Source organism: Channa argus, chromosome 10 (genome assembly GCF_033026475.1).
Source record: "Channa argus isolate prfri chromosome 10, Channa argus male v1.0, whole genome shotgun sequence".
Taxonomy (NCBI): domain Eukaryota; kingdom Metazoa; phylum Chordata; class Actinopteri; order Anabantiformes; family Channidae; genus Channa; species Channa argus.
The window spans coordinates 25,462,352-25,606,530 of NC_090206.1; the positions used below are offsets into that span (position 1 = coordinate 25,462,352).

Genomic DNA, 144,179 nt, shown 5'->3' on the forward strand with positions numbered 1-144,179 from the left:
GAGAGCTTCGTCGGTCGGTCACCAACGCACACGGGCACCTTGAGCCTCAGCATGTAACGCAAAGGGACTGAACATCGATGCCTTTGAAATAAGAACAAGCTTCAAACTTTCAACGCTGACTGCAATCAACAGGCGTCAGAACTCACAAGGCTGTGTAGCTGCAGAGCGGTGCCCATGCTGTCCACTACAACGTTAAAGCCGTGTTTTAACCACATCAAACTTAAAATATTAGGGGTTTGGTTTTTAAAGAAATTGGTTTTTCACCCAACAGCAGCAGCATATTCTCTTGGGGCTGGAAGCCATTTTCCCCCTGTGAGCAGACAAATCTTTGTTATGGCACTCACATCACTGCACTTGGCATAAAATCCATCCTGTGGGGTCGGGGAGAGGTTACTTACACAGCATTACACACACTCACTTCCAGCGTGGAGAAAACTCTCAGCTAATGAAAAATATAGGCAGGTCTGATTATTGGCAGGATTAAAAGGCTTAATGTTGCTGTTGTGTGAGATCAGTGTGAACGTGCTGATGAAGCTGCTAATGGCCTTTGTATCGACTGAGTCACTGCTGTCTGCTTCTTCAGTCACTTCCTTATTTATCATTAAATTCAAGAAATGCGTCACTATTTTACATTGTTTGCACACTGAAGAGTTAACATGTCTACACTCAATACTGAGGTGGCATTTAAAGTGCACATTTTCTGATTTCATTCTCCTGAAGTCTTTTCATTTCAGTGATACTTCAGGTTCCTGCAGTGCCACCAACATGATGCTATTAAGCTGTGGTCAACACAGGTTCATGGGAAATTTAATTTACATAAAGTAACTCTGAGTTGTTGTATTCTGCTTCTCACGTCCTTCAGTTAAGCTGTGAAATAGTATAATAGGGAGGCAGAATGAGAAAATGGAATCAGTCATAGAACGTAGTAGCTGTATATTGTTCAATGAATCAGCGTGCACATAAAACCCTGATGAGAAATTGAGTTTCACAACTCAGATGTGACACGTTTGGAGTTGTTTTAAGATTAGATGAGGGTCAACTTATGTGCAAAATCAGAAAATGGAGAAGAGATGAAGCGTCATTTAGTGAGTTTTACTAATTTACTGTACATCATCAGTGGTGAGCCTGCGCAGAATTGGCACATCTTTGATCCTATATGGGAGAAAGCTGCTTACGCTACGGCGGTTCCAGGTCGGAGCTCGTGTCTTAAAATAGTTCATGTTTCGACAGCTAAACAACCTGCTCTCAGGCAAGAAAAGTGGTTCAAGAGGGGCACCAGGTCTTAGCTGGTGTAGAACCAAGATCTGCTGACATCAGGGGCTGAAGAATGGATCACTGTGAGCAACAGGACTGGGAGCACTGCCCATAGCAGTTAAAGTGAGCAGGACATATGTTTGGTTGCCAGTGTAGGTTCACAAAGCCGGGACCAAAGCTTGTTGACAGCACTGTTGTTGTTGCTGGGTGCTAGCGAACATATACAGATTGTTACAGGGGCATAATGATGCTGCTCATGGTGACTCTCTGCCCAGTTGAACCAACTCCGAACCAACACCCAGAACTAGCACAGTTTGTTTTAGTTCAGCGGGCAGACAAAGCAGTTACAGAGCTGGGATGTGAACACTGCATTACAGGTATTAAATCTGACAAATATTTGGAGGCCATTGGCTTTTCTTTTTTTCCTTTTTTAGGGTTTGTTACAGTTCAACGTGCTTTTTGTTTTCTAAACTCTTATAACATTGCTACAATAAAAGCTCTCAAAAAAACACTGTAAAATCTTTTAAAAAGTAAACTATAGGACCAACTGCGCAGGAATAACTATTTTAAAGATTTGCCCTCCGATTCTACTGTACATCATAGAACAGAAACGGCAACAGCACGGACCAGGTGTGGCCCAGAAACACTTTGAGTTTGAAGATAGTGAATAATTCATACAGACATAACACTGCTAGTGTTTTCTGATGTTCGGGGACCATCTGTCGCACCACGTGCAGCTTGACAGAAACTTTATCAGGCCATCACACTGCAAAACCCCCGTGGTTAAATCCACATTGTTTCGTTCCACACCCATCAAGCGTGGTACAAAAGAAGTCTGTCCAACAGTGGATCTGTCCACGTCATCAGTTCAAAACAGAGGTAGAGAGATTGTGTGACTTTGAAATTGTAGGCTAGTCTAGGCTAGTCACCGGGAGCTTCGGTGGTCAGAAGTGCCCACTAGAGAGAAGCTTTAGTTTGCCTAGTGCCGGTTTCGTTAACCCTGGTAGTTTCAGGGCAAGGATGGGTGTGGTATTTGTGTTTGTCCATTGTTTTCTGGAAATGCTAAATGACCATTTAGGTCATTTGTCTGTCTCATGCAACCCATAGAAACACATCTTGAAAATAAAGCCCTATGGCTGAAGGCGTCTCTTTAACACCATCATCAAACAGGATTTTTTTCCGCGTTTTTTAAATACTAACATAAATGTTCTGTTTTATGTTTTATAATTTCATTTATAAATGTCTAGTTTTGTATGTGATGGAGTGGTTATCACTGCTGCCTCACAGACAGCAGGTCCCTGGTTAGAATTCCCACGTGGCTGCAGCCTTTCTGTGTGCAGGTTGTATGTCCTGCCACAGTCCACAGACATACACGTTAGGTCAATTGGAGACTCTAAATTGCCTGTAGATGTTAATGTGTGTGAATGGTTGCCTGTCTGTTTGTGTCTCTTTGTGTTAGCTCTGACGTTGGAGAACTGTCCAGGGTGGGTCCCGTGAACAAGAGAACATGTACTTCCTGTATCCGATGTGTGACCATGATATGCATTTTCCTTGTGTTTGTGTGTCTTTGCATGAATAACTGACCAAGAGTAGTAGAAGTGGCAGCTACATCATATTAGATGTTAGTTAGACAATGTTAGTCACATCATACAGTCTGAGGTTATTGAAGTACATTTCAGGAGTCTGACTAGAAAATTATTGACTTATTGGGTCGGGAAAGAATTTTTTTATTTATTCAGCATTTACTGTAAATGGTCTGCACTTCTATGGTGCTTTTCTACGTAGTGGTATCCAAAGTCCTTTACGCTGCTTCTCATGGTTGACTGTCTAACTGTCCTGAAAAGACACTCATTCCTCTGCATACATCTTTTAATAGTCTTTTAATAGTCTAACTTGCTTTTTACTGTCAGCTGATGCCCTCAGTTATCCTCTTTCTGTATACACTCCTTCATTTCCTCTCCCTCGTGCTGCAGTAAAAGAAGTCAAAAAGCATGAAACATTTTGCTAAAAACATTGAACACTCAGCCCCAGAGTTTCTGCAAGCTGCACTAACATTAACATTAATGTACGAAGGGATCAACTTAACTTTTCTTTGAACTTTTGCTGGACAGGCCCAGTAAACCAGCTTCTATATTTGTTCTCACAATTTTCAGTTCGTTTCCTCCTCCTCCTCTTTTGCTGTGCTGTGCCGTGTTACAGCTCTGATTAGTCCATTAGTCAACGAGGAGAGTCCAGTTCATCACTGGTGAACAAGCCATCGCTCCTGCTTCGGTAAACAATCCATCACGGTTGTTAGTCGCTTCTTTCTTTGAAAACAGCTCAAAGAGAAAAACATAAGATTAATTCCTGTAGTACACTTTTGTCATTACAGCAGCAAAATGGGGAAAAAATAAGGGCAGAGGTTGCAGTAAACAGCTTGTGTAATACGGGGAGCAAGTAAGAAAAGAGTCTGTGGGTCAAAGCAGGGATTCATTGTTGGTTGGCCTTTAAATCTGCAAGGTCTGATTTAAGAAGGAAACTAACAATCTGGCAAAAAAGTTTAAAGAACTAAACTTTAAATTTACTCTTGTTTTAGACATGAACCTTTCCTCCTATTGATAACTTTTAAGTAATATCCAGATTGAGAAATCACAGCAGAATATGCATATCAGTTATAAAACCATTATTTAATAGAATATTTAACTACAATAGGTATAATAATCAGTTAATTAATCAAACAGGTACAAAGCTTCTTGTGGGCAGGAATGACATTACCAGGTGGAATATAGCACATTGACTGTGCTCCCCTGTAATTTTTCTCACTATTCCAGGCAGTAATTTAACCACCAGGAAATTACAGGATATATTCAGTACAAGACATTCAGCATATCAGTGTTTACCTGTAGCTGTCATTACAACAGCCCACGTAATGAGCAGGCCAGTTAGCCTGATGTTTTTTATGTAAGGCAATGGCAAGTTTAGTCTATGCAATTATGAAAAAAATTTGGCGTTCTGCTATTTTCACAACGATTTGATAAAATGAAGTAGATTTGTGTAGATACATACTCTGAAGAGAAGAACCTACCCAACTGACAAAGCTGTTAGACCCATGTCAGAAGTTGTCAGCATTATCCAGAAGTCAGCGTGTTTGGAATATTTGGGAGGCTCATCGCTTTGCCCATTGGATTTTCAACTGTGTTAAAATGTAATATATAAAAGTGAAACCTGCTGCAGGTCCACTAAATGTTGTTAGTGCCATTAAAATTATTGCTCATTTTTCTACAACTATGTCCTTGTAGAAATGTAGGGAAACGAGAACTTACATTATTGCCAGTTACTGGGGCACTCAGGCACTCTTTACTCCTCATTCATGCAAGCAGCTGTTGGGTGGAGTTTGGAGGCAGGTTGCCTGTGTCTGAGGCGTATGGGGTGGGTCTCCAAACAGCCCTTTTGGGTCTCGGTCTCTCTCTGGATCCCAGCATCCTTCTCATTCACCCATTGATACATCACATTCACTAGTTTTCATTTTATAAACTAGTTTGTGAAGTACAATTTTGTGTGGGGTCTCACTTTTTGTTGCCAGCTTCGAGCCAGCTGCTGACAAATGGGATATCGTCAGCAGGATGAACGTAGGTTTATTTACAAAGTATAATTGGAAAAGTTTGCTTCAAATATCTAAACACACTTATATAGGTGAAACATATTGACCAAGTGATAATTTCAGCTGGGAAGATGCTCCGAATGTCTGCACTTAACTAGACAGCAACATTTGATAATTGGTATCCTTTTGATTAAAGAGATATTCATAAAATATTTGACCGAGGTGGTTTACAAATCTCTACAACGGAAGGAAGTGATTAAACAATTCTTTCAACAACTTCCGGCTATTAACAACCACGTCCTGCGAAGTCGGCAGTCTGCCATCTTTTGGCTACAACCAGGTCGTACTGGCTCCGAACAGAATAAAACAGGCACAAGATGTTTACATGCACTGACCTCTGGTAAAATAATCCAGTTGGATTTAAACTACAGCTGCTTTGTTACTGTAGGAACAACAGTGACTTAAATGAAGGACTAAAACTCACATGCTCATAATGAGCCTGTGATGTTTAGAAGGTGGATTTTGTTATACAATTTAGTTTGTTGCACCAAACACAAAGTACAACTGAGGATGACGAGAATGTCAGCCGTCGTCCAGATGTGGTCACAAACCTAATCTGGTTCATGAAGGCCGTCAGACGCATCACCTGTGAATAATGAGAGATATTTCACTCAAAACCATCTTTATATACTTTAACAATGGAAGCCTCTGGATGATGTGAACTCAAAACACCAAACATATCAGAGTCACATATCAGACAGATCATTTATTGTTTCCTTAATTAAACAAATGACATGTTATCAATACTGAAAATCGCACTGCAAGTTGTTACTGTAACATGCACAGGACAGATCTGCATTAATCTAATATTTATATTTATTTTCTTGCCTATAAGCTGCTTTTGGGATTTAAATAAATGCAGATTAGCTGTGGTTTGCAGAGTGATTAAATGAAGTGACGGACACAGTTATCACTTTTGAATCTGCTGGGTGAGACAAGGGAATGTTACCATCTCTCCGGTCGATGCTGCTGTCTGCACTTTCTGCTCTTCTGTGTTTTAATTTGTGTGTCTGCGTCCTCCTGCTTCCCGTCTTTATTTGGACTCTTCCATTCAGCCAGCCAAGTGCTGCAGTTGTAAGCAGTACACTGCCTCTGCAGAAAGAAAAGCCCTGACTCCTGCACTTCTAGTTAAAGCAGTAATCTGTGTCCTCGCTGCTTATTCCCTAAGGTCAAAACCACAAATTAGAAAGCTGTATGTCTTGTATTTTTGTCCGAGACAAACCCTGCAGCTGTAGCCTATTTATCCAGGGAAGATTTGCTGAGCACACAGGTGCTACTTCCTATACAAGTATCCATGCAGAGAGATATAACCCATATTCTTAGGTCTCTACCTCTATTTCTTCAGGAAAATGAGACACACCATCATTTTTGTTTCAACACATTTACAAAGTTCAAGACATACAGCTTCTCAGTAAAACCAAAGGCCTCGGTCTATCCACGTCCACTATAGCATCAGAGGTTTTTCAGTCTCTTTCCATATGTGTCTGTGCTTGATATGCAGCTAAAACATCTTAAACACTGAACAGTCCCCTAAAATGCCTGATTTTCCAACAGCTTTTGTACAAAAATTGTGGTGCATGTTGCAATGTTTGTCTGATCCTTTAAATTGCATGGTCGCACAGAATTCATGGGGGATTGATTGAATTGTTGTATTTGCATCATCAGGAATTTTTGGCGAGACTGCTTGTAACACCTGTGAGTCGTGTGTAGCTGGGTTTAGCCAGAAAGACTACGAGCCGACGGCCAAACATTCACAGCCACTCTCGTACTGAGTAGCCAAAACGTTGCTCTCCAGTTTGGAAAAAGAATGAAGCTCAGTAAGTGTCCATCAGTGAACATGTGCCTTACTCAACTAACTTAAACACAAGACGCAGTCTGATGACAAAGGTGGGGTTGTCATAAAAGGTACATTTCGTAGTTTCAACTATTACCACGAACTGAAAGGTCAAACACTACCTGAGGGGTCATTTACCTGTAACTTAGACTGTGCTTCCACAGGTGCTGAAGCAAGTGTTGTGGACAAAAGGTCAAATCTGACTAACTCCTCATTTGGCAAAAAACCTGCAACTTTTTAACTTAAATACATACAATTTTGTCAATGGGTACATCATTAAAAAAAAATCATAAGAAATCAGCCAAGATATCAGAGAATTGCCCCAGAGAATTGTGGACCTCCACAAGTCTGGTTCAAACTTTGGTACAATTTCCAGATGCCTGAAGGTGCCATGTCCATCTGTTCAAACTATTACGCCTGATGGTCCAAGCACCGCAAAGAAAACATCAAGCAAAAAGTTTGGTGGTGGAACGAGCTACCAAACTGAAAACAGAACTCTCCCGCATCTTCCTATGCACTTAAATATATTTAAAGAAAATTTTTATTTGATTTTTTGCTGCCTTGTACCTCACTTGTAAGTCGCTTTGGATAAAAGCGTCTGACAAATGACTAAATGTAAATGTCATGGCATCATGAGGAAAGAACATTATGAAAAAATATTGAAGCAACATCTCAACACATCAACCAGAAAGTTAAGGCTTGGGTGCAATTGGGTCGTCCAAATGACCCTAAACATACAGCAAAATTAGTTCCAAAGTGGCTTAAGGACAACAAAGTCAATGCTTTGGAGCGGCCATCACAAAGCCTTGATCTTAATCCTACAGAAAGTTTGTGGGTAGAGCTGGAAAGGCTTGTGCGAGCAAGGCGGCCTACAAACCTGACTCAGCTACGCCAGTTCCGTCAAGAGGAATACTCAAACATTTCAGCAAACTACTGTGAGGAGCTTGTAGAACGATAGCCAAAACATCTGACCCAAGTCATGCAGTTCAATGCTACCAAATACTAAGGAAGTAAGTAAGAAGAAAGTAAAAAGTTCTCTAAAAAATTATTTTCCCATTATTCTAGCATTTAGCGAATATATTTTTTGAAAGTAATCCTGAGTGACCTAAAACAGGAAAGGTTTAGTCTGACAGTGAGAAAAAAATGGTTGTGTGTCTTATGAAAGAGTGTATGTAAAGATACGTCTGCAAAACAAGCCAAATGTATTGTCAATCACTTGAGCAGGGTAATGGATCATTTAGGTGATAATAAAAACAGCCTTCTATCTTATAAGAGAGACCTTCCATTTCATAGTTTCTGACGTGAGAACAAAATGGGCCTCACACACAAAAAATGCTTTCATGTCAAGTTTTTTAAAGGAATGATTAACAAACGAAGAGTAAATGAAATCAGCTGATGCAACGCTTCCCTCTAGTGAAAATGAAAAATATGACATTACATTGTGATATTTCAAATATAAATGAGAACCATCTGGGTTCAACATTCATCAGCATCTATGTTAAGGTGCTGAGCTGGGGATAAAAATCTCTCCCTCTTTCCACACTGATTGACTATAGATCCCATTTCAACAAAATCAATCATTTTAATCTGGGCACAACAATTAAATGTTCCACCAATAATTGAATTACAAGGCCCGTGTGAAATTTACATAAGGCTGTTTGGATCAGTTTTCCGCTTTGTGTGCTCTGTACCTTTATTCATGAATGATGTAATCAATTATATTTATTTATTTTAATGAGGGAATCAAAATCAATACTAACACTGCAATACTGGACGAGGTCACAGCCTTTAAATCCATTTTGTAAACTAAAGTTTTTATAAGTCTTAAAATCTAGAATGTCTCTGTAACAGCTCATTTATCAGCTGCATAGTAGAGAATTTGAATACAAACTTTGATAAGAACATTCCTGTGAACACATAAAATTGCAGTTAATTTGATATTTTTATTTCCAGTTTGACTATACTGCAATTTCTTGGAAAACTGTGGCAGACTTGTTATAATAATAATAATAATAATAATACAGTTTATTTATAGGCGCCATTTTTACACTCAAGGTCAACTAACAGACATAAGATAAAGCAACAAACTGATTAAGGATAGTAGCATATAAGAAAACCAACATAAAATGAACAGTTTACTGATTTGTGGTGGAATAGACAAGATGGAAAAGGTGAGTTTTAAGATGGGATTTCAACATGGGGACAGAGTCTATGGATTGGAGGTCAGATGGAAGGGACTTCCAGAGATGACTGAAGGCTCTAGCTTCCATATAAGACAGGTGAGCTTGTGCAGTGGACAGGAGGTGGGTTCTTCTAATTTCCCATCAATTCAGTTCAATAGGTCAATGCTATTGCACGTGCACCTAATATCCTTGCTCCTACATGTGATGTGCATATATTTGCTCTCTGCTTCTCATTTCCTTATTCCTCATCTTTTACCCAAAGAACACTGAGTGCTTATTTTTAGAAATTCCTTTTGATTAATGTCGGTAAAGTTTACTCCTCTCAAGTTTCAATAAAGCATGACTGTTCAACAATCAGGGAAACCGTGCACATTCATTCTTTTTCACAGTGTGAGAAAGACGGAACGAGAGAAAGACTGAAGATTCTCAGGTCACCCAAACGACAAAGAATCAATCAGGAAACCTCTTGTCAACGTAGGGCAGCAATTATCCAGAAAGACAGAAGTGCCCTTAAAGAGAACCAGAAACTAATTCGTTTTGACTAAAGCAAAAGGACGAATGGGACGACTTATGTCTCAGCACACAGCTGCCCTTCTTTAAGACACATGAATACAAACAGTCAACACACAGAGGAATAAGAACACAAACATACAGACCTTGTCTGAAAGCATTAGCAACTGATTGGATTGATCAGAATGCCTGAGCACATTTGAGCCCTGCCTGATGTAATAGAGCAGAATCACCTTGGAGAAAGCTGTTATTTAATGAATGAGAATATTGATCACCAGTGAAACCACATTGAGGCTTGAAGCTAATTCCTGACCTTGTTTCAGCTTTCATATGTTAAAACACATTGTAGTAGGGCAGTTTTCAACATTGCACAAATATACACTACCCCCCAAAATTTAAGGATTTTCAACTTTAGGGTGAAAGTTATGGAAAATAGAAAAAGGTCATGATACAGTGATCATGAAAGTAGGGCATTTAAGTAGAAGCATGCAATGGCAATTTCTTCAGCTCAAAACATTTAGTGAAACAAAAGCTAACAACAGAGCTGGGTACACCACAAACAAAATGTCTCAACAACTTGTCAATTGTTGGGTGTCATCTTGGTCTAATGATGTCAAAATGTGAACAGCATGATGAAGAGGACTGTTTAAGTACAAATTGTCATTGAACCAGAACATTTTGACTCATGCATCAGACATGCTGTGATTTTTGTGGTTAATAACCTTGTTGGAGAACAGCATCAATGCAATAACAACGAAAACATGTGCATTCAAAAGTTTAGAAGTTAAGTTCACCTGTAAAGGTAATAGTGGATTTTAGGTGCATTCTGAAATTTCACCTGGAAGTGGAATGTCCCTATATTTTTGTGAGTAGTGTAATTCTGGCAGTGAATTAAGTAACTGTACTCACTTTTTAAACGGTTGCCATGTTTGCCATTGTGCCCCAATGCATAAATGAAGAGACAGTCAGTCTATACTATCTGGCTAAACTGTGCCATGACAGCTGAACAGTACCTTAGGTATTAATGAAGCTGTGAAATTCTGGTCCAACAAAAATAAATTGATATCAACCTCACAACTGCTCAACATCATCACCCATCCCACGCTGTCCTACATGGAAATGTGCTTTAGATTATTAGAGCAACTTCTCAAAAGCTGAAGAGGATGCAATATTATTCAAACTTTGCATGAGCCAACAGCAGTATTTAATGCAGCTCTCTACCCAGTGAGGTTTAGAGCCACATTAAAATGCCAAAACAGCAGCAATTTATAGGCTGACTGCAAATGAAACTGTCAGGTCCCTCACTATAGACCAAACCATTTTAACTCAAATTAGATAGACCTCCCTGATTACACGATGGGGCAGGCAGATGAAGGAAGCCCTGCAGGCAGCTGTATTTGATTTGTTATCCCATGATGCTCGATGGCAGTCCCTTCAATGAATATTGAGCGACCTCTTCACAATGTCACGGCAATACTAAATAACCACAAGGATCAGCAGGGACAGCCGTGGGATGACATGCTCAAGAGCTGTCAACTGCTCCAGGCTAGATGCTAGACTCAGCAGCAGGTGCTTGAATCCACTGATTGGCGGCTTTGAAAGAATTCCTCCTTTAGATTTTAATCTATAAACTCATCTCTTTTTAATGCTTTCATACTCTATGCTAACAGTTTAGCAGATGCAAAATGTAACTACACAAATAAAAATAATTCATAATTTGACACCAAATCACATATTGGGCTATTTCAGAAATATGTATTTTTCAAATAATACTCTAGAAAATCTACATTCACTCTTTGTTTAGTAGTCCAATGTTGTAAAGGCAAAGATTAGATTTCAAATGAAATTGTGACAATTACCACACAATGACCTACTAAAGGGTTTAAAACTGGCTGCAACCTTTTCTTCCTGTTGCATAGAAATGGTGACTACATTTAACTTGACTTTGTTTTAGTTAAAAGTACAACTTGGTTCTTGTAATCACTATGACAGACTGAAGCAAAACAATATGCCCAAGTGTAAAAGCATACTACCTACAGATAAGGCCAAATAGGTGCATGTTCTCCAAATGTAAAAAGTTATGTCATTTTCTAATGTTTTTAAAATGGTAGTCACTGTTTACAAAGGATGCGTGTGCCTCTTTGGGATCTGCCATCGCCATGGTTGGCTTTGTTTAGGTTTAGGCAAAAAAGTTAAGGAAAAATAGAGGAAGATTGTTTAGGCTAAAAAAACTAACAGCACTCTTGTGCAGGGCTGCACCTAATGATTATTTTTCTCAATTGATAGATTGACAAGAATATGTTTTCTTTTCATTGATTAATCTAATCAATGAAAAGACAAAAAAAAAAAAAAAAAAAATACTGTAATCTATAGAGGGGCCCTGGTGATTCAGAATACATGTGTCTGAATGAGAGGCAGGCAGGCAGGAGGTCCAGAGGAAGTGCAAAGAGGAGATGTATGGATGTAGTGAGAGAGGACATGAAATTAGTTGGTGTGAGAGAAGAGGATGCAGAGGACAGAGTTAGATGGAGGAGGAAGATTCACTGTCCAAAGGAAAAGAAGAAAGTAGGGTGAGTGGAATGGTTACCACACTAAGGTGAAAGTGAAAAAGTGAAAACATACTGCAATTCGTTGGTCTGTGGCTCGAGGGAAAGTGAGCAACCAGCTGTCACTGGCCCAGAACACAAGGCCTTCAATCTGGGCTCATGTTGTGAACATATGTTACGACAAAGCTAGATGAAGTGGTCACGAGAAAATATGTAGACACATCCACCTTCATCTGATGGTTGTGTTACTGTTCATCACCCGTATTAATAAAAGCTGCAAAGGGTAATTTGTTTAAGTTCAGAATTAAAATTAGCTGACAAATTATGTTGATATTTCTCCTATTCAGAATATAAAAACTCAGTCTAACACGAACTCTAGAAGTTAAGATAAATAGAATTTCCGTGTGAAATGTAGTAAAGGAAACATGGGTTTGCAAAGAAGTGAAATCATCAGCCCCTAAAACAGCCAAAGCTCTAAAGATACAGACATTATTTCAAGGTCTGAATCAAAATCAGTTTTTAAATTATAATTACTCAATGTTACTGGCAAATACCACCTTCCCTTCTCAAGTTTAACTGAAAAACACAGGCGCGACCTGCACGGGATGTAAACAATGTAGGAGATATACGTTCGCGAATTCAGTTCTGTTTCGATGGAAGACAGTTAATTAATTTGACATTAAAACGCACCTTCAGTATTAAGTCGGCAATCACTGCTAATGACAAGAATTATAAAGACACCAATTTTAATATCAAAACAATGCATATTTTACACAGAAACAATATTACAGAGAATTATATTTTTAATCCACGTGTAAGAACGGAATGAATTCAGCTGTGTTAGAGAAAAGCTGGAACAAATGCACCATCTGCTGGTTACAGCAGGTTACTGTCACTTCAGGAGTTGAAGCCAAAATGTAAAGCACAGCAACCTTTTTCCGTTTCCTCGTGATGCTTCATTTTTATAATCACCAAGACAAACCAGGGAGCAAACCAGTTTTACCAGTACAATCTCAGCTGCTCTGTGTCAGGAGTCATTGGGGAGGCCGAACAGTTTGACGGTTCCTGCCTCTCGGTTGTTGTCGTACTTTCCCTCCTTGTCGTCGCAAGCGTAGGCCAGCAGCGGCCTTTTTGGGTGCCAGGCCACAGTAAATGTTGGCGAATCACACTGAACCTCCCACAGTTTTTCTCCTGCAAGTATACAATAGTTAAGGAAGCCAAAAATTTGTCATTTTCTTTATAATCATAAACCAAATTTCATCTATAAAAACAGGCAGTAACATCTTTAGTACTGAAACCACATTCCAGAACGTTAAACGTTTTCTGAAAAATCTGAGGATGGATGAGTCTGCTGGGGTAGTACAAATTCAGATTGCTACGTTTTTTTTAAATGATACATTTAGGCACCAAATGTAATTGCAAAGTAATCTCTACGTGCTTTAGGCCTGTGAAAGACTTCCTCTGATGTCGAGGTTTGTCTTCCAGAGTTACTATTTGGTACTGACACTCAAACATCATTATGAAGAATCTGATGGGCAACCGTTGGTATTAGTAAACCTAACCAAAACGATGGCGAGGATTTTAAATAATAAGTATCTGTGATTAAATAATTGACAACTTCCTGCCTTAGGAATGTTTGTGTGAATCCACTGCTGCCTTAAATTTGCCGTTGGCCTCTCTCACACGCCAAGATTTCATACTAACCTGTTTCCACCTCTGCAATGTCTATAAAGTGATCCTCTGAGGCAGAGGCCAACATCTTGCCATCATGACTGAAGCTCAGAGTCCTTACTGGCCAGTCTAGCCTGTAAAGTCATCAGAATCAAAAGGAAATCCGTGAATTAATGAAAGAAGAGAACCAGCCAGGTCCACAGTGAAATATCTAAAGTCACACAATGGACTTTTATATGAAATAAAAATAAATCAATAAATAAAAACCTTAAAACAAGTTTTTATGTTTAAGATAGATTTAGGTTTTAGATGACACTTTTAATTATATTGAACTGCCATTTCAACAAGGGCACAAAGACAGACCTAGAGAAGCAGCGGACACACACCAGCTCTTCTACGTCCCACAGGCTGACCAGGGCGTCTGCACTTCCTGTGGCAAAGTATTTTCCTGTGGGGTCGAACTTGATACAGATGCAGTTGGATGGGTGAGCATTGATGGACTGAATGGGCTTCAGCTCTGGATAACTGCAAAGAACCAAACAGTTCATTTCTGTTCAGAAAACAAATTTGGATCAACTAACAGAGCCTTTACACCAGTGACCCGTAAGTTTACATCAAGTGCATTCAGAATTGTTAATTCCAACTCTGCCCTTATACCAACATACAACAGCTCAATTAGTAAATAAGTTCAAATATAATAGAGGAAATATTTAAGAAAAGCATGGTTAACCTGCGTTGACATTTTTTTCGGTAACTGCAATGTTGCGTTGAAACAGATCGGAAACCAAAGGCGTGTGAACACAACATGCATGTTTCAGACACACAAGGTCTTTGCAATACACGTTTAACATTTTTTCAATTCTTTTTAAGCAGAATGAAATATAGCTCATGTCCCATCCATTATATGGTTCTGCTTTCCTACTACTGTTAAGTGTTCTTAACTAAACAAACAGCAGCAGTGAGCACATGATGGTGAAAATTATACAAGAAGAAGTAACAATGTAACAATAGTGCATACAGCAGTGTACAACTGTCCAAACAAAAGCACACTGCGGTGGAGCAATGGTAAAATGAGAGGCAAGTACACAGATGAACACTAGACACAGCTGCTCTGTTGTCAGCTGGTACAGCTGAGTTGTCAACTCAGGCTTTGTTTTTAGTGCAATCCAATGCCTGTGGTATTTAACATATTATATATTTTTTAATTAAGTATAAAGTTTATAAAATGTAATATATAAAGTGTTTGCTGCATTGGATTGAAGAAAGCACTAACAACAACCACTATCTAACACACACATTCAATGTATCATGGCTTCACTGTCCCGCTGTGTGAAAACTTAATAAAAGAATTCTAGTTTGGAGATTGTCTGTAGAGAAATTCTGAAGGGCTGCCTGAAGCTTAACATCATCTTCCCCATTTAGTTCTTACCTTAGAATATTTATGCAGCCATTGCCATTTGTGAGGAAGAACATGTCATTGTCGTTGTTCCAAGAGATCTCGTTCACCTCGAACTTGAACTGCTCTTCTGCCTTGGAGCGATGGGTCTTTGCATCAATGAAAGTCACCACGTCATCTTTGTTCCCAACAGCGATAGTTTGACCATCAGGGCTCCAGCAAATATTTATGTTCTCTCCTAAAAATATTTTAGATTCAGAACAACATAATTTTATTATACACTAATGAATACGTTCATCATCTTAGCTTAAAAAAAAAACCATACATGATAAACTATGCACTGCAGGACGCCCCCCCCCAAAAAAGGCCGAGTCTTAAACAGTAGGGGTTGACACACACATGATCCTTAAATCAAAGTATTTTCATAATCACCTACAGCTAAATTACTGTTTTTCAAACCATGCTGTTACAATTAAACTTATATGGATCCAGAATTGTAATAATTTTAAATTAACAATAAAACTAAAACCAAAAAACCTAAGATTTATTTAAGTCCTCAGGAAATGCAACCTAATGTCATCATACTTATCAAAGTACTGCAAAAGCATTAATGTGACTGTGATGAGATGACATCAGGGGGCCTTGCATCCTTTTGAATGCCTCTGAAAATAGAACTCCAGCCATCACATACAAAGGTCTCTTACCTTTCGTATTGACAGTAGCAATACATTTAGTGGTCCGGACGTCCCATATGCGAATGGTCTTGTCTCCAGAAGCTGTGACAAACAGATCTGGGTTGGTTGGATGCCAGCAAAGCTGATCTACACTGTCTCCGTGACCTCTGTAGTTGTTCTCCTTCACCTGGGGACATAGACAAGCATTAAATTCAACAGGTACTTGGAGAAATTAGAGATTTATACATTTTTCCCGACTACGTGCACACTAGGCGGTAAAAAAAAGAGGCTGCAAATCACCATAACTTGCGGTTTAATGTTAAAAAATAGAAGATGAAGCGTAGAAATGTATGGTCCAAAACACGTAAACGAATCGAACATTACATTAACAATATACATGAAGTGATGTGTTTCAAAATGATAAGCTCAGACTAACAGTCGTTTTATCTGTAACAACTTTTCTCAAGGGAGATTAGCATAACGTTAACGGTATTTACCTAAACATCACTCGTGGCGAGGGAAATTTTGTGGCTGTAGCTAAAGCTAATTTGAAGGTTTACGTGTTTGTAGTGTAATGTAGATATTTAAGTGCATATGAAATATTCTAGCCAAAAGCAAACAGTTTTGTTTGTCATAGTTTAGCGTACAACGTTAGAACGTTAGCTGTGGCCAAGAATAGGACACTTCTATTCATTCACTTAAAATAGGCTAACGGTAGCATGCTAACCAAACACTCACCAAACGGTCCTTTTCGAGGACAAAAACGCTAGCAGTTTTATCAAACGAGCCGGAGGCGAGTCTCCTGCCATCACAGCTCCACGCCACCGAGTGAACTTTGGCTGTATGAGCCGGGAATTCCCGACTTTTGCTGTTATTTTTGAAGCTCTCCTGCATTTCTTGATAGTACTGCGACGCCATGTTGAACATCCGGGTAATGACGTATGAGCGGCGCTCTGCTGCCGCCTGGCGCTTGGTGGTGCTTCACTACGCACAATATCCAAAATTTGACAAGTGGTACAGATCGCAGTAGACACTCGTTTAAATAATAAATAACTATAACTATAACTATATAACTATATATATATATATATATATATATATATATATATATATATATATATATATATATATATATATATATATATATATATAACTATATATATAACTATATATATATATATATAACTCTATATATATATATATATATATATATATATATATATATATATATATATATATATATATATATATATATATATATATATATATATATATTTAAATTATATAGGTAGCTTGTACTTCATTAAACAGAAACGCATCTTCTCAAAGCACTTTGCTTTAATGTTTTCTCATTGACTTAGACTTTTGCCGCCTTGTTATTGCATTTACAATATATAGATTAATAAAACAATAACTATAACTATCATTTATATTTAGAGGTTGTAAACTACAATTCAGATCATGTATGAGTATAATGTGTTCATTCTTTGACGTAAAATGTTCTAATATTCACAGAACAACATATCTAAACAAATACGTTGAAAGCTGTATAATTTCACTACTTCAATAATTCAGAATGTTCACATTTTATGTTGGAATTTATTTCATTTATTTATTGCAAATATGCATTTATGTTTCATAACAAGAATTTGTGGACCACAAATCAAAGAACCATTGTTATACTTAGTAACCATGTGGTCTTTGTACAGACCAGAGCCTCTGCTGACTGACAGGTGATGAAGTGATCTCATTGATCTCCTCTGTTCTCTCTCATTCTCTCTACAGGTGGAAGTGATGATCGCTCTGTATATAGAGAGAACAAACTGTGTCCTAGTGATCCAGGTGTTGAAGCAGCAGCAGCAGGTCGTGTGCAGAGAGGCTCTAACTGGACCATGTAACTAGGAGGTAGAGTGGAGAGGAGCTTCATCCAGCAGTGACTGACAGAGGAATCAGAAGAAGTGGAGATGACTCTCAGTGCTGCAGTCTGAACCGCTCTGAGAACAGCTCCACTGTCAGACACAATGTCAAGTCCACCATCATCCCTGCGTGTTCCTCTGGATCTGACAGAGGATCAGCAGTGGATCTGGACTGCTGTGCTGTTGCCCCGTCCTTCTACACAGTCTCTGCAGAAACACTGATACACTCAACCACCTCCACCTGGATTTGACTTTGTCTTTTTGATTAATACAGATCCTCTGAAGAGAAAGTGACTCTGCACCTTAGTTTTTTTTAAGACAACACATTTAACACATTTAAATTCATGTTTCTGTTTAGCTTTTTTGCTACAGCTCCACCCTGTGGAATGATGCAGTATTGCAGTGGAGGCTGATGTCACATGTGAAAGGTTTCCTCTTTCAAGTCCTGGTTATTACAGACTGTTTCTCAGTTTATAACAGATCAAGGAATGTAACACACAAATGGCTCAGCTCTGCTGAACAAACCCCCATGAAATCAAACATGTCTTTTTTAGTGGAGTTTCTAAGGAGGTAGAAAACAATCTGGTTTCTTCATCTTCTTTGCTGATTCTTTTATTTCAGCTTCAACAGGAACACAGCAAAGAAAAGAAAACCTGACTGAATATACGTGAAAATGTCAAATATGGATTCAATTAAACACAGGACTGACTGACACAGACTGGATTATGGTGAAATGAAAAAGTCAAATATGACACTGACATCATAATAAATCAGCTGCTGAACACCTCAGCTTAGTCTTTCGAGTGAAGATAAAGAGTCAGACATTAGGTTAAATCAATAACTGATCACTAATCTACCATCAACCATTAAAGATGCAGCAGTTTACTCTGAAATGGGACTGAAATGATAAAATTCAAATGAAACTTGTTTATTACAACTGATACTACTAAACTACCCGTAGTCTACTAAACTATAAGAAACTAAAAAACAAACAAGTCAAGTCTATTTTCTGAACTGTTTGGGTTAGGATAAGGTTAGGTTGAGGTTAAAGTATGAAGGGGAAACATTTCAACAGGACAACAGCTCATACTGTTTGACAAAGACTAATGGTTTCTAAATGCGAATCCTCAGGTTAACATAAATGGTCCAAATGGTGGAACAATATTTACTCAACCATGCCTCAGTGACAAACTGTCATCTGGTAACTGTCCAAGTCCAAGCTCAACTTTCAAAGCCAGAAGAAATCATCAATACACCTGTGGTTCAAACTTTCCAATACTTGTCCCTCCATTGGACTCTAAACAGCCAATACAGCCTCACAGTTCCAGCTGTTTTCAATTGATGGAAAATTAGTCTAAAAAAACACAACGATGAAATGGAAACTAAAAACACCCTGTTCATTGTAGGAGCATCAGTCAGGATCCATGCAGGGGTGGTGGGAAGAGACATTAACAAAGGACAAAATCTGAACATCATCATCATTAAGATGGAAAAACAATTAGACTTTTTCTCACATTGAGACATTCAATTAAAAACAGAGTGAGAATTTAAATGTTGAAAGTGGTGGAACTTTGTTAGTGTGAAGGTTTAATTCAAACAGAAAATAGTGAATCATGGGATGGAAAACAGAGATAGATGCATGAAAGTAAAGTTTATGTTTTCCACTCTTTCTACATTTGCTTTTTATATATGTATTTTAAAAAGTTCTGTACATGTAGATATACATACAGGAATAAATCACAACACACTGGGTTTTCTTTTTGACTAAGAGACATTTGGCTTTTATTGATATAACTGTAAATAATTCCTAAGGTTTTATTTAGTATGGAGGAAGTTCAGTGTGGTGTTAAGGCTGGATGATACAGGCTGTTCCCATCTGCCTTGAGCTAATGCTCATTTATTATGAATGTATTCAAATATATTTCTCAGTGAATTAATTAAACATATGATTCAGTAGAAAAACAAAGACACGGTTCTAACAATACACTTCAGTGTAAATCAGAGTTGATTTGATTCAACTGATAGTCAGCTTGACTTTAGCTCCAGCTTAACCATCTCTACATGCTTTGAAGGAATCAAATACTTTTAACAGAGTAGAATATTTTACTACAGTTTTGTTGAACTTTCCATTTCACTTAACTATAGTCCAGAGATACATACAGTTAAAATCAGCTCCACCTTAACCAGCTCCAGCGTTAGTGTTTTTTACAAATTTATACATCAATAATTCTCCATTAATGCAATACAAGCCATTTCTAAACCAACCATTTATCATTTGAATCTAAATGATGTAATGATGCGTACAGGCACACAAAGGCCACAATACAAAAAAAAAAAAAACAACAGAAAACTACTAATCAACTAATCTTTGATTTTGAAATACAGATATTGTCTTCTTAGAGTTTACTTTTAATCTGTGGTTTTTAACAAATGTCTATATTGTTAACTTTAGTTTTTAATTCTCTCCCGTGTGAACACGCTGGTGTCTTTTAAGATTGCTGTACATAGAGAAGGTTTTTCCACACTGATCACACCAATAAGATTTCTCTCCCGTATGAACACGAAGGTGCTTTTGTAGACTACCGTTCACAGAGAAACTTTTTCCACACTGATCACAACAATAGGGTTTCTCTCCAGTGTGAACACGCTGGTGCTTTTTTAGACTGCTGCTCTCAGTGAAAGATTTTCCACACTGATAACACCAATAAGGTTTTTCTCCAGTGTGAATACGCCGGTGCATTTTTAGAGTTTTGCTCTCGTTGAAAGTTTTTCCACATTGATCACAACGATAAGGTTTCTCTCCAGTGTGAATACGTTTGTGGGTTTTCAGAGTACTTGACGTGGTGAAAGCTTTCTCACACTTATCACAGGAGAAAGGTTTCTCACCAGTGTGAATAAGTTTGTGTCTTTTTAGAAGGTGGTTGTTACTAAAAGCTTTTCCACACAGACCGCACCAATAGGGTTTCTCTCCAGTGTGAACACGCTGGTGCTTTTTTAGACTGCTGCTCTCAGTGAAAGATTTTCCACACTGATAACACCAATAAGGTTTTTCTCCAGTGTGAATACGCCGGTGCATTTTTAGAGTTTTGCTCTCGTTGAAAGTTTTTCCACATTGATCACAACGATAAGGTTTCTCTCCAGTGTGAATACGTTTGTGGGTTTTCAGAGTACTTGACGTGGTGAAAGCTTTCTCACACTTATCACAGGAGAAAGGTTTCTCACCAGTGTGAATAAGTTTGTGTCTTTTTAGAAGGTGGTTGTTACTAAAAGCTTTTCCACACAGACCGCACCAATAGGGTTTCTCTCCCGTGTGAATATGCTGGTGCTTTACTAAAACGTCTTTCTGAATGAAAGTTTTTCCACACTGATCACACCAATAAGGTTTCTCTCCAGTGTGAACACGTTTGTGTCTTTTTAGATGGCTGTTGTTAGTGAAAGCTTTTTCACACTGATCACACCAATAGAGTTTCTCTCTAGTGTGAATACGCTGGTGCATTTTTAGATAGCTGCACTGAGTGAAACTTTTTCCACACAGATCACAACAATAAAGTTTCTCTCCATTGTGAATAGGCTGGTGCTTAATTAGACTAGCTTTCTGAGCGAAACTTTTTCCACAATTATCACACAAATAGGGTTTCTCTCCAGTGTGAATTATATGATGACTCTTCAGTGTTGATAGTCTTGTGAAGACTTTGCCACATTGCTGACAGCAGTGACGTTTGTGCCTCGTTGTTGTGCTCAATTTCTAAAGTAACAGACAAAAAAAAAAAGTGTTAGATCTCATGAGGTAGTAAAATAAATACATAAATACTTTCTGCTCTTTCTCGCACTTGCATCTCATGACTGTGAACAGTTTTCTGATAGGACTTTGCTTTAATGTTTTCTCCTTGACTTAGAGTTTTGCTGCCTTGTTCCTCACTTGTAAGACGCTTTAAAGCGTCTGCTAAATGACTACATGTAAATGTAAATGTCATTAATCACTAGATGCTCGTTGGCTGATGGTTAATGACTATGAATGTGCTAAAGCTTAAGCTGGCTGTAGGCCACTGTGTAGTAATCCTTTAGCCTAGTTTGCTACAATTCTCAAAGCGGAGCACGTTCTGGTGGAGATTCTGACTGTGATAATGTTTCTGACTGTGAGATTGTTTGAAACTGTTTTACAGAGGTTACTTAAGCTGCTGTATGATCATTGTGGAAGATTCTGCTCTGTCACTGTCTACAGAAACTGTTCTAAAACACAACAGCATCGACCACTACATCCTCCAAGATGATCATGCAGGTGAAATAGCACTCAAAACTGTGAAGTAAGGATTTATTAAGCTGGATAAGTTGCAGCTGTATGAACCTGCTGCTAATGTCTTCACACTGACACACACATGCACTTCTACAGATAAAGTGGCTTTAACCACGATCCAACACGGATTCCAACCATTTGCTGTGTCCACAGCTCCGAAAAGAAGCAGACAAACACGGTCCACTTCATCCACGGACCACCGTCCGCCATTTTCTCCTTTTCACTAACGGTCCAAAGTGTGATCCAAAGTCTCTTTAGTCCCGTTCTGAAGCCGTTTTTACCCATTAACTCATAAACACTGACCGCTGGAACCGGAGGACGAGCCTGCGTTGCTCCTTTTGGCGGCGTTGTTGCTCCGGTGCTCCGGGTCCTGGTTCTGCTCCTCCATCCCGGTCGTGTTGTCGTTCTGCTGAATAGTTTCTTGTTTTAAACCGATCGGGTCCTGGTTCTGCTCCTCCATCTCGGTCGCGTTGTGGTTCTGGCGAATAGTTTCGTGTTTAATCCGATCTGCTCCTGCTGGATCAAATCCAGCAACTCTGTATCTGCCGCCTTTCACTCAAGTCTCGCGGTGACTTCTTCTTCTTGGTGTTTATTGACGGTTGAGTAACAACGACTTGGTTTTGCATTACCGCCACCAGCTGGTGAGGAGTGTGGATCAGGACTCATTCATAGCATTATTCTCTAATACAACACAGGAACAACTCAGATCTTCTCTGTCAAACTAGTTGATCTCAAAACTTCTGCAGGCTCCTATTTGACTTTTCTTGATTTCAGACAGTAGAATTTGACATGTCCCACGGTTTCTTCTAGTCCACAAGAGTCAGATTTGCCTGTGTTGTGCTTCCCTTTTCTGAACAATGTCCTATTCAGTCCAGTTTGTCCAAATCTGAGTCTTCATATGACTGTTTCATCTGCCCTGTTTCTCCCTGTACATCTCATTTGTCCTACTTTCCTTTAAATTCTATACAACCTTTATTTTCTTCCTCCCATTGCTTCTGCCACCTTTCCGTCGTCTTTTCAATAATTCTGCTCTTACTTTCTGTCCTACTAAAATTCAATGGGATATCAATGCAATTTTTTGAGAACTTCTTTGGTAAGTTGATGTGCTGCTTCGTTTCCCTTTATCCTGATATGTGCTATTTCTATTAGAACATCTGTTCTACTCTCTGAGGAACTCTGATGGAAACTGGTTAAAGATAAACTTGAATGTGAACATTCAAGTTTTTAAAGATGAAATTTAAAGATGAAATTATTTAAATGAAATTATGGGACGACAAATGTTGCCCCAATTTTGTTCCCCCAAGTCCTTTGATGCATCTGTGTTGATCATTATCATACTTGCATTGTTTTGTGCTTCACTTTCAGCCTTTCCTTGAACCCTCTTCACTGCTTTTGTGTAGCTCATGTTGTTCACTCCCCTTTTCCTAATTTCACAATCTCCTCTGTGCTGACCAGCACAATTGCAACATTGTTTCTGCACATTATTTCCACATACTTCAGCTTTATGATCATCTCCACATTTGGGACACCTTTGTCCTCCTTTGCGAACTGCTGCTTTACATTTACATTTAGTCATTTGTCAGACGCTTTTATCCAAAGCGACTTACAAGTGAGGTACAAGGCAGCAAAAATGAAGTCAAGGATGAAAACATCAAAGCAAAGTCCTGTCAGAATAGTGTTAGAAAGAAATCTTAAAAAAAAAAAGAATAACTTCGTTTTTGCTTTTGTGGAGTGGAGTTTTGTGGAGTGATTTTGCTGAGCGTGCAGAGTTTGGTGGCCTGTTCCATCATCGTGAAGAGTTTTGCTTGGTGTCTTCTGTGGCGTGCTGGGACCACCAGACGTCGTTCAGGAGGGATTGTAGACCTGAATGAGGGAGTTGAGGTAAGCAGGAGCAGAAGCAGTCACCTCGTTTACCTGAATACAGTGAATGTGAAAATCACACCATGTTAACTGCTGGGGGAGGCAGCGCCATCTTGTGATTGTATCGATGTACATAAATCGATATATAAAGTTCTGCAGTTCATACCTCGCCATATTTATTTGTTTAAAGCTAATATGGATTAATAAAACTATAATGAAACTATATTGAACTATAAATGATTCAAGCATATAAATTGAGTTTGTTAGTAAACTAATTGCAATATAGTTAAATAATCTGAAGATTAATCAAATAATTGAAAAAGTCATTGATAAATTAATCAACTAATATATTTATTAGGTGCAGCCCTGCTATAATTTTTCCAAAACGTGTCTCCATTGTTGTACATGCTCACAACATTTTTGTTTGTAGTTTATATGAGAACTTATAAGCATAAAATAAACGTAAACTTGTTGGGTAGTCGTATTAAACAGAATTGCATACATTTAGAAAACAGGGAATGAATATTGACACATGCATCTATCTTTGCAGTGTGACGTCCATGGTCGAAAACCCTGACGGTGCTCAGTTTTCTTGATGTTACTGTATCCTACAATTTGGAACTCACCAGTTCAGCTATTGCATTTTGTAATGGAACATGTACATTATTTTTATTATTCCTAATTTATTAGATTTTTTTGCTCTATATTAATCCCCAGTGTTCCATTTTAGACTTTAGATAAAGAAGGAGCTAAGAAGGAGCTAAAGAGCCACAAGTTTCTATACATGGAGGTCAAAGCATTGCAGAAATGATCATGACAGCTGGACACACACATAATTATCGACGATAATGTTGCTGTTCACTGAACAGCTTATCCACTTTACAAAGTGTTGCAGTTGTGTTAAAAGCTTGTTGCACTGCCCCTCAGTGGTCAGAAAACGACAAATGCACATTTATTAGGGTCAGTAGTCCAGACTTACCAGTAGTCATTTCTGGCTTTTGCCAATTCCTTTAAAGAAAGACAAACAAAGACTGTTTTAGTTTGAATTGCAATTTATTTCAAGGTGATGCTAACACGAAAATCCATGTTTTAAAAAACTTGTAACACTCAATTTATATCCCAAACACACAATATCTATAGTCACGCAAACGCCGTTACAGTAAATCCCTTCGATAAGTAGCTACGTGGTTTACAATCAGTACAAGGACTCAAAATAAAAACCCAGCTGCAGACCAAATGTAGGCCTGTGCTAAAGGCGTCGATATGCATAATGTTCAGGCCTGTGGCAGCTTTATGTGCAGGGTACAGAACAAAATGCACTTTCAAAAATGACTTGTGTTTTAAGAATAAATGACAAGGTGTGAGAGCATCTTTCAAATGTGCTGTATTTAATTGCATACTTCTTAAAATGGTTCTCAGTGTTGCAGCACGTGCCAGGAAAGCTATATATAGGCAGCAGGACCTACAAAATAAAAGTCAAGGAATGCACGGTGACGTGACGGTGAGCGTGCTGACTGTGCACAAGAACAATGAGGGGGACTCAGAATATGTGCATACAGGATTCTGGACTCAGTGGAGGAAAGTGTGTGGAAGACATTGAAGGTGTCACGATTTTCACACCACAAAATGTTATTCAGGACGTTAAGGTTTAGAGGCAGGTGTCTGTGGAGAGGTAGAAAAAAAATACACAAGCACCTCAATCCTCCTCCACCTCATTCTAACCCTTCGATTAGATCTGTTTCTTTCTCCAAAATGTCTTCTTCCTTCCAAGAGTGGGCTTGGTGAACGTTTGTCCCACGGACCCTGAGAACAGCTGTTGGCTGTTAGTTATTTGCTGTTGTTTGTCCTCTTTTTCTGTTCCTCTAAAAGCGGAAATGTCTGTCACGTTTCGATTCCACATTTGTCTGATTTCCACCTCAGAGCCTTATGACACACTGATAGTCGACACGCTGAAATCCCGCAAAGAGCCTCAGTCGCAGAGATCTATTTAACCCTGTTTCGAAAAAGTCTGTTTTTGCGCAGCCTCCATCCATTTAGAGTTAAAAAAAGAATTTGGATTAAACAGAGAAAGTTTTGAATGATATACCCTTAATAAAATAGTGAGGGCTGCACAATTAGGACGTCAGACAGGCTTCAAGGTTCTTGACAGTACAGTTCTGTCAATGTCGCGTTACTGTCACACAATTTTACTTGGGAAAAACAGTTAACTTATGCGTAGTTTGTAAGTCTAGTGATAAACTAGTAAGAATTTGCGCTTTCTTATCGATACATTTACCCTTTTTTAAGTGATTTAATTGAAAAATTGGTCAAAAGCATGAACCCATTTTGTTTAAATAACAATGTGACTTTTTCTCTAGCGCAACCTGCAGGATAAATCTTTAGGATAAAGAGAGTCTAAATTATTTATGTATTTTTTTAATGCAATACATTTTTTTGTTGCTGGGATACTAATTTAGTTTGTAGTTTTTTTAGCATTAACTTTCCAGTGACTATATGCACTGTGTGTATCTTATTTAATTTGTTTCAATTGAGCAAATTCTCATTTGTGTTGTACTTTTTTAAAAACTGCAGAATAAAACAAATAACAATAATTTCACTATGTTTTGAAATTTTCATGCTGCATCACTGCTGCTGATGAATTAATTATGCAGCCCTCACAGCAACTGAGAGTAAATAATAGGAGGAGAAGCATAATATTCTGAACATTACTGTGCAGTGCATTCCTTCTGATGACACAAAGTGATACTAAACACATCATTTGTGCATCAAATAGAAAAAAAAAACCCACACAACAAAGCTTTGCAGTTACAAGTTAAAGTGTTTGAAGAAAACTGAGGTTCTGTGCAAAAAAGTGCAGCTTCCCTCAAAGGATTCGGTCTTTTCCAGAGGATCCACTGGTTTGTATTCGGAAACCTTCACAGACAAGGATTAGTGTACAACAGATTACAGAACTAAGAATATCAACCATTGAAGGAGGCCCAACACTCACTGCACTGTCCGTGGTTTGTGCCCACATGGACGTATTCTACAGGACGTTTTGCTCATTTCCACCAGCAGAACTGCTCTTATGGTTTTATTCTTTGCGGTTTTCCTCGATGTGATCACACCCCAGTCCATTTTTATTTCTCTACAGGTTTCACCCGATTCAATTGCCTGATCTCTGGAGATAAAATGCTAAACAAGTAAAAAAATAAATGCAGCACTGTAAGGTTTTATTTTGGACAGGTTGTACTGGTTCTCTTTTACTTGTAACCACTTTTACACTACAAGTTGCCAATTTGTGAGATTGCTTTTGAACAGTTTTGTCCTAAAATTTCAGAACCCGTGGAACTAGTAGAGAAACAACTATTATGCATGAATGAATTAGGATTTCATCTTTGTCCTGAGACCTCTGAGGTTCATCTTGTAACCTCTCATGGGTCACCTGGCCCTCTGGTTTAAAAAGCCCTGTGACATTTTGGTACAAGTATTTTGTTAAGGCTGACAGAGTTCGAAAACATCTGAATTATTTTTCAGTTATTGATTATGACAGATACAGTGTGTGAGAGGCTTCTACAATGGCTACAAATGTTAGGGTGCGTTCACACCGAGCAAAAGTGAACTTATTTGTTCACAGATGTTGCGCAACAATTTCATATATCTTGTTCAAAAATGTAGGAGTTTTATTTATTTCATGTGCCATGTCCGTCTGGTAAGCCTCTATGGGCTGAACACCTTAATAACGGTGTATGACCCTCAAATAAGTCAAATTAATCAATCAATGTTGACATGAGAACAATTATATTGAAAATATTATGTATATTAGTGCAGTGAAAAAGCCTCAGGAAATGAGTTCAGAGTCAGTGAGCTACAATTCAGTCGAACCTTGTTAGTTTTTAAATGTGTAAATCAGAAATGTACAGAAAGTCAAATTTTCCCTTCATTTTTATACCCGAGGTGTGATTGCACCCAACATACCCATTGCATTAGTTTCACATCAATGAAAGCACGGATGAGATTACAAACGCAAAATCCCACATCCTCAGGCTTCGTCCTAGCACTCGGCGTCAGTGCTGCCGTTGACCGGGTCGGCACAGATGGAAGCAGGTGCCTCCTCTCCGGCTCCGACGTGGTCAACTCCATTTGACTGCACACACTTCTCAGCCACATTTCGATCGTCCTCTCCCACACTGTGGAGCAGAAGCAAAAACTGAGCGAACAAAACAAATGCTGCGAATGTGCGTAACTTTAGTATAATCACACAGCTCGACTCGGATGTTCTGGTTCCAATAGGAACAGCTGGTTTCTGCAAACCAGCTGGAATCTTACTGTCATTTTAGATGATTTTCTTACTTCGTAGTTATTCTTTTGTTAAAATTCAGATACAATCACGTGATAAGGAGGAGAATTAGTGTATAATTTGGCCAATCCTCCTGCTCCACCTGCCCTGGTAAATCATGTCGTAGCAATGTACCTGTTGATGCAGCCATTGCTGAACGGAGACTCCGCTGTTTCCTTCTCAGACAGAGAGCTGCGGGACCTCCTCTCCTGCCAGGAGCCCACTCTAGGTTCTTGGCCAGTGTCTGAGCTTTTCCTCCTGGCCACGATAGGCCCCGGACCTGACCCACGCCTTTCCGGGCTGACTCTGGGTCCAGCAGGGTCAGAGGGTACGCTCAGTCCCCCCACCCCCTCTGGATCCTTGCCTGAGTCGCTGCTGCTGCACTTCCCATTCAGGCTGTCGGAGGAGGAGACGTGACTCATCTGGCCCCCATTCTCATCTAGAAGGGAAACAGAAAAAAGTTCAGACGATGACTATGAGGCCAGATGCCACATCGGATCCTCCAGACTCTGGTTGCAGTACTTTTAATGTAAAGGTATCGAGTTTAAATATTTATGCGCACAAGCAGCTGCGCTTAATTCGACCAGAATAGGTCACTCAATCATGGAAAAGCAGATAAATCCATGAGCTATACAAGTGCAGGTCATTTACCATTTGCCCGCTTCTGCACTGGCTGTGACAGTTACACGATCTGTGGATGAATTTGTTTCCACTGCATTCGCAGCTGGAGTCCAAAATCGGACATATGCACATGATAATTAACAGCACAACCAAACCCAGCAGAGAGCTCACTGAGCTGTCTCCATATCTGAATTTACAGTTTTCATGCTTTATTTTTTTGTCATCATTGTTGCATTTTCCAGTTATACTCTTCTGTAAAACCCTGTTTGTGATTGAAATCCACATTGCTGAAACGCTCTCCGGGGTCTCATGGTCTCATGACTTTAAGGTATCAGGACTGTAAAAATTGAATGATATCAAGTTACCACAGGCCCTGTTAGCGGCACACAAAACATCAATCACTAGAAAATGGCAGAAACCAGCGGCACCTACAAGGCAAGTCAGCGAAGAGAGTTGAGCTTTTGGCATCAAAATGAGAAAACCATACAAGACACATCTTGTTCAGTTGTATTTACCTCCAGAACCAGCTTCTCCTGCCTTGTTGCGTCTGCGTCTCAGGATGAGTTCAAGCTCACTGTCCTTCTTCCCCAGTGGCGACGGCCCCGACTCCTGAGAGCTTCGGCTGGGGCTCCTCTTTACCGTCTCCTGGAAGGAAACACTTTATCATTTGCCAAGTAAGTAAATATGCTGAAATAAGAAATGTGTTATTTCTATGTCCGTTTATGTTGGTTTTTATATATCAGCTTCATTTAAGCCTCAATCCGTAGATTACAGCTGTGTTCACGCAAAAAATTAACCTAACTTTGACTTAAGAACAACTATGCTAATTTTATTATTAAGTACTCGGGGAAAAAATAGGTTACTTAAGCATGTCTTCCGTGCATCAGCCCTTTAGCACAGTGTTGGTCACGGTTGGAGGAAGATTTATTCGTCCACTGTTTTGTTAAAATATGCGGGAGTGAGCTGGGAGTTTTCATACATCACACTTACCAGGATGCCTTTCAGTTCGTCCATTGCGCTCTCCTGCTGTTTCTCCTCAATCACTGGAGGCTGCTGCTAAAAGAACAATGTTTTTACATTGTGATTTTCTCGTAAGCCACCAGTTATATTCGCTGCATTCAAGGGTCACTGAAACGTTGGAAATTCCAGCTCTTTACTTGGGAGAATGCATCAACTAATTTCTAATCGCTGATTTCCAATTTTGTGGAAGAGTTCTGAGGCTAAATCACATTTTCCTACTGAATGAATTCACACAGATACTGAAGGCCCTTTATAAACCCAGCAAGCAGCCAAGCTACTGTAAAGTATAACACAAAATGGGCAAAGTCAAAGTGACATGTGTTTAACTGATTAAAATGGTGGGGATCAGGGGGGGAGGGACAGGTCGTTTATTTTCCCCAGAGACTGATGCAGACGTCAGTATACTCACTTTTACTGCTACTCTCTGTGGCAGCGGCAAAGCAGAACCATAAAGAGGAAAGAGAAGAGAGCAATCAGCCAGAGTGCATTCAGACTGCATGTAATATGGAGCCACGTAACCTGCAGGTGTTTACACACATCCTGCTTGTTACAGGAAGAGGAGTCAGGTGAAAAGAGGCTAAATCACAGTAAACTGAGTTAACGAAGGGGAATATTCTCCTGCTTTGACGTGTTTTGATGCTGTTTTGAAGAGGAGATTGATTCTAAGCGCACAGGAGTATTGTATTTCCTTTGGTGTCAGGGGGCTGTGACCTTTGACCCTTGAACTCCTCACTGCTTTTGCATGTTGTCAAAATTGAGAAATGAAGGGGAGAGCAAATTAATTATTGAACTGCAACTAAGTATTGCGTTTTTGTTTGTAATTGTATTGCTGTGCACGGCTGATGCTGATGGCAGCATTTCATGGAGAGCTTTAAACATAAGGTGAGAATTGGCTCAATCTTTGTTCTTTCTTTCTAACCTCAAATTACAAACTGCTCTGCTTTACATTTTTCGAAACAGTCCTCCGCCCTCACCTTGTTTTCCTGACTCTTGACGGGCCGCAGGACGACACCATGTTTGATTCTCTCCATCATCTCGTTCACTGCCTTCACCTTCACATCGTCCACGCCCTCAGCAGCTACAGAGAGAGAGAGGCAAGAAACTTACCTAAGATATGTGAGCGCGTATGTTGAACACATGGGCAAATGAACTAAATTAGATCCTGGACCCGATATTCGTCTCCCTCTCTCTACGTTCAGTATATGGTGGGACCTTTTTCCTCTCCACTGTTGCCTATGGCTTGCTCCAGGGGGAATTGTTGGGTTCTCTTTATATATCTTTATAATCTGGACTTTATTCTGTAAAGTGCCCTGAGATGACTTTGTTGTGAATTGGCGCTATATAAATAAAGTTGAATTGAATTGAATTGAACCTACCTGGAGGCTGCTCTAACTTCACAGAGGCTTTAGAGCCTTTGGACGACTTCCTCATGATGGCTATCAGAGAGCTGAGTGAGAGACAGAGACAAACAGTATCTGCTTGAAGAATCTGACAGACATCACTTTCAGCTACTATGCTGGCATCTGTTTGGGAGGCTTATCCCAATACTTGGTGGCAGGTGCACTCGTTTGAGTTTCTTGAAGAATAATTAGAAGAATACAGAGAATATAGAGTTTAAGGTACGTAAACAACAACCTGAACCCAGTCCAGTAGCACTCTGGGTTGGTGGGACAACCCTGGTCTGGATCTCAGTTAATAAAGCTTTGTTTTCAACATCTGTGAAGGCACAAGCACAGAAAGCACAGAAAGCCTGATCCTCACCTGAGGGGGTTGCATCTCGAGGGGGGAGGTGGAGGAGGAGGTGGCGGGGGTGGCGGCGGAGGAGGAGGCGGCTGCGGAGGAGGGGCTGGAGGTGGTGCCACACAAGGTTCAGGGGGTGGGGGTGCTGTGGTAGTCGCCATGGTGATCTTACTCTGAGTCTCCTGAAGCGCATGGACTGTGGAAAGAAAAGAGTGAAAACAGTTTATACTACTTACTAATACTATGTATCTTAGAAGTACACGTGTTACTGTTATTTAATGTTGGTGGTTCTGGTGAAAGGCTTGAGTTTCACTTTACGGAGAGTGAAAGCTATTAGCTAACATGCAAAACACAGTAATAAAGAAAGAAGCTTTGGATTTTATTGTCCTGGCTGGAGTCGTTTCGGGGCATCGGGTCTGACTGCATGTGACCCATTTTCAAACGTAACAGACAGATGCTGTTTTGCATGCAGGGAGAAACTCTGCATGTTTGTCTGCTTCCTGCTGCAGATGGGTCAGTGGTCTGTGATACTGTCAGTGCAGAAACTAACACACGGCTGCTAATGTTAGAGGCCACAGGGAAAAGCTAAATCACCAGAACACTGTTTCAACACGTTTGAATGGATTTCTGCAAATTGGGTAAATGTGTTAAAATTATCTTATTGTATTAAACACATGGAACAATACAACTGTTTTTGCAGTTTACGTTGCTTATTGACTCGGAGAACACTCGGAGATTAATAGCTAAACTCTACCACTGATCAATAATAATAATCACACATTTGCCGCATCGGGGTGTGAAACTATCAGTGCATATCTGCACTGGATTCCTGTCCGTCAGTGTACTAAACACGAGAATAACATGTTTACATGAGCTAGTATTGTATTGTAAGTGTTTCTGCTACCAATCTTCCCAACACCCTTGATGTTTGTGACGTCTTTTAAAATGTCTGGCAGACAGTGATCAGTTTCTAAAGTCAAATGAATTTATAATATTCTCAGCTGTTTAATAAATATGTATATCAGTCTTCCTCCCTGACTTTAAGCCACTGTACTATATGTACTTAAAGTTTGTGGGAGTATTTCCTATTCAGCAAGATTCTGAGGGTCCGGTTTAAATGATCTGCTGTTTTCATGCCTTTGTGTGCAGTTGGATGTGTGTGACTCCACCTCCACCCACCTCTTTTCTCCAGTTCCTTGTTCTTCGTCACTGTCTGTTCCAGCTGTCCCTCCACCTCCTTCTTCTCCACCTCCAACAGCTCCAGCTGCCTTTGCAACACCTCTAGCTGCTTCTTCACACAGCTCTGCTCCAGCTGGGCCTCCAGACTCTGCACCTAAAAACACACACACACACACACAGACGCTCAAACACACTGTAGGATTCACGACATGGCAACATAATTTAAGAAAGTTCAGCGTGTGAAGGAGCCAAACAGGTTAAAGTTAAAAAAGATAAATTAAAACCTGATAAATTGATTGAGAATCGGTTATAAGTATTGGTTACAACTAAAATAAACTAATGATGTCTTTCACTATAAGTCAAAAGATTTTCAGTGTTTACCTTCTGTTGATGCTGCAGACGCTCCTCCTCCATGGTTTTGGTGATGGCAGCGACATCCTCCAGGGCTTTCAGCAGCTGAACGCTGGGCTCAGCACTCTGCAGCAGCAGCATGCTCTGCCTGTTGGCCTCCTTCTGCTTCACCAGCATCTGTCGGAGACGGAGGAGGCAGAGCAAAGAAGAAGGTCAAGAGAGGAAAGAGGAGATAACCAGGAGAAATATGGAGCATGAAAAAGTCACTTCTACATTTTTACTTCCATCATATCGTCGCAGTTAGTCCATCACACACAGCCTGTTTTAATCCTGCAGGCTTTTCACATTTCAGGTCAGTAAACAGCAGAATTACAACATTTGATTAATCAGGCACAAGGTTATTAAGATACACATCAATTAACATCAGTGAAGCATCGACACTCAACATTTTTAAATTCATAGAAATCAATTAGTTTTTTTATCAGACTGGACAGTTTGAGAGAGCTGAAGCTGCATGGTTGTTTTCCCAAAGGGAGCAGAAAATGAATAAGAATAAGTTCAAAGAATAAGTTGAAGAATAAATGTGACTGCGTGTTTTTCCACATGTTCATCACACGACACGATTAGTACATAATAGTACATAATATAACCAGAATATTAATAAAATGCAGCCAACGGTAAAACTAGCTGAGCAAACGGAACAACGGTGCACTTCTACATTCTGTCGTCTTCTTGCAAAGTTTCAATCATGTTTCTTTACCTCATGCGCATAAGTCTCTGCCTTGACTCTCAGGCTCTGCTCCAGGTCAAGCTGCTCCTTCATCCCCTCGTACTCCTGAGCTGCCATCGTGGAGACTGAGACAGAGTGAAACCCATCACGTTAACACACAAGCGACGCCAGTATTTATTCTGTCGGGTTCATTAACACACAATTTCTGTCAGCAGCAAGTATTTAGCGTCTGTGTATGTTACTGAGAATATTCACAAACTGACTCAACTTGGAAGTTTTTTATAGGACACAATGTTTGCATCTTTTTATTCACCCAACAATTAACTTTGCACTTTGCAATAGCTTTTCTGAGCACATCTTAGCAAAGGACAGTCGTTTCCAAATGGTTTGGTGCTGTAAGTGAGTCCAGTGTACAACTTGATAAAAATGCACGGATATTTTTTTATTCACTATGTCCGGACATTTTATGGAATTATTTCACAAGACTCAAATTAAGTTACGTGGATCCCACGCCGAAGTCTTCGCCACCACAACAAAACCACCGGCTTTCTGACTCACCCAGTAAGACCACATGCTATTACATTAGGCCGTACTTTATCATTTAGCAGATACTCTGATAAAAGGTCACAAAAATCACTGCTAATACTGTAATAAACTCCACTGACTCCACCTCTGTGGCACCAAAAGATGCACTTTGATTTTTTAATTATGTCTCAAACCTCAGGTAAGTACGTATGTAGAGAGGAAGACAGCAGGGGACCAGGGAGCCAATGAAATTTAAGCTTGCACCCATTAAAACAATTCTGGTGTGTTGTGACTCACCTCTGTTAAACCTCTTGATGGTTTTGCTTTGCTGCTCAACAGTTTCACGAAGCTCCTTCATCTCAGCCTTGTCTTTTTCTGACTGCAAACAGCGAGTACAATTCAACAAAAGCAGATTCAAAGGTGTTAAATCTGTTTTCTCAATGCTCCTTCCCACTGTAACTTATCACCCATGAGATGAATAGCATCAGGACATGTGGAGTGCTTTTATTCATGACACCTTTAGTGTCAGCAGGAGACCATAGAGGAATAGGTCCTGTGTGGTGATGTCCATACCCCTCTGTCCTCACCTGTATGGTGAGCTCTTCTATCTGTCTCTGCTGGTCATGGATCTGACAGACGAAATTCTTCTTCTCCTCCAACAAGCTGTTCACCGTCTCCCTCAGCTCTGCCAAATCACAGAGAGGAAAGTGAGCTGCTCAGATACTAAATATGATGTTATTTTAAAACTGATATAATTGTACGTCGTACCTTTAACCTGTTGTTGGTACTGTGTGAAAGTGTCGGGGCTGCTGTCTGCAGCATCTGTGTCCGCCTCCGCCTCCAGCGCGATGCAATCGGAAATGCTGGGAAGCAGCTCGTCCAAACACGGCCGAGACGACATGCTCAGGTACTTCAACTTCCTGTTCTCACAGTTCAGCTAGAGGTCAAATGTCATAGGGGTCAGTGATTAAACTATTATCACAAAATGGTTCTCATCACAGGAGAACGGCTCCACTTCATCGCAAATCCCCACTTAACCCCGACTGTATGTTATATACTGTATACAAGCAAAGATAAATCACACGCCTGTCGTATCAGTAAAAGAGCAGCTTGCTGTTTTTGCTGCACAGGCAGCATCAGTCTTCCTGACTCCACTGTTCACTTCATTCTCCTGCGAATGCCAGCTGGACCCTGATGATGCTAATCTTATAGCATTGATTTCTGAGTGTGTCTCTGTGTGCGTGTGTGTGTGTGTGTGTGTGTGTGTGTAACCTTTGTGGCCAGGGCTTCTGCATTCTCCCGGCATGACTTCTCAATCTCCAGCTGAGTCTGCAGGACGCTCACCTCCTCAATCACCATCTGAGACACTGAGGGGAACACACACACACACACACACACAGACACACAAAGAAGAATAACAGCATTGAAATGTAAAGGTTAAGTAGTAAAACATACTTTTAATTAGGGCTGCACCTAACGATTATTTTTTTTTCATTTAATCTATTGATAATTTTGCCATTAACCTTTTTTATTTTTAAATGAATATAATAATTAAATTAAAATGTAAATTTGAATTCATCTATCATTTATAGTTCAGTGTTTTCTTCAATCATCTTCTCTTTAAACAAACATGAGAAAGTATGCACTGCAGGACGCATCGACACCTGCTCCGTCTCTGCCGCAGACAGGGACACTTGGTTTAAGGTCCGTCCTCACTCAGACTCAGAGAGAAGAAGCTGCTCCATAAGTTTATTTTCTTATTCGCTGATCTCACTGGTGCCTTGAAGAATTCATATCCAATGAGATTTATTTATTATTGTGCTCTACTTAACCTTTAACAACTAAACTAAATGTGAGCCGTTTCTTCATTGTCCCAGATCCCAAATCTTTGTGTCCCAGGTGCAATTTTTTACTGTCTACGAGCAATGGGACGCAATTTGCCAGCTTTTGTTGCATAAGAACTAAACATTAACAGGTGGTGCAAAAAAGTGCTAAATATCCTATTGGTGATAAACCATAGTTTGCTCATTATAAGAAACAGAAATAGGTCTTTAAAACTGGTTCATATGCTGAAAGTAACAGCCAATAAATTTGATTATATTAGATATGTGGATCAAGTTAGAGTCCAAATAAATAAACTAAAGTTTGGGCATTAAACACTAAAATAGTGATCGGCTTCTTGGTGCTGAGCATAACTTTGAAAAGCAAAAAGAGAAGAATCGTGTACAGAGCTGTCAGAAGAGAACAGGGTGTCATTTGTGTGCTGACACTTTAATCTAGTGATTTGCAGTCAGTGTTATCCAATGATTAAAACAGTTTCTTAGGTCAGAGCAGGGACTTACATATAGCTAGAATCTATTTTGTAGAACCACCATGAACGTTTTCCAGTGAAAAAAACACTAACACCTTAAAAAAAAGGAAGTAAGCCTGAGGTTGTTAGAGGCTCACAGCTGTCGAACTTGTCACCAGAGCTCAGCTATTCCTCAAGTTATTTTAAAATGACCCAGATATGGAGGCTTTGGGAGGAGAAACTCAATGTGATGAAGTAAGTTTGTCACCATGTCACAATAATCGTCTCCTCGGTTCTTTTCCTTTCCCACACTTTTTCCGTTTTCCTATGTCAGCTTCTGTATGTGTTTTCATGTTTCTTTCAACTGAATCCTCTTCACCTATTAAAACTATTTTTTAGCTTGTGAATGAAAGAATGAAAAAACAACAACAACAACAACAACAATATTAAACTGAATCACTACCCATCATTTAGTCACAGTTTCTCCCTGTCTCTCTTTGTCTTCATTGATTGTTTGACTTCATTGTGGTGACACAGTGAGATCTGGACTCCTTCAGGCTACTGAGGCTGGATTGTATTTCACCCAGCAGGAAGCTCCCGCTAATGTCCCTGTGATCCATTAACAGAGTTCTTCCTGGTCGATGTACAAGTCCCAAATCTGATTATACTGCTCACTCACACAGCTGAGAGCCGAGAGAAACGTCTTCATGTTTTTGACCACTGCCCTCAAACAACTTGGATATATTTTGTCTGGCTTTTAAAAAATACTTTACTAAAATATTAGCAGCTTGGAGGCCGATACAGAGTAATGCAGTGAGCACAGCCAAGTCTCCTGTCACTTATGTTAAGAACAGGTTTGCAGCATCCATTTGCATTCAGTGCAAAGCAGAAAGAGCAGGGATGTAAAAAACCAAGATGTTTTGGGTTGGATGAGAATAACCAGAGCCCAACTGTCCCTTACTTTAGTTGCCTTGTGGAACTATTGAACTAAAAATCAATTTTACAAACCGTTGGCAGTGACCAGTCAAAAAACATGTCAGTGTTAGTTTGAAGCCTGTTGTTTGTGGCACGGTTTGCATTGTTTCTTCTGTTGCATCTACATGGTGGCATATATTTCTGTGTCACTGTCGCTTGTCACTATTTCAGGTTTCAGGCCAATCAGCAGCTCCTGCCCCTTCAATGAAACCTGCTACAAACAGCCCTTCATCCGGTTTTAATTTCATTTCTATATTTATTTATTTCATTTCTAGAAACCAACATTTGTTTTAGCTGAGCCTCCTTAACAGAACGGTTCATCCTCTGGTCATCACACACAAAAGTAGTTACAACACATTACCAATCTGCCTTCAGTGTGGATTGCCGCCAATTCACAGCAAAGTCCTCTCAAGGCACTTTGAAGAATAAAGTCAAGACTACAAAGATGTATAGAAAGAACCCAACAATTCCCCCTGGAGCAAGGAAAAGAAAAAAGACAAACAAAGCACAGATTTAGAGCGAGATCCTGGAGGGAAAAGCGTGAAGAACATTTAAAGAATCCACAGGAACATGAAGGTAAAAAATCTTGGAAAACAAATACAACTTCAGGTAACATTCTACTTATTATATATAACTCTCAGTGTTGCAGATATGCAAGTGACTAAGTGACCTTTCATAGCCTTGACGATGTTCACCTCTGAGCTGAGTGTCAGAGGAGAGAGCAGTGAGAGGAGGAGGAGACGAAAGCGCTTCTTCATGGGCTTTGATGGTCTAATCCCCTACAATCCACAGACTCATTTAAACCTGTCTCTCTGGGCAGTTCAGACGCTTTGACCCCAGCTTTAGCTCACATGCCACCGTGGATCGTAGTCTGCTCGGCTGCACAGCAGTATCAGCTGCAGCGCTGTGGGTCAGACGCGACGCAGGCCAGCGGGTCGTGCTCTGCTATTTATAGTCCTGTCTTTATTCTACTCTCGTTTACGCGAGACAATCGCAGCTGGTATCATCACGGGAAAACACCAGAGCTTTGCATGTCAGCTAATGAACATATACCGAGTAAAAGCAGATTCTTTCTTCATTCTTTCATCTACTATTGTCCAGGTAAGCGTTTCATTGGTTTGGTGTGTAAATTTAAAAAAAAGCCTCCCAACCGCTCAAAACCCACAGAACTATTATTCAATTTCTTGTTCCCAAAGGTGATCATTTTTTTTAAGCACAGAGGACCAAGGAACCCATCCATTTACATTTGAGGAGCTACAACTTGTAATTTATGGCATTGTTTCTTAAAACTAATTATCAAAATTCTTGCTGATTAAGTTTTAAGCTTGCTGAGAAGACACTTTGTCCTTCAGGCCTATGTCAGGGACAGTTCTGGTTCAGTGACTTAAGCTTCTGGGCTTCATGAGAAAAATGACATGGCCATAAAACCTGTAATAATCCAACATGGCTGCTTCTGTTTTTCACCAGTGAGCCGAAGCTAGTGAAAGCATGTTTAATGGTGATACACTTTTTAAGAGGCGATTCAGAGGATTATGGTCGGCAGAAGGGAAAAAAAAGGTGTTAAATCAGGGGAAAAGGCAAATATGAAAGTGCTAGGGAACATTTCCAACATGCTGATGTTCAGAATGCAAAATAATGACTTCAGGTCCAAGTTGTGATGCACCAGAGAGGAAAAAAGTCACTGCTCAGCTTACAGAGGATTTACAACTGAATGTTCCATGAGTATTAAACCCAGTGGTGTTTAAGCTGTAACACTAACCCCTGACTGAGGTCTGAACTGTTGTTCGCTGCCTTCGAGTGCTTCTCTTAAGCTTCTGCTGCAGAAACTGTGAGTTGTAAATATGATCTGTGATGCATTTAATGGCCAAACTCCAGAGCAGTTACAGAGCCGTGTTTCAGTCCAGCTTTCTCTGCAGTCAGCTGCCAGATGTTTCCGGATCATTTAGGTAATTAATAAATAAGAAGATGATAAGAATTCGATCACCGTCGCATATAATGCAAACGTGCTAAATATTTCTCCTTTAAATTACTAAACTAAACTAAAATCAACTTAGTATTGAAATGAGTCAATCTTTGCAAAACCCATTAGAGTAAAAGTTCAGCTTGATTATGAAATATAAATGTACACATTTTGCCGTTTGCAGTTTCTCAGATCTGTTTTCTGATGCTGTAAATTACATTTGATAAGATCCAGAAGAGTAAAAAAAGATCAAAACATTTGAATTTGTATTTTGGGCACTGAGCACGTATTTCTTTCCACACCTCAGAGACTAAATTGCAATAAAATACTATGACGTGCTTATGAAAATAATAAAAAACACACTTTACAGAATTGACCCTAGCTGTAATTATTTAAAACACAAATGTGTGGCACTATAAAAGATTTAAAAAAAGAGAACAGAACAGGATCCAAAACACTGGATAATAACATGATCCTGTATCATGACCACGGTCGGGCTGCTTCCCAATTTCTACCCCCACATCCACGTTAGTGCAGCATTACGACAGGGAAAATTGGACTTCCCTGGTCACGTGCCATCAGCTTTTGGGCTGCCCTTGTGCTCTCAGCATGTAATTACAGTAATTCCAGCTGCACCTGAATGCAGGGAAAGTACTGCCACAGGCTTTTATCCAGTGGAGTGAATAACCAGGCTGCATAGGAACCACACTCCAGTCGATCAGATTGGTAAAGCTGAGGGGTTATTTCAGGCCACATGTCCAGCTACAGCATCTTTAGAGGACACACATATTCAGTCCTTTAATGCTCTCTCTTACTTGTCTGCACTATTTCCTTTATTCCGCTTTCTTATCCTATGGAAATAAGGGTAATTTATGTTTCTCTCTGCTATTAAAACCCACTCCTGTGAGGCATGTTCAACACCCAGTTCCTTTTCAAACGACAAAGTTTCTGCTGCTCTGGGTTAATACAAGGCATAAATTGCAGACTGTGAGACATCAGCTCCGCCTGCTTCCTACCAGCTGAAAAGATCAGCAATATGCAGCCAGAAGAGGCAGTTACAGTTTTGCACAGCTACACATGATCCACATATTTTCTCAACACTGTAGAAACTGATGCTTTAAAAAAAAAAAAAAAACATTGCCGTAACTTAATTTTGTCCAGCATGTCATGTCAAGAGTTACCTACTGTCATCAATTCGGGTGCAGCTTGAATATTTGACTCTTTAAGGTTTAAGTTACGTTGTGAACACCAGTGCTGTTTGGCAGTTTGAAACACTGTTTTGAACCACGCTTAAAACAAGAAAACTGACCACACTGACGTTGCCCTCTTTGGCCACCGAGCACCAAAATGGCAGCTGTTAAAGGCACCAAAACAGTGGCCGGTGAAACACTATTATTTCCCCTAAATACTAAAAAAAATGCACAATTCCTCTTTAAAATGTATGACGCACATGTGAGGGGACACAATATCAACAATAGCAGCAGTTTCACATTAGACTCTGGTCCTGTGCTTCGTGACCCATTCAGCCTCTCCTACGTCCTCCTTACAAAACTATGAGCCTCTAAGTACCAGGTGAACTGTCTACGTTCTGAAATAGATTTGTTTAATTTAAGCATGAAGAGTGTTTTAGCCTAAAACATTAGGAAAAAAGAAACCGAGCTGTTGGTGACACTACACAAATCCCGTGGGGACGATGAACATCTGGATCAAATTTCATAGGAAACCATCCAAGCGTTTTTGAGACATTTTACAATGTTGTTAAAAAGGAAGATCCTTCAGGACCTTAGATGGATTGTGGATTCACTATACACTCCGTGTGTGTTATCATGAGCCTGGTCATCCATCATTGAGGGGGGAGTATTATCTGACTCTGGGGTCAGGTCACATTGTCATTGTTTTATAGTCAGTTAATCTGGACTGAGCTAACTAAGATTCAACCAAAGCTGAAATCAAGCACCTGCCAGTGAGCCAAGTCTCTCTTATTAGAGCCAATAAAATGTGGCCATCAAACATGGAGAAGCAGGTAGAAAGGCTATTCAAAGCTTCACAATGGATGAAGAGTCAGGCACACACATTTATCCTCCCCACATTTTCTGCTGCTGAATTATTCATGACAAGGGTTTTAATAATTCATAAGGAATAACATGACAAGAGCGACTTCTCTGGGGAGAGCCAGCGAATGAATAAATGAGTGAGTGAGTGAATGAATGAATGAAAGACTGGAGCAACTGGGCCTATAAAGAAAAGGAGGATCAGAGTTTCTGCCAACTCTTAGGGATTTGAGGCCCAGGCCTTTGGTAGTTTTGACATTTTGGTGGTTTGAATGCAACCAAAGGACTTGTCCTCTCTCTCTCTCTCTATATATATATATATCTTGTAGTTATCCTTTTTTATTCGTCTTTCAACAAAGCTCAAAATGTCCAAAGCTCTGCGTATATTGTACATCAATGCCAATTTAAATTCGATTGTTCTCCTAACAAACTCAGCTTTGCTCCCCAGTGAAAAGTGCTGACAGAACAGACCTTCTCCAAACCTAATTGCTAAACTCTGTAGTGGACCTTTTCCTGGATTAGTAGTTCAGTGTTGGGACCTGTACGGTTATTTGGTTAACTTTACTTTGTGAGCTCGATACAACAAATGCTGCCTCCTTTTGTTATTCAAACTGGCAGGACAAAAGCTTTTGCCTTTGCTTTAGGTGCTGTAGGTGACTGACTGAATCATATTCTCTCCTTACGGGCTTTAGACACTTCCTGCAGACACTGAACTGTGACTCATACACCAAAGAGACCCAATGGGGGAATCTGGGTTCGTTAATTACTCACTTTGTTTGTTCTTATCTATCTATCTTGCTACTGCAGTTTAGTTACACATTAACAGATCTTTGCATTGCATTGCTTTTATCATCTCCAGGACATGTTTAATGTGTCGTGCACGTGTCCTCGTTGGCCACATCCACATTGTACCGTTATCCAGAACAGCAATTCAGGGGCCAACTCAGTGCAGACACGCAACTATACAATTACAATTAGAAATTTAGCAGACACTTTCATCCAAAGCGACGTAGAAGCAAGGAGCAGACACTAGGGACAACTCTGGGGTTCAGTGTCTTGCCCAGGGACACTTGTAACCAAAAGGACCAGGAGTCAAACCAATGACTCTGCGTACAATCCTGGCAGGTTTGTATCATGGAGAAGAAGCATAATGTTAAAATACTTCCTCGTAACATGATAGGCTGCGGTACGACATCAAACTCATAGTTCTGTTAGTTACACAGGACTTAGAATGTACCTGAAACATCCCCCTCCCCCACTAACACAGCCCTTTGTCTTTCTGTTCTGTCTGCTTCGTTTTTTTTCCAATATGTTTCCCCAGACAATTGATACCAAACAACATATAATCAAACATAGAAAAACCATAACATTGAACATTAAAACAGTTTCAACTGTAATTGTCAAAGTTTTTCCCATGAGTTCTTTAAATCTTAAAATCTTTAATTTCTCTATGACCTGAAGGATTTTAAACACCTGACTACAAACATACTATTTCTAAATGCACTAATACTGCTGTTCATATACAGTAGACTCTTACCTCTGTGAATAGTCATGATAGAAGTCAGATCTTGCAGCGCTTTCAGCCTAATTTCTAACAATTAACCCGGTGCAGTCATAAGTTGGACCCCCTGAAACACAAACCCTCATCTAGTGTTGGCTAAATAACCCAGAAGTTGTTATGGTAACAGGGACTCCCTGCCCTCCCCCCCCCCCCCCCCCCACACACACACATAAAAAAAGAGAACCATTCGAAAGGACAAAGTGTTGGTGATGTCATGTCAACAGGTGAGGAGGACAGGTGTTAAGGGGGAGGAGAGAGGTGGTCAAGGTGTCAAATGTCTGCTTGTAGGTGGGATAATGTATAAGTCAGTATGATTCTGGTTTAGTACGACTTGGGTTTTATTTTCATTTGTTATTTCATTATCTTCTACACATTAGTTGTATATTTTAATTTGGGGTAGATCTGAAAATAAATGACCCTGAAAGGATGGTATTGATACAGAAAGGTTACAAAGGGAACCAACATTATAAAAGTAACAAGGGATGGATCCTAATTGCAATATTAGGTACATGCAACACATGTTATTCTGTCAAGCTTAAGGAAGTTGCTAAGAAACGTCTCTCATGATTGAAAGATTTTCCAAAAAGCCATAGCAGCCATAATTTCACGATACTAATAAGGACACAATGTGCCAACATTAAAGGGAACTCTTGTGCTTCTCAGGTGGAGACTCCTCTCGGTCAGTGGAGCCAGAAGGTTTATATTTCATAGTAAACACAAAAACTGCCAACCTGCAGGCTACTTTTAGATCCAACGCAACTACAGCAACTACTACAATACAACTACTCAGCGAGTGAGTCAGCAAGCATGAGAGAGAGAGAGTGAGAGAGAGGTTGACCCAGTCACCCTGCTGCCAACAGGGTTCAAACAGCATCCAGCTAAATAACAGGGAAGCACCGTACTGTTATATACTGTATTCATACACTGAATTAGGCATAAAGACAGTAGCTGCTGCAATAAAGTCAGATGACTGCATCAGTATTATTTCCTACTTCCTGTATTTGAATTTTATTTAAATTCTCCTGGCCAAATCCTAACGTACAGGGTTTGAACTTATCTGACTGCTTAGAAAGGTGAGAATCTCAAAAATGAGAAGTGAATGTCACAGGAGGCTTCGTCAGCACCTCTCTGCTCTGAGCTAAATTATGGAGCATTTTCACTGAGAGGAAATATGGAAAAAAGGTTTATGCTGTAGCTTTAAGTGCCGGACATGTTGAACGTGGATTGGCTGCCTAATCGTCCATAAAAAAAATGTAAACACAGTGTAAACAGGCACCGCTGTTCCCGGTGGCCTTTAGCCTAGAGTGTGTCCTTAAACCTAAAAAAAGTGTTGGAACATTTTTCATTGATGATGATTATGCTGTTCATTCTGTGGAGATGATGTATGTCTGTGCCAATCTTGGTCTAATAGTTGTTTAAATTTATCTGGTGAAAGCTGAGGTAGTTGAATGCACAGGTGAAGATTTGATCTGTTGACGATGCTGTTGGGGAATCAAAGGCCAGGGGATCAAAAAAGTCACTGATCAACCCATCAAGAAACCCTCAGTGCTGCAGCACAGTTACGGCTATAAATGTGGATCTTTTCATTCACCGGTGACTTTCCGAATGAAAATACATCACATCATTTGATGTTTCCAGTTAGCCCGTACACATGGCTTCTGTCATGGTCCACATGTAAGAGTGTGAGGAGGTGCGAGGAAACAGGACTCACCTCTCTTGATGTGTTTGAGTTGCCTCTCTGCCTCGTCTCTCTCCTCCGTCAGTCTGTTGCACTGCAGAATGCAGACAGCAAGGTCGACGCATTAGATCGTTTTCCACAACAGACTGAATATACAGGTCACTGATACCACCAGAGTACCGTTACACACACACACACACACACACACACACACACACACACACACAGTGAGTCAGTCACAACCACAGGCTGCGTGTTCAGGGGACGGTTCACACACATGTTCCAAAACGCTAGTTCAGCATCATGATCCCCAAACGCAAAATGATGTTTGAGCTCATTAGTCAACATTTAACATCTACAGATGACTTTGTTTATAAAGCCGGATATTTATGAGGGGATTTTATGAAATATCTCATACTTTGTGTTGATATCTGTGTAATTAAAAAGCATCATTACCTTCCCGTGACCTCTAATAACTTACACTATTACACTCCCTCAGTTTTCCGCAGTTACTGTAACACTGGAAACCAGTGTCTGGTACCACAAACCCTTATAGAACTGTATACACTTTTCCCATCAGGCGTATAATTTATATTCAAGGTTGGTACATTAGTGCTTTAATGCATCCCAATAAGAAGGAAGTAAGATGACTGTATCTAGTGAGCAAAAAAACTTCGATCGAGGATCGGGATTCATCCCTAATCCAAACAAGTCGGTGTCTCCATCAGTTTGAGTAACGACTATCCGCTTAGGACCAGACTAAAAAGTAGTGGTCTGTCATTTCCCACCACACTCAGCTGTAGCGTAGTGTGTACTGGACACTACCACTCACCTTAACATACAGGCTACGAATACTGGACAGCTACTGTATCTATACCGTGTCCCCTCTGAACCTTCAAATACCCCAGAGACACAGGGCCAGATTTGGAAATCCCACACAAAGCATGATACAAGCAGATTTCCTGCTGACCATCTTTGCCTGATCCCCCTCCCTGCTGATGGCAACACTGCCCTTCTCCATCATCTCAGAATGCTGCCTGGCCTTCGTAATAACACAGACAGCCCTTCACTTTGATAATAACAGACTGCCTCTTTCTGCTCCTGCTGACTTGACAGTTGCCCTACAAAAGGCCAAAGTCTGTAACTACTCGTTTTCACGTACACAGGATCTGATGTGAGTTTCTCTTGTTGTGGTATATTTAGGATCATCAGCCTGGTTTGGATGGTGGATAGATGAAGCTTTGGTGACAGCAGCAGCAGCAGCAGCAGCAGCAGCAGCAGCTGTTTACGTCACCGACTTTAGCAAGTGAAGAACCTGCCTTCATCATCCAAGGACAAACTGCATTCACATTACACCTTTTTCTACTAAATGCAACGATTTTTCGGTCAGATCCAGTTTTGTGGTTCATGTGTTCATGTCTGTAAGTCACGTATATCTGAATCCCATGTAAATGTTGTCACAGCCGTAAACTGCCACAATCACACAAATCAATATATGAGCCACATGCGTTCAATGACAACAACAATATCTGTGATCTCCTGAAATCTGGCTAAGACATATTCCTTCCAGTTCAGCCTCAAGATGAATTTCTCCATAAAGCTTCCTCATCTCTCCATCCAACCCTTTCTCTGTCTTTATTCTTCACACATGCAGTCAGGTTGCAGATTAGCGCCATTTATTTGATTGGTGAGCACTGTCGTTGAAGAAATGATCATATCTAAAACTAATATCATACACCTTGAATATTCATATTGTATGAATCTGTACAATTTAACAAAGATATGCTGAAATACACATTTTGCAAAACTCAATATGACTCACACACGCAACTACTCAGAGTATTTACTCTAATCTCTGTGATGTTTTTAAATGAAAACAAAAATTAGAAATAACAATTTTGTTGCAGAACTGAATGAAATCCATTCAAGCCTAGAAAAACCCTAAGAGGACAAGTCAACCAGCTGGCTGACTTCACGATTGGCTCATCTGACAAATAAAACCTGAAATATTGCCAAATGAAGAGGCAGCAACACAATTTCACTATTGAATATTTTTTTGCAAATGTATTTTTTAGTGTAGAATTTAAAGGGTTCACCAGTTTTCAATAACCAGGTGCACAGTGGCCGTCTGAGTGAGCTCAGTCAGTAATGGTGGAGAATCTGAAATGCTGCTGTGTTCTGCACACTTCAATTACAATGGTAATTGGGCCTTTCAATGACCTCTGAAACCACAGTAAACACACAAAGAAAACGGTCCCTTTGGGATCAAACAAGCTCCAGAGACTGAGTGAGACCATACAAAAATGTAATGAAGAAAAATAAGCATTGTTTCGACTGAAACCGCAACAGAACCTCCTTATAACAAAGAGGACGCTGAGCATTCAACTCAGTGCCTCTTCCAGCAGCAGGAAGCACTTGGCCCACTTTCTCCCAGCTCTACCTGCAGTCTCACAAACTGTCAGCTCCAATTTCCATGAAGAGCACAGTGAGGGCCGCAGGATCGCCCGGCATGCAGCCAGGCACTGGCGCTGCCACGGTCAGCGGTTCAAATCCCTCAAGATAATTGGTGAGTATGGGGAGCCACCGTCAGCTTAAAACATGTGCTGTAATTTTGGCAAATCTGGCCTTTCAGGCAGACGTGTGCAGTCAGCAGTAACTGACTTCCTTTAATCCTGCTAACAAACTATCATCAGGACAAAAAACGGAACCACAATGTTGGTTCAGTCTCACTTCAGAGGAGCAGGAGAGGGAAACCAGGGGAATGTTTTGGGGCCACTCACTGATGGCCACTCATATCAGAATATTTTTCAATGATAATTTTAAACCTCTCACAAAATGTACTAAACAGTGCACTGCCACTGCTCTCAACCCCTTTAAGTAAGGCCCCACCGAGCAATAGAAATCATGCCTCTTTTAACTTTTTCAGATTATCATAATATCTGTTTAACTCCGTCTTAGTGGCACGTTTATATTTGTGACTAAGGCAGAACATTCAGGCTACTTGCGATCTTCCAACTGGACAGCACTGCGGCATCCTCTAGGTCAGGGGTCACCAACCTTTTTGAAACTGAGAGCTACTTCTTGGGTACCGATTAATGCGAAGGGCTCCTCAATTTACCGTTAATTATAGGTTGTTATTAATAATTGATTAAATTAATGATATTCATCTATGTGAAGACACGGATCATGTTAATGATTTCTCACAATAACTGTCAAATGTGATTTAAAAAAGAATAGCAACAAAAAAATTAGATGCAGCTCATTGGTAAGTGGCGCTTTGGTGAGCTATTTTTAGAACAGGCCCACGGGCTACTCATGTGGTCCTTGCGGGCTACCTGGTGCCCACAGGCACCATGTTGGTGACCCCTGCTGTAGGAATAGTGGATCTAGAAGCTCTGCTCAGCAGTGGGGCTGCAGAAGTCGAGCAGAGGGGGGGCGTCAGTAGGGTTCTTTGCCTGGGCTCCCCAGAGTCTAGGATTGCCACTGCTGTCACCGTGTGCTTTCAGAGGAAAAGAAAAGCTCTACAACCCCCAGCTGACAGATGCAGATCGAGAAAAACTGGTGAAAATAAGCTCAAAACAGTCACAAGCTGATTAATGTTTGAATTCACCTAAGATATAATCTGATGATTGGTTAATAAATCATTCAAAACAGTAATTCCACTCAACGTTGCTTCTATTGTTTCTATTCAAATTTCATTTTCATTAAACAAAAAAATTGATATTTTCTGGAACAAAACAATCTCAGTTCAAATGTCCAATTACAAGCTTCCAGCTGGGTCTTATTTTGTGACTAGCGCTGGTTCCTGGTGACCTTATTACTTCAGTCACATGATAGTGTGTGATTGTGGCGGCTACAGTCATCGTCATGTGTGACCACCTGAGACACGTTCACCGAATGAGGATAATGAAATGCAGTTGTGTTCATGGTCACTCAGTGGCTGCGGCCATAGGTCCTCATTGATGTGGGTTAGTTTTCATTATAATGTTGTGACTCTGTGGGTGAGGAAAGTCACCATTGTGAGTTCTACTTCCTGTTTGTAGGCAAAGAAGAGGACAAGACATAAGTGCATAAAAAGGCTTCAATTCCCTGTAAGGAGTGGCTTGAGCAGTGGCTAATGCCTAAAACCAATGGGAAAAGCAATGGAAGGACCCACTGAGTAGAGCCAAGCCAGGCTGTGTAGGTAAGCAAGTCAATTTAGTCACTGTGATGGAAGAGTCAGCAATTTAAGGACGGAATGGTTAACAATGGGGTCAGTTTATGTTAATGGGCCAAATAAAGAACTGCATCCAGTTTCAACGCTGCTTGTTCAGTTCCCAAGTGACTAGTGGCTGGAAGAAGGCGTGTGCACTCACAAATGTAGGGGTTTGATTTTGTCCATGGAGGTCAAATGATGGAGCCACACCAAACTAACCTGATGGTGCGTTCAAATCCCTGCAGCCTTTTAGTTACTACAGTAAGACACAAGCAATGGAAGGGGTCTGTAGCCGGTAGTATCTGCTCTTTCTCTTTCCACCCCCCAAGAGATAACAGATCCGAGGCAGCTGAGGAATGCAAGATTCCAGAGGAAATCGATGACACAGCAGGAGATGGACTCCTAAACTATTTATTTTAAATATCAGATGAAAAGTGGGGCGAGGCTTTTATCCATTTGCCATCAAATCCTCCCTCAGTCTCTTTATCCTCTGCACATTTTGTCTAAAAATCCATTTACAGTTCCTGAAACTTCCCCATGAAAGAGACAGAAAATGTGGCTATAATACAAATAGAGATTATAAAACATTCTCTTCGCTTTAATGGAGAGAAGAGCGACAATTTCAGGGAGGGGTCCGGCTCTTTGATGTCTGCAATGATCTCCAGGAGAAGCCGGCCGGCGAACTACACCGGCTGCAATTACCCAGTATATGTCCCACCTGAGCGGCTCATTGTAGGACATTTCCAGCCTTTTACATGCAGAATAAAGTGCAGGTTAAGATTAGAGCTGTCTCGTGTTTTATTGTCGGTTTACCTCTATTTGCATGTGAGCGCCCCTCTCCTCGCATCCATCCATCGCCGCGGACGATGAGCACGGGAGCATTTTTAGGAAAAGAGTGATCAAATCCTCCCACTCCTGTCCTTTCCTTACAAACCCGTGATGTTTAAAAGGAAACGAAAGCTCCACACACGTCTTTTCTAGCAGCACAAGTCTGGATCTGAGCCCATTAGGCCTTTATTCATATATTCTTCTTTTGAACACATGGGATGGAGAGCAGCTCGGTGCGCTGCCGGCGAACAGGACCCTCCTCTTCCTCCTCCCTTCACTATCAGCATCATCTGGCTCCCTGAGACCCCTCCCTCCTCTTTCTCATCCCCCCTCTTCCTCCTTTCTCAAAGCTGCAAGCAGGGTCGGACCAAACCATTAGTGCATGTGTGGGAAACGAGATTAGATGGATGCAGCCGCTGACTGTGTATGTGTGTGTGTGTGGCTTGTTCACTCTGTTTATTTTCAGTTCATTTTTGCTGTTAAATCAAGTTGACAGAGGCCGAAAATTAATTAAAATGACACATCCTTTTTTAATAGTAAAGCCCCCATCATGGAAACCACGGTGCGTTCAAGAGCTGATGATACAGTCGGATTTAGGACCGGCGTTGCATTCAAGTTCAAGTTAAAACCTAAGGAATATTCCTGTAATTATTTCGGCTTTTATGCCTTTGTCTAAATCACTGTTTTAATTCTCCCTTTATTTTATTTTCATATTGTAAAACGCATCACCATGATCATTATTATTATTCATATTATGTGGCTTTACATCCATTTCACAGTTAAACTGTCCCTATTTATTTACCAATTAGACGTGACAATAATCCCCATCCCATGTATCCCTCAGGGTGATGCATGTGAAGGTAAATACATTAGAGTGTGTTTGGCTGCTCTGTGGTGGTTTTGTGCAGTCGTTGTTCATTTAGCGACATCTGTCGGGGTTTATATACAATTACAGGACGTGTGCAAGCTGTTTTTCTATATTACAGCTATAAGTGCAGCCCATTTACCACCTACTGTCACCTGGAGATGGTGCGACAGCATATTTCAAACTTTACATGAGCACTGACGCCCCATTTTATTTATTTATTTTTTTTAACCGGCATCCAGCGGTAATCAATTATCTTTAATTAACAATGAAAACACGTCTAACAAGACTAATACTTACATATTTCCTTACGCACAACCACAGTAACTGCTACTGAGACTAAGAAAAGCTGACAAAGTCGACGTGAGAGCTGGAAAATCCCACGGTGGTATCCAGATTAACTTCTTTCCATCACGCTGTGGCAAGAACTCACCGACATGTGAGCGATATTGACCATAGCTGTCAGCACAGGCCGCTGTTACGCTGTTTGATTACTTCACATAGAATTCTTATCATCCACCAATGCATGTTTATTGTGGACTCACCAGACACAGTCTTTTTTGTTGTTTTTGTTGTTTAGTAACAATCTTTATTAATAACAAGTTTCATACATGATGATCACGTAGGAAGCTTATTAGCCAGTTGATTTTGAATGTATTGTTCAAAGTTGTAAAATCAAGTGAATTCATACCACCACACTCTCGTTTGTTCATTAATACAGATTTCCTAATATAATTAATTATCCTCCTCCCAACAACCAGTATTCTGTCAATCCTTTTCAAAGTAGAGCCATCTATAAATAAAGAGAGTGCTGCACACGTAAGTCTGGAGAGATTTTTCTGCCCTTCAGTGACGAATCTCTCTGGAGCCATGCACTCATCTTATTTTGAGTTTTATCTATAATTGGAAACAATTTGGAGGCACATCTGATATTGCAGTCTTTAGTTATAAGAATTTCTAAATAGGTTACTTGATCTGTAACAGGAATATTGCAAATCGGAGTAGTGGCACAATTTTTAATGGCCAATAATTTCCATTTATTTGTATTCAACCATAATCCAGAGGCTTTAGAGAACAATTCAATTAAATCTAAGGCAACAGGAATCTGGGATGAGTCTTTCAAAAACAGTGTGGTATCATCAGCTACCTGACCGATAATAAAATTTCTCTCTGCCAACCTAATACTAAATATATGTGGCACGTTAGGTTTGTATAAATTGTTTTACAAAAAGGGTCCAGATGCACATTTGCTAAGTGCTTTAAAAATAAAATTATGCTCAACAACAAAGCTCAACAGCTTTGTCAACTTACTTCCTACTTGTTGGGACGCATCAACGTCAATTTACGCGAAGACGTCATATACGCGTGGTCGCACGTTGATTGGTTGGACAAACCCATACGCTTTCAATCACCTGGTTTGCAGAACTGTGAATGTGTGAACTGTGAATGAGTTCGTGCATGAAGTGCAGCAAATTCAGCGGTTAGCAGTGTAGCAGTTAGCGATGAACACGTGACGGTGGATGGGAATCGCACTGCTGAAATGATTGCTTTTGTGCACGTTACTCATCGAGCGTTCGACATTCTACTTACTATAAATGTCATTTCAAAAATAAAATTCTGGTGCGAAACACTAAATAATGATTTGACAGTTAGACACATCATTATTACAGCCAACAATAACACACAAAAAAGCAAAACTCATTTAAAATAATTGCTTTTATATTTTCTCTGCTCTATTTTGAATATTGTTTTTAAAATTTCCAATGTGCCAATGTGACAGGAAAAAACTAACATAACATATTCTGTATCCTAAATCCTTTTCTGTCTTTCAATAAAGATTGTATCCCCCCTTCTGTAAAAAGGAGAGGGACTAAATGGTCCAAATGGACACATAGTATTATTATTGATCAGTAGTTTGTACATGTACTTGTTTACTGTCTTGGTTTGGTGGAATTTTTTTCCTTTCTTTTCTACTTGTCACGTGGAGAGCAGCTGCAACGAGGCAACACAATTTCCCTATGGGATCGATAAAGTCATTTGAATCTTGCATCTCGAATTGAAAATCTGGCCACGTTTTCCGGAAACAGGCCTCACAAAATAAAAGCCCCTGCTTTGGTCATGTGACCCAGCGGTCACGTTACGGCGTAAACACGGAAGAAGAGGAGCAGAAATATAAGGTGCGGATGCAGCCTGTCCTCTGATGTTCCTCTTCAGCGATCATTTTAACAGTTTGTTGTTGTCGTCGTCAATATCGATCTCATTATCATTTTCTTTCCTGTTTGTGTCGGTGCCTTCAGGGGAAACGCGATGGAAAGATCCGGAGTTTTAACGGTTGCAGTGAGTTTGGTCGTAGCTGCAGTTATAACCCAGGTTCACAGCACCTCCTTCAGACGGAGGGGAGTCACTAAAACACAGGTAGGAAACACACCTTCAACAACAGCATTTTTAACTAATAAATAACTTGTCCAACTTAACCAAACACAATCTTTTACTAAATAGCGAGGCCAGAGAAAGATTCTGGATATAATTGGCTGTCTGGTGGATTCTTCCTGTGACACTGCTCTTTGTACACGCGTGTAGTATTTGTACTTGTCAGGAATCACTGATTTCTGTCCAACATGAAATTTATCTTGCAGATGCATGCTTTGGCAAGTAGTGGTGTGTGGAAATCGGGTGTCTGTTTTTAAAAACATGTCGGGGCAGGTTGATTTTCATGAATGAAAACGAAATTAAACCCGTCTGGAAAGTGAGAAAAACATGCACATGAGTTGGCACATATTGTTGCATAATAAACAGACGGATTCTGTGCGTTAACACTGTGTGTTGTGGACAGATTTTAGGGTTTGACTGGAAGAACTGTGGACAGCCTACTGACCCAGCTGTGCTGAAGACTCTGGCACTGTCCCCAGACCCTATAAACCTCCCAGGAGACCTGACGGCCTCGGCCTCTGGATCCACATCTGTGGCGCTGATCTCTCCTCTGACTGTGAGCGCACTCCTCCAAAACCTCAAACTTCTCAGTCTCAGCCCATTACAGTCTATCATTGCTGCAGGCAGATCTGTTGCCAGAAATGCACTAATGCTCCAAATTCATTTATTATTCGTACGTGGTGCTTCGAGTCCTTGATTGTTTCATGAAGCAGTAACAGGCCTTTATGGATCAGCAGCTGATCCAGTCATTTGAGCAGATAAGACTCTGGACTTCACACAGAGCTGCCCATAATTCTACACATTTTATAAAATATTTCATTTTAACCTTTGAACCTTCATTTATTGGTTTTAATAAAGTGATAAAGCCAGAAGCTGAAGAGCTAAATTAGAGAATTAGAATTAGATACCTAAACTAGAGAATTGGGAAATACACAGTGTCTGAATTGTAGACGTCAGGTAGTAGTGTTTGTGTTTGTTTTTGTTTTTCTGGTGATGAATGAAACCAGCTAACTATTCTGTCCATTCTTTCTTTTTTTTTTAGCGTCAATCAATAAGTTTTAATTTCCACTATCTCACATTGTATAAAGCTTTCAAGATGTTTTCAAAGGGTCTCTAATCACATGTGCAAGTACAAAAACAGAACTATAAAACCTTCTTCAAATTGACCTAATAGATCCTCTGAGCTTTGAAGCGACTGTTCAGTGTCACAAAACCATCAAAACTAAATGAGTTCTTCTCTTTCTGGGAACTTTTTCAGATATACCTGCACAATTCAGTGCTGTCCTGTGCAACGATCCAGTCATTACATCTGTATTTATGATCTCATAACAGAGTTTTGATAAGATTCAGTATTTATTATTGAGGTCGAGTTTAAGGTTTTTTTGGTACTGGATTGCATTGTATTCAGAGGCGTTCCTAATATTCTGAAACCCTTATGTATGTAAATGTAAATGGAGACTGAGTAATGTCCGCGGTAATGTCGTGTACAAAAAAATCCAAGTTGAGCTTTGACCCCCAAGAGCAGATGGTATTGACCCTTTGGCCTATTGGCCAGAGAGAGATTGTTCTGTTTGCTTTAACTAGTTCATATTTTAGCTCAGGTAATCAATCAGTGAAGTCAGCTGTAAACAAATGTAGAATTAGTTTCACCCTAAAATGTCTTGGTCATGTTTTTCTTGTCAAAACTCTCACACTGTATCTTTTTTCTTGTCTCCTCTTCAGCTGAACGTAACTCTAGAGAAGGAGGTGTTAGGTACCTGGGTGAAGATTCCCTGTTTCGAAGACATAGGCAGTTGTCACTACAAGGATTTCTGTGATATTCTGAACCAGCTGATCCCACCTGGTCAGGACTGTCCTGAACCGCTGCACAGCTACGGACTGCCCTGCCGCTGCCCCTTCAAAGCTGTGAGTCGGAAAAATCTGTTTTTAATGCCACATGTGTTGAGCAGGATTCATGTACGTGTTTCATGGAAGACGGTTCAACGAGAAAGTGGCTGATAGTGGATGTGACGTTGGGAGAATATTAGTTCCTCATCAGTTTTACTCCGTTGGTTTCATTGGCATTTAAAGAAAAATGCTCAGTTTTGTAGTAGGGTTCATGTCACATCCAGGTTTAGACAAACACCATCCTAAATTTGTAGATCCCACAATCTACCCCTTTTTAAGACCCTTATGTGGGTCTCAGAGCTCTTCTAAATATGTTTTTTTTTTTCATTTTCCAGCTGAAACACCATTCAGCTTATACATTCTTGCAGTTCTGGAAAAAAATCTCTCAACAACAAATTGTAGCATACTGCAAAATGCTACATCTCTGTAGCCTTGAATGCGAAGGAGCCGCTGCTCCTTTCACCAGGGAAGAGAACTTTGAGTCGCCCGTTCAAACAGATATTCCTGCAAAAAAAAGGAGTTGGTGGATTTTTCTCAGATTTTGTGTGTGTCACACTGGAGACCCATGGGCACGTAGAAAATTATCAAAGCATAGAGTTGCCCAGTAGGTGAGCTTTGCATGTGCTCAACATTTCCAATCCCGATGACTTCACTATGACGCATCATGTCAGACATTACAAATCCCCAGATGACACTGTGCAACTGTTTTCACAGCCTAAATTGGACTAATTATGGTCATTCAAATGACGCCTAATAACCATGAAGGCTGTCGTTGGCGCCTTTGTGCTTTATAATTTGCACTTTACCAGTCGCACCAGTAAGTTAAAGCTAAAATAATCATTAAAAGTGTTTGCACAGGCTTTTGTTAATGCACGTGAAACGTTCCAGGTTTCCTGTTTGTCTCAGTGCAGTTTGACCCGTCTTCCCTTGTCTCTCCTCAGGGTTCGTACTCTCTCCCTCAGTCAGACTTCCATCTGCCCTATATGGATCTCCCCTACTGGCTCACTGATGGAAACTACCAGGTTCAGGGGGTCTTGGGCAGTCAGGGCAAAGAGCTGGGCTGCCTAAAAGTGTCTGTCTCCCTCCACTCCACCTAAAACCAAGACACTCAGGAGGTTGGAGGTTGGTTGGTTATGCACACAGAAGTGACAAAGGCTGAAGCTGTACAGAGTGACACTGCTAAACCTCACTGGTTTTATTCACAAATGAACAAAAGTGATGAAAAATGAGGACATTTGATGAATTCAATTCTAGGCTGCAAATTTGCAGTTCAGGTAGAGAAAGAAAAAATAGTGAAAACAAATAGAAATATATACAGGAAATGTGGTCAAAGAGACTAAACAGCACATTTTTTATTATTATTGATTTACATTAATCTGAAGGTTTTCCCTTTTGTTTTAGATCCACCTGAGCCACAGCGCAGGAACTGCTTCACTTTACCTGCTGCAGCTAAATTAGGATGTGAAATTACAATAACTAGCTGAAATTTTGCAAAAATTGTAAAGGTGGATTAGCAGACAACAATTTTAACTCAGTCTAGTTTTCTTTTCCAAAGCAGAGAATCTGTTTAGAACAAAAAGGATTTTTTTTCCTGATTGGTTTCATAATTGTTTTTTTAATGATTCATACTCTATATACAAGAAGCTAAAGCTTGACCAGCAGCATGTCATTCGTGTATTCTTATGCATAAATTGTTTTATTATTATTATTTTTATGTTTCCATAGTCTGAGCTAACAGTAAACAACTTATCTAGTTTACTAAAATAAAAACAACAGCTCAGGCATCTGAAAATAGGTTTAAAATAAACTGAAAGGAATAAAGACAAAGGGGTTTATTAAAAAACATCATGTTCCATGAAAACTATGATGTTTTCAGATGGAACAACATTTTTTGCTGTCAAAGTTTATCCAAACAACAGAATTACTTTAATATTAACCTAAATTAAAATTTGTAGCTCCTGCCAACAGTTATTTAGAGGTTTTGTAATAAAATGGGTTTTTTTTGTTTTTTTTTTAATTGTGCCTGATTTGATCTTCGAGTAATAATAATCTGTAAACGCACAGCAGGAGGTTTCATAGAGAAGCTGATGTTGATGTTAATTCTGATGATTTTTTATTATTAGTTGAAAATAGTCTGTTTTAGTGTTATAAACGATGAGATTAAAATACATTTTTTGCATCAATTTGTGTACAGTTTTTTAATAAAATTATCCTATAAATTGTGTTTTTCCTTATGACCACAAACATGTTTAACGTATTTCATACATTATAATTAAAATGCAAGTTATGAATTTCAGTGAAGAATCTGCCTGTTTAGTCACCTCATTCAGTTGTTCAGTAGTATGTGATTTCTCTTCACTGTTGTGTTGCTATTGAGTGTTATTCAATGAATAGAATCAGATTTTTTTACTTACTGTAAAAACAATTTAGTAATAAGCAGAATTTGAACTTCCACATAAGTTTCATTACTGCTCCCACTACTAGATCAAATTATGCTGTGTATCAGCATGCAGCATCAGTTGATTCAGTGATTAATGTAATCAGAGGAATCACAAAAAGGAAAAAAAGCCACTGGTCACGGACCTGTGTGCTGGAGCTGTGGTTTGAAGGACAGCTCCAGATTTCACCACAAGGTGACAGTAGTTCCTCTGAAAATCTAGCGACAACAGGCGTCAGCCCAACAGAAGCGCAGCTGATATGACCAATACTGCATCTGCACCTAATGTGATTACTGTGTACTCAAACTACCATCCACAGAGTAAACCAAAAGCACAAAACATAGCGAAGGTGAAAGACACAAAAATGAGCAGAAAGAGATACACAACCACAAAAAGATGCAACAATGATGAACAACCTGAAACTACCCCCAACTTGAATAGAACAAGCTCTCGCTTCATTTATATTATGGAGAAACTTTATATTAATATGTCTGTAAACCACAGATCACCACTTAGACTGGCCTAGTTTTTGTTTGGGGAATAACCTGCGGCGCAAACTTACACTCACTTGGCAAGGGAGTCGTCTACGGACCACAGGGTCAGTGGTTCGATCCCCCTTCCCAGCTATATGTCGAAGTGTCTCTGGACAAGACACTGAACCCCTAACAGCCCATTCTAATCCCCAGCTGTGCAGTGCTGATCCAAGCCCAGTAGAAATTGGGGAGGGTTGTGTCAGGAAGGACATCCAGCTTAAAAACTGCCAAATCAACGTGGACAATGATCCGCTGTGGAGACCCTGAACTCACAGGATGAGCCGAAAGGAAAAAAAAAAATGATGTTCCAGGTGAAATTTTACACACAAGACACACACAAGAGCCTCAATAACAAAAACATAACCAATTTCTTGAAAGCAAGAGAAGTCACACTTTCAACAGGACACATTCTTTCACTAGTTGTAAAAAAATTCATTAATTCACCTGCTGTAGCGACACACTAACAGCTGTGATAATGAGGCCTCAGCAGACATCTGCAGACTGACGCTGGCAGATAACAAGGATGTTCAAGTGCGTGTCAAATCGTGTGGCGATGCCGACAAACTCACCCATGCTAACTGCAGCTCAACCACAATATTCCTGCATTTCTGTACCTGCTCAAAAACAACGAAACAAAAAAGAAGATGCAACCTGCAGCATTGGGGTGGAGATGCTGTGTATCACAGAAGAAGAAGATAGAGAAAAACACACTGCGTGTTTAATCATTCAAAACCAAAGAGGATTTCCTCCCAATTACTGGCATCGTGTGCAGGGTTAAAATTTTAAATCAAAGCACCTTAAGAGTGGGTAAGAGTGTGGGTTTGTGTGTTAAGAGGCAGCTGCAGACCACTTGTTCACGGTCTTAAACTCAGACAGGAAGTGCACAGCTTCAGCAGCAGTGGGGATTTCAACAGAGAGGAGGGGATGTGGTCTTCATTGAGGGAGCAATCACAACATGTGGCCACCAGACACACGTGTGATATATTAACATGTGTAACAGTACACTTTATTTTTTTAATCTCCCGACACCTGCGATGTGGGATGTGCGTCACTAGGGGGCCTACTTTTACACATCATTAAATATTTTGTCTCATTTTAAATTCCCGTGCTCTTATTGGATTAAATGTGAATATGAAGACATGAGTCTGGCTGCTAAAGCCGTCTGAACATGATTCTAGTTAAAACTGCTCTTCTCTAGATGCTGCGTGCATGTCATGGTTTCCCACAGAGGAAAACAAATTTAGAAGAAATCGTCATTGTCTTAAAACAGCTTCCAGCTAGTTTCACAGTGGAACTAATTGAAAGTTGTGATATGTTTGAACTGCATGACCTTCAAGCCAATTACAACATGATCACATCTGACTTCATAGGGAAAGCAAAGGTGTAAATTAGGTGTGTTTTTTGTCATCCATGTTTATAATGTGTCTGTGTGAAATCATCACTTAACTAACTTCCACTAACCCTGCACTACCCACATACCTGGATCAGGTGTGATCAGATTGGCTGAACACACCCGGTCCAGGTAATCAGCAGTGGGTAGTGCAGGGTTAGTTGGACAACAGGCAGAAGACGGGTCCTTGAGGACCAGGCTTTAGAACCACTGACTTGACAAACCAGAAGATTAAAGGCTCATTGATCTTATATAGCATCCGGAGTCTTGTACTCAGGTGCATCATTGGCAAATTCTCAGCTCCAGCCCCTGATGGCCTGTAATCAGAACACACGCAGGGTCACACACTTAACAGTGCGTTGAGCTTAAAATGTTCTTCCTCAGGTTTTTGATTAAAACACTGTGAAGTCCACACAGTGTTGCAACAAAGACTGGGAACGAGACAGCTGAGATCTTTGTTCCCAAACACGGACGCCCCACTGTTGCTCCATTTCCAATACGGATTAAAACTCAGTGTCAGAGCATGGCTGAGTTTAACCCTGGATGGGGTTAGTCCTCTCACGGCATTGTGTGACATTTAATGAGAGCTGGTCTGATTAAATTTAAACAGAGAATCTCTGTGGATTCAGACAGATGATCCAGTTTAGGATTTTGTTTCGTGATGACAAACAGCAGTTGTGATTAAATTCATTGCTGAGTTTTAAACTCTGTTGTAATTGCAGAGGTTGTTCATGTTCTTACTTCAGTGTCAAACTGACAGTTAATTCAAACAGTAATCACATACTAATATTTTTGTCATTAGAAATCTGTAGATAAGCAGCTGCAGCTAAAGATGATTAATTTGAAGACCTATGAATAAGTTATTCAAAATGTTACCAATGTCTCACCAACTGGGAGATGATGGCTTCCACCATGTTAGTGAAGAAGCTGGCAAAGTCTTCAGTGCGAGGGAGATGGATGAGGGAGGTGGAGGAGCCATTTGAAGGTGGAGAACATCTTCCTGGTGTCAGTGGTGTCCTGGGAGAACTCGGTTTTGTCTTTGGTAACGCTGTGAAAAAATACAAAGAGCCTCTGGAGTGTTGGACTGGAGCAGCAGCTCTATGGCCCACTGCTCACGGATCAGATCAGTGAGCCACAGTGTAGGAGGTGAGGGAAAAACAGGCCTGAAAGACGGGGGACAGACAGTATCCAGAGAGGCTATGAGTGTGCTGTCTGTGTCTAGAGTGGACCTGTGGTGGGGCTGCAGAGACCAGCTAAAGAAACGTGAAGCAGTAATTAACCAATGGGGTGGGAGCATGGGAAGAGCCAGGGACAAAGACATTGAGCTGAATGAAGAAGTGACCCGATAAATGCAGAGGAGCGACTGGGATGTTGTTTGTGGTGGAGTTTCAACTGTGTGGATACTCAACTGCAGCTGTCGTTTGAGCAGTTTTACTGCAAGAATGGCTTCTTGGGACTGTCTGTCTGAGGTTTTTATTCCCTGCAGACTTTGGCAGCAATTCCAGGGAAATACCAGAATCTTGGTTCCTGCTATTCAACCCTCATACACACATTTATACACACACAGTCCTTCACAAATAAAGATACTGACTCACACATCTATACTGTAGATGTTTATGCTTGCTGTAATGTTTAGTGTGTGTGTGTGTGTATGACTGCACATTTGTGTGTCCTGGGGAGGTCAACCGGTCCGGCTGAGATGGAGAAATATTCACAATCACAGGAAGAAATAATTAACCCTGCACACATACAGGCCCTAAACAGTAAAACACACACACACGCAAATGTTATGACTCTGGTGTTTCCTCTGTTTAGAGTTTAGTGTGTTGCCTTTATTGAATATGAAAAGAAAATACAGCATGCACATGGCCACATGATTTATGTGCAATTCTTTCTGAGCATTTATTTCTGCAGACACAGATTTTGTTGTTGTTGTTGTTGTTGTTTGGATGTGCATTCAGTTGTTATTGTCATTAATTTCCCAATAAGCCGGAAATGTGGCAAACATCAGCTTCTTCTGTAGGAAAAACAAAGTTGCCAGATTTTCATGAATGAGTGGAAACACAAAACAGATCAGAAATTAGATGCGGATGAGGATGTTGAAAGTCGAGGAAGGAAGACGCCAACGAGATCACTGTCAGAGTTTGTGTGTAGCTAATAAACTGGGAAGTGAGGCTGAGCTGCTGCATCTACACTGATGAGCAGAAACTCTGTGAGGAAACGGCCTCCTGGAATGTTGTAGCCAACAGATTTTCTGTTTTTCAATTTGATAACAGAAATGAGAAATGTGAGCCAATATCTACTTTTGTATTGACGCCTTTTTAAAAGGAAAATCAGGAATTAATAAGCATTGGTGCAATTTGTTGCTGGAAGTTCAAACCCCACAGGTAACACACAGGTGTCTTTTCTTGGGGACACCAGGAAGCAGCAGTAGTTAGTTCTCTTATTTATTTTCTTTACTCAGCCTGTGGCGTCTGACGCTAGAAGGATTGTTGTATCAAGAACCAGTTAACAAGAAGATGGTTGTCAACATTCCCTGAAATAATCAGCACAAATGGTGGATATGTCTGGAGATGTTGATCATTTTCTGGTTTTAACTGCCGTTTAAAAAGTTGTTTTTTTGGTCAGCGCATATTTTAACATTGAAGCTGCAGTTTTATTCTTCACCTCTTTTTTCTTTTATTGTACCAAATTGCATATACAGTGTTGATGTCTGAACTGAATTTATACTACAAATGTTTAACTTCTCATTTGGCTTTTTGTCACTTCTGCAGCCGTATGATGAGAGGCGTAGTTTGGGACGTGACAACGCTCGCAGACATCTGGATAAGAGAAATATAAAGTGATTTCTTGTCCTTGTTGACATGAAAATTTGTAATTAAAGTAAGATCACATTGGACTTTTATCACAGAGATTACTACTACTAAAAATAGATATAAGCACTGTGCACTGAATTCAATTTAATGATTTGAGTGAAGTTCAACGTAAATTTAACTCTAAATATTAAATATTCAACTATTTGTTTGTCTCCACAGTAAAATAAAGCAAATCATCTGCTCGTCGAGGAAGACAGAACTCGTCTTCTCCTCTCCAGGACATCCTGTTTCTGGCCTCCGCCATCAGGCTGCTTCCTGTGACAGGAAACTGATTTGCAGAAGCAGGAGAGGTGGGGAAGCAGGCTGGAGAGAGGAGAGAGAGAGAGAATGTCTTCAGAAATGTTTATGGGAAATAAAACAAGGGTGGAGAGGTGAAGGAGCCAGACAAAGGGGAGGTGATGAAGAGGAGGAGGAGCGAAGGAGCACATAGGTCAGAGGTCGACGTATAAACAAACAAATCAGTGGCTCACTAGGACAAAAGAAGTGGAGGTGAACGGGTTCAGCTCTATCAGTGATTGGAAGTTAGCAGAACCATGTCATCACCTGTTGTCATGTGGCATCAACCAATCAGATGAAGGGTTTAAAACAGTCTGTCATCATTTTATTGGTTTCTATATTTCTACTCCCGCTGTTAAATTTCTTATGGTGCTGCTGTGGCTGCACAACAACTCACCAGGAAAGTGGGAGGTTATTGAGGGACCAATAATTATTACACACTATTGGTCCCTCAATAACCTCCCACTTTCCTGTCTGTCTGTCCACCACTTTAACTGAAAACCCTCAAGTTTTCACAGATCATCATGGTCTCCAAGGGATAAATTAATGCCAGTATCTTGCTAGCACCATCATAAGGGCCACAGTTTCCACTTTGGCTCAAATATCTTGACCCCAATCGAAAGGATTTTCACGATGTTCACGTGTATGTTTTGTTGACTTGTAATATTAGTTGTTGAGCTATTTAAATTGTTCCAGTTCAATGTGATCAGTTTGAATAGCTGAATGTTCGTAAATGATCAAAGAATCCATCAGAGAGTTTCGTGTGTTTTTGCTTAATTAATGCAGATGCAGATGCAACGTGGCTGTGCAGAGCGTGGGGGAGCGTAGCAGAGGACAGAAGAGCCGAGCAGAGCAGAGAGTGGATTGAGTCTCGTGGTAGCACCAGCTTAAGTGACACCACTTGTTTTCTCCATGTGTTGTGTTCGTTCTACTAATTTTAAAACGCCACACGAACTCACTAGAATCCATAGGAACTTTTACTGCTGCTGAGAACTAAAGTGCAGTAGACACTTCAGACGTCATGCATTATTCTCTTTTGTCTTATTTGTCTTTTGTGTTTAACTTTTGTTTAGTTTAACTATGAGGTTGTGTGTTTTGTGTAGCACCATGGTCCTGGTGGAACAGTGTTTAATTTCACTGCGAACCCCACACACAGTCTCTACGGTTAAAATGACAATAAATAGCCAGTTGACTTGACTTGACCAAGGTACATGTGATGGTTGGCAAACACGGACTGAAACAAATGTTATTTTCAACAACACACAATATAATATCATAGATATGCTGTAACTGTGTGAGACATGCTGATAGTATTTGTTTGGTTTACCCCAATTCAGAGCATTTGTCAACTGAACTGTGCAGAATATCATCAGATGGACTTGTAATAAGGTTTTCTTCATGTTACAGAGCAAATGAATTAAACGAAACAACACACATACACACACACACACACACACACAGTCTCATTAGGGGGTGTGTGGTATTTGTCTTCTTCCACTCTGATCCTTATCTGGCAACATGTAGGTCAGCAGATCAGCTACATCCTGCTTTTTACATCGCGCACACACATAGACACACACACACACATAGACACACACACACACACACACACACACACACACACACACACACAGGCTTCAGGCCAAACAAAAGGTGAATTTTCTCTTCACCACACTGCTAATGGGGTCACATATAACCACATGTAGTCAGGCGAAGCTTTAAAACAGCTGCCACTTCATGCAATAATAAAAACTACAATAGCTTCTACAATAGCGTACGATGAGATTTTGATGACACAAGAGGTGGAAGATGTTGCTGACTTTTTAGAGTAGTTTTACGTGGACTTTCATCAGTTGGATAAATCTGCACCTTGTGGTTTTTTTGCTTAAAAAGTGGCTTAACTGACATTAAAGAAATATAAAGGAAAAGTATGAGAAAAATGTGCACGGAGGCATTAATACTCTGAAATGCTGTGATCATGTGTCCGTGCGTTAATGTTAAGCAAAGTCCTTCATGTGTATGTGCGTTAGCTTGGCTCCATTATTGTATGGACGATTTGTACAGTCCTCACAGCTGTTTAAAGGAATTAAGGTAGGGTCAGGATAAGGGGGCTGGGAATGCAGTAGGCCAATAAGTGTCCTCACAAGTGTAAAAATGTGTGTGTGTGTGAGCTTGTGATAAGCTAGCTTACTGTGATCTGTCGGCTGCAACATTGCTTGTCAGCCATCCTATAAGAGCAGAGGAAATAATAGATACACTACAGCTAAATCGCCAAAGTTGATGCCCAGATCTAAAAAAAAAAAAAAATGGACCCGACATTTGACTGCTTCAAGTGTGAACCATGAAGAAAGTTATATACAGTATGTACAGTTGGTGTGTGTGTGTCTGCAAAAACCATTCCACTCCTGCCACTTACATTACCCTTTAAGTTTCTGCGGGTCTGTGGTCGTCTGTTTGAGCGACCCGAAACCTGTGCCGGAGTTCCTTCAGGCGGAGCAGAGGTCAGACCATCAGATTAGATAATCGCTAGAACAAACACCTCCACCCCCCAAGTGTCTGCAGCCCGTCAACTGGCACCGAGAGAGGGAGAAACTGCATTCCCCGCTCAGTAAGTGTTTCTGGTTCTCTGTCGGATTAAGTTTGTTTGCTTTTTCTTACTCTGTTAGATTCTTTTCATTTTGGTTTCTGACACATTTTAATTGATAACATTAAAAGTCTGTGATCAGACCCTGCACTATATTAAATATAAGCATTTCTTTTATGAGCCCACAGACTTTCCCTCACAGTTATTTCCTCACTCGTCCATCTCTCTGTCCAGTTAAACTCTGTCACTGGCAGGCGACAGATCCGATGTCTTTATGCTTAATACAGCCCCCCCCCCCCCCCCCCCCCCTCCGAACTGAGAGGAAAGTGATACGCTTGAACCTTCCTCAGCCTGATTGTCTTTCAGCCTGCAGGATTTTCGGAGGCACTGAATGAAAAATAAACTATTTGCAGGCTGGAAAAACTCTAACTGGAATTAATGAATTTTAACTATCACTCCTCAACATGTGTCATGGAACTTTTCAAACGCTTGCATCAATGTCTTTCTTGAAGCTAAAAAATTCTGAGCAAATCTTTATTGGAAATTGACTTTAAATCCACATGAATATCATCTAGGATTCACAGATTTGGATCGCACAAACATTCTGAACCAACTGAGAGATCTTCAAATGCAAATGGATGAGAGAAATGAGCTCCTGATGTTTATTTGCAGGAACCATTTTCACGTCCGTGGCCTGTGGTTAGAGCTGAACATTGTAACTCTTCATAAGTTTATTTGGGAAAAAGCTGGAATGTGGGGTTTTGTCACATTGAGGACGAACTTCTGAACTGTGTGATCATCTCCAAGGACATACAACAAACATCTTCTCAAGAGAAGAGAAAGCTGCCACTGATTTAAGGAATATGCTTTCACAGACAGATTAATGCAGAGCAGAGTGTTACAGTCTGGCAGCACTGAAGCTGTTGCCATATTTATGATGACAGCCAATCTTCAAATCTGTGTTTGTACTTTTGCTGTCAGGACCCCAGACCATACGTCACTCTAATGGAGTTCAGATATGCCTTAGTGTGGCCTTTTAGTCCCAGTGGGATTAACTCAACACAAATGTCCCAAATGATTTAAGGCCTGGTCTGCAGGTTGTGATGAGTTTACACAAACAGAGGGGGAGAACAGCTATAAGTTACAAAGTGGTGGTCTCATATTTCTTTAAAAGCACCAATGATTTGTGCTCCTCAGGGGCAGGAGGTCTTATCTTATGTGTTGAGTCAATTCATTTGCATATGACCCTCCTCCTCCCTCTGGATTGGCCGGGACTCTGCCAGCGTGTGGAAACCCACATCCAAACTCTCAGTTGGAGCAAAACTTTCCTGAGTAAAGGAGGATGAAGTGAGAGGCTGGACGCCAGCAGCTGAATGAGTGAGTAACAGCAGCAGGCAGAGAAGCTTAGAGTGTAAGAACTGAGAAAGGATGAGATCTTAATTATAGGTTCTATAACTGTCTCCTGACCAGATGATGGTGTTTTTTTTTTCTAGGGATTTACTCAACACTTTCCTACACTAGCTTGCTTGTGTGTTTTGTAAGAAAAAACTAAACTGTTCTGAGAAAAACATTTGATTCATTTAATGTGTTGTTAGCTGCAGATACATTTCACTTTATTTTCCAAAGTAAAACATTTTAAAGTATATTTTTTTATTTTCTGAAATGTCAGTTTAGCCAGACGACAGGGGATTACTGTTACTTCGCAATCATGCTGCTGGCTCTGCTTCTGGTTCTGAGTCTGTGCTCTGAGGGTAGCTCGTCTGAGCTTTCGTCAATTACTATCCGGTACCGGGTTTGGGAGGAACAGCCAGCGGGAACCCAGGTCGGCCGTCTGGTGGATGACCTCCGGCAGAGGGACGAAGGTGGTTCTCTGGATGATTTCCAAGTGGTGGAACACGGGAAAGCCCTTCCCTTCACCGTCAGTACTCGGGACGGGGTCGTCTCCACCCAAGGTCGGCTGGACAGGGAGGAGCTGTGCAGGGGGTCAGACCTGTGTGAGGTGGCCTTTAACGTCCTTTACAGGAAGAGCGGTGCTGTAAATTGCCTCACAGTTCGTGTGGAGGTGATGGACATGAACGACCACAGTCCCACCTTCCCAAGTGCTCTTCAGGAAGTGGAGATCTCAGAGACAGCCAGCCTCAGTATGAGAATCCCTTTGGACAGAGCAGTGGACTCTGATGCGGGGCCCAATGGTCTTCAGACCTACTCGCTGTCTGTCAACCAGCACTTTGCTCTGGATGTGACGGTTGCTCATGGCGGGACAAAACAGGCAGAATTGGTGGTTATCAAAGAACTGGACAGGGAAGTTCAAGCCTCCTTTAACCTTACTCTGGTAGCTTGGGACAAAGGGAACCCTCCCAAATCTGGGAGCACATTAGTCTGTGTTAATATTCAGGACTCAAATGATAATAGTCCAACGTTTGAGGATAGCAGTCCCACTGTCGAAATACCTGAGGATACAGCACGTGGGACAACAATAATCAACCTCAAGGCCACTGATCCAGATCAGGGTGCCAATGGGGAGGTGGAGTATTCAATCAGTAAGCACACGCGTCAAGAGATACAGAGGTTCTTCTCTGTGGATCCACAAAGTGGAGCTGTGAGTCTCAAAGCACCCCTGGACTATGAGGCTCAGGTGTCTTATGAAGTAATCATCCAGGCCCGCGATCGAGGGCCCAATGCGATCCCCTCACATAGCAAACTGCACGTCAAACTTAGAGATGTTAACGATAATGCGCCGAGGATACACATGACATGGACTCCACCCAACTCACCAGTGGCGACTGTCCTGGAAGGAGCACGGGATGACACGTTCCTTGCACTGGTGATGGTCTCTGATGCAGATTCTGGAGACAATGGCAAAGTAAGAGCACACATTCAGCAAGGATCTGGTCCCTTCCGGCTGAAACGGATCCATGGCAACAATTATATGATTGTCACCAATGGAACCCTAGATCGAGAGAAGGTTATGCAGTATAACATTACAGTTCTCGCCCACGATTATGGAGATCCTCCCCTGTCCTGTGTAAAACACCTGCCTGTCAACATTTTGGATGAGAATGACAATGCCCCTGTGTTTTCCAACTCCCTTTACAAGGCTTCCTTCAAGGAGAACAATGTTGCAGGCTACAGCGCTCTGAAAGTTGAAGCCCACGATGTTGACCTGGACCTCAGCGGAAAAGTAACATACTTTATACATAACTCCAATGACCTAGAAAGCTCCAGTGAAATAGATACTAACACAAAATCTTTCACCATCCACCCAACCAGTGGTGTCATAAGCATCCAGCGCCCTCTGGACTATGAGGAATTGCACACCTACTCTTTCATTGTTGAGGCGGTTGACCAAGGTCTTCCACCACTCACCAGCACTGCGACCGTGCAGGTAGACATTGAGGATGTGAATGACAACCACCCAGTCATCAAAGAGCCAATACCCAGAAAAGGTGTGGCCTCTTTAAGTGTACCTGTGGACGCAGACAAAGGGGAGATTGTGACTGAGTTGGGAAATGACATGGAAGAGACATCTACTATTTTACCAATCAATCACTTTGTCAGAGAAGGACTTGGATTCTTTGCATCCACCATAAAGGCTGAAGACCCAGACTCAGGGCTCAATGGAGATCTCCAGTATCTCATCAGTGATGGAAACCCCTATGGACTCTTCTGGTTGGACCAGACCACAGGCCAGCTCTTTATTAACACGACTAATGCAACTGAGCTCATTGGGAAAACCTTTAAGATGGACCTAACTGTATCTGACAAGGGCACCCCTAGCCTGTCCACCACGGTGACTCTGGAGGTGACATTTATCAATCTGAAAGACCATTTGAAAAACTCCTCACCTGGTAGCCGTGCACAGCTAAGCTCTACCATGATGATGGCAATCTGTTTGGGCGCTACTTGCCTGCTGCTTCTGTTGGCCATCGCTACGGTGACAACATTCTGCCGTCCGGAGAAACGGGACAACCGGGCTTACAACTGCAGGCAGGCTGAGTCAACCTACACGCGCCATCCTCGGCGCCCGCAGAAAAACATTAGAAAGTCTGACATCCAGCTTGTTCCTGTCATCAGGGGGCGAAAGGAGGACCCTCCTGAAGATGACAGCGGAGGCCAGCCACTGGCTCCACCTCCAGTGATGTCAGAGGAACAGAATCAGAGACAGTATACGTTAACGGCATCAGTAATGAACACAAGTTTGCATTCTCAAGGCTACCAAGATGGTGATGCATCTCCCCCACAATGCAGAACTCTCCTGAAACCTGGGAACATTGAGCTTGATGGCACTTTGCCTTTGACACCAGCTACTTCTTATCGAACTCTTCGGAAGGCTAGGAACCCTTCATCTTCTTCTTCGCTCTCGCATTCGAGCACCTTGAAGCGTCACATTCACAGAGAAGGAGAAGAGGTGGAGCCGCCGTGTTCGGGATCCCAGGCCACTCTCAGAAAGCCAAAGAACTCAGAGGGTCGCGGAGCACATGATGCAGCCCATCGACAGATGCTCCAAAACCTAGTTCGTCTGTCCATGGCTGCATTTGGAGACTCCATTGAGCTTTCTTCAGCTTCCCCAGAGGTGCAGGTGAGCATCCTTGGTATCTTGTGGGAGTCAACTTTTTTTAATTGGCTTTAATTGTATTTTTATTATAAAAACACATTACATACCTTAGAACATGCATATGTTTTATATGTATATGGCGTAAATGTACTTAAATGTACTTAAATGTACTCATTAGAGAAGATATCAAACTTATATCAAACTTAAAATTGAGTTCACTCAGGTCAGCATTCATTAAAACTCTTTAATTTCTGCCTCAAGGCTTAAATCCATGATTATAAGTTCTCAAGTAGGTTTCAAGGCAGGAAAAAAAAACACAGCTTTACTCACAAACGTATCCATTTACATTACTTTAATGTTTTAACTTAATCTGCATGATTATTTTTTAATGTATTCCTATTTACACTCTCCACTATAGCTTACACATTAAGGCTAATGTGCTGCTGCCGCCTCTCATTTAAATGTCATTTACTTCCATCTAAAATGTGTGATCACATTTATTTCAACATGTGCTTACAGTTAGTGTTGGCATAATTAAGTTTCCCCCTGCAGGCTTTGAGAATAATCTGAAGTGGAGTCCATTAGAGAGTAAGAGTTCCCCCCTACCCAACACCCCCACCACACACAGACTGGCTTCTCTTACATGTACATTTTCCCAGCAGCCTCTCTGCTTTTTCAGCCTCCTGCATGATGACTCACTTTTGAGACAGCCTGAAGGCTAGAGTCGGGTGGAGGTGGAGGGTGCAGCTAGCTGACGGGTGATTATGAAGCCAAAATGCAGGAAGTTTATTCAGACGCTCATGTATCACGGGCTGTAATCCCCCACCTGAGAAACTCTGACAGTCCCTTTTAACGAATATCACATATCAGATTCAGACTGAAACCAGAAGAGGAGGAGGAGGGTTCAACGTGGGGGGTGGGGGCATCAGGACAGCCAAAAGTAAATGGGATGTGTTTGTAGTGTAACACCACCCCGACACGGTGTCCTGTCACTTGCAAATGACCCAAAATATCATTTTTACTGAGCTCAGCTGCAGCAGGAGGAGAAAAAAACAACTCTGCAGAGCAAACACTGTATAACACACATAATACAAAGGACAATATAGAATATAATTGCATTTCATTTCTCTTCTTTTAACCCACAAAGCTGACAGATCCAATCATGTTCTTCAATACCAACACCTGCAAAGCTAAAACTCAGCATCTTCAGAGATCTTTTCCATTTGGGCAAATTACATTACACATAGGTTATGTTTGCCATTGTGTAGCATCCCCCATTTTAATAAAAACTGTCACCAAATGTTTTCTATTGGTGAAAGGTCTGGACTGCAGACAGTTCAGCACCTGGACTCTTCTCCTGTGAAGCCCTGCTGTTGGGATGGATGCAGCATGTGGTTTAGCATTGTCTTGCTGAAATATGCAGGGCTTTCCATTAAAGAGACGTTCTCTGGATGGTAAAGTGTTTCTTAAAATGTTCCACAATTTTCAGACCCAGTTTGTCACAGATCGGTGAACCTCTGCCCATCTTCACATTGCCCCTGTTCTAACTTTTTTGAGATGTGTTGCTGCCATCAAATTCAAAATGAGCTCATATTTACATGAAATGATAAAAGGTCCGAGTTGTAACATCTGATATTTTATTCACAATGGAACATAAATAACATGAGTGTGTGAATAAGATGAGATTTGCAAATCATTTCATTCATCCGAACTTTTTTGGAATTGGGGTTGTAATATAAACTGGGATCGATGCTCTACAAATTTAAAAGCTTATTAACTGAAGGTCATGATCATCACATTGGCATCAAAAACACCTGTTTGAATGAAAATGTAAATGTACTGTGCTAGGTAAAACCAAAACCAGCGTCACTGAGGGCAAAAGTCGCTGCTAACGCCCAGCACACCGAGAACAAAGAACTCAGCAAGGTCCAAGATCCTCACGTGAGTCCCATTAAAGAAAGGAAGAGGCCTTTTTTTTTGCCCAGTATCCCCCCTTTCCTACTCCCCTCCCAGTTGGCCCAGTTGGCACTTCTCTGCCTTCAGACCTTTCTCTCCACCCTTGAGGTTGCAGATGAAGAGGCCTGGTGGAAGGAGGGGGATTTACTGTTCACCTCAGCCCACACACACACACACTTTCACGTGTCCATATTTCGTAGTCCACCCTGGAAGGAAACAGGACAGAGAAGAATAGGCTGTTAGGTACTGGCCATTTCCTGTCGCTGCAGCCATTTGCACATGCAAAAACACACACAAATGCAAAAATGTCATGGTTAACACAAAGCCAAATATTAGTAAGCCAGTCCACACACACACACACACACGCACGCACGCCTTCCCTTCAGTGCGTGTGTCTGTGTGCAGGGTTTCCTCCCTGGTGTGGACTGTGTTTCCGCTGTATAACAGAGCCATCAGCAGAAGCCTCTGAGCAGTGAGATGAACACAGCTGCTTGGTTCTCACACTGTTAAGCTGTAACAAAAAAGAAAATGTTTTTTCATTTTGCACCTGAGCATCACTGAAATCACCTGCACTCATTGTTCAACCAGCTAAATCAACAGAGATACTGTCACTTATCACCAGTCCTGACCGATACAGTCAGTGTTATTATTTCTTTTTGAACATTTCAAAAATACAAAAAGACATAAATCATTAAGATTAAAAAGAAAAGACAGAAAAATTGCAGAGATATATGAAAAAGGCAATCAAAACATTGACTGGCTGAAGAGACTACATCTGACCCAAAAAAGGCCAAAGCTTTCCACAAAATGATCATAAAAAGACAAAGAACAGCTGAAATGTCGCACAAGTGAGCGAAAACATGAAACACAAAATGACTAGTAGGACGTAATTTAGTTGACGCTCTCTTTTTTAGTTGTGTGTGTGTGGGGTCCTTTCGGCATGGGGGCTGTCTGTGCCACACAAAGAGTGGATGTGGTAAACTGAGCACTTTAGCTTCAAAATGATCAATGACACCAACAATGCCTTGTGTGGTAGCGGCAGAATAAATGTACCAGCTGCAGTTGGCACACAGTTCACTGTAGGTGTCCGTGTGAAACTGTCCCAGGCAGCGACGCACGATCAGAGTCACTTTCTATTCTACAGGTGTCAGACCAACATGTGGGGGCACGTTTCTAACAACTTTCTGTCCTTCCTCCTTGCAGCAGATCTCCCAGCTCCTCTCGCTCCTCCGACAGGGGCAGCTGCAGCCGAGGCCAAACTTCAGGGGGAACAAATATTCTCATCGCACCGGAAGGTCAGTTGTCTCCTCCTCTTCACCTACCTCCTTATCCTTCTCCTCCTCCTCCTCCTCCACCCTGTGCCTCTGATCTGTACACTCAGCAAAACCACAACAAAGGCCAGAGCTCCAGTTTTTCTTTTAACTCATCGTCTGCTCCAGTGCAGGTCTTACTTTACATTACTTTGTCCTATAACAAATATCGTGGCTACCAACAGATGCTACTTCCTTCATTGGCAGATGTTGTGGAATTTACTCATTTGACTAGTAGAAATCCAGGGTAATGTCACAGTGCCACTCCTCTCAGAAAGAAGAGTGGCACTGTGAGCAGCACGGTGGTGGAGGGTTTAGCTCTGCTACATGTTTCCTCCTATAATCCGAAGACATGCGTGGGTTAGGTTGGTCAGGTTGGTCACCTGTCCAGGGTGGATCCCGCTACGACAGCTACGACAGCCCCTGCATGGGATACGTGGCTGCATATTATAGTTGGATGGATCTGATATGAATAATGTGTGTATGGTTGGTCGGAAATGAGCACAGAGAGCACTTCAGATGCTCAGTTCACTTGAAGATAATCAACTCTGTTCTACTCAGTATTTGAACTCGAGTGTTCTGTATAATATGTGTCCCAAGTGCAGATTTCTTTAAATGTGCGGACGAATCCTAAACCTGCATTTGTTGAACATTTAACGACCGTGCACATACACCAATTATTAAGCACAATCATAATCTCTTCCACTTGCGAGTTGGAAATAATGTAAAAAGAAGTCTTGATTTATTTCCCCCCCTTTTCCATCGCTTTCATCATCATTGGGTTTGTTTCAGAGCCAGCTGGCTGCAGGCTTCCGGCTGTGATCACTGCTGCACTCCCTGATCAAACCAGGCTGCCTCCTGATAGCGGAGCAGACAGACATTAGAGGGGACATGTCAGTCTTTTTAAGTTTTGTTTTGGTAAAAACAAGCCATTTGTGCGTGAACTTTGGGTTATCTGTGTTTGGACCCATCATGTGGTCGTATCTAGGTGAACTCGAGGCAGCAGATTTGTGCTGCATCATCTCTTCTCAGCACAGTCCTCTTAAGTCTTTACATCTGCTGCCTTCACATGTTGTAGTGAACAAAGCTTTAAATACATGGAGCAGATGTTTGTATTGACAGTGTTGCTGATTACCAAGGCACAGCAGAGCGATTTGCACCAGAAACACATGTGGTTCTCATTCATCTGTTCTGGTTTCCACAGTTTGAATCAAAGGACCCGTCTGAGCCTCTCTTGAGCCATGACAGACCTTCGGAGAACCTCTTCCACTGTAGTCCATCCTGGTCTATTTAAGCAAATGTCTCTCTTCAGGTTAGAGACAGGCGCAAAGATACCTGTGCATCAGAGAAGCTTGAGCTGGAATATTTGCTTTTGGTAAAAGTGATGAAAGACACAAGTCACAGCTGATAAATGTCTTCCTCAGTGTCGCTGACCAACTGACCTGCTCTGACTAAAATAACAGCAACAGACAAACAGGACACAAATGCTCAGTGTAACAGGAAGAGTGTCTCCTAACCCCAAAGTTTGTGTGTGTGTGTGTGTGTGTGTGTGTGTGTGTGTGTGTGTGTGTGTGTGTGTGTGTGCATGCACATTTGTGAGAGAGACAGAGAGAGAGAAATATGAGTTTAATTTCATTGTTATGAGGACGTTTGCGAGGACATTTATAGACTGTTTGGCTTAAAGCAATGTAGGGTCTGGTTTCCCCCTTTCGACAATTGGGGGGTGGGTTTCCCCGACTTGAGGCTGGTGGGCACAGGCCCAAGTGATCCCGTAGTGTGAAGAGAATCCAACGGGATCTTATTCCTCCTGTCTGGCTTAGACTGGAATCAAAGATTGAAATGGTGCAGTGTGAAAGGGGCAGTGTGGGAGTCAGCAACAGCCAATGCAAGCGAGCGACTGGGATGTTGTTTAGTGAAGCAGTAGCTTCCACCAGCCTTGTTTGAAACTAAGGAAGAAACTATTTCTTTATGTTTAATGACTCAAAACCTTTACACCATGTTGATTCTGTTTTCCCAGCCTCTTTCATTCTGACTCCATCCACACTTTTCCTCAGAATGAAACAATACATTTTAAATTAGATGCTACTAAATGACGGGCTGGGTGACGACGACAGGCCACCTCCATGTTTGCTTTGCTCTGAAGACACTTTTTTCTCAAACAAGCTTCTGTCAGATTTAGTATTAACACTGTGTGTGTGTTTCTATAACTAAAATATAAAAATGTGTGGTCTCTCATGCCGAAGGCCTTTGACTATGCTAGATAACATGTACAGTGTGTGTGTGTGTGTACAGCAGGTTGCAGCAGTTCTGTGTGAGTGATTCACAGTCTGTAACAGGAAGCACCTCAGCTTCACTGTGGAGATGACATTAGATCTGACATGACATTGATGCATATATGTGTGTTTTACTTCAAACACACACACACACAGAGCTGAACCTGCCAACTGTGTGACTAAAGACTGGCTCAGACAGGATGTGCCAGTCAAATAAAGGTGAGCTCACAGACACGGAGTTAGTCACCCTGAGCTTCCTCGTTTTAATCCGGTACTGAGGATCACAATGTTATTCATCTTATCTGATTCTGAGGTGATGATTGCACTTGTTTTCAGTTCTCTCTGTGTGTGTGTGTGTCTGAGAGTGTGAGTGAGAGTAGCTGTGGTTTTCAGGGGATTTGCCACCTCAAGAATTATCAGCACATCACCAAAACCACTGGCTCCATGTCTGTCTGTTTTTTTAAAATCAGGATTTCTGTTCTTTGTTTATCTCTGGGAAAAAAAACTGTTCTTGCAGACATTTATCCTTTTGTGTTTCAAGATGTCTGATACCTGCATGTGTGTCAACTTTGTACAGATATGCAGGGCAGGACTCAGACTGGCAGAGCACCAAAGACAGTGGGCATGGGGAGAGCGAGGCTGGTGATGTGGACTGGGAACCAGGAAGAGAGTCCCCCATAGACCCACAGCTGGATGAGGGGCTCAACAACATACTTAACAACACAGGTACACACACACACACACACACACACACACACACGACATCACACTGATCTGACAGTTATATACGTGCAGACCATTTACCATTCATCTCTTCTAATAATGCGACTCCACTAGCCACTATGACCTCAATAATAAAAAGAGAGTAGAATTATCACCTAAATGACAGTTGGAATCTAAAAACTGAGAAATTATAAAATTCATGGCAGAGCTGCTGTTTTCCATTGTACAGGTGTACCTAATAAAGTGGCTAGTGAGCACAGCTGTTAAATTATAGTTATTAAAAAGCAGAAGGGGCCATAAACACCGTATGTTGCTGTTCACACATGTTGCAACTCACCCGATACCAACCCACAATTCAAGGGCAAAAAAACTCAAAAGCAACATATCAAAAGATCGTCCATATCACATAATCCCACTGTTGCTGTCTCTATATTTTAACTCTGCAAAGTGAAGCGGAGTCAATGAGGTTACTGTTCGACCTCCTGCTGAAACTCTTTGATTTGTCGGGACAAAAGCAGCTGAACTGTGACCACTTCAGAACATATGGAGACAGCACTTACAATGGACCCATACTGACAAATGTAGAAAACAGGAAGACCGCAGGAAAAAAAACACAGGTTCTACATCCACATCCACCCATACATACCCCACTCATCTGAGCTTCTTACCACAACCCGTTATGTTCTGAGCTTCCGTGTTTTTGGGTGTTTTAATACAGACTCCATTACCAGAAACGTTGAAACCTGTGGGAAAATGCAACGATTTACAAATCATTTGAAACCTATCATTGATCAACAATAGTTCAAAGACAATTTATCACATTATAAATCAAAAAAACAATCTAAAAAGGGAGCTACTTACTTTACATTTTACAGTGTCGCAACGTTTCTGGAAGTTTGTGCAATAGATTGCAGGTTTAATATCTTGATACCAGGCTGGTAGAAAGATAGAAAAACAACTTTCACTGTTTCACAGGTAGCATGTGCAGCTGTCCACAGCTGTTCGAGTTGTACTATTTAATACATGAGCAACATTTTCTAGCTGCCAAACATCATAACACACATTCCCTTATTAGCACATTTGTTATTCAGAATTTAGGAAATACCACCATGAGTGTAAGTCAGCTCTCAGTTTGTGCGTGTGTACTGCAGGTGTGTTTGTGTGTTACAACAACTTCTTCCTGGTATTGTGGTGGTCAGAGCCTTGGGGCGAGTAGAGGGGTTTACCGCCCGATGATGGTAGAGGGAGCTTTATGACCCAGAGAGAAACAAAAGACTGTGTGGGAGTTTGTGCGTGTGTGTGTGTGTGTGTGTGTGTAATGCTTGACTCACCTTGTACCCTGCAGGATCTATTATAAGTGTAAGTCACACCAGAGCACAATGACAACGCGGTGTGTTGAAGCTTTGATGAAGCCTTTGGGGCAACACATTCCTTTCTCTACTACACTTTTTTAACCTGTAGCTTCTTCTTCTTCTTTAAAACTGTCATGACGAATCTTATGAACACACACCTGTGTCTTTGTTCAGCTCTGAAGTCTACGTACAGTACGAGTGTGCGTTTGCTTCTTTATCCGTTCGGACTGTGGCTCCGTTGTGTTGGTGCATCGTGTTTGATGAGTAACTGAAGAGAAAATAGTAAAACAATAAATCCGACACACTGAATTAATCATATTGATAAGCATTGTGTGTATGTGCACAAGGTCTGTGTTCTATTATTGCCCTGAAACTATCTACACATCTATGTAGGTCATTTTGTTGGCATATTTCCACATACACAGTCAATTGGAAATATTCACTCGACCAACAAACGTGGATGAGTCCGCTGAAGAAAATAGTCCCCAGCAGGTAAAAATATGCAGCTTAATATAAGGGAGTGGGGCTGAGAGCTCTCGATGTGGTTCTGTGCAGCATTAAGTGTGATTCTCTTAAAAAAAGTGTAATGTACAGGTGGAACATAGGATGTGACAGGATCTGCTCAAACAGGATGCATTTAGCTAATTAAAGTGGTTTCAGTGTTGGTGGAGAACCACTGCCAAAACAAAGGGATGAAAGGGGTCACGGGGGGTTAAACTCTGAGGGCGGTCTGTACCGCACTCTGTGTACGTATGTGTGTGTGATGATAAGTTAATTCCCTGCATCTGGTTGTGGTTAGATGAAGGAGACCACAGCTCTTCAGAGGGCTGATGAGCTGAGAGGGGACGAGAGCTGCACTAAAACAGCGTTACTTTGTTGGTCCAACACATTTTAACTTTAGTAACGCAGTGAAAAAACGTTTTAAGCATCAAAAGTGGGGACAGAAAATTGTTTGGCACTTATGTTTAGTAATGTAGGAATTTAATTCAGTAATTCTGAAATGTGAATCGGGGCACTAACCCAGTCTAAAAAGCCTAACAAAGCTTCGTTACTGTACTTAAGTAGAGTTAGAGACATCTCAGAGCAAATATCTCTACTTTTTACTGCACTTAATCAATGTTGCTTTACACGTTGAAACCACGTTATTTTACACATTTCATAATTAACCACTTTGATCTTTTTTCTTATGAAAATGAGTCACCAACGACTCAAATACATAGTAGCAGAACTCAAAGTGAGCCTGTATGCAGCAATCGTACTCTTTTGCATGTTGTGCTGAGTTTGGCCTGTCTACCAAGATCTGGACTGATGGTCTATTCTTAGACATAACGCTGCTGAATTCGTTGTAAAATGTGCCTTTAAATGGGCTCATTGTGTAAAAAGTCAATCAAACAATATAACGAACCAGCGCCCCAAATGTTTTCCTAACTGAACTTTCCGTTGCCTACCCCTCTCTCTTTGTGCCACGTGCTCAGAAAGGATCAGACGTAAAGCAGAGCGATGAGAGTTCTGGGTGTTACTTCGCTGAGAGCTGGGGCAGAGCTGGTCCCTGCTAGTTCACACAGTAATTGATTGACTGAAGCGCTTTTCTCTCCTGAAGTGAGCAGCTACATGCACTAGTGCTCTGTGTGGTCACGACCATCCACTGTGTTCACTTGGATTTAATCAGGTGCAAAGAACAAAATAAAACTCCAAGAGAAGCACAGACCTTTACAGTTATGTACTCAAAGCAACACTGGTCCCAAGAAAGAGACAGGAAAAAATAAATAGTGGAGTACTTTTTTTTTAATACTTTAAGTAAAATACATACCATGTACTTCCTTACTTTTACTTAAGTAGGTACTTTTACTTGTTTGTTTATTTGTACTTTTACTCAAGTACAGATTTTGAGTATTTCATCCCCTTCTGATGCTTTGTACCACGGTTGAGAACCATTTGGATCATACATGATTACATTTATGGTAACAAGCAACCGAACAACCACAGAAGAGGTTTCAGATGCTCTAAAGATGATCTGTTTTGAAACACTTGATCTATTGTGGCTTCCCATACATGAACTGATTCCAACGACGTGCTGAGATCTTTTATGGTTCCGGATTAAATTAGATCAGATGAACCTGAAATAGCTCGGATGGGACGTCAAGTCGCTGCAAGGCCAGATAACAACACACAGTCAGGAAGAAGAGGACGTAAACAGGATGTGTTGAGCATAAAAGGGAAGAAAATGAGAATGTCAAACTTAAGGGTCGAGGTTATTTCACCTTTGTAAATCAATGAAATGAATATGTATAATCATGTTCCGTGTTTGTGACTCAAAGACATGGTTTGTGTGTTTTCACGCAAACACACCCAGCGTTTACGCCTCACACAGTGACTGCGATGTCAGACTGGAGGCAGCGAGTAGGCCAGGAGCTGTGTTTTTTCTTTTTTTTAATAACGGTGCTGTGGACGTGATGCTCAAAGTGTGCCGGACGGCGTGGATGGCAGGAAAAGCCTGTTGACAGCAGCCACATAAAACCACCGCGTCATTTCTTCCTTGTTTCACCTCAGTCTTATCCAACCAACAAACAAAGGCTGAAATGCTTCATGTGTAATGTGTCCTGGTCAGTTGTATCAGGACGGGGAAATAGACAGATGGCAAACAAACCTGGATGAAAGAACAGATTTCCATCAAGAGGACATGAGACAGAAGATTTCAATCTGTGAAGGTGATCGTTTACTCAAGTACTGAGCTTAAATGTGCTTGACTTTATCCGAGCAAACAAATATCCAAACACAGTGTTACTCAGGAAAGACACCGTCTCTTATGCATCTGTGTGGTATTTATGTGTGGACACACCAATTGTCTGCAGATGTGTGCAGAATTACAATATGTAAAACTGAATATTGGGTTTCACATCCCATGTTTGCAATAACTGCATCAAACCTGCGAAGCTCTAATGTCACCAAATTATTGGGGTTTGTCTTTTCGATTTGCTTTTCCAGGCTTTTACTGCAGCCTCCTTCTGCTATTGTTTGTTTTGGTGCGTTTGTCCCTTCAGTGTCCTCTTCAGCAGGTTGGTCAGCAGCACAAAACCTTCCACATTTTCCCTCCGATAAAGTATTTTGTTGAGTTGATAGTGGGGTTTGGATCATTGTCTTGCTGAAAAATGGCTTTAACAAGAAGCACCTGTCAGAAAAAAAGTGAAGCCAGAGAAGAAGGTCAAATTTAAAAGCACTGAAGAATGTGATCAGTACATTTTAGGAAAATCTGTTGAGCAGTTGAGATGAAGCTCCCAAGGAGTGAAAATACAAAACCAAGGTTGTTGGCGATTTATGTTCTCATTGATAAATCAACACAACTAGACTCATTTTCACAGAAAACAAAAACCCAGTTAAACAAATGCAGTTCAAGCACGTTGAACAGATCCCTTTCTTTCCTCAGATGACGTCTTCTCAGAGGTCAGCGACCCGGCTTGGATGGCCAGACTGTCTCTCCCACTCATCGGTGATTACCACGACAACATTTTTGTCCCCAACGAGCCTCCATCCCCTGAAAGTGAACTCGTCCCCCGGGACGGCCTGGAGTCCTCTTCCTCGTTTTCCACCTTTGGTAAAGCAAAGATTTATTCATGTTTTATTAGACATCAAAAGTGAAAATCCACATGTTCCATGACAGCTTTGTACACATATACAAAAACTAAACCACCCATTTGAATCATTGCTGCAGTCAGAACTTATTTTTAACGTCCTCCCTCAGGTAAAACTCCAGAGAAGGACGGCCCACTGGGTGGGGCCCTCCTATCTGAGGTCAGCACGCTGTTTGAGATGCTGATGACGCAGAAGGCCGACGCCCACCCCGGACCACGGCCCGACGTCCTGTACAGACTCTCTGCAGCATACCGCCGCTCACTGGGCCTGGACGGAACTGGCACTCCAGCTGCAGGCAATGCACCAAGGAACTCTGGGAATGCAGAGATGCGATCGGGACTTTATCAGCAAATGTAACACTGATTCGCTGGACACCGGAAAAGACGGAGAGCTGACTGATGCAGGTCCAAACTAAATGTGTCACAAATTTTGGGGATTGTAGGGGCATTAAGTGATGCATCACTTCAATATGATTTAGATGGCTGCAACTGTAAATACTGCCACTATGAATGCTTTTGAGTGATGTGTCACCTTCAACACTTCCTGTATCATAAGACTTAGTGGTCCGATGCATCGAGTGAGGATTAGGTCTACATTAGGCTGGGTAACTTCTAACAGCCCCAGGCAGTTCAAGTTGTTTCTGCACAATCTTCCATTAACATGAAGATACCAAAACAAAGGCTTCCTCTTTGGGTGGAGGACTGATTCTCAAACACGCTTAAAAAACAAGTGAAGACATCCGACTGCTTTTGAGAGTAAAATGCAGCACTACTTCCATCACCAGTTTGGCCACAGAAACAGGTGGTGAAAACTGCTGTTTAAGTCTGGACGGAGTCAAAACAGGTGCAGAAGGATCCAGTTACAGATTTACCCAGCTTAATGTAGATGTGATTTGAAATCAGACTTAAAACACACACTGAGGGCTCCCAAAAGGAGTTTGGTAAGAGGCCCCCAATCAGCAAATGCCAGCCGAACAAAACAGGGACCAGAAAATGTAAAGGGAAAAAACAGACTGACAGCTAATCAGGATTTTTGAGTTGACGTAGGGAAAAGGAGCAGGTTCTTATACTAAGTGACTGACGAGGAGATGAGGAGCAGGTGCACAGGTCGGTGTGGGGATCAGGTGACTCGAGGAGCTACTGGAGAGGTGGAGACAGCCAGACATGAGAAACTGAAAGGATATGCAAAATTGACAATGTTACTTTTCTTGCTTGGTAGATGAAAATTTGATCACTAGTGAATAAACCTGAATTCAGGCATTTAGTGGAGATGCTAGAAGACACGTGTACAAGTTGATCTGCAACTATAAAGGTTCTGTTATGTTGGTAGTGACAACGAATAGTGTAATCATTTTAAATTCCACAGGAAACAGGAGCAAGATGTGCTAAGTTAGCGTTGTGTTCAATGGTGCTAAAGCAGGAGCTGAGCAGGATCTTCAACAAAACAAATTCCACTTTTGCGTTTCTGGTTCAGCTGGATCAACTCCTCACTTACAATTGTTGCAGAACGTGGGCCAATCAGGAGGAAATGTTGCTTTGTCTTTTTTTTTACCTCAAGACTAAACAATATTGAGCTGAATGCAGGGAAGAAAAGTGTTTACAGTCTGAAATTCACCCAAAACTAGTTCTGCTCCTTCAGAACAGCTTTGGAAAGTTTTACTGTTGTCACTAAGAAAACGTCCAGGCAGCAACATTATGTCTAAATTACTGGGTTATATCGAGCTCATGTTGTCTTATTTCTGCCTTTGTTTTACTTTCCCGAGCAGATGCACGGCACTTTGTAAATAGTCTTTTGTAAAACTTTTTATATCAAGAAGACTTTTGTAAAACATTTTTAAAACAATTTTGTAAAGCTTTTTAATAAAGTGCGCATCATGTTTAAACTACACTTCTGAAGCTTCCACATTCCAACAACTCGAAGAAGCATCTGAAAATCGCTTGATAAGACACCACATTTTATGCTGTGTGCTCTGATGGGAACATGGGTGGAATACAGAATGGGTCTTCCAGCCGCAGGACCCTGGGCCTTCGAGAATACGATTCACAGTCCTTGTTTAAAACTGGCGAGTTAAAAGACCTGCAAATGACACTGACCTGGACTCAGAGTTCCAGATTTAGGTGACAACAGCTCCACTCAGTGGGATCTTCAGGTAACAGACAGCTACACGAACGAAGCTGCATCTGCAATGGATGTTTATGTCTCTTACACTGTCTGGACATGAGTACTTTTGATTTTTAAAGCCGGTGGTGAAGATCACTGCCTGAGTCAGACACTGAGTGAGGGATTACACAGATGTGTTACTCTACTAGAACCATGTGGTACAACAGAGAGAGGTTCCTTTAGGGCTTTTAATCAAGTAAGAATGGTGACATCTGGTGGTTAAGTAATTTTATTTATAAAGCACTTTACATTTGACAAATCTCAAAGTGCTACAGAAGCAGATTAAAGCAGACGACTAAAACAGAAAAACACGTAAAGCATAAAAACATATAAAACATAAAATAACATATGAAAAAGCTTAAAATCCTTTCCTGAAAACAAAAGTCTTCAATTGTTTTTTGAAACCGTCCACAGTCTGTGGTGCCCTCAGGTTCTCAGGCAGAGCGTTCCAGAGCCGTGGAGCAGCTGCTGAGAAGGTTCGGTCCCCCGTTGTGTGGAGTTTGGATCTGGGGGGGTAGAGACGATAGGTGTTGGTGGAACATGGTGTCTTGTTGTAGATTGTGGTGTGAGGAGATCTTTAAGATATTTTGGGGCATTTCCATGGATGCACTGGTGGGTAAGTAGGCAGAGTTTCTATGCGAAGGTGGATGGGGAGCCAGTGAAGTGTCTGGAGAACAGGAGCGATGTGCTCATATCCCACAATTCCCTGTTGTTTATTGATGACCTCTGTAGTAGAAAGTAACATTAGTACTGTACAGTTCTTTCTGCAAGTTTATACTTTCACTTCACTATGTTTCAGATACTTTACTGCATATTTTAGATATTTTTAGTTACTGGTTAATAATCAAAAGGTGGGTAAAGCTACTTTGAAGGTCTGGAAATGTTTGAAGCGCTGGCTGGATGATTTGACAATTTGTGATTTGAAACCAGGCTCCTCACTAAAGCTGCAAAGCCAATAGACAGTTTTTTTTTCTCAATTTGCTCACATGTTGATTTGGTTTTTACGATGCCAAATCGTATGAAACCCTCCCCAATTTCTACCGGGCTTGGAACCAGCACTGCCCCGATGGGGATGGGCTGTTGGGGGTTTGGTGCCAGTGTCACTTTGACACTTCGTCGGGAAGAGCAAGGCGTGAACCTCCGACTACTGCTGCCACTTTAGCTGTGCATGCTGATATGTGGTGCATGTAGATCTGGGGAGGCAGGCGAAATTCATTAAAAAAGTCCTAGTACGAGTCAAATAGTAAAGTCCCATTATTGCAACATGTTCTCTTCCCACAGCGTCAGATATTGATGCTTCCTAAGGTGTCAAATTTCACTGGTTTTTACATCCTTTAGCGTATCATACTGATGCCACGGGCATCTTTTAGCTCCACTATTTAACGCCCTGGTGAACAACAGCGTCCAGTATTGACACTACAGGAACAACTTTATACACACAAAAACTGCATTAAGGGAAAAACTACTTCAGGGTACTGTACTGAAGGTAAATTACATAAAACCAAAACACTACAAACAGTGACAATGACACACACACTTCCTTACTATAGTAACCATGTGCACCACGTTGTGTTTGGTTCTCTGATTATAGAAATAAAAGGACCTTCTTCATTAGCAGCAGGAAGAACAAAGTGATGAAATTACATCAAAAATTACCATCTAATAATGTCATATTGAACAATATTCAATAATGTTTTGATTCAATAGTTTTGGGCTTTAACTTAAAAATGTGAATTTCTACACCCTGATGTTTATTCTTTTACTTAAAGTACCTGCTTGTTCCACCACTGCCTTCGCGTTTGTCTTTACTCTTTACAGAAATATGGTTTAGTGTCAATAACATACTAATTGCTGTTCAATCCACAACCTGATGTTTCTCCTGATGGTCAACATGAACAATATTCTATTTCCCACCATTTTCTATTTTTAGAGTTTCACTAGACTGTGAGACAAAGCGATCCACCTGTTTCTGTTTTTTTAAAGGTAGCTTTGCGTGTTGCTTTTCCCATTCAGCACTTGCACTAATTACATGGTTCTCTTGTTTTCATAGGATCTTGTCCACCACCTTTCTTCAGCCGACTAACACCCAACGAGCTCTGAGAAGCTCTAATGACCCCAGAGGAAAAATGAATTTAAAACACAAACTAGTCCAGTTCTGATTTACCGAGAAAAAACCCACAAAACAAACACATTTCTTCCCCAGAGACGGAGAATAAACAGGTAGGAGTGGGAGCAGCAGCCCTGTGGAAGGAAATAGATCTGGAAGTTGCTAAAGCAGAGTTTGCTATTAAATGTGCCACCTGTGAGTTACTGCGTGTGTGAGGAAGCAAAAATCCAATAAAAGCTCGATTAAAACAGCACTGGTATTTTATTAGTAAACCCCAACAACACAAGTGGAGTATAAACTCATTTCTGGCAGAAACGTGAGGACGTTTGGGCCGGCGAGTGAATCCCAGGAGGAGCCTTTGCAGAGGAAGAAAAGTAGATTCACCTGCTGCAGAATAAAACACAGCCGGGCCTCGATGGAAATGTTTAATGAAACAATAAATAAAAGCAGACACACAGAAACACTTTCAGAACAACAGGTGTTTAATTTTGCTCCAGTCGTCTCAGATGATGAAAGAGTTGGAATATTATTTAAGGCCAAAGGAATGAACTGTTTGTATTAAAAAGAACAACAGGAGGGAAAAAAAAGGAGTCTTACACACTGATAGAAGTTTTCTCATGTTCTCTAACTTCAGTTTAGCACTTGCTGTTTTCCTCTTATTACTTGTGTTTGGAAGAAGTTCAGGCTTGTTTTATTTTTTTTTTTTTTGACATTTCATTCAGAAAACTAATTATATCACGGACACTTGAAATAACTTAGTTGTTATCAAGGAGACAGGAGAATTTGGAAAACAACAAACATTTTGCAGCAGGCAACACAAATGGCAGAGGATAGTAATGGAAGTAAATTCACAAAGTACTTACTTAAGTACCACATTTACGGTTTTCCATTAATGCTACTGTATAGATGGGCTTTAACTTTACCTCTCAGATATTTGTAAATAGGAATTTTCAATATTGTGGCCTGTCTTCCAAAAATGATGTTCATGACATTTTGGATAATTACGTTAAGATGCCCCGTATTTTTAGAAGCAATGAAATTGTACTTTTATTAAGGGAAACAGAGTTGCAAGAAAAACCTAAGATCAATTCCTGAGTCCTGTGTCTGGGTCAGTTCAGGCAAGGAAACCACTGACATTAGGGTTAGAGAAAGATCGTGGATGTGTTTTAGAGTTAGGGAGAATTATATCAGGGTAACGTCCCATTAGAAGGTAAATTACATAAAAACAAAACACTACAAACAGTGATAATGACACATTCACTTCCTTACTATAGTAACTGTGTGCACCACGTTGTGTTTGGATCATTGAAAGTGTGTAAAAGTGATGAAACATATCTTCCTGTGTTACACCAGCCCTCAGTCTCCCTCTAACCGGCTGCTGTAACCTGAGCACAACCATAAAATACTTTAATGAAACTGTAGTCACACAAACTGGACATTGTACTGCAGGATCACATATTACAGCAGGAAATGAGATCAGATATTTTGGCAGACAAAAATACGTTGTCTGGTAACATTTTGATATGTTCAGTACCAGTATCAACGTATTTGCAGATCACCATTTATGTTACAGGTCGACATATTCTCATTATGTTCACAGGGAACCTTCAATCTACACAAAGTCTGTATTAATCTTTAGAGTCATATCCCATCGTGAAAATGTGATACAGCACACTTTCTGTTTTACAGTCACTTAGATATGAAAGGACACTCAGTGGACAGCTTTGACGGTGCTCTCAATAAAAAAAGGAAAAAGTGAAAAATGGAGGAAACACACTTCTATGTTACTTGTCGACTACAGAAAGGGGCGGGGCCAGAATCTGACTGGCCACCCCCAGTTGCAGACCCCCTGCCAGAATTAAGGTACCTGGTGTAGCTGAAGCCGAAATCAATCACAAAAATAAAAATGTATGATTACGTACATTTGTACATATGGTTTCACATATTTTGTCCCAATAGAATTTGTGACTGTTTATTATTATTTATTTATGACTATTTGGAGTTTGAATGGTGGAGAAGTTATGTATTTGACATTTCTGACACTGAACAAAAACAACATTAGCCTATAAATATGCATTGTATTATTTTCAAAAAGCTTTTAGAGTTTCGCCTTCAAACCTTTTAAATAATTTTCGAAATGTGCCACCATGATTTGACTGGCCACCGTAATAAACAACTCTGCCTCAGACATATTCAGATTTATATAAAACTCTGCAGCTGCACAGGGTGAAAACCTCTGTCTATGCAGTATTAATCTGTCCATCACTACTGTGTTTTAGCATCTGCTGCTCTCACATAATGGATGTAAACGCAGCTGTACAACACTGTAAAAGTATTTTGTTTTATCAAAGTATGTGTTAGTCTTCTACAATGTTAAACTGCTGTGGGTTTTTGGCCTCCAGTCTTGCTGTAGGCTGCTTCTTTGAGCTGTATTTTGCTGCGCTGACTCCACACACACATTGTCTCAAACTAGTAGCGTTCTGTAGCTTAGGCTCCAGTTGTCGACTGCTTTGGCAACATTTCTGCCAAGTACTGGATGGGGGAAGAGATAAAGAGGGCGCTGCTCCCCCTTTTTGTTGTAATTCACCAGAAGGCTACATCCTCCTAATGTGACCACCGTTAAAAAAAGTTGACTCTGGTCTACTCAGAGTTTTAAATTACGGACTAGCAGGAAAACATTTCTTCTGGTGCTGGTTCCTTATATCAAGAATGATAAGGAGGCAGTGGGAGAGATGTACAGGGACCTATGAGCAGAAATCAAATATAGTGTATGGCTACACATTGCAGTCACCAAAATTAATAACATAAAATTAAAGACCTTGTTTCTTAAATATGAGAACTCGATCTTGTAATTATGAGACTGCTTCACAACCAGTACTGACAATGGTTTAAAGCAAAACTGAACAATTAATGTCTAATTCAGCATCCTGAGCTTTTCAACATGTAAAGAAATAGGCTTCGCTGACTGGGTGTGAAACCAAACACATTTTAAAATCCAAAATACTCTAAGGCAGGTTCAGAAGAATCTGGATCTCATAATTGTGAGATAGTGTGCGTTTCCTCCCACAGTCCAAAGACATGACCGTTAGCTTAACTGGTGACTCTAAGTGTTCCATAAGTGTGAATGTGTGTGTGAATGGTTGTTGTCTCTCTGCGTATGTCTCTCTCTGTGTTGGCTCTGAGACAGACTAGAGACCTGTCCAGGATGGACCCTGCCCTTCATCTTATGACTGCTTTCCTCCGGCAACCACACTCATTTACACCTGACCTCAAACTTACCGACACATTGCTGCTACAGTGGACAAACAGACAGTCAACCACTACATACCCTACACAAAACTGTAGGCCATGCTTATGTTGTCCATAGTTGCTTTTTGCTTTTCCTTGTATGTAATTTGCCATTTTTATTGACATTTTCTAAAAACATAACCTTCAAAATTGACCTCATCACTTGACATTTTGCTGCTGGATTCACAGTAATTAACGACATACATAAGGGGTAGAGGGGTATTTACATGGTTGCAACCTCATTGCTACAGGCCACCAATTGTTACACACCGCATCTTTAAAGGATCATAACCTCGACAATTAAAATGAATACATAGTTGCTTTTTAGTCACTGATTTGTCGTAAAAAAGACGTTATAGATACTATTATTATAATAATCATCAAAACATGTACATTTGCCCTAAGATTATAAGAAATACATGTGCAACTCTGTGTGAAACAGAAGTACAACTGAAAATCATTAATTTAGATTTTTGATTTTAAAAGTTGTTTGTATATAATTGTGGAATATACAGTATATGACAGAGATTCTGAGGACTGATCATTTAATTTAATTTTGTGTGTAAAAGTTGCATTGTTGGTATTTGCACAATACTCCTGGCTGGATGGACAGATGTCAGAGATAATCAGAGACAGATAATCAGAGTGTTGCTGAAGCTCCACGGACCACTGGAGGGCAGCAGCAGCCTGCAGATAAACAGCTGCAGCTTCAAAACCTGAGCCTCAAATCAACAGGAGTAAAGTGTTGTATCCAACAGCTTCTTCTCGCATGCTGTAGCTTGACCAAAGGGGTTTACAATAATCAGTCTCACAGCAAGATGAAGCATAAACATATTATACCAGCACATAAAATGCATGAAAGGATAAAGCTGGAGTGTTCGTGTTGAAAACTGTATATTATTAATTTTAGCTAATGATGATTTTAACACCAACGTGGCAGGAAACCGGCCAGTCAACATACAGGTAGCAGCTGCAGAGCCGTCATTTTTCAACCAATAACTGTCAGCAGTAGCTCTGCTCCAAACTATGTTCAGATAAATAGCATTTTAATAACACAACCGTCTCAGATGTTGCTGTCAGCTCCCTGCTGAGGACTGCAGGCAGGACAGGCCTGTTTATAGCCATTACCATAGCAATCACATGTGTATGGGATAAAGCAGCCTGCTGTTGAGTGGTGAGTCAATGGTTGGCACATGTAGTGGAGTACCAGCAAAAGTATATGTTTTTTTTTACGTAACGCCAAGAAATATTTAAAAAGTAGCTACATTGTTGGGAGGTTTTTTTCAAATATAGAATGGCAATAATATTATAGCAGATCAAAGATCAGGAAAAAGTAAGCGACGTTTGATGTCTGCATTTGAAGGAAGAGATTGGATGATTCAAGTGTCTGATTCTGACAGAACATAGAGACGGAAACTATTTTTTAATTTTTTTTATGAAAGATCAAAAGCAATAAAATGTTACTCCATCAATTAAACCTTTAAAGATAAATGTGTACATAGATTTAATGTCCACTATTTCCAGATACAGTGAACCAGGGTGTTTTTGATGGTTATTAAAATGAACGTAACAAATTTGTTCAATGGTGGAGTGGATTTCTTAAAAGTGCACAGAGAGAAGCAATATTTTTCTGAAATTCTAAGTGGTCAAGAACGTCTGCATGCAAAAGAGGTTTCAGAGGAAAAATCAAAACAGACACCATTTCTGTAAGAAACATCAGATAGAAGAGCTTCAGATTGTGTTGCCATGTAGCTAATGGTGCGGTGAAGTTAGGAGTCTGAGCTTTGGAGTTTTCGTTGGATAAATTCTGCAATAAACATTGATTCGCTATGGTGCAGCGATTTGTTTGTGATTGCAATAAAGTGTGAAAAATATTAAAGATCACAAATCTTCACACGTCTGTCTGACATCTTGTCCATAGCAATAGTCTCTGTGGTTCACGGGTACTATAACATTTATTAATAGCCATCCCGAATATTAAACGGAGAGAAATAACACCCGACTTATCAGAAAATGCTGTAGTGTTTGAATTAATCAGATGAGATTTGGTTATAACACACACAAAAAAAAGGCTTTAAGGTGCTTTAAGGTGTTTTCCCACAGATGAAGACACAAAGTTCTCAAATGCTAAATTCTGCTATTGCTCAATCAAAATAAAGCATAAAAAGTGGCAAAGCTCTTATTTTAATTACGTGCTACAGACGCATGCTGGCTGGTGGTAAAAAGTACTGCAATTCCATGAACAACAAAGTAGAGAAGGTCCACTGAGGGACTGTGGTAACTTCTCTACTTTATGCAAACTTCACTCTTTTGCTATTAATGAAAAAAAGTGGCTGACCTTCTGCAGCGAGGACAAGGACAAAGCAGGGACTTATGTCAGCCCGTCCAAGCAGCGGCGTTCACCGCCAGGTAAAATCACCGCGTGTGACAGGTGGCTGAGCGACAGAACAGACAAACAAACAAACAAACAGCCAAACACACACACAGAGTTGAGGATAATGTCCAACTGCAGCGACAGATGTAAACGGCTCGCTGCCTGGCACGCCGTCGACGCTAACGGCTGCTACGCCCCACAGATCTGCTGTTAGCTTCTGTGTTTGTCTGAACCGTCAAAACAGGTGCAGAGAGATGAGCTCGTAACATTAACTTCCCCTGGAGGGAGAGACGCCGCCATCACACTTCCATTCATCCATCTTCTGAGCCACATTTTCTTTTCATGATGAAAATATCAACTTTGTGTGGATGAGCTTCACTTTTTGATGTCCTGACTTCTGTATTTCCCTTGACTGTCCCTTTAAATTTCTTTTTCTGAAGGCTGATAGTATCACGTATTCTGTTTCTGCTTGTTCCATCTCTCCGTTGGAGCTGTTAGATGTTTCCACTAAGTAAAATATTAAAGCCTAGACTTAGTTTTTCATGGCTGCACCATCTAATCAAATGGAAATCTTGTGTATCATTTTAAACACTAATTCAGCTTGAAGTATGCAGCCTATTTAGAAACGCTTGTAGAATTTGAAATACAATTCTTGGGGGCAGGCTAGTGACTTTTACTGGTGTTAGTGGAGACTTTGTAAACCGACATTAAAGCAGGTATTGTTCTATTCTGTTCGAGCAGCGGGTGCTGCCGTAGCCCCCCCACGTCCCAAAGCCCTCACAGGGGGCCCAGTCCTCAGCCCCTCCCGGCTGCACTCACTGAGCAGGAGATGTTCATCAAGCCGCCACATCCTGACTGCAAATGAAATGAATCGCACATGCAAGTGTAGAATTTTCTTTGTCTAAAATGAATCACGGCATGAAAAAAAATCTGCATTTGACTCACACGGATCCACCACAGTGTCTCTTCTGCATCACTTTTGCTGGAGGTGGGTTGGAGTTGTGACATAAAAAAAAACCAAGAATCAAAAGAAGAATGTTGTAGTTCTCAACATATTTAGAGTGTTACACACTTTTTGTCTCTCCCACAATGTCCATTACAATTACATGCATGTTCTGGTCTCATTAGACTTCTAGCGACTATTAGGACAGACAATAGCTACTTTACTAATTGACGAGCTGCCGAAACTGCTTCAGGAGTAGAAGAGCTTTATAGTTAAATGCTCTGCTTCCGAAAGTAACTTCTACGAACCAAAAGTAGACCTGCATTCTGAGAGCAAAGTCCTGGGATAATGTGAGTTACGAGGTCGTAAGAGGAGCTTGACAATTCAGGGCTTTGTGTGGGATGAGGAGGGGTTTACATTCTCTTCTGGACTTCATGGGGAGCCAATGGAGAGAAGATACCAAAGGAGAAAAATGATGTCTCTTCAGAATCTCACTGCAGTATTTTGGATTACTGTAACCGGAGGCTTTAAGGGGCATTAATGGGACATTAGGAGTTAGAGTAATCCAGTCTAGAAGTAACACATGCATGGAGGAGTTTTTCACTTGAAGACATGATTTTCCTAACTTACTGTAAAAAAAAAAAAAAAATAATAAATTTTACAGACGAAAACTAATGAAGGAAATTCGAGCTACAGACCTGCACCAGCCTTGTTCTTACTTTGTGTCAGAGCTCATGTGGAAGCTCACATGCTAGTATTGTTAAATGCTCACCAGCTAAATTTTTAGTACTTTGTGGAGCTGCAACACTTGAAAGGAATTCATTGTGCCACATTCTGGTAATTTGGCAGCACTTAAGAGGAAGTTGTTCAACCACAAAAATGTTCCAAAGTGTTTGCACATTAATTGGATGCTTGGTTGGAAATGTGTCTTTTACTGCTCAACACAGTTGTTCGTTCTTTAAGTCTTGGTGTATTTTCCTTTCCTCCAGTGCCTTGTTGCATCCTTGTAAACTGAGTGTTTCCTTCCGAGGCCACAATGTGCCATATGGAGCCAAACATCTACAGGTTTTACTGCTGCCAAATCCTCCAGCAGATGATGCTTTCACTGATAAATACTCGTTCAGCCTCAAGAGGAAGAAGCAATCTGATTCATTTTTGATTGAAATGCTCCTTTTGCCGGCTTTATGGTGGATTCAGGACTCCGTTCTGGTCTCTCTGGTGTCTCCAACACAAAGAAACTGAAACTACAGATAAAACAGCTCTTCTTATCTGAGTGACAAGTCACAAAAAAGTGAAATGTGTGATTTAACCCTAAAGGGGAGTAACAGGATGAAGAAATCCTGTCCACCACATGATGTCCAGCTTGTCAAATTAACATTTTCCTATTTTCATCCGACCTCAGAGCAGATAAATGTTTATTTGCTCTCCAGCTCTTAGCTCTGGAGTGTGTCTGTCTGTGTGTGAGACCCAGATGAGTTTGTTCTCCCTTTCTTTTTTCAGACGTTAGTTCAGAGGCTGTAAAGCTCAGTGACAGAGCAGACTGTGGTCAAACACCAACGGCCAGCAGGCAATTTACTCCACACCAAATATTTATTAGTCTAAGCTGCTGCTGCTGCTGCTGATGGAGGTTTATCTTCCAGGTTCACTTCTCTCCCTCTGATCCTCTCACTCCTCACTCCTTCCTCTTTTCCTTGTCTCTCTTTATTCCCCATGTGCTTATTTAGAACAACACAGACCTTTTACTTTCTTTAAACGTTTGTTCTGTAGCTATGTTAAGTATCTTTTCAAATTGTGGTGTAACACTGGTGGCAGCCACAGTATTTGGTGGCATTAAATATGTGCATGGATTAAAAAAAAAGTACATGTATATGTATATGGTAACAGTCATTTTATGTCTATCGCATTAGTACTGTGCACACTTTATGTATGAACATATCTAACAGAAATAAACACTGTGAGGCAGCAGGTTTCTCACTGACATCTTGCCAATCTGTATCCGGATACATGCTAACCAAGCCAAGCTGACCATCCGCTGTTGGACCGTCTTCCTAGTCTTTGAGGTGTGTCCCACAGCATTGGTCCTGATCCTGGTCAGATGCGGTTTTATTCCCATAGGTTGGCTTTTGGCCATCAGTGAGTGAGGCCACGCTGATGTTTAGCTGTTTAGCTTAGCAAATCAGTGCATGTGAAGAGACTGCGTTAACCAGTACAATTAAAAATTTTGGAGTAACTTCTTATCAGACGTACCCTCGTTTACCATCTGTAGTGAGGCAGAGCGGTGCTTTCTCTTCCTCTCATGCGAGCACAGGACATGGACATGCAGCACGCTACATACTGTTCTCTCTCTTTCAGTGTGCTAGTGCCACGTGTCGGCCCACATGTAGCCGATGTGGCCTGACTCGGCAGTTGGTTCGCTTTGGCCGACGACTCTGTACCTGCATGCACGAACACACCATTAGTTATCAAGAACAGTCTTAAAAACCAGATGGTGGCTAAATGTAAAGGCCTATAATCACACGCCACTATGCAGACAACAAATCCCAACACAGACCCTTCACCACATGAAAATGTGGTCCTTTGCCTCGATGATTACATGATGCCAGAGAGCAAAAGAACAGATGGGTGAGCGGCTCTTGTAGTTCACCTTCAGCTTCCTGTCAGTTTCAAGATCCTCTTTCAACAAAGTACATAGTTCATAAGGTTGGCTGATATGTTGTAACTAACAAATGCTGTCGATACATCACTTCCAAAGTTCCAAGCCATCGGCAAATTATCGTCTAGATGTTCACCAAAGAAACAATGTAAAAACTTTGTTCATGAACAAGTGAGTAGATGAAAGTAAGGTTAAAATAAAATGTGTACATATATTTATTACAGATTAGACACATTTTATTTCATTGCCATTGGTTGAGGACTGTTTGGACAGAAACAGCATTGTGAGGGTTAGGACTGTTACAGTCTCTGTTAGTTTGGGGGGAGGCATTTACTTTACTTGCATAATGTCAAACAATGTCAAGCAGCATCCTCATACGGATAGAGAGACAGTGTGTTTGTGTGTCAGAAACCCCATTACTACATCAGCGTAGCCTTAACCAGAGGGACAGGAAGACAAGCTTTGTGGTAACTGATGAAACCAAACTCCCAGGCTCCCAAAATTGAAACGGCACTCATATATTTTGAAATCCCTTTTCTAAATCAAAAGAAATACTATATTATAAGAGAAAGTATGAGAGCAGCAAAAGATTTACTAACATATTGCAGTTGCAGACCCTATTTAGGGGAACAAATTCTTTTGTTTGTTGAATTAGTTTGTTGGTCCCATACGGCCGCAAGAGGAAACAGTCAGTACGGCTGTTAAAGGGATAATATTTGTATTTTATTCTTCAGTTTGGATCAGTCACTTCCTGTGTGGAGGAGGACATTTCTCACAAGTGTTAGGTCTGACACTAGAATTTGATTTGGACAAACTGTAAGCCTCGATAAAATGCCCAGATTTTTACTTTGCCAATGACAATGAAAGATGGAGAGGACAGTCAGTCCAGCAATTTCGTCCAAAGCAATATATGCCACATGGCCACAGAATGTAGACGTCCAGGCATCACACCCATATGTGAGCGGTGAACATTTCAAAACCACGTTTCAAAGCACGTTCTGCTCTAACAGCCTCCACCCTTCTGGTTTTTGTCTTTCCACCAGATGTTGAATGTGCTGCAGGGATTCAGACTCACGAGCATTTATGAGGTTCAGCACTGACTTTGAGCGATGATGTCTGCCTCACCGGTGCTGTTACAGTTCATTTTAGAGGTGTTAAATGGACTCCGGGCAGGTCAATCAAGTTCTACTGCAACAAACTGGGAAAACCACTGGAAATGAAAGGGGCTTCCTCAGACTGAAACCTAAAACTTGGAAGACTATTGTTATTTAAAATGTCACAGGTTGGAGCTCTTTATTGTTTTCTCTTTATTGGAATTATTGGGACTTTGGCTCTTTGAAGCAGGATAATCATAAAAGGCCAGTACAATCTGTGCATTACTATGGCTAAAGAGGGTATCCAGATAAGCCTTGGACGTCATATTTTGTTCATATTTTGTTACTTTCTGGCAACAATCCCACAATGCAATGCCCCGTGTTTCAGAGATGAGAAAATTACTGATGCACGACACAAACAGCTCGATTGATGACGCAGTGTGACACCAGAGCAAACCGACTGCCGAGTCAGGCCACATCGGCTACATGTGGGCCGACACGTGGCACTAGCACACTGAAAGAGAGAGAACAGTATGTAGCGTGCTGCATGTCCATGTCCTGTGCTCGCATGAGAGGAAGAAAAAGCACTGCTCTGCCTCACTACAGATGGTAAACGAGGGTACGTCTGATAAGAAGTTACTCCAAAATTTTTAATTGTACTCGTTAATAACGTGGTCTCTTCACATGGACTGATTTGCTAAGCTAAACAGCTAAGCATCAGCGTGGCCTCATTCTCTGATGGGCAGACGCCAACCTATGGGAATTAAACAGCATCAAGTGTCGGAAATTACAATTAACTGCTCAGTATCGAGTGAACTACCCAGTCTGCATTACATATAGGTGGCTGGGAATGAGTGAGTAAGTGTGATCTCGGGCATAGCCTAGTTCTTTGATGCACCGAAATGGCGGCAGGCGTAACTCACTCAATGTTTTTGGAAGAGAAAAAATTAACCAAAGCCTCCCCAGGGGATTGTGGGAGTGTTAAAGTATTAAAATTAATAGCAAAGGTTTGTGTCATTACCATATATATAGTTAATTTTATATCCTTTTTTTAATTACACTAAATGCAAGTGTACAGCACTGATGGGCGAACATGTCAACATGCACGTGCAGTTTACGGTCGCACGCTGGCAGATCAACGTTCAACATTGTGGATAGAGGAGTCAGAAAAGCACAGATTCATTAATAATTTGCTACCTGAACTTACAGTAATGACTTCTTCTTATTGAACTATAGTTGAAGAGTGCTAGTGACTCAGCCACGAGGCTTTCGCATCCACCCAAGTCCTGAAACCTCCGAGTGTCCGTAACAATGTTTATTAGTTACTGGGAGTCATGGCCTTTATTTGACTTCTTTTCCCCATAAAATTGGGCTTCGGTTTGTCACAAATGTGACTTGGACTCCCAGAACTACTTCATATAAGTTCTTTTACTTCTCAACTGAATACTGGGAAGTGGTGATGACTTGTATCGTATGATATAAATTCATCACCAAGGGGCCACTTCGTTTTAGCCTCGTTACAGATGAGTCTCATCTTTTGCTATTTCACTGATTTGATATTGAATCTAATATAGGATGAATCAAGTGAAAGACGCATGAGATGTTTTGAGCTTTGTTGAGATGCTTTAGGTTTTTCTGCCAATAAAACAAGTTTGAATTGAAAATCAAATAAGAGAGAGCGAGGGCCAAGCGCAATGCGAGATGTAATCGTCTCCCCGCGTTTATTAGCAGATGGATTTGCCATCGGGCCGCACCATTGGTTTAACCTCCTAATCAGGTATCGCCTCAATCGCCCTGCTGCTACTGCTTCAATTAAGGCTGAGAGAGAAAGAGAGAGAGAAAATAATGAGAGATGGTGGAGGAGATGCAGGAAAATGAAAGTGGCTGACAGAGACAGATAGATGGAGAGATGCTCACATACATGAAAGAGCAAACAGAAGATAAAGAGCGAAGCAAAGGAGGCCTGGAGGATGAGAATATTGTTTGTATTTTTCATTTATTCCTTTGTCTCAACATATTTTTCTGTTTATATTCAGGCCCTTTTCATACCTTCCTCTTATATACGTCCAATATTTAATGTGCTTTGTGCTCTGCTTTGCATTACTTCAGTACTGGATTCCTGATTGTCACTTTTACTGAACATACGTTCAGTTTTAAAACCAATGTCTCGGTTTCCTGTGATCATCTGATTAACACTTTGTACACAATGCATTTCAGTCGGGTCATAGTTCCAAATACTGAGAGTTTCCTGTTTTTCTTTCTTTCATGCATGAAATGAGAACATGCACGATTCATGCACGTCTTAAACGAAATGATATGTTGTGTACACAAAGCTGCTTTAACTAGTTTTTTCCAGTTTTCATATATGCAGCCGTATATGTGAGTTAGTATTTTCATGTAAATTCAGGGAAGTCAACAGTTAGAGTTCACATACTCATGCAAGCTCCCGTCCCCTTGTTCATGTCGTTGCTCTATGGTAAAGCAGAAGCTGAATCTTTATAAGTATGTTAGTTTATTGTATAATAGCTTATTATATAATAACACTAGGCCTGTGTGTCAGCCTCCGTGACATAATTGAAGAGGTTTGCAGCTGCATGTGGGCTTTTTCACCAAGTTGCAAATGGAGGGTTATTCAACGTTGAGTTTGTGTAAATACCTCTGAAAGCACAGCGACATCCATCATTAAAAAATGGAGGAAATACGGCACATGTGTGTATCTGCCTCAAAAACAAGACGGGGATTAGTGAGGGAGGCCATCGAGACACCAATGAAGGGAGATGGGAGAGATGGGAAGCCTGACCTTTGAAATGTCTTCCACTTGACTTCAGTCTCCCACATGCCTTCCGCCCAGCTGAGATTTAATTTGACCTTTTTTCTCATTCCCACTCTCCCATAAAGCTCCAACTGCTGAAGAACCTAAAACATGCAGCTCATGCACAGTTCCTCCTAATGGTGTAGATCTTGGCCAGGCTGATCTTTCAGCAGTACCTGGACCTTCCACGTACGGTTGTTTTTATGCTACAATCTTTTAAACACATCGAGCGCACTCAGGTGATTCCCATCTAACTAACTGTGTGATGTTGGAAACCAGCTGGCTATACTAGCGATAATTTAGATCATTTGGATCAAGAGGATTTTAAAAGAATTTTTATGCATTCACTTCTTTTCAGTTTTCTCTTTTTAATTAATGTAGATTTACACTTTGCTAGGATATCTTTTTGTAAATGTTGGTTAGAAAAACTAATTAAATTAACCATGATTCAATGTTGGAAAGAAATAAAGAAAATATTCCAAGCGGGGTAATTATTTTCTACACCTACAACAAAGAACCATTACACAAGTTAACATCAAGTATACATTAACATTGGTATTAAGACACACATCAACTGGATGGATCAAATGGATTTTCTTCACACTAGAAGACAGAGGAGTCTCTGGAGAGTTTAAAAATACAAATTGCAAAAAAAAAAAAAAATCACTTACACTGCACTACTATCACTTTATAGCGTCTGTACATAATTTACTTGCACTATATCCATTGCACTACTGCCCACCATAGCCTTATTTATTATTATTGTTATATTCTTACTTCTGTTTATAGCTCACCACAGTATATATCCATTTTCCTTACATTTCTACTTATGTACATATCCGCTTACAATACTAACTTATTTATTTATACAATAACTGGATATTCTGGTTTTGCTGCTATTGCTCTCTTGGTTAGACCTAAACTGCATTTCGTTGCTTTGTACTTGTACATGTGTAATGACAATAAAGTTGAATCTAATCTAATCTAATCTAAAATCTGCCCATATGATGCCCATGAGGCATCATTCATTCCTATTCTGGGCAATGGGGGGCTGGAGCCTAACCCGGGTGTCACTGGTCCAGAGGTGGGGTCCACCCTGAGTTTGAGCTGTAGGTGGAAATCAGAGTACCTGGAGGAAACCCACGCAAGCAAGGGGAGAACATGCTAATTCCACACAGAGAGAATGCAGCCGGTTGGGGATTTGAACCAAGGACCTTTAACTACTCCACCACTGTGCTGCACCCTATCATACTTTATAAAGTTAATTCAGTAAGTAAAAAAAAAAAAACTCAGTTGTTATGAAACTTAAGTTTAAAATTTCAAAATTAAGTTTAAAATTGTAAGATTTCAAGTTTAATTGATTGGAAATGAGATAATTCCACTGATGGACCTAGTGACACTTTAACTAAATACTGTTAGATTACGACGGCAGACTCGCTTCCTGCGAAGGTTCTCTGCAGCTCTCCTGTAAACCGCAGCACTCACTTCCATAGACGACCCGTCTGTGGAAATCACAGTGTTCTCTCTCTAATTACGCCTATGTAATGGATCCACCTGAGCGAGTTTAGCACTGGCTGTGCTTTGCTGCAGGCGGGAAACTCCATCTTGGTTTAATGGGGACTTTGTCATTCAGGCCTGCAGCTCCCTGGTGCAAACAGCAAGTACTTAACTGGCTTCACCTTCCTCTTTCACTCCACGTTTCCTCCCTTATTTTACGTTCATCTCTGACTCTACCTGGATTATTGTCCTCTCATTATTCCCACTCTCCTCACTTGGACACTTCACTTATTATTTTTCTCCCTCTCTCTATCTGATTTTGCTCTTCCTCGCTTTCCCTCAGCTCTCCTCTCCCTAAGTTTAATTGAGCGTATTTATTTTCACTCTCTAGGAATGCATTAATGAGAGCTGCTTAATACTACTAGTCGACATTCGAACCCGACTAATCCCTGGAGACCTTCGATTAATGCTGGACCTGTTGTCATTCAGTGGAAGACATTTCAAACATTTGTCAAACCTGTGGGGAACAAATGAGGTGTGGGGTGATGTAGACTACAGCAGACAGCAGGTGCTAAACGAAGCTGAAAATGTGGATGAAAATAAAGGTGCGGATAAAATGAAGCAGCTACAGATTATTTTTAAAAAAAGCAGTTCAGGTTTAGATGCATTTGGAGGAAATATGTGTGTGTAATTAAAGCTGTCTTTATCTAAATCGTAAGGATCAGGAATTTAACTACAAAAATGTAATCCAGTAAGAAAAAAAAGGAAATGTTTGGGTGAATCTTGGGATAAAGGTGGCAGTTAAGATTATGAATGCTGCTTTACAGGAAAGTAAAAATGTAGATTTTGTAAAACGTTTGGAATAAGAAGAATTCAATGTAAGGTTTGGAGGAAAAGAGAAAGATTTCAATGAAGTGTAAAAAATTTTTAGTTTTGGACAAAATAAAATTAAGAAATTAAGAAAATGTTTGGAACAACATTAAATCAACAACTAAAAAAAAGTCTGGAAGGAATTTAAGATGGAAGCAAATACATTAAAGTTAAGTTTAATTAAAGGTTGAACTTCGCTCTTACATTTATCGCTCTGCTGGGTTCAGAATTTAGTAAGAAGTTGAGGTTTGTGATCTAATTTCAAATGTAGAGTATGGTGTACACCTTGGCTTAATTATGTGTGATACTGGCAGCTAATTAATTGGAATACTGTTTGCAGGAGCTTTGAGTTGAAGATGTTAAAGATCAGGTTTTGGAAGAAGATCTAAGTCAGTTTATGTGCAGGTGAAGGGTTGAAAAAACACTTGTCCATGTTTATTTTTACCCATTCAACAAGCCAGACAGAGATACAACCCGTGTTATTAACAGCATCCAAACAGCCGGCAGCAGTTCAGATTTTTTCAGATCAGATTTGTTCTTTTTCCCCCCCAAATGTACACAAGTCAATTTAATCTGCCCAGCAACCACAAATGACATTTTGAAGTCTGTGCTCATTTTCCTGCCTGACAGTATCAGAAACAGCCAGAGGCCCACCCACTGTTTACCAAGTTTACATTGACGCTATCCCGCTCGAGCTCGGGCTGCTGTTATAGAGCTCAATACTTCAAGCCCCTGGCCACTCAAGCAATACACCCGATCCCTGAGTGGGTGTGGTGTGATAATAACAGCCAAAGGTAATGTGCATGCAAGTGTAAATGTTACAGAGACAGCGTGTGTGCTCAGGGAGAATTCTATATTTTGCTGTTGGCTGGTCAAGCTGCCAACAGCAGCAGATTGATGCCAGGACTTATCAAATCGTCAGTCATATGTGGAGTAAAAACAAACCCGCTAAAGACAGGATAATAGATCTGTGTCTGTGTGTGTTTGTGTGTCACGTATTATATGATATAGATTTAAAAACTCAGCTGAAAGTCAACATTAAACAATAAATCAACATTGGAGACTGTAGAGACCTTTCTTTGTAAATTTGACTTGAATGTTTCGCTGCAATGCCGTATTATGCCGATGATGTTCCACTTGCAACAGGTAACGCAAATTCAAACAATCCCTGTAGCCTTTTCACAACCTTGATATTTTCCAATCACTACAATTCTGCTCAAACAAGCAAAGTGAGTTGAATAAGCAGGGTTTTTAGTAACACTAGTGCAAAAATGCTTTTTTGTATTATTTTGGCAACTTTTCCTGCTTGTGCAATTTCAACGCAAAACATTAGCAAAGTTCCTGCAAATTAGGTTTCTTCCAGGTCCAAAAATAGTCTGTAAAATCCTTGACTGATTGACTGAGATATTAAAAGTAATTGTGTAGCTTTGTGGCTTCTGTGAACAGTGGTTCTGACCCAGCAGGGAGTGCAGCATCCTCGGCATCACTACTTCCTGTGCTGATAGCCCAGCATCAGGCTAATGAGCCTAAAGATTAGTTAAGTCTCTCATACAAGCCACATGGAAGCCCACAATCTAAGGTTATTTTTAAACCTGTTCTCTCTAATTTAAATTAGTGGATTAGTTGGTTAAATTTTGGTCAACTTTTTGGATTTTGCAATGTGTAAAGGAAAGTGAACCAAAAAAGCATCATGGGACATCTGCTCATTTGTTAAACACATTTAAGGTGGAACCACACAAAGGAAGTAGATCCTGTTCTGTACCAGGGAGTAATTTTGTATGAAACGTGGAAAATTTGCTTTAGTTCATAACTGTGCTGAATATCTGGGCAGAAGACGCTGATTGCACCTTGAAAACACAAACAAACAAACAAACAAACAAACAACTCTTAACACACAAAAAAAGAGGATTCATATTTTAGATGTTTAGCAAAAGTAGGCCATTTTGGGCCGGATCAAGATGGGATCATTCTCACCACAGACAAACTGCCCCAGAGGTCTATTTGGAGTCAGTGTAGTTAAAGGTCTTTCAGAGCTTTTGTTTCGTCTGCACCTGGGTGTGATTGATTTGTTCAGACCTGTGCAAACGATCCGGGGCAGACGGAAAAATGATTCACCTCAATGATTTACAGTTCGATTTACTTGGACTAACCAACAACAACGTAAACCGGGAATTGATAAGTAAAAGTAAAAGAAGATGAATAAAAGGTGATAATGAGGATGTGTAGAAGGTTCCACACATTTTCTCACTCTCACATCGTCTTGTGGCCTGCAGGCCCTTTCTACACTAACAGTGGATATATAAAGCTGTACTCTCAGACACATGAGTCGCTTCAAATCGCATGTTGACTGACAGCGCCGCCGTCGGCCCTCTTCCCTGTTAGCGGGGATGCCCTCTGCTTCTGAGGGTGTTTGAAAATCCTCCCCTCAGTTGAGCAGGAAGATGAAGGAGAGGCTCTCTGCCTCAAGGCATCGTGTCGGAGAATTTGTTTTGTTTTTCCACCTCACTCCCGATTCTCTCTTCTTCTCCGAGGCCTTCGCCGCTTCCCATCTGCAGAAATAGATACAAGCTCAGTGGGGTTTGGTGGTGCAGAAAAACACCAGATATCAAAACTATCAAGAGCGAGCAGGGTTCTATGGTTTAGCAGGCTGCTGCTCTGCTGCTGCTGCTGCTTTAATCAGTGTGGATGTGTGTATTGTTGTAAAATTAAAGGTGGAAGTGTCAAAACCAAATAGATTTGTTTCTAAAAGGTGTTACTGAACTCAGATCAATAGAAATTCAATCAAAGAACCTCAGTAAAACACAACATTTGACTGCGTTCACCTGCTAATTTCATTTTTAAGAAATGTTGTCCCATAAATATACAGCCACTACACACAGGCTTATACTCTGGTTATGACTCTTTATTCCTGTAACACATTAGCAAGCAGTGGTTACAAAGCAATATTACATAGTTACATACTGTACATGCACACTCTAAAGCAGAAAAGGCACAAACATATCCATTAACATTTCCTTTCACACGTGAGACAAGACGAGCAGAAAACAAATCCAAAAGTACAGGGACACAGTGTCCATTTACTTTGGGATGCTTCTGTTTGAGGTCCTGAAGAAAACACAGAAAATCACGACATTTATTATGTTAAAACTTTTTAACTTTAATGTCTTAGAAGTCTGACAATTAATACAGTTCATTTCCTTTTGCGTGAGCTTCTTTTAAATTAAATTAAATGAATACATGCATATTCACGTGTAGTCCAAGTAATATAAAACATGTAATTCTTCCTTTTTGTCTTATCTTACTGTCCGTCTTTAACAGAGATCATGAGATCATAAGCTGGTAACCTGAAGCGCTTAAACACTGACTTACTTGAAGCAGAATTACTTATTTCAGAGTGAGTACAGTTTTTAAAAAGCTATGCAATAAATCTCTATTTGACCCTGGATTCACCCCATCCTGTGATTTATAGCTTCTGGGTTTCTGTTCTGAGAAATCTCAATCGTGCATCGAAACCCTTCGACTCAAACTGTAGCCGATCTTCCTCTGTCCTGATGCTAATGCTATCAGAGACAGCATCTGCTCAAAGTTGCCCACCGGACCTTCCACCTCTTGGCATTCTTCTCTGCACTCGGCCATTCACGGGCTATTAGAGCGTTTGCGCCGCGGGTAGAGAGGGAGCCACTGAACTCATTTGACAGGTTAATTAGAACAAAAGGATCAGCCTTTCGCTGGGCGAGGGCCTTTCGATTATTGAAAGGTTGTGGCTCGCTCTCCTCCCTGTGGGCCTCTGGTGAGAAGACTGAGTATATTGCGCTCCATCATGGCTAAATGCCACCTATCAATCACCTGATCATGCCTGGCCACCGTCATTAGCAGCCTGTGATTGAGAGGTAAGCTTTGTAATCATCCTCAGGCCAATGCAGAGCGAGGATATTAATATGCTCCATGTCTGTGGAAAATGAAATGACAGGTTGGGTCAACTTTCTGAAGTAAGAGTGACCAGGCAGAGTGGAAGTGTTGAAGAACTGAGCTGCCAGATTGACAAACTGACAAAGGTCCAACCTTATTATGCTATAAAGCAGTGTGTCCATCACATCATGCAACAGTTGTGAGTTATTGACATATTTTGTCAGCTGTGAGCTCCTTTTATGTGGTGGCCCTGAGAGAAAACACATGCAAATTAAAACAGAAACTTCATCAATTTGCCATTTAACACATGCGCAGCTTTGAGGAAACGTGCTGCAAAAGCCACAACACAACCAAACATGGAAATACGCTGCAAGGAGCACAGATGTAAAAACTACATCTACAAATTGAAATGTTTGCCAGTTTTTAGTGGCCCCCGGAGAATCTGCTATTCACGTGACACTTGTCTACAATGGTTCCAGTAGACACACACACACACACACACACACACACACACACACAAAAGACACAACTGGACACAATTTTCATTCTGGTTTTGTATGCACAAATTTACAAAAGCTGTCGAAACTGGACATGAGGAAGGCTGCTACATCTTTGATGACCACTGTCTGTCTTGTCCAGAAGCCTATTAGATTAAAGCAGGATACTTTTCTACTGTTCTTTTCTTCAAAGGCTTACAGAGTTTGACCAGTACACTACAGGTCACATGAGGGTTTGAATAATTTAAACAGTGCGGAAGCAAGTGCTAAATAACTTCAGTTCTTCTGATTCTTACCACATGCATGTGTCAGCTATGGCTTCTGAGAGACCTGTATGAAAGCTGGCACCAGCATCATTTCAGTTCCGTTTGAACAACCTTGTACTGGATGTTATCAGTCAGCATCAGTCAGTCTGTCGTCTCCCGCACGGCTTAAAGCTAAACTTTGTCGCACAATACCCGAGTAGTAGTGTTTTAGTAGTGTTTACTGTAAAAATGATTGAAATTATATGGCTGGTGACCAAAACAAAGGTGCAAGCTTTAGACCACAGGACCAATTAGTCCATTTTGAATGACCCCAGACTCAGAGAAGGCAGCAGTGTTTACATGTAAAACATTTCTTTGCATGGTAGAGTTTTAAGTTGTATTTATTGATGCAGCGACGCTATTTATACCTAATCATAATACTGATCTGTTGCTATTATATCTAGTTAGTTGTTAGTTGTATCAACAATAATAAAGTTTTCCAGTCTTTTCTTGAAATGTGTTGGTGAATTTAAATTCAAAATGCTATTTGAAAAAAATCTCGATTTGTAGTTTTTGCACAATTGTCAATTAAATCTAGGTTTTGAATGGTTTTTAACTCACTGCCTTCTTGTTCCTTCAAATCATAAACTACTCTGCAGGCTGATAAATTAGAATATATACCATGTGGCCATTTAGCTTTTTCACTGGCTTTCCATTGGTCGGCTCAATCCAGACAAAGGTCAGGAGTTCTTCTACGTCTCCTTGCTGTCCGTAGAAAAAAACAGAGCATAACATGCTTTCTTAAAGCGAGTAGGAAGAAGTGAGAATATGACCCTGATTCACACCCCCAGATTCCACACAGTCTGCAACTGCACAGCATCTCAATAACACACACATCTGCTCCCTCTCAGCACTTTACAAAACCTCCTTCATATGCACAGGAGTCTTTTCATTAGTGCTCTGTATTTCTGTTCTGGTCCTCTAAGCGCTGGAATGAGGAAAATCAAGGAAAACATTCAGGAGTCAGAGGCGATTCGGGTCTTCGTCTCCATTGGCCTTTGGAGAGGAGAGAAATTATTAAATACAGCCGAGGAAAAACATTCTCATATGCAGCACATTTACAAGTTCAGAATACTAGAGATGCAGAAAAGCTCATTAAGTTAAATTATACACACATTTAATATAAAATATATTATGATTTTTTTATTAAAAAAGTAGTTAACCACCCGTCAGTACATAAAATGTTAGGTCCGGTTTAAATGTTTTGCCATATTCACCATAATCAGTATTATTTAAAAGAAGTACTTTTACCTTTATTACTTAGTAAATGAGCACTTTTACTGAGTAAATGGTTTGAAGTTGTGCTTGTAGTAGATTGGCCAATATTTGCACTTTAATTTGAGCACTGAGTTTGTGTACTTCTACCAGCTCTGTACACACTATCACGCTGTGAAGCTGCAGACTGCTCACAGTGGCCTTGCTGAACCTGCTCATTCATGACATTCAGACCACCAGTGTTAATGTTGCTGCTGATGTTTTACACTTTTATATACAAACCATTTTAAGTACAGATCGAAGTCCACTGGAGTACAAAGTCTTGACCCTCTTAAAGGGTAAAACTAGTGGTATCTTTTTTCCTTTCCCATAAAAATCTCTGAAAAAAACTCATGTCTGAAACAGATTTTTGTGTGTGTCTGATATCTTGTTCCTCAGTTTCATAGAGCTCCACTGTTCTCCAAACATTAATCTCAAATATGTGTGTGAAAGCAATGTTATTGCAACTGAATTTCTATTAGCATAGTAAGGATGATGATGATTAATGTAAGTGAATGCATACCAACATACCAAAGATTTGAGTGTTTCTAATTAAGTTTCCTGATCGTGTCTGCGGAGCGACACAAATGCAAAATATGTTGAAATAAAACAATTCTTCCAGTGATTATGTTGCCATTGTGGTTTTAGTTTATTTGCAAAAAGTACTAGATTGTCCTGCTGCCCCAAATATGCACTGGAGAGTCAAATGTGGATTATATATAAAAACTACAGAGATCAGAAGATTGTTTTTCTTTCTTTTTTTTTTTTTACGATTGATTGTGAGTAATGCACTGAACTGCTTTCTTGCTAGAACGTTCACACATGCAAATCCTAAAGTGAAGGTGCAGTTCTGGAGTTTACATTATTTCCATGCTCCTCTTTAACTGGGCAGTGGTTTTCTGACACTTACTTACTTACTTTACTGCGAGACACCAACAACTTCTGGGAATTAAAGTTGTGTTAAAAAATGTTACACACATATTGTTTATAACTAGGAAACGGTGACAATGAGTTTTTCAGGTTGTAAATTGACTCTATACTTTGCTTTCCACAAATTTGAAAGGCTTTTTTGTGTGACCAGGAAGCTTGTACACAAATGCTGTGTTTTGGGTTTTTGGTGGGACTGGAACAGAGTTAAAAGGTTGTGATCGATATTGAATAAAATGAGCAAGAATCCAAATGAGTCCAAGCTTTTTTTCCATCTCCATCAGTTCGGCACATAATGTCAACCCAGTTTATTGCATGTTTTTGATGGCCTCTCTGGTCTTTGTTGTTGTGTCCGGACCCAGGAACCAGCATGAGTTCTTGTTTCTTGCAAATTAGGTCAGATTTGTTCTGTGAAAACAATACGCACTGGAACAGATAAAATGATCTACTTTGTGCTTGAATTACTCTCCTTTGAATCACCCAAACTTGAAAATGACGTTAATTACTGTCTGTTGACTGGTGCTTCCAGGTGTTTTGTGCTTGGTTTTACTCCATCACCTCCTAGAGGTTGATATTGATTTACCAGAAAATATGGGGAAGCATTTCCAACCAAACAGAAATCCCTTAGCTTTGGTTCGGTGCAACATGTTCTGCCTGACCAGTGAAATGTTTTCTCAGACATATTACACACAGTCTGAATTTGCCATCAGTCACAGCAGGATGAAGTTTTCAGCCTCAGAGATGCTGGCTGGAGGCTGAGTGGGGACTCACTCATCGTGACTGTCAGGCAGAGTTGCAGTTTGGCGTTTGGCGTCCAGAGAGTCCTGGAGCACCAACAACACAACCAAAAAAGTGCATGTGTGTAGCGTGGATATAAATAGGTTCTGGAGGTGAGACGGCACTGAAGTCTCGCCATTGCTGCCACTGGAGCTCTCACCACAGAGACTGGGAGTACAATTAGCGATGCTGGCGGTTTGATGTGAGAACAGATGTGACAGTGTTGCTGCAAACGATGCTGCAAAAGGAAAAAAAAACTCTCTGAAGTCAATCTGTTTTCTTTAAAAAAGTTTGGTCTTTCAGAACCTTTAAACTTGTGACTTTTTGTAGTGCTGGGCACCATTAAGAGCTTGGCCCAACCTCTGTGACATAGCAGTGGCTGATTCACTCTTTTTAGCCATCTATACTTGTCGTCCTTTGCCCACTTTTCTTGGTATTTCTGGGAGTCAAAGTACCAACACCACTCAACAGTAACACATAGCTTAGCTTAGACTCACGACCTTATCACACCGAAAAGTCCAAGGTTAATTTCTTGTACAATTGTGCCATTTGATTTGCTCAGCTGTAGTTTAACATTGTAGAACCTTTCATGACATCTTCATCCTTTCTTTTGGGGTGTGCCAAACTGGAATGTACTACCACTGCAGTTTCTTTACACCTAAGTTGCACAGCTGTCCTGTAACAACAGCAAAATAGCCTGTATAGGCTCAACATCTCGTCAGTCGGCTCAGCCAGTGATGGACCATAGGGTCGGAGGTTCAAGCCCTGCTCTCCCTAAGGAATGTAATCTTTCAGCAACTCCTCACAATGTTTAAATAAACCAATTCAATTAAGATATTATAGAACAGTAATGCTTATTTTCTCTCCGCAAAAACTGATGTATAAATCATAAATTGGCCTACGATAAATATGGCTTGTAATGTTTTTAGGGGTGTATTAAACTGAGGAGAGATGAAAATAGTGGTATCAGGCCTTTGCATCCCTCTGTACACATATGGTAAAATAACACATATCTGCATTTGCTGATCACTAAACCCGCCCCTGGAAACAAACCAAATAATGGCTCAGTTTGTTTCAGGCAGAAACCGCCCCCTTTTCATTTCGACAAAATTCTGGTCCTGTGGTTTAGACTCTGGTCTGCGGCAGCTTCTACACCTGCTATTTTGATTCAGACCAAACTAGGTAGGTGTGAGGTTCTTTCTAGTAAATCTTTTAAGGTAGTATTTGGCTGTAAATTTAAATGTACAGACCTATAAAAAGCCTGACCCAACTTATAAATGCAAAGAAGTAAATCAAATAACTAGTAGCCATTTATTCTGTTTATTTCTTGGAACAGTCTCAGTAGATTCAGTTGTCAACTTGTCTGGTACATAAGAGGTTGTATTTTTCATGAAATCATTCCTTCTCATGAGCTGTGGCTGGATTATCCTGTAAATACTTGAAGTGTCGTCTGTGTTTCTGTGACATTTTGCAGTTTGGCGTGTTTCTGAGTGTTTGCAGCAACTGCGATTTAAATGCTGGTATTTGTTTTTATTTAAAGAAGTTACAGGGCGGTGAACTAGAAAATGACATTTCAAAGTCGTCTGTAGCTTCTACAGAAGGCTGTGCCCTTTCCTGAGGAGGGTAAATATTAGCACTGTCAATGCCTTCTCTTTCTTCTCCATCTTCTTCTTCTTCTTCATTTTGGAGAAGACAACAAATTTTGTTTTAAAGGGTTATTGTGGACATTGTTACGGCAGTTCCTTCTGGATTGTGAGGGGGTTAATATTTATCTCTGAGCACTTCCAAAATGCATCAACGCTCTCTCTCACACAGACACAGAGTGAATGAAGCCGTTGCTGCTTCCCAATCACTTTTTAAAAAAGTGTGTTTTGGATAGAGATGTGTGTTGATGATGCTCAGCATTATTGTTGTTCATGTGGGCACAGGTCGTTTGCATTTTAGCTAGAAAATCTCAATGAATGAGCTGGATTTTTAATAAAGAAAAGTGAATTGCAAGGAGGTTTTTGGAGAAGGAGGTGGGTGTAGAAAGCAGTAGCCTGTCAAGCCAAAGACCTGTGAGCGATTCCTGAGTCCTGTGACTGGTTGGGTTCCAGCAAGAAAACCACTGACTGGGTTAGAGAGAGATTGTGGAAGTGTTTAAAAGTGATGAAGCACGTTTTGTGTTAAATTACATTTTCCTGTATTAAACCAGCCCTCGATCTTCCTCTGACACTAACCAGCTGCTGTAACCTAAACCCAACCATAAAATACTTTTATAACAGCGTACTGTACTGCAGGATCACATATTACAGCAGAAAACAAGATTGGATATTTTGGTGGACCAAAATTTGTTGTCCAATATTTTATTAACATGTTCAGTATCAACGTATTTGCAACTCATCATTTATGTTACATGTTAACATATTCTCATTATGTTCACAGGAAATGTAACGTGGCTGAAATAATGTTTCTCGGGAAAACATATGTTTGCAGTTTAATTGTATAGGGATGTAATTTTTAGTTGACAGGGTTGAAAGAAACGTAAGAGAAAAAGCTCCAGGCGAGATGAGCAATGTTATTTAGCACTGCACACATGCTAATGATCTTTGATGACAAGCTAGAGAACTGCAAAAATTATTTATCGTCTAGAAAGGAGAAAATTGTTTTTGTATTTTTGTTGTATTTTTTGTGTTGCTTCTGAGACACAACGTTGCTGCCATTTTTGGTTGCCGCTCTCCTAAAACAGAGTCTCATCTCAAGAGACCATCCTGCTAAAATAAAAGGTCAACTAAAACCCAAAGTAAATGATAGTGGACAGGTGTTACATCTACTGCATGTGTAAAATGTGAACGGTCTTGCGTTTGTTCACAGCTCTGTGTGAGACAAACCGGTCCTGACTCAGCCCAGCTGTCTCCGTCTGTCTCTGCTTAGAGGTCGCAGCACAAACAATTTCACACATTTAAAAACACACGCACTTTCTCATTTCCAGCTTAAAAAGACAATTTAGCACGACGCTACGTGACGACAGCCAACCAGCTCCTGCTAGGACACCCTTATTGTCCCGACCGCGCCCTCGCCGTCTTCCGTCTGTCCGTCACATGTGGTTGTTTGTGCCACCACTCAGCACAGATTTCCTCTTATTAGTGTGGATTGTGCTGTCGATCCTAATCAGCTGATTTGGAGCCGGGGCCTCGTCTCCATGGGGAGCGTCGCCACCCCGTCCGCCTAATCATCGTCTTCCTCCCCTTAAAAGATGATGAAAAGTAACTGAGCCCATTTTCTACACATTTACACATTTTTTAAAAACATAATGAAATTAATATTTTGCATTTAGAAAACATAATAACATTTTCCCACTTCCTAGCTTTCGCTTTTCCCTCTTGTTCTGTTTTTCATTTCCTCTTTATTCCACCCTTCAGTTCTTGTTTCAGGTTCTCTGTTGCCTGTTTATCCACCACCTTTGTTCATAATGTATTAGTTACGCCACTCAGTCTTAATTCTTTTCTTCCTTTTTCTTCATCTCACCTGATCTGAGCCTTGTCATTTTTTTTCTCTCTGGTTACTTCATTCATTGTGAATTTATCATCTGTACTCTTTACTTAATTTCCTCCTTACATTATTTTTCTTTCTTTACAGTCATTTTCTCCTCGGCTGATCTAAAACCTACGAACATCCATCCACCCTTATGCAGGGTCCACTCTGGACAGGTCTCCAGTCTGTCTCGAGGCCAACACAGAGAGACATACACAGACAGACGACCATTCACACCTACGGGCAATTTACATTACAGTCACTAATTAACCTAACATCCATGTCTTTGGACCCGAGGGAACCAACGCAAGCACAGCGAGAACATGCAAAGTCCACACTTGTTTCCTTACAACCAAATTTGACTCCCTCCTCTTCAAGTCGTCTTTACGACTTGCTTACCATCTCATTTTCTGACTTCCTGCCTTCTTCTCTCATCTCAGCTGATTTGAAAAGTCTTTAAAATCTCTTATTATTTTCCTTTCCTGTTGCTTCCTCCCTCACTTTCTCATGCTTGTCCCTTTTCCTTTTCTGGTTTTCTTAGTCTGTCCGTCACATGTGGTTGTTTGTGCCACCACTCAGCACAGATTTCCTCCTATTTGTATGGATTGTGCTGTCGAAGCTTAAAAGACTTCAAGCTTTAAAGTCTTTCATTTGCGTCATTCTCATTCTTTTCACCTTGTTGATTTTTAAAACTATACACTGCACAATGAGTACTTTAGGTACCTAAGTACATTTTAGTGTTATAGGAGGGAAACTGAGGACTTTTACTCGTATCAGGGTATTTTTCCACTGTGCGGTTTTGATCATTTCACATCCTTCTCAACTGGTCTCAGCTGACTGATGTCTCACCGGTCAAAGCACAGCGGTGATTTTTTTAGAAGGTGAACAGTTCTGCTCATCACACACGCTGCAGTTTTCTGCATGACTGTGTGTGTGTGTGTGCAATTAGGGAGTGAGAATGTGTCAGTAGACTCTTGACAAAGTTGCCGTTGGCAGCACAGCTCCTCATCATCTGCACATTGGGATAAAATGAACCCATGAGACCAGTGCCCCCGAGTTCCTCAGTAGACTTAATTTAACAGAGTTAAAATCAATTTCTCTGCTCTCTCCTGGGTCAAATTAACCATCTCCTTGTATGAAGAAGGACCAAATACTTGACAGCTTGTCCAGATCCCGACTGTGTCCGTCTGTCTGTCGTCTGGCAAAGCGCTTTTGGTTTCTCGTCCAATCTCCGATTCAAACTTGGAGCACGGGCAGCCCACATGGCGAGCTTCAGTCTGCCAAGAAAGTGACTGGATGGCGCCGCCGCGCGTGATGCTTTCCATATCTCAGTATGTTTTGGTTCACAGTAATTGCTCTTATTTGTTGAAACACACAGTGAAGATGACACGAGATGAGCCCGAGCGTTTCAGTTCGAAAAAAAAAAAAAATGCAACACTGATGTAAGACTTGAGTGCTGATTTTGAATGAGGTAAATAGTCAGGTCAGAGCACTTCCTGCCACAGCTGAGTTGTTTTCAGAACATTCATGTGTCAGTTTATGTAAAAATATTTGGAATGTCTTGCTAAGCAAGCGATGAAATTGGTGCTTCTCCCTCATCTCGTGTGACAAATCGGAGGAAACTTTTAATAGGAAGTGCAAACTTAAATCTCTCTTTGGCAGCCTGAGTATGTGTACTGTAGTTTTATGAAACCACACATTCCTGATGAATTACTTTACGATGTAAAAGCAGTGTTTTCGCAATTAACTTCAAAATTATTACTGCTACTGTAATTTTTTAAAATCCTGAGAGTAGTGCAAATTTTTGTGAACTAGTGTTTTGTTGCCACATGACCTTTTAACAGCATGAATCTGTTACTCTACCTGGACACCTTAGCCACAAACGCAGCCCTGTGCACGGTCTTAATGCGGGACTGAGTCCCCACCGACTCCTGTGGTAGAAGGCACTGCTGAAGGGGATTTGTGAAAGTAAGTAGTCATAGTATTAGTTTTTGACGGTTGTAGTGTATTTGAATCTGAATGAATGATGTGTAAGTAGTAGCATGTGCGTTTGTGTTTGGATGTCTTAAAAAATAAAATAAAACTCTTTAAAAAAGTCCATTGGCCTGATGGCAATGAAAAGGTCTTTAAAAAAGAGCAGTTACAGATTCTAGAGCTAGAAGAAGTAAAATTTCTTTCAACGTATAAACCATTAACTGTAAGCGAAGGTAAATGTGTAAATGGTATCAGGTAAATGCATAGAAGTAAAAAGTAGAATAAATAGGAAGCTAAATGTCCCCAAAAAGAAAATTATTTAAATAATCATCACAAGCTCTAAAATGGCCTTTAGTGCAGAACTGAAGTAAAAGTACTTTTGTAGTTTTAAGTGCTTTGTTCCCCCTCTGCTGTTCCCCTGAGCTCCCAGCAGCCTCTGAGCTTCGCGTGTCAGCCTCTATGCAGCGATGCGAGATAACTGGCCGTGTCATCGAATGCTTTTTAATAATGGTCCAGATGATAAATTGCTTTAATCAGAGGAGCAGGCTTTTCCTCTAACTTATGATACAGGAAGAGTATTGTTACGCCAAGCCTCATTGAGTGTCTTAATGTGAAACTTGTTCACAATTAGATTATTGCCTTGACATGGTGGCCAGTCTGGCTGGAGGCAGCTCAGGCTCCCTGACAGCTTCTTCTTCTTCTTTTTCAAAGCAATAGATGGAGGCAAAATGGAGGAGAGGTGTGTGTGTGTGTGTGTGTGTGTGTGTGTGTGTGTGTGTGTGTGTGTGTGTGTGTGTGTGTGTGTGTGTTTGTGTGTGTGTGTGTGTGTGTGTGTGGGGTGGGGGGTGGGGTGACAGAAGTCAGTGAATGGATCAATGAAAGTCATTATATGGTGCTTACCGTTTGGCCAGGTCACAGTGTGATGGATGCGTTGTGGCAGGTAATGATCCTCTGCAGCCTCCACCTGAGCAAACGGAGATGATGAACTCAGATGTGTTCACTTGTCAACAACTCGTCCAGACTTCATCTGGTTCACCGGTTGCCAGTGGAGCCTCAACCTGCCTCCTGCATCAATGTGGAGAATTCACGCGAGTGTCTGTGAATAAAATGACAGGGCAACTTATAGAGTCACCCACAAATCATGTTCGGGCACCTAAATGAAATTTGAAATGTGTGTTTTTGACATTGGCTAAAAAATTACCGATGCTATGTTACATTTGTGGAGTTTTCTTTAGGACAGACTTTCCAGTTTTTAGTTACTGCTGGTAAGAAAATCACAGAATCCCAAATCTATACTGACTTCAGCAACTTTTTGAGTATGTGTGTCTGTTAAATGATAATGAAAGAGACTCAAACCACAGATTGCACATAATGTTTGAAGAAACATTACCAACTGAGCTGCTGCCACCACTGGATACTGTACGTGTCTATACGTCATTTGTGCCCACAGGCAATTACAATCAAAAGGAGGCCGTTCGAGTGGCTGTAGTCAAGACACACAGAAGCCTGACATTCAAGTCTAGTTGGAAACTTGTGTATTGATTGTTCAATGTTAACCAGGTTTTGATTGTTGTAGCCGTCAGGTCACAAGGGGACATGCAAGCCAACAAAAGGACAGTGAAGACGGTGACTGTGTTTTTACATGCACTTAAGTAACCAGGTTACTCCGAGAAATCTCTTTTCTCTGACAATCAGGAAGCAGTATTTACATGCAGTTAAGAAAAATTGTTACGAGAAATCCACATATACATGCAGCTTACTGCCTGCAGCCTTTGGCTACGCATATGTGCAGTTGGAGAAAGCAATTAGAAACCTGGTTATATGTTTACGTAGCAGAGTAATCAGGGTTTTACCACAGAAATCTACCAGGGGAAACCAGGTCTCCCTAATCCCCTACCCCAAATTCAGAACCCAGCTTTCCCGTTTACATGACACTGAAGATTTAGCTAATTCACACTGGAAAACACACAGCTCCAAAGCCGGGGACAACTGCAGAAAGGGACAGAGAGAGGGAGACAGAGAAGGAGAAAGACAACTACGGGAGAAAACATACAGCTCCAAAGCAGCCTGACTATAACTAACTATAAGTTTTATTAAAGAGGAAGGTTTTAAGCCTAGACTTAAAAGTAGAGATGGTGTCTGCTTCCCGAATCTGAACTGGGAGCTGGTTCCACAAGAGAAGAGCTTGATAGCTAAAGGCTCTGCCTCCCATTCTAATTTTGTAAATTCTGAGAACCACAAGTAGGCCTGCATTCTGAGATGGAAGTGGTCTACTGGGATGATATGGTGCTATGAGGTCTTCTATATATGATGGAGCCTGACCATCCAGAGCTTTATATGTAAGAAGCAGGGTTTTAAATTCTATTCTAGATTTAATGGGAAGCCAATGGAGAGAAGCTAGTGAAGGTGAAATATGATCTCTCTTTCTAGTTCCAGTCAGCTCTCTTGCTGCAGCATTTTGGATTAATTGCAGGCTCTTTAGGGAGTTACTGGGGCATCCTGAAAGTAGGGAATTACAGTAGTCCAACCTAGAGGTAACAAATGCATGGACCAGTTTTTCGGCATCACTTTGAGACAGGATGCTCCTAATTTTGGCAATGTTCCGTAGGTGGAAGAAGGCTGTTCTAGAGATTTGTTTTATATGTGAGTTAAAGGACAGATCCTGATCAAAAATAACTCCAAGGTTTCTTGCAGTAGTAGCCAGACTTATATCATCTACAGTAATGATATGGTTGGACATAATATTTCTTAATTGTAACCTGGTTACTCAAGTCCATGTATATGCACTTAATGTTTGACGACATATTTAGTGTTTAGAGGCAGCTACTGTCAAAGACAATCTCTGGGTTCAAAGTAATGTCAGGACTATCTAAGGGACTCTAGGAAGTTGGATTTTTGTTTGGCTGGGAAGGCCAGAACTTCTGTCTTACAGAAATTAAGTTGAAGATGTCAGAGAGATGGGCAGAAATGTGGATTGGGCAGTGGAGTCATCTGGTGGCTCCAGGAAAAACAATTGAGGAAATTTGGAAGGAGTGCATGCTGTTTGTTTGCCCAGAAGTGCTTCTCTTTTGATTTTAAATGGAAACCACCTCATATTCTATTAATGAAAATTGCTCTGTAGAGATATTTAAAAAATGTTGGTGTAAACCATAATAAAGAGTATATATCCATTGAAAGACAAAAGCCAGGGCTGATACTCTCTGTGTGTAGACACTTAGGAACTGAAGCAGCTTCTCCAAAATGTCCTCTAGAGCAAGTCGGCCGCCTAACAAGCACCTCTGGGAAAGCAATGGCTGACTCTGCAGACACTCAGCTTCTGCAAGCATTGTGGGGAGTCGGCTTTGTGATGGTTATAACGATTCGAATTAAAAACCAGACTATGGTTTTCACCATACTGGTGCAGCTGTGTAACAACCCTGGCTCACTAGGGGAAGGGGAAGTAATACAAAAAGAAAAACCCCAGATGTGAAATAATTAATCAGTTTAATGTAAATAAGAGGGTTTATGTAAAATCTACAAACAAAAACAACTACAAAAAAAAAACACCATTATAATTAATAAAAAACACAAAATGACAAACAAGTTACAATTCTATATTAAAAAAAATCTGTAAGACAAAACAAAAAGCAGTAACACTGGTTTCTAAGCAAAAACAGAAGCCAACCATCAAACAAAAACAAAGGAAGGAATGAAAAAAACAACACAGCAATGGTCTCAAATTTAAACCAGATCAAAGTTCACAAATTTTCATCTTGCTTTCTATGGCTTTTGTTTAGGGTGTAAGTGTCCATTAATGCTTTTAAACGTCTCTCTGACTTCCTTGTATTAAAATCTCTCTGCTTCTAGATGAAAAACTCCTCTAGATGACATCAGCCAGAGGAGTGTTTCATCATTAGGAGCTCAGATATGGCTCAGATCTGGAGGAGCTCTGGAAAAGCAGGTTGACCATGATTACAAACTCTATAATGTGAGCAACAAGAGGACATAATCTGAACTAAAGGCTCAGGCTCCAAGTGATGTCATCTGGAGGCGTTTTTCATCTAAAAGTAGAGAAATGTTTTAATATAGCGAAGTCAACAAAACGTTTAAAACCATTAACATCCTAAACTAGAAGCAAAAGAAGCGAGTTCAATAAGAGTGAAGACGTCTTTTAACAAACACAAAGGTCTGTGGAACACACAAAGACACAGACTTTACAGAGTTTCTACCAACCGTTAGAACACAGTCAGACAGCAGTGACAAGCTGCTCATACTAAAACAGACCTGCCCTTAAGTGTTGGCGAGCTTCCTTTAGTTAGCACTCAGCTCATTTCGTTTCCAGCCTCTGATTGGGAGGTGGGTCCCACGCCAGTCCAATCGGGGAACCAACCACGAGTAAGGAAGGAAGGGGGTGGGGGTGTTGACCGGGTAGATCCAGACCAATCAGGAGTGGGGTTGGGCATAGCAGGAAGACTAGGCACTGAATCCAAGGAAGGGAAAACACTGCTAGACAGCTATGAAACTATGAAAACTGTGAAAAACAAAGGAGGAGAGGAAAAGATAATGCAGACCACACAAAGCAGGCTGAAAATACAACCCCAATTTAAAAAAAAAAGTTTGGACGATGTTTAAAAGGACAATAAACACAGAATGCAATGACTTGCAAATCTCATCAACCCATATTTTATTCATAACAGAACATCAACAACATATCCAATTTCTTGGAAAATATTAGCTGATTTTGAATTTGATGGCAGCAACACCTTTAAAAAAAAGTTGGAACAGTAGCAACAAAAGGCTGGAAAAGTGATTGCTGCATTTGACAACTAATTAGGTTAATTGGCAACAGGTCAGGAACACGACTGGGTATAAAAGGAGCATTTCAGAGAGACAGAGCCTCTGGAATACAAAGATGGGAGGAGGTTCACCCATATGTTACAAATTGTTCCGCAATTTTTAGACGCAATTTCGGAAGGCTGAAGGTCAAAACTGGATGACCGTGATCTTCTGGCCCTCAGGAGGCTCTGCATTAAAACAGGTCTGATTCTCTACTGGACATCACTGCATGGGCTCAGGAACACATCCAGAAATCAGTGTCTGTGAACACAGTTCACTATTCAATCCACAAATGGTTCTCTGGGCCAAAGCTCATTTAAAATGGTCTGAGGCAAAATGGAAAACTGTTCTGTGGTCAGATTTTAAATTCATTTTGGAAACCACCATGTCCTGTGGACTAAAGAGGAGAGGGACCATCCAGCTTAGGTGCATTAGTGCCTATGGTGTCGGCAGCTTACACATCTGGAAAAGCAGCATCAATGCTGAAAAGTAAATAGAGGTTTTAGAGCAACATATGCTCCCATCCAGACAACATGTCTTTCAGGGACGGTCTAAACATGCTGCATCCATCACCACAGCACGGCTTCACAGGAGAAGAGTCCAGGTGCTAAACTAGCCTGACTGCAGTCCAGACCTTTTACCAGTAGAAAACATTTGACGCATCATAAAACGCAAAATCTGGCAACAAAGGCCCATAATGGTTGAGCAGCTAGAATCCCACATCAGACAAGAATGGGACAACATTCCTCTTCCCAACTCCAGCACCTGGGCTCCTCACTTCCCAGATGTTTACAGACAGTTGTTAAAAGAAGAGGAGATGCTACACAATGGGCAACATCACCCTGTTCCAACTTTTGTGAGATGAGTCAAAATGAGCTAATGTTTTCCATTAAAATGTGTCTGTTTCCACACTGATATGTTGTTTATAATCTATTGTAAGTAAAATATCAACTGGTGAGATTTGCAAATCATTGCATCCTGTTCTTATTTAAGTTTTACACATTGTCGCAACTTTTTGTACAACATAAAATATAGATTCATTGCCCTCAGTGATGCTAATGCTCCAAACCCTTTACGTGTAGAGTTAAAAGAGACGTCCACAGACATCTTCGTACCTGAAGATCTGCACACAATAGCAACAAGATTTCCTCGCTGTACGTAATCCCGTTATTAACAGAAATAAAAACGAACTCTTAAACTGTCTGTCCCTTGTGTCTGGCACAGTGTAGCCTTTTCTATTGGCATATGTGTGCGAGGTCGACTTCTCCAAACTGTTTACAAACCCCTCTCTAACCTGATAATGGGACCGAATTGCCGTTTCACTTTATTATGCAGCAGTACATCCTATTAAACTATTAAATTGTTGAAAAGATCTGCTGTGTTTGCATCAAGTCAGAGGTCGTGCACAGAAGAAATCTCGAAGATCTTGAAGGTTAGAAAAACAGCTCAGAAAAGAGATGCAGAGGACGGAGCAGCAGTGCAGACGCAGGTCAAACATGATTGTGTCCAGAGCAGCTTCTGCTGAGGAGGAAAATCATTTAGTGGCGCTTTTGTGCAGCTGAGAGATGGATCCTCAGCTCACTTGTGTACATGTGTGATGCTGTTGATGTGTACTTCCTTCCTGAAATCGCTCCTGGGTTCAGTTCTTTCAGGAAGAGGAAACACACTCTAAGCCACACTGATCTGCCTTTTCCTCGCTTTTATACCTGCAGGATGTGAGTATTTTGTAACCCAAAAAAAAGCTAGAGAGCGTTATGAAACGGCTCGGTGCATGGCATCGCACCACGTCACCTCCCTGCAGACTGAAGGAGTGACACACAGCGGGGATGGAGAGGCCATTTTGTCTTTTTGGAAAGGCACTTTAGTAGCAGCCACTCTGAGTGCTTTTATCATTACACCACTACAGTCTGGCCATTTGTTCTGACCTTGGGAAATGGTTTTAAAGGTCTCACTGTGTGTGTGTGTGTGTGTGTGTGTGTGTGTGTGTGTGTGTGTGTGTGTGTGTGTGCGCATTCCAGAAATTGCCTGGATTGAGATGTTCCATGAAAATATGTAGTGAACAGCCTCTGTAGGCCAGGCGGGGGTGGATAAGGGGAAAGCTATTTGGGGGATGGGGGCACAATCCAATTTGTTTGTTCACACTCCAGCAGAGCCAGATCAGAACAATTGATACATTAGGACTAGTTTTAGCGAGCAAATATGGCAGCCAGAGCGAGAGAGGAGAGGAGGACTATATATTGCAGAGAAGGGCTTCAAGAGAAAATTTACCTCACGGGCTATTGCACAGGGTGCAATATGAAACTATGATAAAAAAGAAATTGCTTTATTCTCTGAGCTATCAATATAATTCTGTCTCTGTGGTTCGCCGTCTCATTTTGTTGGCAGGAATCTTTTGTTACCAGGAATTTTCTGTTGCCAATAAATAAATATATATATATATATATATATATATATATATATATATATATATATATATATTACACTTATATCTGCAGTTGTGAACGTTCATTCAACATTCAGAGATAAATGCGCTCTGAGACAGCGATGCCTCTTTCAATTTGAAAAGCCCCAGCGTTCTGTAACATCCAAATCCTTCAGACCTGAACGTGTCATCTGAGCCTGCAATGACAAAGGAAATAAATGAGGGAAATACAGTGTCCTTAAATGAAAATATGGTGAAGAAAATCCGAGCCAATCTTATCAGTGAGGACGACACAGTCCGGTTCGATGTGGCTCTACACAGAGAAAAAGGGACAGCTGTTATTCCCCATTCAGCAGCAGGATCCCCGGCCTGATAATGTCTAATAACGCGGCATAAATTAAATCTGCTGCATCAGTGCGCTCACAATGGCGCCCACTCGGATAAATACTGAGGTTTGATGTCTCAAAACGAGATTTTGGCAAACCATTATTGGAGAGTGTAGTAATCATTTTCTTTTTCATTTATTCATTTAATAGGATTATTCATGAGACCATGATGGGGGCGTGAAGGGGGGAGGGGGGGGCTCAGGTCTGAGAGAATGAGATGTGTGAAGTACTGCACGAGAGATAGACTCATCGTCGGTCAGCTGCTCTGTCATTTCAAGTGTTTGCCTGGATTATATTTATTATTTTGGAGGTTTTCATGTTGCAGGTGCTACTGAAGTGATTTCTTCATACTCTCATGCGCCGCATACCAACATGCTACGTTTCTGTCCAGCTGAGCACCCTCAGCCCAGGCTGACACTGGGTGAGAGGTGGGGTGGACTCAGTCGATCACATGCATTTTAGAGTCACTGGAGAAAACCCCGGAAGGTCCCAGTGGGCAAACAGATTCACAGCCAGAGCATCTTGTGGCCCCCTTTTCTCTGGAGAACCCTTACTTTTTAAACAGTAAAGTACAACTTACTTAAGTGCAGTAAAACAATTTCCTCCACATTAAAATACGACCAAAATTAAAGTTGCTGTGTGTTGTACAGTGTGCATAGTTCAGATAAAAGATCATTTTCCTACATTGGACCACAAATTAATCAGTCTCAGTTTTCTTGGTTTCACACACAAATCAAAGCAGGTCAGCGGACTTGAGTGACATGCAATGTTAGTAATGATGAGTTATTACGCCCCTAGTTATGGGTCAGAAGGTCACTGTTCTACCTAGCAACCATCATTACTATCAGCGAGATTTGTGGTATATTGGCAGCATCTAGCGAATGAAGCAAACACGACAGTTGGTGACATTACTTTAATAGATGTAATTTAAACTTTACCTGTCGAGTAAAACCAGAAGTTCTCTTTTTTGAAAGTAATGGTGTTACTTTACCTTGTTTCTGAAATTTAGCCGAAACCACAACTTTGTCCACGTGTAACCTTGTCATTTTTGTGCCTAAACCAAACCTTTGATGTATCATATTGACGCCATACGTACCCTTTGTACGTTACTACTGGAGACTCCAGATGTGCCAGTATTAGATGCTGTGGGGACAAAGGTGTCTGGTATTGAAGCTACAGGTGCACTTTGGTGTCTGTATTGGACGCGAGCGTCACCTTTTCAAGCCACGCGAACGACTTTTTATACGCACAAAAACTGGCTCACAGATGTGGAGCTGATAACAACTGATTAGGGTCCACTGTCCACGCCACTTGGTTGCAAGTGAGACAAAGTTTGGTTCGTTTTCATATGATCCAGACCTTCACTCATACTCAGTAATGCTCTCACAGTCAGTGGTTGCACTTATCAAACATCTCCTTCTTCATCTTCGTCGTCTTCATTTGGCTGCTTCCTTTGCAAGACTGCACAGCGGATAATCGGTTTCCATCTCACTCTGTCCTCTGGATTCTTCTCTGTCACACCAACTTCTCACACGTCCTCTTTCACAGCATCCACGGACCTCCTCCTTATCCTGCCTCCTGTCTGGCAACTTTATCCTCAACAGTCTTCTTCCCATACACCCTGCCTCCATTCATGCACATGCCTGAACCACTTAAGTCTCTCACTTTGTCTACAACCTGTCCTACCTGTGTTGTCTCTCTAATATACTCATTCCTAATCTTTTCCATCCTTGTCAATCCCAATGAATATCACAGGATCTTCAACTCTGCCACTTCCAGCTCCTCCTCCTTTCCTTTTGTCAGTGCCCACGTCTCGGGCATACAACATGGCTCACTCCTGACTTCTTCATCAACTCCTGCCTACCTGCACATATCAAAAATTGTGTTGTTTTAAAGTGAAATGAAATGGGGATATTTCTTAGCCTTAGGTTTCTGCCTCGTAAAATGCTTCCATGAGTATTGTACAGACACATATTTGTGGCTTCACAAATATGGACCTTAACAAAGGACAGAGGTAATATGTTCCCACTTATGCTGCCCGTAAATGTATTTTTGTTGCATCCATCCATCCATCAATCAAAAGTTAATCGTATAGAACCTTTTGTACAGATTGTCCAATTCAAAGTGCTTTACAGACTATTGAAGGTTGAAAAAGGTGCACAAGCAAAAACATAATAATAATAATAATAATAATTATGTCAATAAAACAGGAGTATGTAAAAAACAAGTAGAGAAGTTGACAAGGCAACATATACAGTAGGAAGAGTATAAACCAGTGAGACTAATGCATGTGAATAAAATATTAAAAATCACAATATATTAAGGTGTGTAATTCCAAAACAAAACAAAAACAAATCAACCAGAAGCTAAAAAGGTGGGTTTGCTTTTAAAAACATCATTTCTAGAAAACTGGGCTGGGTTTAGAGAACTGGCACTTTTATTCTACTGCCAGCCCTGTAGAGACTGACACTGTATTTAATTTTCTTTCTTTAGGGTTTTTTCCTTTTGAGGTCACATAAACTTGATACTGTAGTCATCTGCACAGACTCTGCTGTGTCAGGCCTGTCAGACAGCCAAAGTCAAACCTGTGCAAGAGCCTTTTTTCTCTTTTTCCCTATTTCTTTCTTTGTTGTCTCTAAGTAACACTCAAAATAAAAAGCCACTTAATCAATCTCCTCCTGCATAAGGCCTCTTTTCCAGGCAGCCGAAATGGTAAAGTACATAACTCTGTGGCGACGAGTCAGCCATAAACAGAAAAACCATCTGTCTTCATCATTCTCCAGGCACAATTGATCTGCCGCACTCGGGAAAGTATTTATTATGAAAAGTCTCATTTTTTAAGTGGCCCGTTTAAAGTAGCAGCGCCCATAAATCAGCCCCGAATCAGAGCAAATCAGAGCGCTCTCCCACTGGAATCCATTATTCCTATTATATCAGCTCTAAGTGGACATAACAGCTTAATCCAGTATCGATCTGAGCATGTGCGTTGGTCATCCCATCCAATCCCGCCCTGTTATCTGAGATGCTGCGTGACGAGCCTCGCATCTGCTCTCACTTGAAATAATCACAGAGGATAGTCTGTGTGCTACCTTCACTGACTCTTTCCTTAATAGAGAGCAATAAATAATGTGTGTGTCTGCGTGTGTGTGGGGTCTAATCCTGGCTAATACTCTGCTTAATTCTGGGGAACCTCAGCGAGCTGACAGCCCTGGTAATTAAGTGAGCAGCAGTCTGTTCTGATGGCTCTCATACACACGGGCATAAATTATTGAAGTGCCTTTAAAATAAATAATGAAGTCGATAGCAGCATTTTGGATGTGGGCGGGAGGTTAAATTATGCATGAGCTCAATATTTGTAAGTGTAATAGGAAGTAAGTGTGATGGTTTTTAAACCGTGAGGAAAAAAAAAATCCCCCCACCCACCACTATTAGCCAGATTTAATTTACGAGGGAAAAAATAAACTCCAGAGTCAAAGTCGACAGCAGATACCAGAGTAAATATCTCCAAGGTTACATGCACGCATACTTCTTATTGTTTCATTTTTTTATCTATTTATTAGTTTTTTTGTCTTGTCTCCATATCCTTCGACAGGGCTGACATGTATTTACTAAATCATGGAGGGTCGGGCTGAGAATGGAGCTAGATGCTTAGTGTGAGCAGGGCAGTGGAAGCAAACACAACACGCCAGCTCCTCTGCGCTCGGTCTTATATTCAACAATTGTCACTGGATGATTAAACTGACAACCAATCAATAAAATATGACTTCTTAAGATATGACACGACTGGAGGAGACCGGCACACAGCAAACGTTCAGAACAGACTGAGCCACACTGGCCCCGACCAGGACCAACCAGTCGCCACGAGCAAATAACATCATCAGCCTTAGATTCGGGCGTGTGCCCACCTGGACCAGCTTGACTTAATTTCCAATTTAGCTGAGAGTCAGCTAGTTTTCCCCGAGACAGGACAGACCCAAACCTGAACGTGTAAATCACAAAGGTTTGAAGTGCTTTATTCAGGCTCGGTTATTAGTTTCAGCCTGCTTCCAGTCTTGGTTGCATGCTTGGTTTAACACATGCTGGAGATGAATCTCATATCCACTTTCTCATCTGATTCTGGGCAAAAGAACAATTCCCCCAGAAACATTTGAATCTCGGTTGCATTTCACTAAAATCATATTGGAATTAGATTTTCAGGAAAAACTGCCAGCAACAATGCACAATGGAGACTGTAAGTCTACATCAGAATGTATGACATGGACACACACACACACACACATGCACTCTCTCTCACTCAGGTTAGTTCCTGTCAGTAATGGCCTCCTGCCTCCTTCCTCCGTCTCATCTATAAATAGGCTGAAGCAGAGCGTGAAATGAAAAGCAAGAGAACAGCATGAAATGGGACTAAAGTTGGGAAAATGGACATATTTATCCTTTTTGTTTTTGAAGACGGCCAGGGAAATAATGGCACAATTTTTACATAAAACCATGCAATCTTCACAAACACTGCTGATATTATGCTTATTTTCATGCCCTGCTCTTGTTTTATTCAGTGTAATAATGGATCATTGTCAATGACTGTAGCAGGGACAGAGGTCTGCTGCTGGTTCACTCTCATTTGCAAAACATGGGGGTGGGGATGGCAGGAATTATCCCCTAAAACTAAAACAAAATGCTGAGATGCGTTGCTCAGTGGTTTGCTGTGTTTTGGTCAAATGTATTTAAATTAACATGAATATTTAATTTGTTGTAATTTGGCTCAGACTGTATTCCAGCGGTTCCCTGGTGCAGACACACGGTAAATTCCAGTTTATGATTACAACGCTGCTCTCACTGGTCCCAGACTTTTCCATTATTTCTCTGAGTATCAATAACATTCAAACACAAGGGGCTCAGACATCCTGTGTGTATTTTTGGCCACTTTTGTGTCTTTTTGGTTATTGTTTGTCCGTTTGTGCTTTCTTATGGTCTTTTTCGCATTGTTTTGTGTCTATTTTAAGACATTTTGCCTTTATGGTACAGAAACGTCTCTGCATCATCTGTACCTGTTCGAGGGCTCTGGACCTCAGACTGGGGCGAACTTCTTTCATGCTGTCATTATGGGGTGTTGCTTTTAGAATTTTGAGGAAAATAATGAATCAAATTCATTTTGGAATAAGGCTGTAACATAACGAAATGTGAAAAAAGTTAAGGGCGTAAATACTTTTTAGATGTATTGTATAATAATATAATATATATATTATATTATATAGAATATAATATAATAATCTTATTGTTAAAAATTTTATAAGAATTTTATATAATACAAATTTTATAATAATCATTATATATTATTTTATTATTTATGTACTAATATTCAATATATATTATCCATTTTTATTATTATTATTTTATATTCATTTATTGCATTTTTTAACTGAACTCTGTGCTTTTTAAAGAGAAATATTATCACTCGCTTCAGTAATTAGGATGTATTTTTGTATTTCAGGACGATCCAGCCAATCTGTGTAAAGTAATGCAACATTTTAATGTGTTATTAACATTCATTACAGTTTACACACACATTCACTGCTTTTTATTAACATTAGTAAATTAGCATCTTACTCAGTATTTCTGTGAGCTATTTGTTTTATACCTCTGAGTCTTCTCTCCTCTGTCATTTTGAATAAAATCAGTTGGCTCCAAACAGCAAAGCTCACCACAGAATTGATCTCAGACAACTTGTCTTACATTTGTGACTGAGAGCTCTGTGGCATGAAAAACAGCAACAGCAGCAGCTTTGTGCAATGCAAAGGTTGACTCTGCAAATCATGCAATTGCAGCATCACATACACAGGGGAGACACACACACACACACACACACACACGCATGGGAGGTGTGTGCATGTGTGTGTGTTTGCATGTCAGCATGTGTGTTTGGACACAATTAAAACGTCTGAGTGCCAATGCATCACCCTGATGACAGTGGACAGGCTGTTTGCTTTGCCGCCGCTGATTTCCAGCTTAATTATGCTGTCCTTCATTGTGGTTGCCGTGTCTGACCTGCCCATCACTGATGCGTGGCAGCTGGGTCTGGAGGAGGTGTGTGTGTGTGTGTGTGTGTGTGTGTGTGTGATCACAGAGATTGAACCTCCGGTTTAGATGCAGTAAGCAGCAATTTTTGTGAGTGAGCAGATAGAAACGGATCAGGGTGTGATTGACAAGCAGAGCTGCAGGAGATGATGATGGAGGACAGCTCACTTACAATACTGTGAAAGCACGGTCAGTGTGGAGAAAGGTCCGACAGAGCTGCAGCGTCGGCTCAGTCTCTCTTACGTAATAAACATGCACACAGTACAAGGCTCAACGTCACAGGAAGAAGTAAGTGAACATTTCTGTGATGCAGCCGGATCATTCTGGACCTCAGTTGTGGCTGAGTTAAAATGAGGACTTTTAATTGTCTGTGTCTTTTGTGTGCAATCACATACTTAAATTGTGCGTTTTCGGCGATAGATTAATGCACATTTTGAGCTCAGGTGAGTACTAGTGAAGGATGGTGGTGTATGAGGCTCAAAATAGACTGTGTGTGTGTTTTTGGTAGTTAAAGTTACAGTATCCAGTTGAAGGTCTCGCTGGCTTGAGACTCCACTGCAAACAAGTGTGAACTGATTGGATTTTGGGGGTCAAACGAGAAGGGTCAAGGTCACTGTGACCTAACATCTGTCCCATTCTCATCAATGCTTTGTTTCAGGAGTATCCATCCACGTGCACTGGATGGATTAGATCATTGAGCATCACAACACTCTAAACTACAGAGTGGCTGCAGGACACATCCGACAGCAAGGTGGTAAATCGAGTTTTGTACCTGAAAAATATACTTGAGAGTAGTTTTCAGTCTTAAATAATTCAGGGCTCAATTTTATTGTTTAAAGATTAATTTTAGATTGAACACTGCCTCATTGTGTAGCTAAAACAAGGGCAAAGGAATTTGTCTAATTTGCTGGAACAATGAACAATGTTAACGTTATTAAGAAAATCTTTTTCTAAATAATTCTTTTATTTAGCTTTTTTTTTTTGCCTAAATACAGGTGTTAAAGCAACCTAACAGCTGTGTGAGACAGCAGCCACTGGTAAACAGAACAAACTGCAAAGTGCTGAGCACCTGCTCTTCCTTTCGGGTCTCTAACAGAACTTTAGGACTGTGATGGATATTCTGCAGGATTTGTTAAATTAAAAAAAGAAAACAAACATGACTCATAACAGGTTGTTGATAAATGCGAGTGTGTGTAAATGTGATTACGGCATGTGAAGCCATCCTATATAAATAAAGGTTTAAAAAAGTCTCCTAACGTATAGTCAGCATAACAGAGTTTGAATTATTCCTTCTTTCATTACACTAATGGCTCAGCTGAATGCAGCAGAGCCGGTGCCGAGAGAGAGTGAGTGAAAGCGAGAAGGGAAATGATTATTTTCAGCAGGGTTTCAGATACAGGTGGGAAAAGGGCAAACTCTCAGCAGGTGACGTTCATCAACGGGTGCTGTAAAGGTCACGCCGTGTCTCTCGACGTGCACTCACACCCAAAGGCATGTTTACTCCCGCTACACTTCCTCCCCCCACCCCCAACACCACAACGATGCAACCCACCACCCCCCTTGCCTACTTTTATTAGCCCCCATGGGAGAGCGGCTGCTGTGGCAGTGTAAACAGGCGGTGCTCATTTAACATCCTCGTTCACAGACATTTGATTGCTGATGAGGCTGAGCTGTTTTGGTAAAAGCAGCTCTGATACAGTAAAGAAAGTTTGACACGCGTCACCGTCTGTTGTTCTTCCCATTTTTGTCAGCTGTCATTCTGCTTGTTTCCTTCCTCTGTCTGAATTCGGGCAGAGCTGAAAGATTATTACTTTGCCTGGGTGAGACACTCAGTAATGTATGACCCATCCTGCCTCACCCTGCACCATTAATACCTGTCTGAGGTGGCTGGTGTTCCTGAGTGCTTGCACCATGTTGTGCCTGCTCAGCAGAAAGTCCATAGCACACATTCATATGATGTATCACCAAGTACCTGTGACTGGGAGACGTGCGAGGATGCAGTGCAACTTCTTGTGCATTGGTGGCTCATCGACGACCTGACCTCTGACCTACATAACGTCACAGGTAACAGGTCACAGTTTGATACATGTACTAAAATATTTGAGGCTGATAAAACAAAAAATATTTCTGTTTCAAAATTATGAAATAGCAGTTTGTCAATTTTCCAGCGAAATAGCTTCACTATATTTTCGAAGGTTTGTATGGAAAACAAAACGAGTCATAATTTAATCATGTTTCTCCAACAACACAACAGTTTCCACTAACATCGAAACTAACTAACAATTGTGACGTACCGTGAGGCATCCGTTAGAACAATAAAATTGCAATTACTGTACTCGGATCTCCTGCCATTTCAACTAGAAACATCAAAATGTGTCACACCTGCCACAGCGGTACAATGAAATTCATATATTGCACACGGGGCTGAACAATTAGTGACCTGAGTACTTGCAAAAGTAGTTGGTGAGCTCCTGTGGTGACTGGCAGGCTAACGGTGTATACAAGTCAGTAACTTCCTCGCTTTACATGGCCGCGTCTTTTTGGGTTTTGTTTAGCGACTTAAAGCTACAGGGTGCATTTTAAGGAAATTTCCCGTGTTTCATACAGGGTTTGCCCTTTTCTGACGTATTAGAAGGTTAGAGCTGTTTGGATTTAGCTGAGTGACAGGAGGTTTTGATAGCACCGTTACACACTCATATAAGTTATATAACATATAAGTATATGTCTAAAAACAAACAAACAATATTTTAAGTATTTACATAGTGTAACTTCAAGTCAGACCACAATCTTTCTCTAACCCTAATTAGCTGATGCAGGCCTAAACCAAACCATAAAAACTTTGATAATACTTTATTATCAAAAGCTCCTAATCATGTTGATATAACCACACTATATTTGCAGGTACACTCCCGACAGAAACATTGCTGCGATGCCTCCCCAATAAACATTTCAACTCAAGTCAATTCAACTTTATTTATGACGCCAATTCACAACAAAGTCATCTCAGGGCACTTTACAGAATAAAGTCAAGAGTATAAAGATGTGCAAACTGTCTTTGTTGTGGATCCGTTTAAACTCTGGCAGGGTGCAGGTAGAATTAAACCATTGTCAATCATCATTTCATCTTGTTTTCCTTCCACCCTCTGCAGCCTCCTGCTATTACTGTACATTCTTGTTATTTCATTTCCAGTCTTTTTATGAGGAGACATGTTGCGCTCCTCATGCACAAAAACACACCTAATTGTTCAGTTTCCTCCTTCTCTGCTTCTTCCTTCCCTCTCTTTTAGCAGCTCATGTCGTTTTGATTCTATTTACTTTGGACCAACTTTTTCTTCAGTTAACTTCCTTTCTAACAGGTTTTCTGATTACCATGCCACCAATGGGAAGTGAAGCTGAGGGCAAATGCAATATTTGATCAGTCAAAAGGCTGAGAGTTGATATGTGAGATTGTTAAGGACAACAAATCACTTTCTTTTTTTACTGCTCAGCACTTATCTGAGACGCTTTTTGTGCAGTAAAATGTTTAATTAAAAGTTTTTCTCCACTTTCGGCATAGCTAACCTCATTGTGGACATTCTCGTCTTTGTTGTCTGTGTGTGGGTTACACTGTTTGCGTCTCTGCATCCAACACATGAGGCTGAAAAGCTGCAGGAGAACAGACAATCCAACACTCCTGAGTCATTTTGATCTGTATAAAAGTCTTTTCTATAAAGATTTATTTTCTGTAAAAAGCTAATTAAAAAGCCAGACTTCATGTCTTCTCCTCGACACTTCGAACAACATTGACTTTGAATTGAGTTTAAAAAAATAAAAACGTGGCTTCAAGATGTTGAAAACCAGTGTGGAGCAAAAGCTGTTTTGCACCTAGTTTATGTGGAGGTGTTGGGCCTGGTTTACTGAGAATGGTCTCGTTCGTTGCTACCTCAGTAAGCAGATGTTTTTTTTGGGGGGGGGGGGTGTTGTGGCCTTGCTGCATCTCCCTCTGTATTTTTAACATTTAGGCCATTGCACCCATTGAATGTGATGACGAGTGAGCCTGCCCTGCTGTGATTTAGCACACAGGGCTTTGTGTTGTGAGGGGACCGGGGCTCAGCCTACTTTATCAACATTAATTTCAAAGCCTCGAACTGCTCCGTCAGCGGGTTCGGGCGGCAGCGGCGGCGACAGTTGTGTTTTTCCTTCGCTCCTGCTCAGCTGGCCTCCTTTTTCCTGCAACCTCAGCAGTCGGGTTGCCTGCAGACCACAGTGTCCTCACTGCTCACTGAAACATCTCCATGAAACTCATGAAGACCTAGGGGTGTCACCAGGCGGAGAACAAATGTTCTACTTCTTGTGCGTGTGATTGACAGGCACCACTGCCACAAAAGGCTGACACACAGGTACCAGAACTGAACGGATTTCTCAGTTTTTTTTCCAGCCTTTGTCGGCACTTTAAAGCGCCAACATTTGTTCAGAAGTCAACATTGTCAAGGTGCAGAGTGGCACTGATGACTGCAGGGCAGCCACAAACATTCATCCCAGTTTCTTCCCAGGAGGCAATTTGTTTGTCATGCTAAAGGATTATTGACAGTAGCAGCAAGTGGACAGGAGCACTGGACACACACACACACACACACACACACACGGAACAGGAACATAATGCAGATCACTTCAGATTTTATGAAAAATCTGTCCCCCTGCTGGAAATCATTCAAGATGAAACTAATGCCTGAAACGACCAATTTAGGGGATGAGGCAAGCTTCGTCATCATTATCCTTGGGGCCGAAGGACGCAGACTGACAGCGTCAAAAATGCCCCACATACTTTAGAAGAAATAAGATTAAGACGATACGTTTCGTCCCAACATTTGCAGGGACATATTGCAAACAAAACAATTCTTTGATTGTGGCATTTTCGCTGAAATTCAGCTCATAATTTGATCCATTTACCCATTTTATGGTTCGTCCTGCTGGCAATGTGACTGCTAGTCCACAGATAACAAAAGCTGGGGTTAGTCTGCTAGTTACTGTGACTAGTTTAGTAGCAGCAGAATAAAGAGGTTTTGGGTTTTTTTGTTAAATCAACTGGCTACTGGCTAGTTAATGGACAACCTGCTCATTATTTGGTGAGTGAGGATAAAAGTAAGGTGATGTCCATTTTCCTTTTTGGCAGGACAAAATGTGGTGAGGACAAACGTAATTGGAGTGCAGCCGTTAAAGGAAAATGAGATGAAGTCATCTGAAAGACAACATTTCTCAGTTGGGATTGAGGTATGGAAGTGATAACGTGTTGTTGGCAGCCCACAGGGCGGCTGTGGATCAGGACATTGAGGAGTCCAGCAAGCCCAGGGTTGATGGTTTGATCCCCAGCTCCTCCGGTCACATGTCAAAGTGCCCTTGAGGAGGAAGCTGAACCCCAGCTTAGTTGCTTCCCCATCGCTGTGTGTGTGTGTGTGTGTGTGTGTGTGTGTGATTGGGCGAATGAGAAGCTTTGAGTACCGATAGCTAGAAGAGTGCAGACCATTTACCATTTCATTAGTGGCTGGTTGTTGAGTCTGATTTGATTTGTTAAAGAGTAATTCCAGCATAATAACTGCTTTTGTCACTCGGGTTTAACCAGCTTCTAACAGCGACATGCACATTCCTTTACAGATCAGGTGCTGAGGTTGTGGTTGAAGGTCAGTGCTGCCTGATTACTTTGCATTCATCATATGAATACAGCCCTCTTTTTGGATTTTATCAGCATTTCAGACAGAACTAACAGAGTCCATCGGGCTCCACAAGAACCATAATGATAATCATCCACACCGGCAGCCACTTCAGTCCGCACATTCGTCTTCTGCCTCGTCGCTCCACAGCCACCAGCTTTGTTATATTTCAATTTCCTTTCAAGAGATTCCCACTTCACCTGTACACTTAGCTCATGCACATATGGAGAAACAGACAGAGGGAGAGAGAGAGAGAGAGACAGAGGGAACCTGAGAAATAGAGACGGAAGGAGAGATTTAAAGCAGAAGCTTATCCAGAGAGCCATCTCCAGTTTCATTGCCGTCTCCATAACAGCGAGTCGCTGGGGTCTGTTTTACACTTCAGGCGACATCAAGCAACTTGACGGAGGAGGCGAGCGGTGGGCACTTCACTGTCTTCGGCTCGCTCTGATTTATTTGTTCAGCAGGAAGCCAGGCAGAGGCCTCTTTCCATCAGAGGGTTTTTATCACAGCCGCTTCAGCTCCACAGAAGCTCTGCTGCTCTAACACTGACTTTCTCTTTTAGTTTCTCTTATTGTTGTGGATGATTCTCTTCTCTATCTGCTGTGCAAATTACATGCCCTGCCAGGTCACGTTTGGTTTCATATATTGTTGGGGTTTTTTTTGCCTGGTTTGTGGTTGAGCCAGAGCAGGATGTTTAGATATTAGATCTTCAGAGTAGCCAGATGATGAAATTTTGATGACCTCATGACTTTTTTATGGTGCCATCAATACATTTACATTTCCACTAGTACCGAGGATCTAATATGAGGTTGCTAAACAAGACATTTACTCTTTCCATTTTTACACTTTTCAATGTTAGGACACTATTAGTAATTCACTTCCAGTGCATTTTTTTAATTTTCCATTTATGAGTTTCCTCTTTTGATTTTATACTTCAATTACTTTTTAGTAGAGGTGATCGTTGATCTTGGTCCAGTGATGTGTCATTTCTTCTGGTGACATCTACAGAACACATTTTACTCGTATTACTATAAGTAGGTCTCTGAGTAAGTAAGTTATCAATGTGTAATTTGTTCTTTCCAATATTGTAATATTTCTTTGGTTACAAACAAGTTTGAGGTTCTTGCAGTATATTAACAACACTATTTCAAACAATATTTTGTTTTCTGTCCCGAGTTCGGGGCAGTTTTTCAGCACGTCAGCATCAGTGGTGCTGAACGGACAGCTCCCTCTTGTTTCATTTAAAATTAATAGTTTTTTCATTACTAGTTATGTGGGTTTTCTGTCTCTTGACGTTCTCTCTACCAGCTTCTCAAATTAAATGAAAGATTCAAGGTGTCTTGGTTACAATCCTGTCACTGAAGTTCACCTTTAAATTTACTGTATGTAACCTGCAGGTCTAAAATAAGGTTTCAACCAAAATGAACTAAACTGACAAAATGAACTAATCCCAAAAGTTACTGAACAGGCCTATTAAGTACATGTCCAAGGCCTCAAAAGGTCAAAACCCTAATTTAGAGATTACACTTTTGGTGTGGATTACAGGGATGCCAGTTGAGAACAAGGAAACAAGAAACAGAATAAAATGACAAACTATTGATTGATGAACGAAAAAGAGACACACGATGACCAAAAAATTAGCAAACAGAGAACAAGCATGACTGCAAATGATGTGACGGCCTCAGGAAGGTCTCACATAATCCATTCATGCTTGCTGAGCTGGTCTTGAGGACAGAGGTGGCTGCAAAGGTAGACAAATGCTACCTGAATGTCAGTCGCAGTGATTCCTGTTTTTACAGCAACATGATTTTCTTTGTTTCTCTGTGTATTTACTTTAATGCTGTGAGGTTAGAAATATTAGAAACCCCAAGGGAGTTTAATTTGTGACCATCTGCAGAATGTGCAGATGGTCACGCCGAGCACTTTACACAAAGTTTCTGTGTCTCATTAGAGCAGAAGGCTCATCCAATCTGACCCTTCACCTCAAACCAAGCTGTGGAAGTATTTCCTCCCGCGCTATTGTTTTTGTCTCGACAACCTGATGATATCATCGCCTCTGGGTGTGAGAGGGCCAACTCAATCATTTTTAATTACTCAAACAACCAGACGGGAGCGTCGATGAGCCCTGCCACCACTGCCGCTGTTACTGCTGCTCCGTGACTTGTCAATAAAATCCCAACGGTGAACCCAACGCCAATTCCTTCTTCCACTGGAGAACGTTGTCGCTGCCAGCAGATAACACTGCAATGGCTTTCCTGCTGCGAGCAAACACACGCTACACCCTAAGGATTTACAGTTGATCAGCACTTCTACACCCTCGTACAAACAGACACAAACACACACACACTGAGCTCTCTCAACACATCACAACAGCCATCACGCCCAGAGACTCGTCTTGTCTTTTCTGGGATTGTGAAGGAGTGAATAAGCCCAGGTGACTGCAGCTGTTTTTCCACCCAGCCTGTTGTCTGCTAATTAGACTGTGGAGTTATTAATTAAATTAGGAGCTCGCGTCCTGATTGGCTGTCTCAGGATTTAACTCTCAGTGGACGTTGCACTTCATCTGGCACATCAATGAACCTGACAAAATGGAACTTCAATAGATGTGCGATTGTGTGTGTGTGTGTGTGTGTGATGTTAATATGTGTGAATGCTGAATGCTGTTGTTGTTACCGAGTCATGTGACATTACCTGCAGCAGCTTCCTTTAACAGGAGAACAGAAGGAAGAAAACAGCCTCTGTGTGTTTTTGAAGAGCATTGAAGTGCATGTTGTCGAGTCTGACCTTTAAATGTGTGGCTGCAGGCAGGAGACTGGGGTGCAGGGGTGAATTATATACCACTGTTTGATTCAAGTAGGTTGGCAGCGGATATGGCTTTCACTCAAAGGACACCAAGAATTGTTTGCCAATGTAGCAACATGGCTCCAGGGATGGCAGTGTTGGTTGGTCAGACTGGAATCTCTTGACCACTATTGAATGGAACGCAACGGAGTTTTGTTCTATGACCACTTTGGTGATCCAGTGACTTTTCGTGTACTGCCACCAGCAGGTTGACATTTTTGGTTTTTATTTAAAAAGAACTAGGTGACAGATTGCTGAGTGAAATTTGCCACAAACATTCATGGTCCCCAGAGAACGCACTGTAAAGAAACTTTGATGTCATGACCTTTTTGTCTCGATTTAGTTTGTCCTGTACGTGTTAGCGTGTTAGCGTGTTAGCGTGCCGACATGAACTCAAAGCAACACCGCGGCTAAGCACAGCCTCACAGAGCTGCATTCATGGCTTCAGCATCTGCATTTCTTCCAGCTATTTTGATTGTACTGACCTTTAAAGTTCATATTGCTGGGTAACACCGAAGAGAAGGATATTTATTTCTAGTGTGTTATAGTTACATTTTTTTTTTTTTACCAAATTAAGCTGGTTTAAGTGAAGTTTTAACAGCCACCAATTTTGGATGTCATCACACAATACACTGCAATTTCAAGAGATTTTTTTTATATCTCTTGATTTTTTTTTTATTGTATTACAAAGTAAAATGACAGTTGTTTTCTGTAAATTAACAAACCAACTTTTATTTTAAATATTATGCCAATATTACAAAGTAAATGTATTTTTGTTCAGAAAAATTATGGTATCATTTAAACAATATTTTTCTTAGAATACAGTGTAATTTATGTTAAATTACAATAATTATCAATAATTTAATATGTAGGTCACTAAAATCAAGTAAAACTATTTTCTTGTAATTTTATGGTAAATAAGTATAAAGTTTATAATTTTATAAATGTGTACTTTTCTATTGTGGATGTGAATTTTTCATGAATTTAAACATCAATCTAAGCGTCATGTCACCTCGATGTCATAAGGATCCTTACGGAGAGTTTGCTCCTTTTTATATTGGAGGGGGCTGTTGGAGATTCTAGTGCATTGATTGGTCCAACTCCACTGCTGCTCCATGGCAAAACAAATGCTATTGGCTGTTTCACCATGTTGATTTGAGCATGATTGGTTACTTTAGCTGTCATCCAGGAAACCTGCCAATGACAGTTCGGGCACTTTTCGGTCAAATTTGAAATTCCGGAGAATAATGGCCATTAAGATTTTCAAATATCAACTGCAATGTACATATTTTACAGATAGTTCAGTGAATAAATTGGCTACTTTGTAAACTTTATTTTTTTAGATTAGGTATGACTCCTTTAGTACTTTAATGATAATAAGTATATTTGTAAGACCTTTTCCCCAGTAGCGAGATGCCAAAATGTCTACAATAATGGAAAAACATTAAGTCTTACTAATTAGGGACATTTAATTGAATCTGACTGTGTCTTTTTTGTCAATTCCTCTCACCCACTACATGCATGTAATATCCTAAGTGTATAGTATAGAGAGGCCCCAGGTGTCGGGAATATTGGGTTAAATAAAGATCAATTTATTTTGTAGTTAAAAATTTGTTTTTTCAACATTATGTTTTTAGTTAAGTTTAAAGTCTGACATCATATAAATCGGTTTTATACAGACTTCTTTTTTCTTCAAAAATAAAATTGTTATTTTGGAAACTTGATCCGCTGCCAACACTTTTTTGAAGGTGTTTGCTATTAGTGCTGTCATTTTATCAAAGGTGTTTGATCCGAATAATTTAGGAAAATTCGGTAAATTAACAGTGTTTCTATGTAATTTCATTGTAAACACTGACTATTGTAACAAATGCTACTGTGACACCCATCATTCTTAATCCTTGAATTAATCACAATACAAACGTAACACAATCTAAAAAAAATAGTAAGCGACACACTGTCCAAAGGCCGTTTCTGTGAGTCTTTGAGCTGCAGCATTTCATTCAAACAAACACACACAATCAGAGCTCATGAGCAAAGAGCACATTGAGCTTATTTCAGCATTTGTTGTTTGATGTGTTATCCAGCCAAAAGTCAAACAGTCATCAATACTGGCCGAACAAAGCTGGAGGTAAACAGAGCAGAGCTGCTACCTCTCTCCTCCAGTAAACAGAAAAAAAGAGCAGAAAATCCTGCATGTACTGGGAACATAAGGCAAACAGAAAGTCTGATCCCTTTGTGGAGAGAACATGCAGCCAATGACTCTGACAAAGTTACCAGGCTCACACAGAATGTGGTGACGCTGGCTCTTGACAAGAGAAGAAGTTTATTTACTGTCAGACAGACAAGAGCGTGTCTTTGTCTAACAGCTGAGGAGGAAGGCCGCTGAGGGCGAAGCCTTCTAGTATTCTCGTCTCCTGAATTTCCCCTCATGACAGTCTCTTTGTCATAACATCGCACTGCGTGGAGAGTTTGTCCTCCGCGGTGTCAGCGATGACAAAGCAGCAGAACTCCGACCCCCACAGTGCTCTCCCTGTTCCCACTCATCGGTTTTTCAGCACTGAGCATCGCCTCTGCTGCCACCTCCGCTCCTCCCAGTAACAGGTGGACTGAGCTTCGTTGTTCACATCTATGGAAACATGTTCTAATGTTGCGGTGAAGAATTTCTATATAGTCTGACTGTAGGATGTTGAACATGAATATACTGGTTTATAAGTGAGTTCTATCACTGTTTTTGAAATGGTGAATGGGAGTCAGACAAGACAAGAAACAACTGGAAACGACCCACATGAACCTTATTTGGAAGAGAAAACACAGGCCTACAGCTAACAAGCTGCAACAGTAAAGCAAACAGTCCGAGTCAGAACAGTATTCCAAAAGTAGACCCACCCAAATATTTGTATGTCCTTATTACAGCAAAATGCAACATCATACAGGTCGTGCTGTCTATTATGTCTTTATGTTGGAAGCTCAGCTGACTGCTGCATCCTGTGCATTTTGGACACAATACTGCACAAATACTCAACCACCACACTCCCAAAGAACGACCTATATGGACATGTCCACAGGGAAGAGTGCTCTGAATGCCACATACCTACATTACATTCACTTTTTCTCTCCTTTAAGGTCTTTTCAATAGAGCAAACTAGTATGGATGATGCCACATACAGTGACTATACAGTGGAAGGCCGAAGGGTGGATTCATTGACTGATAGATTGATAAAAATGCATTTTCTTGTTTTCGGCCTGCTGCACATAAAAATGTAAAACTCTAAAAGCTGTATCATGCCAGGACATAAAGACATCACATCCGTGCCTGTATCTGCTCCCACTTTCCTTCCCCTTTGTTTTTCTCATTTATTTGTGTCGAACATCTCAAAGTCAGAAAAAAATAAATAAATCCACACAAGGTTAAATTGCTGTCGAACAGCATGAACGAACGAGTGACAGTGGAATTTCTCAGAAGGAAAAAAAGAGAGACAGAAAAGCTCTGAGGGCACTTTGCTTTCATTTGGTTGGGAGACAATGTTAGGCTTTCATTCAGTGGTGGCGATGCGGTGAAAGCGGGCGTCCACTAATCACCTCCGTGTCCCTCAATCAAGCTCCCCCTTCCCAATCCTATCACCCCTCACAGAATTGAGATTCGTGGGGGAGGTTAGTGGGACTGTTGACCTCTGCACCTTCTCTCAGGTGAGAAAAAGGAGGGATTTTCTTGCTTTTCTGTCTCCCTCCGTCTCTTTCATCACCTTGGTTGTAATTAGCCGGAGCTGAGATTTTTTTCCTTTTGTCGGCCTGCTGAAAGGTGGATAAGCGTCCTTTGTGCCTCCTCACACCTTTTTTATTTCCTTTTAACTAGAAACTCCGAGCCAGCCGCCACCTCAGAAGGAGGCTGATAACCAAGAGGGAGTTTCTACGTCTCTCTAATGCCGGCGTCTTTATCTCCCAGGACACAATTAGCTGCTTTATCGCTCATCACCATGCTGTTTTTTCTTTCTAACTTTCTTCTTCTCGTCTTTTTTTTTCTTCTTTTTTTTGCATTTAAAAGCAGCTGTCCTTTGCCAAAGTTCACTCTTGAAAAGTTGAAAGCAGTTTTGGTCTGCAGTGGAGGAAACACAGCTGTGTGTGAAAAGATAAAATGGTCTCAAACTGCTTTGTTCAATACAGAAACAGCAGCATCCTGAATTTAGCCATTTAAATAACATGTCACAAAGGCACAAAGACGGAAAGTTTTTTCTTTCCTATTATTACTTAGACTTAAGTTTTACGTTTCCTTTTATTTTTAGGCACTACTGTATGTAAAAGAGCCTTGTCATTTTAAATAAAATAACTACATATATAGCTTGATGTTCTTTGATCATGTAAAGTCTTCTAATTCAAGAGTCACAGGCTTTTTATAACTCTGCATGTCAAATTCCCTGAGGTGTAAATGCCACCAAAACTTCCAGCAACAACTACCTATTTCTTAGCATCTCACCATGATATAAATATTGAGGAAAAATTGAATAGATTTATAAATTCAATACGGGGCTGTGTAGCACATTGTCTCTAAGCCTTGTAAAAGAAAAGGTCTCGTCTCACCCCCATATGTAGGGAAAATTCAAGGTAGATACAATTTAATTCTTTGTTAAACGAAGCCTCAGCTGGAATCAGCTAAATCTAAAGCTGACAACGCGTGTTAAAGGGTATAGTTATATTAGGCGTATTTATAGCGAGTGACAGTAGACTTGGAACCTTTACCTGCCGACTTTTGTTTAATATTAACAGATCAGCCAAGATGCAGTTAAAGTTGATAAATGTGGGTGACTTAGATCACAGAAACTTTGTGCAGTAATTTTGTGTGCCTGGGCTTGGATGCAAGTATAGTACATTTCATTTTGGTGCAGACAGAAGTCTGAAGAAATTCAATCTAAATGAAATCAAACATTTTACTTAGAGCTACAGAATGCACTTTTTTTTCCTTTGTCAGTCACTTTCAACTTCACCGATTTGCACTTGATTACATTTTGCTGCATTCTCAGTTACTAGAATGTGATCATTCCTGAACTGACTGTGCAGAACGTGCTGTTGGTAGAAGAGCATAGCAGAGTAGGGGGTTGGCTGAGTTTAAAGATGAGATATTTTGATTAAGTGATGCGAGTGACCTTTGGCCTTTAATCTATTAATCCTGTTCTATTTTCTCACGTCATTAAAGATGGAAACAAACATTCGGCCTGATTCTCCTCACTTCAGCTGCAGTAAGAGAGCAATTAAAACTGAAGCTGTGATGTTATGTGATGTCTTGTTGCAAGTTAATACAGCACAGTGTGTCACCAAATAACGAAGGAAACCGTTGGCAAAGTGCTGAGTAAAGGAAAGAAACTGCAGACTGATTCAACCTTTTGAAATTTTTATTAAGCTTCATCTCCTGTTCAACATTTAGTGTCGATGCTTTAAATGAAAGATAAAAGAAACTGGTATTTGCCACCAATTCTTGAAAAAAATCCAATTTTTTGGAAATAGCTGGAAGACCTGGACGTTTAGCGTTGTGAAGCTATTTGCTGGCGTGTGCCAGTTGTCATCAGTATTATTGGAATTCAATTGAATCAACATTTCAGCTGCAGCCTTTTTCTTCTTGTTACTTTTTATTCTAAAGTGGAAGCTTGTGTGACAAATGTACTAGGTGTTTCACAATAAACATAAGTTAAGCAGTAGCTGTAATTCTGTTTTTGACCTTTTTTAGTAGCTAATAAAAAAAATAAAACAGAGCAGTACTATTATAGCTGTGTCTACACGGAAAGCATGAAGCGACGGGAGGATTTATAAATGGTAGTCGGGACATAAAGGGACATAAAAATGGCCCAAACTATACATAACGGTTTTCTCAACAAAATACAACAAAGAGGCTTCATGCAACACCAACCATGGTGCACAGAGTTAACTGCAAAGACAAAAAAGTTCTTGAACTGCGTACATCAGAATGAAAAGGATGGTATTTAAAGGCTCACATGATTTAATTGTATTATTTCTTTTACCCTTGTAATAATCGTCAGCTTTTCTGACAAACTGTTGACTTTCGCTCCTATTGAGAATGTGCAGCGCCAACATTACTTATGTGCAGCCTGACAGGTTTTGAAAGGAAGCGTTTACAATGCAAAGTGTTGAGGTGGCATTGATTTTTTTCTTTCCAAGACTATCTATATCTACACCGGAGTGAAACAGCACTCAGGCATTTTCTGTCTCATATACGGCCTATTGATAACATAGTTTCAAAAGTATGCAAAACACAGCACAAGGACCCTCCAGCGATAGATTTTATTTTGAAAGAACCCTGAATGAGTCCCTGCCTGCTTCTGAAAAAGATTCCACAAAGTCTGACAACCTTGTCGTTATTAGTCCCACTCTCCAAAACCACTCCATGCTTTTCATACTTTACTGAAGCCTCCTCTGATGGTGAATTTGCTTGTTAAAACTTCTGTCAAACTAGTTGTTGGCATTTTTATTTTTTTCTGAAATCCTTGCTCACTCTTGGTTGGTGGGCAATATCTGATGGAAGTGGAGCTAGTCATACATGGTCGGCCCAGCAGCAGGAATCCACACTTTAAATTAATGAATGAGCACAGAATTTCAAATCAGGTTTCACACGGGTACCTTTGTAGGGATGTGCTTTGGGTCGGGATTTTAGCTCTGTTGGCCGCTCATTAAAAACACAACAGGCTTTTATTTCCGGTCAATTTGAAAACCCACAGGAGCTCAGAGATCAATACGTATCTCAGAGTGTGAGCTCTGGCCATCCACAGAGCCTGAAGTCCAGGCTGGCCACAGATTTGTTAAGAGAAATTGAACATGGCTTCCATCTTTTGATATTTTTCTTGCGTGGGGGAGACTCCACAGTTTCTCGGCATTTTATCATTACATTTGACGTGAGCGTGCACGGTTCCCAAAAGATACATCTCAATGACTTTAGTGACCGCTCACTGAAATTCATTTTTTTCCACGAAACCTGAAAATGTAATTTCTGTGATACTGTATTACTTGTCAGCTCATGTTCCCCTGAGTATTACCCTTACATTTAGAACATTTGACCATTAGTAATTACAAAAATTAATCATTGAAATCATAATCTTTACAACAAAATCAACAACAAAAATATTCCGACCTTAACCTTTCCATCATTAATCCTAACAAAAAAAAAATAAATACTTTGTAGAAGCAATTTTTTTCTTGATCTTTCTCCCGTCCTCGTAGTTTATGTTTAGTTTATTGGGAAACTGAGACCATGACTATTGGCTTTTCCTACTTCCTTCACTTGGAATCAAAGTGATTGTGATTGACTCTCTTGGGTGTTAATTAACCAGAGAGCTGTAAAATACCAAAATCATCTGTATTTCAGAAGCTTTTGGCTCTAAAGTGTCTTTGGATGTCGTGGATTGTGCGATGAGCGCGATGTGAAAGGATGCATGAGACATGATATCTTCATTGATTTTTGCTCCCAGGGATTATTTGCCAGATAATTATTGTCAGATGTAAACGCAGCCTCGATCTCCCTGTCATTGAAGGAGCTTGCTCCCCACTGCATCCTTTGATCCCACTCTCTTTTCGAAAACAGCGGGACACCGACACACATTTTTTCGAGAGCAGCTCAGCAGACGTGAAGGACACAAAGCAGAGTGGACCGCTGCTACCTGCACAGCTGCCTGTGTAACGTGCACAAAGATCATCATCATGCGTAAATTAGCCAGGTCCAGTTTAGAGTCTGGTTTACTGTTTTTATCATGATTAGAGTCATGTCCATGAAACCATAGGTCTACATGATCATAAAATTAAGGACAGAATAAACTCATGTAGCTTTACAGTGTAACTCCTATTTACTCACACACATACATACATACTCACATTTCACAAGTTCGGTGTCTTGTTCAATTACACTTTGTATGGATTAATATCATTGTATCCGCAAGTGCAGGTGAATATTGGGTGTAGAAATGCATCACTTCAGTTTTTCTATGACAATTGAACGCACACAGATTTTTGAGTGTTTGACATTAACACCCATGTGTAACCGCTTTTAACCCTGAGTGTGATATTTTCAGGGTTCTGGTTACTATACACTTTAAGTTGCTAAGTGATCAGCAATTGGTTTTAAGT

The 144,179-nt window shown here is 40.7% G+C and overlaps 5 protein-coding genes across 13 annotated transcripts; 2 read left to right on the forward strand and 3 right to left on the reverse strand.

The window, feature by feature from the left end:
- Positions 1-12,700: 12,700 nt before the first annotated feature.
- Positions 12,701-16,653, reverse strand: thoc3 (THO complex 3). Its single transcript, XM_067518784.1, has 6 exons — positions 16,447-16,653; positions 15,739-15,895; positions 15,068-15,272; positions 14,002-14,163; positions 13,672-13,772; positions 12,701-13,158 (listed from the first exon to the last, which is right to left on the reverse strand). The coding sequence occupies exons 1-6, from the start codon at positions 16,633-16,635 to the stop codon at positions 12,995-12,997; spliced, it is 978 nt and encodes a 325-aa protein (XP_067374885.1). The 5' UTR covers positions 16,636-16,653; the 3' UTR covers positions 12,701-12,994.
- A 2,754-nt stretch (positions 16,654-19,407) lies between these two features.
- On the reverse strand, positions 19,408-21,408 carry LOC137134199 (zinc finger protein 431-like). Its single transcript, XM_067518783.1, has one exon. It carries the CDS (start codon positions 21,118-21,120, stop codon positions 20,080-20,082), a length of 1,041 nt encoding a protein of 346 aa, XP_067374884.1. The 5' UTR covers positions 21,121-21,408; the 3' UTR covers positions 19,408-20,079.
- A 3,415-nt stretch (positions 21,409-24,823) lies between these two features.
- On the reverse strand, positions 24,824-50,074 carry shtn3 (shootin 3). Of its 5 annotated transcripts, none has more exons than XM_067518779.1 (17): positions 49,786-50,074; positions 44,811-44,871; positions 35,535-35,629; positions 35,031-35,199; positions 34,850-34,947; positions 34,560-34,641; positions 33,768-33,862; positions 33,038-33,184; positions 32,657-32,810; positions 31,499-31,673; positions 31,114-31,184; positions 30,712-30,815; positions 30,147-30,161; positions 29,708-29,770; positions 29,233-29,362; positions 28,232-28,535; positions 24,824-27,947 (listed from the first exon to the last, which is right to left on the reverse strand). In XM_067518779.1, the coding sequence occupies exons 1-17, from the start codon at positions 49,852-49,854 to the stop codon at positions 27,812-27,814; spliced, it is 1,968 nt and encodes a 655-aa protein (XP_067374880.1). In that variant the 5' UTR covers positions 49,855-50,074; the 3' UTR covers positions 24,824-27,811. The 5 variants fall into 5 exon arrangements, with proteins under 5 accessions (XP_067374880.1, XP_067374879.1, XP_067374882.1 ...); XM_067518778.1 differs by having other exon boundaries at positions 29,708-29,773; XM_067518781.1 differs by lacking the exon at positions 44,811-44,871 and having other exon boundaries at positions 29,708-29,773.
- A 2,658-nt stretch (positions 50,075-52,732) lies between these two features.
- Positions 52,733-57,201, forward strand: gm2a (ganglioside GM2 activator). 3 transcript variants are annotated; one of them, XM_067519222.1, is made up of 6 exons: positions 52,733-52,842; positions 52,963-53,080; positions 53,499-53,651; positions 54,818-55,000; positions 55,924-56,104; positions 56,384-57,201. In XM_067519222.1, the coding sequence occupies exons 2-5, from the start codon at positions 52,973-52,975 to the stop codon at positions 56,077-56,079; spliced, it is 600 nt and encodes a 199-aa protein (XP_067375323.1). In that variant the 5' UTR covers positions 52,733-52,842; positions 52,963-52,972; the 3' UTR covers positions 56,080-56,104; positions 56,384-57,201. The 3 variants fall into 3 exon arrangements, with proteins under 3 accessions (XP_067375323.1, XP_067375321.1, XP_067375322.1); XM_067519220.1 differs by having other exon boundaries at positions 55,924-57,201; XM_067519221.1 differs by lacking the exon at positions 52,733-52,842 and having other exon boundaries at positions 52,849-53,080; positions 55,924-57,201.
- A 9,168-nt stretch (positions 57,202-66,369) lies between these two features.
- pcdh12 (protocadherin 12) lies at positions 66,370-82,765 on the forward strand. Of its 3 annotated transcripts, none has more exons than XM_067518866.1 (6): positions 66,370-66,456; positions 66,749-69,658; positions 72,794-72,885; positions 75,751-75,899; positions 80,673-80,840; positions 80,988-82,765. In XM_067518866.1, the coding sequence occupies exons 2-6, from the start codon at positions 66,788-66,790 to the stop codon at positions 81,233-81,235; spliced, it is 3,528 nt and encodes a 1,175-aa protein (XP_067374967.1). In that variant the 5' UTR covers positions 66,370-66,456; positions 66,749-66,787; the 3' UTR covers positions 81,236-82,765. The 3 variants fall into 3 exon arrangements, with proteins under 3 accessions (XP_067374967.1, XP_067374969.1, XP_067374968.1); XM_067518868.1 differs by having other exon boundaries at positions 72,797-72,885; XM_067518867.1 differs by having other exon boundaries at positions 66,406-69,658.
- The last annotated feature ends 61,414 nt before the right edge of the window (positions 82,766-144,179 follow it).

What these genes read in the sequence shown, in the direction of transcription:
- thoc3 (XM_067518784.1), bottom strand. Translation starts at nt 16,635, where the DNA reads ATGTTCAACATGGCGTCGCAGTACTATCAAGAAATGCAGGAGAGCTTC. An exon ending in TGCTACTGTCAATACGAAAG is followed by an intron (nt 15,273 to 15,738) that starts GTAAGAGACCTT and finishes AAATATTTTTAG; the next exon opens with GAGAGAACATAAATATTTGC. An exon ending in TGTGTCCGCTGCTTCTCTAG is followed by an intron (nt 13,773 to 14,001) that starts GTCTGTCTTTGT and finishes ATGACTTTACAG; the next exon opens with GCTAGACTGGCCAGTAAGGA.
- LOC137134199 (XM_067518783.1), bottom strand. Translation starts at nt 21,120, where the DNA reads ATGCACCAGCGTATTCACACTAGAGAGAAACTCTATTGGTGTGATCAG.
- shtn3 (XM_067518778.1), bottom strand. Translation starts at nt 49,854, where the DNA reads ATGCTCCCGTGCTCATCGTCCGCGGCGATGGATGGATGCGAGGAGAGG. An exon ending in ACTCAAACACATCAAGAGAG is followed by an intron (nt 35,630 to 44,810) that starts GTGAGTCCTGTT and finishes TGTTCCCCTCAG; the next exon opens with TGTCTCAGATGGTGATTGAG. An exon ending in CAAGGAACTGGAGAAAAGAG is followed by an intron (nt 31,674 to 32,656) that starts GTGGGTGGAGGT and finishes TTCTTTCCACAG; the next exon opens with TCCATGCGCTTCAGGAGACT.
- gm2a (XM_067519220.1), top strand. Translation starts at nt 52,973, where the DNA reads ATGGAAAGATCCGGAGTTTTAACGGTTGCAGTGAGTTTGGTCGTAGCT. An exon ending in GGGGAGTCACTAAAACACAG is followed by an intron (nt 53,081 to 53,498) that starts GTAGGAAACACA and finishes TGTTGTGGACAG; the next exon opens with ATTTTAGGGTTTGACTGGAA. An exon ending in GCCGCTGCCCCTTCAAAGCT is followed by an intron (nt 55,001 to 55,923) that starts GTGAGTCGGAAA and finishes GTCTCTCCTCAG; the next exon opens with GGTTCGTACTCTCTCCCTCA.
- pcdh12 (XM_067518866.1), top strand. Translation starts at nt 66,788, where the DNA reads ATGCTGCTGGCTCTGCTTCTGGTTCTGAGTCTGTGCTCTGAGGGTAGC. An exon ending in TATTCTCATCGCACCGGAAG is followed by an intron (nt 72,886 to 75,750) that starts GTCAGTTGTCTC and finishes AACTTTGTACAG; the next exon opens with ATATGCAGGGCAGGACTCAG. An exon ending in TTCCTCGTTTTCCACCTTTG is followed by an intron (nt 80,841 to 80,987) that starts GTAAAGCAAAGA and finishes GTCCTCCCTCAG; the next exon opens with GTAAAACTCCAGAGAAGGAC.